The sequence below is a fragment of the Chiloscyllium plagiosum genome, chromosome 1, assembly GCF_004010195.1.
Source record: "Chiloscyllium plagiosum isolate BGI_BamShark_2017 chromosome 1, ASM401019v2, whole genome shotgun sequence".
NCBI lineage: Eukaryota > Metazoa > Chordata > Chondrichthyes > Orectolobiformes > Hemiscylliidae > Chiloscyllium > Chiloscyllium plagiosum.
In genome coordinates this window covers 129,205,149-129,349,327 of record NC_057710.1, presented here as the reverse complement: position 1 = coordinate 129,349,327, position 144,179 = coordinate 129,205,149, and the positions used below count along the sequence as shown (strand labels likewise).

At 40.9% G+C, this 144,179-nt stretch overlaps 1 protein-coding gene across 1 annotated transcript; it reads left to right on the top strand.

The window, feature by feature from the left end:
- Positions 1-26,784: 26,784 nt before the first annotated feature.
- On the top strand, positions 26,785-126,718 carry LOC122553126 (inactive ubiquitin carboxyl-terminal hydrolase 53-like). The gene is made up of 17 exons (XM_043696686.1): positions 26,785-27,363; positions 39,650-39,742; positions 40,846-40,980; positions 44,993-45,106; positions 50,225-50,307; positions 50,389-50,494; positions 57,682-57,828; positions 63,873-64,022; positions 65,276-65,438; positions 67,338-67,508; positions 77,064-77,213; positions 84,422-85,106; positions 90,135-90,202; positions 115,797-115,860; positions 115,976-116,922; positions 119,003-119,087; positions 124,405-126,718. Exons 1-16 carry the CDS (start codon positions 27,220-27,222, stop codon positions 119,062-119,064), a joined length of 3,282 nt encoding a protein of 1,093 aa, XP_043552621.1. The 5' UTR covers positions 26,785-27,219; the 3' UTR covers positions 119,065-119,087; positions 124,405-126,718.
- Positions 126,719-144,179: the final 17,461 nt, after the last annotated feature.

Genomic DNA, 144,179 nt, shown 5'->3' with positions numbered 1-144,179 from the left:
TCAACTGAACTATTCTGCTCATAAATACATACAACTATAATTATTAAAGGTTAGATTTCACATGAATGTCATATGGATATTTGTTACTTTTGTGAAGTACTTTAAACAAAAACTAGGCAGCTTTTCACATCCTGAGTTGCCCTTTAAGACAGTGGTGAGCTGCTTCTTGAACTGCTGCAGTTAATTTAATGTAGGGAGGAACTTCTAGGACTTTTGCAAGTCAGGTCAGTGAGTGACTTGGAGGGGAACTTGTAGGTAGTGGGGTTCCCATGTATCTGCTGCCAGTAGAAGTTATTAGCTTGCAAGAGTCTTAGGAGATTTAGAGAATTTCTGAGATGCCCATTCTAAAGCTGATAGATGGATTTCAAGCAGATCTATTTTACATGGTGGCATTACAACACAATACATGCCTTATCTTTCCTTTAAGGGCATAATACAACTGCGTTGTACCCTTAAAGGAAAGATAAGGCATGTTTCCCACAAAGACTGTGTGGGGTCTCTCCAACCAATAATATTATGTATAGAGGCATCCATACTAGGCAGATTAGAGAGGATAAAGTCACAAATATTTTTCTGTCTTTTGGATTATTCATAAGCCAGTGTAGTAACTATGTCCTTGAGGACTTGGCCAACTTGGTCAACGGTCATGGCAGACGAGGTCAACGAGTCACTTGGCAGAGTATATTCTGTTCTCCTGACACCCTCAGTGTTTCCTTCAAGTGATAATCAATATAGATTTAAATTCTGGTGGATGGCTCTTCTGCCAGCCCCTGCACATGCATTGCGTACATCATTTTTAAAGAATGTGTATCTTCTTAAGATATATGCAAGAATTGTTTGTGGCAATTTGTTATGGTATCTAGTCAATGCTATGATGATGTTCCTGTTCTGGGAACTGTCTTTCAGTTTGCATTAATGCCCTGGATGCATTATATTGGTTGTTCTTACTCCAAATCCTATCTGTTGGACTCACACTGATTGTATTTTTGACATAATAGTGCCTCAGAACAAGACAGTGCTGTGTACCAATATCACTGAATACCTTTTGCAGTGGGCTTGTGTAGAAATTCATAATATCATGTGACATTAGGCAGGAACTTCACTAAAGAATTCATAAATCCAACAAACCATTGCATTGCCTTCAAATCTGTTGGTCTCTGCCTTTCCATTTCAATTGTCAGGATGAGGAAAATGTCATTTTGCTGTCAATACTGTGAGGACCTGTAAAAACATCTTTGTAATTTTTTAGTATCTGTTCAGCAGCCAATTGCTTTGTGCACTGTGAAACACTGCAAATTTTTCCTGGAATACACAGGATTTGGGTTTGTTTAGCTCAGATGCTTAGATTTTACTTACTACTATCTGGATCTGCATATATTCTTTCTTCCTCCATTGCAATAATCTCTCAACTTTACCTTTAATAGTTTCATTTTGGATTACCATCTTGAGCTACTTTACACAGATCTGTAAAGCTCGTGATGTTGCAAGGAGTGCTGGTGTCTAGTTGACACTGTATTCATCTGATGCACTCCTTCTGTGGGCATCAATTTAACAGTAACAAACTATTTACCATCTTGAGACCTAAAAGTGCATACCTATTCTCTGATGTAGAGTGATTTGAATCATTAAACTTCTTTTAGCAGCCATCTTCATCGGCTTGCTTTGCTTCTTTCCATCAAAACACTTGCATTTATACTTCCATGGTCTTGTTTTTGGTGGCTGGAACTAATTCTCAGAATAATACAAAGCCTCATTTGTTCTCCCCTTGTTACATTCCAGCTGATAGTTGACAACCTGTGTACCTCTGCACATATCGATAGCACATTTGCTGAAAGATAAACACCTTTCAAGAAAATTAATGATCGGATATATTATTCCTGGGATACATTATTCCTATTCTTTTTGATTTGATCATCTTTTGCTTACCCAAATTCGTAAAGATTTAGCTAGATGATTTAGTGGACTAACATTCTGATTAATATTCTTCCTCTCTCCTGAGCTCTGATGTTAAATATGTCCCATAAACGGCAGTAGTAGAATATTAAAAGTGAGTCTTCAAGGCTTTCACTATTTTTGTAGTTTTGCTTTTCTGCTTCTCAACAAGGTGTAGGGTGCAATACATCTTGTGACAGTCTTTATTCCACGCTGCTAATAACATTGCTGTACTTGCTTACTCAGGTTTACTGTTTAACTTTGTGGCTGTGTCATAATTTTGCCAGTGAAAGACATTCCAATTCTGTCGCAGATCACCTTTCATCTCTCCAGGACCAGAGACTGTAAAGTTCAAAGCTATTTTGACTGATCAAATAATTCATTTCAGACTAAAGTTTTTAATTATAAGACCATAAGACCATAAGACATAGGAGCGGAAGTAAGGTCATTCGGCCCATCGAGTCCACTTGATGGGCATTTCAACTCCACTTACCCGCATTCTCCCCGTAGCCCTTAATTCCTTATGACATCACAAATTATTCGCTGCTGTTTCTTCCAGTAAATATCTCTCCACAGCTCTCAACACCTCTGCAATTTAAGCTGCACCCTTGTGATCCTATGTTTTGTGGGTAGACTGTTTTGTCTTCATGTCACAAAACAGAAAGGCACTAAATCAGGACAAGTTGCAATGTATAAGTCAGTGCTTAAATACATTTCTCTCAACATCATGCAGCTGCAGGCCAGCAGCAAATGAAATTGACCCTTCTTGCTGGCCTGGAGCCACACAATTCTAATCTGCATACATTTTATATGGACAATTCATAATTTGTCTGATAATACTATTGCAGGCAATGAAGGATCTAATTTAAATGTCACCTCTGTTGCAATACAATTTTCACAGTTTGTGGGGGTGCTTCATTCGATGTCATGTTCACCACAGATGCTTGCCAGAAAGATTTTTAATATTTTAGAGGATCTTGAGTCCCAGATGGTTTGATTCTTTTTATTTCAGAATGGTGTGGGAATCATTTTGGAGTTCTTTTCAACACAGAAATTATGTGGGAACACAAGTGGCTTCTGTCTCCAATTGGCACGACCTGATCGGCAGGTCAACATATTTGGTCTATAGTTGGGTAGGAAGCAGTGTGAAATAAAAAAAAACAACTTTAATGTTGGCATTAAAGGGGTATATGACTCTTAATCTTAACTGCCCTAGAGATGAAATAATGTAATTTGAACTTTAAAACAACATGTTTTTAAAAACAGGAAAAGCTGGGAGGAAGCTAAAAACATAATTGCTTGGAATGCTTTGATTCTTAAAAAAATTCTGCTGATGAAATTACCCACTTAGTATGTGTTAAATGAGAAAATCAGAGATCTAACATACAATAGGAATCAGGAATGGTTGTTGGATGTTCCAGTGTTTAGCTATTTCAAAAGGAACAGGGAGGGAGGTTAAGAGAGGTTGGGGAGTGGCATTGCTGATCAGGGATAGTATCACAGCTGCAGAATGAGATGTCATTGAGGAGGATTTGTCTATTGAGTCAGTGTGGGTGGAAGTCAGAAACAGGAACAGAACAGTCATCTTATTGGGGGGGGGTTCTGTAGAAAACAGAGACAAGGCAGATTTCAGAAGTAATAAAGTTGTTGTCATGGGTGACTTCAACTTCTCAAATATTGATTGGAACCTCCTTAGTGCAAATAGTTTGACTGGAGATTTTGGTCAGGTGTGTCCATGAAGGATTCCTGACACAATAGGCCGATGAGAGGGGAGGTCATATTGGATTGAGTGCTTGTCAATGAACAGGTAAGGTATTAGATCTCTAGGTGGGACACCATTTCAGTGATAGTGATCAAAAGTCCCTGACCTTGATTAGAGACATGGAGAGGGATAGGAGCAGACGCTGTGGGAAAAGTATTTAATTGGGGGAGAGGGAATTACGTTATAATGCAGGAACTGTGGAGCATAAATTGGGAACAGATATTGTCAGGGAAATGCACAACAGAAATGTGGAGATTGTTTAGGGAGCACTTGTTGTGAGTGCTGGATAGGTTTGTCCCACTGAGGCAAGTAAGGGATGGAAGGGTGAAGGAACATTGGATGACAAGAGATGTGGAACATCTAGTCAAGGGGAAGAAGGAAGATTGCTTAAGGTTGAGGAGGCAAGGATCAGATAGGGCTCTAAAGGGTTACAAGGTGGCCAGGAAGGAACTGAAGAATGAACTTAGAAGAGCAAGAAGGGGGCATGAAAAAGCCTTGGCAGGTAGGATTAAGGAAAACCCTAAGGCATTCTACTTATATGTGCAGAACAAGAGGATGGCCAGAGTGAGGGTAAGGTTGATCAGGGATATCAGGGAGGGAACTTGTGCTCGGAGTCAGAGGAGGTAGTGAAGGTCCTTAATATATGCCTTGTTTCAGCATTAACTAGTGAGAGGGACCTTGTCTTTTGTGAAAACAGCATGAAACAGGCTGATATGCTTAAACAGGTTAATGTTAAGGAGGAGGATGTGCTGGAAATTCTGAAAAACATGAGGATAGATAAGCCCCATGGGACAAACGGGCTATACCCAAGGTTGCTACAGGAAGTGAGGGAAGGGATTGCTGCACCTTTGATGATGACCTTTGCGTTCTCACTGTCCACTGAAGTAGTACCAGATGATTGACGGGTGGCAAATATTATTCCTTTGTTCAAGAAAGGGAATAGGGATAACCCTGGGAATTACAGACCAGTCAGTCTTACGTTGGTGGTGCGCAAATTATTGAAGACAATTCTGAGAAACTGGACTTATGATTATTTGGAAAAGCATAGTTTGGTTAGAAATAGTCAGCATGGCTTTGTGAGGGACAAGTCATGCCTCATAGCTTTATTGAATTCTTTGAGAATGTGACAAAACACATTGATGAAGGTAGAGGAGTGGATGTGGTGCATATGGATTTTAGCAAAGTATTTGATTAGGTTCCCCATGGTAGGCTCATTCAGAAAGGAGGCATGGAATACAGGGACACTTGGCTGTCTGGATACAGACTTGGCTGTCCATCGAAGGCAGAGTGGGTAGTAGATTAAACGTATTCAGCCTGGAGCTTGGTGACCAGTGGCGTTATGCAGGGATCTCTGGAACCTCTGCTCTTTGTTATTTTCATAAATGACTTGGATGAGGAAGTGGAAGGGTGGGTTAGTAATTTTGCCAATGACATGAAGGTTAGAAGAAGTGTGAATAGTGTGGAGGGCTATTGTGGGTGGTAACAGGACATTGACAGGGTGCAGAGCTGGGCTGAGAGGTGGCAGATGGAGTTCAACCTGAAAAAGTTAGAAGTGATTCATTTTGGAAGGTCGAATTTGAATTCAGATTACCGGGTTAAAGGCAGGACTCTTGGCAGTGTGGAGCAATAGGGAGGTTTGGGAGGACATGGGTCTATAGATCCCTCAAAGTTGCCACCCAAGTTGAAAAGGCATATAGTATGTTGACTTTCATTAGCAGGGAGATTGAGTTTAAGCGCCACAAGGTTATGCTCAGCTCTATAGAACCCTGGTTAGACCACACTTGGAATACTGTGTTCAGATCTGGTCGCCTCATTATTAGAAGGATGTGGAAGCTTTAGAGGGGGTGTGAGGAGATTTACCAGCTTGCTGACTGGACTGGAGGACGTGTTTTATGAAGGAAAGCTGAGGGAGCTAGGGCTTTTCTCATAGGAGTGAAGAAGGATGAGAGGTGACTTGATAGAGATGTACAAGATAATGAGAGGCACAGATAGAGTGGATAACCAGAGAATCTTTCCCCAAGTGGAAATAGCTATCTCAAGGGGGCATAATTTTAAGGTGATTGGAGGAAGGTTTAGGGGAGATATCAGAGGTTGGTTTACATAGAGAGTGGTGGGTGCATGGAATGCACTGCCAGCAGTTGTAGTAGAGCCAGATAGATTAGCGACTCTTGGAGATAGGGACATGGATGATAGTAAAATGAAAGGTATTTAGATTAGTTTGATCTGTGAGTAGGATAAAAGGTCGGGACAACATCGAGGGCCAAAGTACTGTACTGTTCCATGTTCAAAGGTCAGGATAACATCGAGGGCCGAAGGGCCTGTACTGTGCTGTACTGTTCCATGTTCAAAGGTCAGGACAACAATGAGGGCCGAAGAGCCTGTACTGTGCTGTACTGTTCCATGTTCAAAGATCAGGACAACAACGAGGGCTGAAGAGCCTGTACTATGCTGTACTGTTTCATGTCAAAGGTCAGGACACCATCGAGGGCCAAAGAGGCTGTACTGTGCTGTACTGTTCCATGTCAAAGGTCAGGACAACATCGAGGGCCGAAGAGCCTGTACTGTGCTGTACTGTTCCATGTTCTATGTTCTAATTTAGGCTAAAATTACACAGCCATTTTTGATTTGATGCAAATGATCTTAAATGTACAATCTACTCTGTGATCTAATCTTCCTTTTCAGAATGATTAGGCATTGATTAGAGGGATATACAGAGATGGGTACTAGGACCAGCTATTCGAAACATATATTATTGATTTAGTTACTTACATAGAGAATTACAGCATAGAAATAGATCCCTCAGTCCAACTCATCTGTGCTGACCAGATATCCTAAATTCATCTCATTCTATTTTACAACATTCAGACCACATCCCTCTCAAACTTTCCTATTCATGAAGCCAAGCAGATGCCTTTTAAATGTTGTAATGATACCAGCCTCCACCACCTCCTTTGGCAGCTCATTTCATACAGATATTACCTTCTGCATGTGAAGGTTGCCCCTTAGGTCCCTTTTGAATCTTTCCCCATTGGCCTTAAGCCTATGCTCCCTAGTTTTGGAGTCCCCTATCCTGGGGAAAAAAGTCTTGGCTATTCACCTTATCCATGCCCCTCATGATTTTATAAACTTCTGTAAGGTCACCCCTCAACCTGTGATGCTGCAAGGAAAAGAGCCCCAATCTATTTAGCCTCTCCCTCCAGCTCAAATCCTCCAACCCTGGCAACATCCTTGTAAATCTTTGCCGAACCCTTTTAAGTTTCATAACATCCTTCCTATAGCAGGGAGACCAGAATTGCACACAGTATTCCAAAAGTGGCCTAACCAATGTGCTGTACAACAAAACATGACCTCCCAACTCTATACTTAATGCACTGACCAATAAAGGCAAGCATATTGAATGGCTTCTTCACTATCCTGTCCACCTGCAACCCCATTTTCAAGGAACTATGAACGTGCACCCAAGGTCTCTTTGTTCAGCAACACTCCTCAGGACTTTACCATTAAGAGTATAAATCCTGCCATGATTTGCCTCAGCAAAATGCAGCACCTCATATTTATCTAAATTAAACTCCACCTACCACTCTTCAGCCCATTTGCCCATTTGATCACAGCTGAGGTAATTAAATGTAATATCTCAAAATTTGTTCATGACTCAAATCAGGACGGAAGGCTAATCTACGAAGAGGATGCAAGGATGAAAGGCAAGGCTGGTAGACCTAGGGAATGCTGGATCACTGGAGAAATTGAGGTTTCGATTAAGAAAAAGAAGGAGGCATATCTTAGATATAGTCAGCAGAGATCGAGTGAATCCTCAGAAGAGTATAAAGGCAAGAAGAGTTTCCTTAAGAAGGAATTCAGAAGAGCAAATAGGGGTCAGGAGACAGTTTTGGCAGATTTGATAAAGGGGAATCCAAAGCGATTTAATAAATACATTAAGGACAAAAGGGTAACTAGGAAGAGAATAGGACCCCTCAAAGATCAGCAAGGCAGCCTATGTGTGGAACTGCAGGTGATGTATTTTGCATCAGTGTTTACTGTTGAGAAGGACATGGAAGATACAGAATGTGGGGAAATAGATGGTGACATCTCGAAAAATGTCCATATTACAGAGGAGGTGGCGCTGGATGTCTTGAAATGCATAGAGGTGGATAAATTCCCAGAACCAGACCAGGTGTACCCTATAATTCTGTGGGAAGCTAGGGAAGATTCCTGGGCCCCTGGATGAGATATTTGTATCATCGATAGTCTCAGGTGACGTGCCAGAAGATTGGAGGCTGGCTAATGTAGTGCCACTATTTAAGGAAGGTGGTAAGGAAAAGCTAGGGAACTATGGACTAGTGAGCCTGACATTGGTGGTGGACAAGTTGTTGGAGGGAATCCTGAGGGACAGTATTTACATGTATTTGGAAAGGGATAGTAAACACAGGTTTGTGCACGGGAAATCATGTCTCACTGACTTTATTGTGTTTTTTGAAGAAGTAACGGAGAGGAATGATGAGGGCAGAGCAGTGGATGTGATCTATATAGACTTCAGTAAGGTGTTTGGCAATGTTCCTCATGATAGAATGGTTAGAAAGGTTATAACTCATGGAATACGGAGAGAACTAGCCATTTGGATACAGAACTGGGGCGAAAGTAGAAAAGGGTGGTGGTGGAAGGTTGCTTTTCAGACTGGAGGCCTGTGACCAGTGGTGTGCCATAAGGATTGGTGCTGGGTCCAATGCTTTTCATCATTTAAATAAATGATTTGGACATGAACATTGGAGGTATGTTAGTAAGTTTGCAGATGATACTGAAATTGGACAGCAAAGAAGATTGCCTCAGATTACAATAGGATCTTGGTCAGATGGACCAATGGGCCAAGGAGTGGTAGTTGGTGTTTGATTTTGATAAATGTGAGGTGCTGCATTTTGGAAAGACAAATCAGGGGCAGGACTTATGCACTTAATGGAAAGGTCCTGGGGAATTGTGCTGAACAAAGAGACTTTGGAGTACATTTTCATTGTTCTTTGAAAGTGGAATCTCACGTAGATAGGATAGTGAAGAAGACGTTTAGTATGCTTGCCTTCATTGGTCAGAGCATTGAGTATAGGAATTGGGAGGTCATGTTGCGACTACAGGACATTGGTTAGGCCACTTTTGGAATATTGCGTGCAATTCTGTTTTCCTTTTTATCAGAAGGATGTTGTGAAACTTTAAAGGGTTCAGAAAGGATTTGCAAGGATGTTGCCAGAGTTGGAGCATTTGAGGTATAGGGAGAGGTTGAATAGGCTGGGGCTGTTTTCCCCAGAGCTTTGGAGGCTGAGGGGGTGACATTATAGAGGTTTATAAAATCATGAGGGGCATGGGTAGGGTAGATAAACAAGGTCTTTTCCCTGGGTTGGGGAGTCCAGCACTAGAGATGTTAGATTTAAGGTCAGGAGTAAACAAGGTCTTTTCCCTGGGTTTGGGAGTCCTGCACTAGAGATGTTAGGTTTAAGGTCAGGGGAGAAATATTTAAAAGGGACCTAAGGGGCAACCTTTTCATGCAAAGGGTGGTGTGTACAGAATGTGCTGCCAGAGAACGTGGTGGAGGCTGGTATAATTACAACATTAAAAGACATCTGGATATGTATATGAATAGGAAGAGTTTGGAACATAGAACATATAACAATACAGCGCAGAACAGGCCCTTCGGCCCTTGATATTGCGCCGACCTGTGAACTATTCTCAGCTCGACCCCTTACACTACCCCAAAATCATCATTGTGCTTATCTAAGGATTGTTTAAATCTCCCTAATGTGGCTGAGTTGACTACCTTAGCAGGTAGGGCATTCCACGCCCATAATACTCTCTGCATAAAGAACTGCCTCTGACATCTGTCTTAAATCTATCATCCCTCAATTTGTAGTTATGCCCCCTCATACAAGCTGACATTATCATCCTAGGAAAAAGACTTTCACTGTCTACCCTACCTAATCCTCTGATCATCTTGTATGTCTCTATCAAATCCCCCCTTAGCTGCCTTCTTTCCAATGAGAATAGACCCAAGTCTCTCAGCCTTTCATCATAAGACCTTCCCTCCAGACCAGGCAACATCCTGGTAAATCTCCTCTGCACCTTTTCCAATGCTTCCACGTCCTTCCCGAAATATGGGGACCAGAACTGGACACAATATTCCAAGTGTGGCTGCACCAGCGTTTTGTATAGTTGCAGCATGACATGGCAGCTCCGGAACGCAATCCCTCTATGAATGATACCTAACACACCATATGCCTTCTTAACAGCACTATCCACCTGGTTGGCAACTTTCAGGGATCTGGGTACATGGACTCAAAGATCCCTCTGCACATCCACACTACCAAGAATCTTTCCATTGACCCAGTACTCTGCCTTCCTGTTATTCTTCCCAAAGTGCATCACCTCACATTTAGCTGCATTGAATTCCATTTGCCACCTCTCAGCCCAATTCTGCAGTTTATTCAAGTCTCCCTGCAACCTGTAACATTCTTCCAAACTGTCCACTATTCCACTGACTTTAGTGTCATCTGCAAATTTACTAATCCATCCACCTATGCCTGCGTCTAAGTCATTTACAAAAATGACAAACAGCAGTGGTCCCAAAACAGATTCTTGCGGCACACCAATAGTAACTGGACTCCAGGCTGAATATTTTCCATCATCCACCCTTCGCTGCCTTCTTTCAGAAACCAGTTTCTAATCCAAACTGCTAAATCACCCTCAATTCCATGCCTCTGCATTTTCTCCAACAGCCTACCATGTGGAATCTTATCAAAGGCTTTACTAAGTCCATATATAGTTGAAACTTTATTGCTGGAACAGCACAGCAGGTCAGGCAGCATCCAGGGAACAGGAGATTCGACGTTTCGAGGTGTAGTCCAGGTAGCTGTGGGAGTCGGTAGGTTTGTAGTAGATACAAGTCCATATATACCACATTAATTGCCCTACCCTCATCTACATGCTTGGTCACCTTCTCAAAAAACTGAATGAGATTTGTGAGACACGACTTGCTCTTGGCGAAACTATGTTGACTATCTGAAATCAAATTGTTGCTTGCTGGATGATTATAAATCTTATCTCTTATAATCTTTTCCAAAACCTTTCCTTCAACAGAAGTAAGGCTCACTACTCTATAATTACCTGGGTCATCTCTGCTGCCCTTCTTGAACAAGGGCACAACAATCCTCCAGTCCTCTGGTACTAAACCTGTAGACAATGACGACTCAAATATCAAAGCCAACAGCTCTGCGATCTCCTCCCTAGCTTCCCAGAGAATCCTCGGATAAATCCCATCCGGCCCAGGGGACTTGTCTACTTTCACTCCTTCTAGAATTGATAACACCTGTTCATAACTAACCTCGATCCTTTCTCGTATCTCATTCTTCTCCTGTACAGCATTCTCCTTTTCCTGAATGAAAACTAATGAGAAATGTTCATTTAGCATCTCTCCGATTTCCACAGGGTCCACACTCAACTTCCCACTTCTGTCTTTGACTGGCTCTATTCCTACCCTAATCATCCTTTTATTCCTCACATACCTATAGAAAGCTTTAGGGTTCTCCTTTATTATATTTGCTAAAGACTGCTCGTGTCCTCTCTTTGCTCTTCTTAACTCTCTCTTTAAATCCTTCCTAGCTGACCTGTAACTCTCCATCGCCTCATCTGAACCATCTTGCCTCATCAACACATAAGCCTCCTCCCTTCTTCCTAACAAGAGATGCAATTTCTGTAGTAAACCACGGTTTCTTTACCTTATCAATTCCTCCCTGCCTGACAGGGATATACTTATCAAGGACACACAATATCTGTTCCTTAAACCAGCTCTACATTTCCATTGTCTGCATCCCCTGCATTTTGCTACCCCATTCTATGCATCCTAATTATTGCCTAATTGCATTACAATTGCCCTTGCCCCATTGATAACTCTTGACCTGTGGCATGTACCTATCCCTTTCCATCGCTAAACTAAACGTAACTGAATTATGGTCACTCTCTCCAAAGTGCTCACCTACAACTAAATCAAACACCTGGCCTGGTTCATTACCAAGCACCAGGTCCAGTGTGGCCTCCTTTCTTGTCGACTCTTCGACATACTGTGTCAGGAAACCCTCCTGTACACATTGGACAAAAACTGATCCATCCAACGTACTAGAGTTATAGCATTTCCATTCAATGTTGGGGAAGTTAAAGCCCCCATAATGACCACCCTGTTCCTTTCACTCCTGTCCAGAATAATTTCGCTAATCCTCTCTTCCACTGTCCAATGAAGGAAAGCATGCCAAGTGCTGGCAAATGGGACTAGATTCATTTAGGATATCTGGTCAGCATGAACAAGTTGGACGGAAGGATCTCTTTGCACGCTATACGTCTCTAAGACTATGACTGTATCACAGTGTGATATGGACAGATTGAATGAGTGAGCAAATGCATGGCAAATGCAGTGTACTGTAGATAAATGCTAGGTTATCTGCTTTAGTAGCAAAAATAATAAGGTAGTTTATTATTTGAATGTCTGTTGAGAGACAGGAATATTCAATGAGACCAGGGTGTCCTCAGGTACCAGTTGCTGAAAGTAATTGTGCAGGTTCAGCAGGCAATCAAAAAAGTGAACTGTATGTTGGCCTTCACAGTGAGAGGATTTGAGTACAGGAGCAAGGATTCTTGCTACAGTTATACAAAGTGTTGGTGAGCCCACAACTGGAATATTGTGTGCAGTTTTGGTCTCCTTATCTGAGGAAGTAAGTTCTTGCTGTAGAGAGAGTCCACCGAAGGTTTATCAAATTGACATCGGGGAATGGCAGGACTGACATGTGAGGAGAGATCGAGTCTGTTAGGATTATATTCACTGGAGTTTAGAAGATTGAGTGAGGTCTTTGTAAACACTTACAAAATTCTAACTAAACTAAACAGGTTAGATCCAGAAAGGATTTTCCTGTTGACAGGGGAGTTCAGAACTAAGGTTCATTGCTAAGGATAAAGGGAAAAACCTTTTAGGACTGAGATGAGAAGAAATGTCTTCACCCAGAGAGTGGTGAGCCTGTGGAAATTACAACAATGGAAAGTGGTTGAGATCAAAACCTTGTGTTTTCAAGAAGGAGATAAACATGACTTTTGTGGCTAAAGGGATCAGGTATATGAGGGGAAGGTGGAATTAGGGTATTAAGCTTTGATGATCAGCATGATCATATGAAATGGCAGAGCAGTGTTATGGGGTTGAATGGCATACTGCTATGTTTCTACATTAGTAATGCAATAGTGGTAACATAATGTAGCTATGGCTCAACTGGTAGCACTCTCACGTCTGAGTCGGAGGGTTCTAGGTTTAAATTATCACACCTGGACCTGAGCACAATAATCAAGGCTGACACTCCAGTGCAGTACTTTGGCAATAATGCACTGTTGGAACTACTGTCTCTTGGGTGAAATGTTAAAGATAAACTTTGTGCATCCTCTCAGGTGAATATAAAGATCCCTAAGCACTATCTGAAGAAGAACAGTGGAATTATACCCAGTGTTCTAGTCAGTGCTCTATTCATCCCTTAAAATCAACATTACAAAACAAATCTGGTCACATTTTGTTCATGGAAGTTTGCTGTATGCAAATTGACTGTGGTGTTTCCCACATTTCAAACAACTCAATTCCATTGGCTTCTGATTGCTTTGAAATGTCTGGTGATCAGATAAGATGAAAAATAAAACAGAGCCTGGCTATTCCTTTCAATGTAGCTGTACAGTAAAATCTCAATTTGATTTTAGACTTTATTGAAACAAAGCAGTTTAAAACCATTCAAAAAGTTGTCTCACACTTTGGCTGAGTACCCACTCTGGTAATATTCCAATATATCAGGAAACCGGGTTTAAGGTGTGCTCAGATTGCATCTCTGGGGTATTTAAAAAAGGCTCAGCAGAAAGCTCATGATGTCAAGAAAAAGCAGGTGCTGTCATTTCATTTTCCTAATATTAAAAAAGATGACAGGCTCAGTTATCTAAACATGTAGCAACCTACAGTGTAATTTGTGCTTTCCATTCAACAGCCTGTTGAAGTTAGGCATAAGGATAACTTATCAATCAAATGGCAAATCTGTAACACACAAATATAATCTGGAATAGATTGTGAATGCTTTTAAATCCTACATCAGAGCACGCAGAACCACTAAAGCTTTCTAAAATTGCAACTCAACCATACCGCTGACCTGATATTGGTGAATGTTTTTGTTTTAGTTATGACAAAAGAAAGGGAAAATGATCTTACCATAGATATAAATGAATTTTACAGGATACCAAACATTGTCTTGCTCTAAAATAAATCAAGTACAAAAATTCCTGAAGTGGTTTCAGACCACAAGACTGCCATAAGGACACATTAATTAGCTGCATGGTCATGTTGAATTGTCAGCTGAGTTAATCTATCAAACATAAAGTGGCGCCACTCTGTAGCTACTGTCTGATTTACTTCTCCCCTGTCCAAGTATGTGCAGCTGGGCAAGTGTGTGGCAAACATCAACAGCTGATGATTGTCATAAAACTGCAGGATCATATTTTGTCTGAATTACTCACAAATAAATAACCAGAGAAGGCACTTCAATGGCATGCTGATTCTATGTTGAAGTTAAAATACAAGTCAGGGGAACCCTGAAATATTTCAACAATTACACTCCTTTGATCAATAGGCTCAATTAAAATGCAAAAATGAAATGGCATTTCTTGGCATTCAGAAACACACTTGTCAAAGTCTACTAGAATTTAAAGCCATATTCTAATGCGTGCAATGGTCAGGGGAGGGGTGGTGTGAAAGTGTGGGGAAAGAAGTCTGAGAAGTGAAAAATATACTTGATTCATTATTCTTTTTTAGAAATTTTAATCAATCAGAAAATACAGCAGTCCAAAACACCAAAGACTTGTACAGTGTTATATAAAGTATTATAATAATTGTACAAGGGTCTAAGAATGTGAAAGGATAAATACAGAGAAATATACACCACTCTCTATGATATCATATGGACAGTGGGCCGAACACCTGAAGATCTTGAAGAAGTAAAACCCTCCAAGCTTTTCTCTTCTACGCAGACCTTCAAAGTTACTGTGTGACAGTGGGAAAATCAACATGTTAGCACATTAATTGGATTGCATGGACCCTCTGAATGGTTGTACAGGTGCACTGACATGAAGGAATATCGAGCAAAACCCATTATCCAGGTCCTTCTCATATTTTTTGTTATAATATTAATGTAACCTGAAGCTAGTTGCTAACATGCAATAAATTGCTTATTGTTCAATAGAAGAACTTCTTTTAGTTAGACCAGCAAGTTGTTTTCCTCTACTGCTCCAGACTTAGCAGGCCCAGGAAATACCAACATTTAAAAAGGATACTGGAAACAAACTTGCCCAATTGTGATGTGCAAGTTCAGTTTAACTATACATATAATATAATAAGTAGTGGCAAGGATTTCATTTAGCTGCGATACAACATGATGAGCAGTGGTGAGATCTACAAACAGTTTAACTCGCCTACTCATACAGCCAGTTACTAATGAAGAGGAGCTGAAAATTAAAGAATCCTACAGAAGAAACCCGCTTCAACCAGGGAGAAATCCAATCAGTTGCATTTTTGACCTGAAAAAGGATATGCTGTGGTAGGACAGTTAGGAAATCCTGGAGAATAGTAACTGTAAAGGAGAGACAGACTGTATTACAATAGGAGCAGTCTGAAGTTGGGATTCAGTTGGTGAGTGGATGGATGAGAGGTTCTGCGAGTAAAGTTAAAATCTCTGGTGGGCAAGGGAAATCTTCTAAAAACAGTCCAGAATACAGGTTGGGAAAGTAGAAAGACAGCTGAATACTTCCAGCTCAAATTGAGTATTGGCACTAAAGCAGGGGGGACCCATGAGGCACAGCTACAGCAAGGGAAATCAAGAGCCACAGAAGTAAAATTTAAACACGTCAAAGAGCTATGGATGTCACAAAGCCAGAATTAACACAACAGTAGATCAGGAGATGAATGAGCTAATGAAAAAGGATATTGTTAAGGCTATGTCAAAAGTGGAAAGCACTTATTAAACTTCAGCAAGCAGGAATCATCCAGAAAAATGTATTGAAAAAGTGGAATATATCTCTTAAAGCTGTAGATAGCATGAATCATTTAAAACCGGACTTACAGGAGGCATCATGCTTAAAGCTGCAAGCAGTGGGGTACATTCAATAAAACCATTAAGGAAATAGGAATCTACCAACAGTGGGATACATCCGGTGAAGTCACCAGAAAGGAAGGAATTATTCATATTGGCCATTAAAAGGCAGGGATCCTCCATTTTGGCCATAAGAAAGCAGGGGTCTATATGCAAGTTGCAAAATATGGTAAAATCTTCCAGTACAGCAGTACTCATTACTGGATATTAAAAGCTTTTTAAGCAAGGAAAATAAATAATTACTTCGGGAAGACCTGGAATTATAAATAGCACTGCCAGTAAGATTTAATTTCAGAGATGTGCCAACTAGAACGCTATTAAATATTTTGGAGAAAACAATTTTTAAAATACAGAATAGCTTCCAAAGTAGATATTAAATCAAAAGCTAATTAACCACTCATATGCACACAATCAATTGGGAGTATAACTGATGACATTGTAGCTTGCCAAGGTGTAAAAGAAAGAACATATACTTTTGAAGACATAGTGAAAGCCTTGACAATTACTTTAATAACAAAGCAAATAAAATTCTTGAAACACAAGGAAGACTTCAGCATCCAAGGGAACCCATAGATAATTTCATTGATGATCAGTACAGATTAGTGGAAAAGTGTAACTCTGGAGATTTAGATTAGATTAGATTAGATTAGATTAGATTAGATTAGATTAGATTACTTACAGTGTGGAAACAGGCCCTTCGGCCCAACAAGTCCACACCGACCGGCCGAAGCACAACCCACCCATACCCCTACAATTACCCCTTTAACCTAACACGACGGGCAATTTCGCATGGCCAATTCACCTGACCCGCATATCTTTGGACTGTGGGAGGAAACCGGAGCACCCGGAGGAAACCCACGCAGACACGGGGAGAATGTGCAAACTCCACACAGTCAGTCGCCTGAGTCGGGAATTGAACCCAGGTCTCTGGCGCTGTGAGGCAGCAGTGCTAACCACTGTGCCACCGTGCCGCCCATAAAAGTCAGAATTATTGTCAGACTTGTTGATAGGTTTTTCTCAGATTTATTACTATCAAAGAAATATTTGATTTTACAGAAAGTCTCTCAGATGATGAAAACAGCAGAAACTTTAAGTAGCAAAGATCAATCCTAAGTGGGTAAGATCAACTTTGACACAGCAGATCAACAGGACCCACTCAGTTCTTGAGGCTAAAATAAAATCACAAAAGACACATGTAAGCAAGTAATATAGTAACTGATAGTAGTTAGGATAGATACCAGATGCTCATTGTGATCACTATGGTACAAAGAAGCCTCATAGTTACAGAAAGTGCACAGCTACTAACAGTGAATGTTTTACATGTAAGAGAAAAGTTAACTGTCAGAAAATGTGCTGAAAAAGCACTTTGTCACAGCAAAGCAAGGAATCAAATAGGTACACACACACACACACAAAGAGGTTAACAAGGTAGGATAGTCTGCAACAGAAAACAAAACCAACAGTGTTTCTTTAGTAAATAGCTGATTTAAACTTCCATTTTGGGAAGCTTACAATTATGTTAATGCACCAATTTCAAGTTAGACACTGGGGAAGTATCACTATGTTATCAGATATACAGTGGAACTATTATTGTCCAGGAGGCACAGTATTTCAGATTAGAAGTGCACTCCATTCAACCTGTTAACACAAAAGGTTGCCAAATTATAAAGCACATACAAATTTTCCGCTATCAAGAATACTCGCTATAGAGAAGGAACACTTGTCTTGATCTCAACCTACTTCAAATGGAGAAAGTGTTAAACTATACAAAGTTAACGAACAACTGGTCAATGAACAACTGAGCAAGATTCAACCAACTGGTCCATTTTGAAGGATGAACGCTTAGGATCTCAAAAGGAACAAGGTCCAACATTCAGGCTCTTTTCAGTGTCAGTATAAATAGTTATCATTTCAATACTCTGTAACTAGTTATGCAGTAACTAATTGCTAACATGGAATAAATTATTTACTGTTCAATATAAAAACCTGTCTAGCAACTGGTAAGTGGTTTTCTCTAACACAATGGACTGAGCATACTCAATAGACTCTTGTACTTAGCAAACCTACTTCATGGCGAGTGTCTCAAATAAATAATAATTAAAACCACAATAAAATATAATTATAAAATCATATATGTTAGCTCATTCTTTAATAGGGCTGTGGAAACATAATTCTTCAGTTCTTAGCTCTCTATCCGTGGGACTTTAGATAATATATGTTATTATTTCTCTTATATAAGAGAATCCTGATAAGCTCATGAAGTCTGATTTGTCTCTCTTTTGTTTCTAAGATTCAGGGAATCTTAGAAAAGTATAAGAGAGAGATTATGGAGCAGAAGAATCGGTGGAGAATTTCATGGGCAATAGTGGTGAACGTGAAGGACAGACATGGAGAGAAGTAGAAGAACAGTGATATGTATTTAGATCTGGATGTACAGATTTTAACCTGCAGTTTGGAAATTAGATTTGATAGACTAATATGATCCTGCCGATTTAAGACAATCATACATGCAAGTACTATACAAAAAAAAGCTATGTTAAAGATGTTAAATGTTTTGCAATACGTTGCAAAGAAACAGTAATCAAAAGTGGACTTCTGAAGGAGGCTATGACTTTGTTTCAAAAGATATAGGAATAATGCTTTGAGAAATGGAGTGTATGGAAAATATAACTAAAGTTGGATGGTTTGGACCCAAAATGGAATGGGGTGAACATCTTGGAGCAAATGAGGTTGATGAAAGTGAGGAAAGCTTGGAAATTACAATGGATTGTAGAAATCAAAAGGGAAGGCATTGGAAGTGGCAGGAGGAAGCAGGAGTGGTCAAGACCACAACATGACTTTTGATTTCCAGTATCTACAGTTCTTGATTTGATTCTTGTATAGCCAAGTGTCTGTCTAGTTAGATACCAAACATGCTGCTCTAAGAACCTCTCTCAAAAATATTATTTGAATGTCTTGTCCAGGTTATGCCCATCTGACTTTTCATGTCTACATTTATATTAAAATCTTCCACGATTATTACTGTGCCTTTCTGACAAGCCCTCATAATAGTTATGTTATGCTTCACCCAAAAGTCCGGTTCCCATTAGAGAACCAGTAAATCACTTCCTTGAGTGAACTCTTGCCTTTATCATTTCCCATCTCTCCCCAACTCATTTCCAAATCCTGGTTTCCTGAACTTAAAGTAATCAGTTTCTATTGTGCTAATATGCTAATACTGTAATTAACTAACAAAAGTACACCACCACCTTTTCCTAGCTTCCTGCGTGTCCCTTCATTATTCAGGCATATCATGTCATCCTGCAGCTATGTTATTTTAATGGCTACCAGATATTATTTTTATTTGTGCGCTCAGTTCATCTGTTACATTTCAAACATTATGTGCATTCGGATAGATTGAATGCTCAGTTTTATTCTTTTTGCAACTGCTTATCTGCTGATTTACTCTAAGACTTGTACTTTCTACTCCTTCTTTTCATGGTCTGTCTGATATCCCCTATTGATACCTTCCTTGCTTGTCTTGTCGCTGCTCTCTGACATTACACATATTCCCAACTCTGAGCCTATTTAGCTTATAATTCTCCCTACTTCATTTGTTTTATGCCTTGCAGGAATACTAAGGATGCTTCCAAACCTGTGATTTCTACCATCTAGAAGGACAAGAGCATCAGATACATGGGGACACCACCAACTGCAGTTTTCCTTCCAAGCCACACAACATGCTGACATGAAACTATATTTGGCATTCCTTCACTCAGTGGTCCAAAATTCTGGAACTCCCATCCTTCAGCTCTGTGTGTAATTACATTACATGGACTGCAGTGGTTCAAGAAGGCAGCTCACAATCATCTTTCTGAGGGCAATTAAAGTGGATAGTAAGATAGGCAGGTGGGCAGAGGGGGTGGGTTGTCTTATTGGTAACAAATGGAATTAAATTAATAGTAAGGAACAAAGTAGGGTCAGATGGTGTAGAATCTGTGTGCATAGACCTGAGGTTAAAACAAAAACATAGTTGGAGCTATTTACTGGCCTCCAAACAATAGTCAGGAGTGGGGGCGCAAGATACACCAGGAGATAGAAAAAATGCAGAGGAAAGGCAAAGTTACAGTGATCATGGGGGTTTCAATTTGCAGGTGGACTGGGAAAATTAGGTTGATAGTGGATTGCAAGAAAAGGAATTTGTTGAATATCCACAAGATGGCTTTTTGGAGCAGCTTATGGTGGAGCCCATTAGGTAACAAGCAATACTGGATTTAGTGTTGTGCAGTGAGGTAGACTTGATAAAGGAGCTGAAGGTGAAGGAGGCAGTGATCATGATATGATTGAATTTACTCTGCAACTTGTGAGGGAGAAGATAGAATCATGGGTAATGGTTTTATAGCTGAATAAAGGCAACTAAGAAGCATGAGAGAGGATCTGGGTAGAATTGACGAGGAGAGGAGCTTAGCAGGAAAGACAGTGGAACAACAATTGCAGGAGTTTCTGGGAGTAATTCAGGAGACACAGCAGAGATTCATCCGGAGGAAAAAGAAGCAAGGTACAGAAAGGATGAGGCAACCATGGCTGACAAGGGAAGGAGGGATTGCATAAAAGCAAAAAAGAAAGCAGGTAATGTAGCAAAGGGCAGAGGACTGGGAAGCTTACAAAGACCAACCGAGGGCAACAAAAAAAAAAGAAATAAAGAGGGTGGTGAAGATTAAGTATGAGGGTAAGCTAACCAGTAATATAAAGGAAGACTGTAAGAGTTTCTTTAATAAACAAAAGTTAAAAGAGAGGCAAAGTTGGCATTAGGCTACTCGACAATGATGCATGAGAGATAGTAGTGGGGAACAAGGAAATGGTTGAGGAACTGAATAATTACTTCGTGTCAGTCTTCACGGTGAAAGACATGAGTAATATCCTAAAAAGTCACGAGTGAGTGAAGGGGCAGAGTTGAGTATGGTGGTCATCATCAAGGAGAAGGGACTAGAAAAACTGAATGGCTTGAAGGTAGATAAATTACCTGGATCAAATGGAGTACACCCCAGAGTTGAAAGGAAGGTAGCTGAAAAGATAGTGGAGATGTTAGTGGTGATTTTTCAGGAATCGTTAGAAACAGGGAGGGTCCCAGAGGACTGGAAAATTGCTAATGTGACGCCCTTGTTTTAAAAGGGAGTAGGCAAAAGGCAGAAAATTACAGACTGATGAGCCTAACTCAATTGTGGGTAAGATCCTGGAATCCATTGTGAAGGATGAGATTTCTGAATACTTGGAAATGTATTGTAAAATTGGGCAAAGTCAACATGGTTTCATCAAGAGGAGGTCATGCCTGACAAATCTACTAGAATTCCTTGAGGAAATAACGAGCAGGTTAGACCAAGGAGAGCCAATGGATGTTATCTATCTGGACATCAAGAAGACCTTTGACAAGATACGCAAAAGAGGCTACTGAGTAAGATAAGGGCCCAAGGTGCTAGATGCAAGGTGCTAGCATGGATAGAAGCTTGGCAGTCCGGCAAAGCAGAGGGTAAGGATAAAAGCGTCTGTCTCAGGATGGTAACTGGTGACAAGTTGTGTTCCACAAGGATCAGTGTAGGAACCACAAACTTTCACTTTATACATTAATGATCTAGATGAAGGAACTGAGGGCATTCTGGCTAAGTTTGCAGATGATACAAAGATAGGTAGAGGGACAGGCAGCATTGAGGAAGTGGGGAGGCTGCAGAAGGATTTGGACAGGTTAGGGGAGTGGGCAAAGAAGTGGCAGCTGGAATACACTGTGGGGAAGTGTGAGGTCATGCACTTTGGTCAGAAGAATAGAAGCATGGAGTATTTTCTAAATGAAGAAAAAATTCAGAAGTCTGCAGTGCAAAGTGACTTGGGAGTTCGAGCCCAGGATTCTTTCAAGGTGAACTTGCAGGTTAAGTCAGTAGTTAGACAGGCAAATGCAATGATGGCATTTATTTTGAGAGGACTAGAATATAAAAGCAGGGGTGTATTTTATAAAGTATTAAGCTCTAGTCAGACCACATTTGGAGTATTGTGTGCAGTTTTAGGCCCCCTATCTCAGAGCATGTTCAGAGGAGGTTCACGAGAATGGTCCCAGAATTGAAAAGCTTAATATATCAGGAAAGTTTGAGGACTCTGGGTCTATACTTGATGGAGTTTAGAAGGATGACGGGGGTGGGGGGGGGAATCTAATTGAAATTTACAGAATACTGAATGGCCTGGATTGGGTAGATGTTGGGAAGATGTTTCCATTGGTAGGAGAGACAAGGACCCGAGGGGACAGCATTAGAGTAAAGGGAAGACCTTTTAGAATGGAGGTATGGAGAAACTTCTTTAGCCAGAGAGTCATGAATCTATGGAATTCATTGCCGCAGAAGGCAGTGGAGGCCAGGTCATTGAGTGTATTTAGGTTCTTGAGTATCAAGGCAATCAAGGGTTATGGGGAGAAAGCGGGAGAAGCAGGAAAAACTTATGAGCCATGGTTGAATGGTGTAGCAGACCTGATGGGCTGAATGGCCTAATGTCTGCTCCTATGTCTCATGGTATTATAATCGCTGGCTGAGTTAGTGACACCTCCATCCTGGCAATGTTAAAAAAGAAGTCTTCCCTTTGGATCCTTTGAGATAACATCAACATTTTTGAGGATGCATTTGGGAATAATGAAAAAGGCTTTACATGATAACTCTTCATTTTCCCCTTTGCTAGTTTAATTCTCTCACTTCCGGGACATTTCCTTTTTGATCCTTGCAGTATCCCTTCTAATAGCAAAGTTGAAACAGACTGCAATGGGTCATTATCTTGCCCATGTGCCACAAATGGTCAGGAAACCTGGTATTTACCATGGCTGAGTTAAAAAAAACACTTTTTATTCTTCCTGCAAAATGGACAATTTCACATTTTCCCACCTATACACCATTTCCCAGATCTTTGCCTGCTCAATTAACCGATTTGTATCCCCTTATAAGCCTATTTTCCTCTTCACAACCTATTTTCTTAGACACCATTCTGTCATCAATCAGCAAAAGTTAACAACTGTACCTTCAGTCCTTTCATCAAAGTTATTTATTAGAAAAAATGGAAAACATTGATTCCTCTAGTATGCGAATTCAAACTTGCAAAGCAGGAAATGAACCATTTTTGCTACGTCCTGTTTCCTCTCAGCTCGACAACCTTCTATCCATATCAATATATCCTCTACTCCCTCATCTTTTATTTCTCACAATAACCTTTAATATGACACCTTATTAAATACTTTCTGGAAACTTAAGTACATTGTAGCAAAAGCTTCCATTTTATCCATCTATTACTTCAGAAGAAAAATGACACAAGTCAGAAGTATGATGGAATATTCCTCACTTGCCTGGATGACTGCAGCCACAACAACACTCAAGAAGCTTCACACCATCCAGGACAAAGCAACCTGCTTGATTGGCAGCACATCGACAAGCATCCACTCTCTCGACCACCAACACTCAGTAGAAGCAGTGTGTATTATCTACAAGATACACTGCAAAAATTCACCAAAGATCCTCAGATATCACCTTCCAAACCCACAATCACTTCCATCCATAAGTATAAAGACAGCAGATAAATGGGAACACCACCACCTTTAAGTTCCCCTCCAAGTCACTCACCATCCTGACTTGAAATATATTGCCATTCCTTCTCTGTTGTTGGGTCAAAATTCTGGAATTCTCTCCCTAATGGCATTTTCCCACCTATACACCAGAGCAGGTGGACTACGGCAGTTCAAGAAGGCAGCTCACCTCCTTCTCAAGAGCAACAAGGGAGGGGCAATAAATGTTGGCCAGCCAGTGATGCCCACAATCCACAAAATTAATTTTAAAAATTGAATTTAAAAATCAAGTTTACAGATAAGAAAGGCATGGATGAGGGTTTCAGCAGTTGCTGAGCCACGATTGGTGCAGAGTAGACTGATAGAGAAGTAATAATGGGCTGTCTTAGTTGTGCCACAGATATGTGATCAGAATCTACCTCAGATATGACACCTAGCTAGTAAACAGTTTTTTCAGCTCAACAGTTTTAAGACAGCAGAATAAAAGTTGGTAGCAAGGGAATGAAATTTGTACCAACACCAAAAGATAATGGATTCCCACTTTTTAACCAGAGGACATTTATGTCCATTCAATACTGGATGTCACCTAAGGAATCCAATAACTTAATCACAATGGAGGAGTAAGAAAGATAATGGCTGAGTATCATCAGCATACTTGTGAAAACTTACCATGTGGTTGCAAAGGATATTATGAAAGGAAGACTTGCAAAGGAGAAATGGGATGGCGGAAGAGGAAGGATACGTCTTGGGAGTGGCATCGGTGGGAGCACAAGAGGTTAGGGGGCCCTGATAGAAATAGAAGCCATTCCAAGTACTTATTTAGGTATATTTTTTTAGATAAGCAGGAAACCAGGTGTGTGCTGCCCTATCTATTGGATGGTAATGAAAAGGTATTGGAGGAAGATGCTGTTGTCCACCATGTCAAAAGGTTGCGTTCAGAAGAACAAGGAGGAATAGCTATCCTTTGTCACAGCCACATAGAGAGTCAGTATGACTTTGATGAGAGCCATTTCAGTATTATGGCAATGATGAAAACATTGGAGTGATCCACAGTACAGTTTTGAATAAGGTGTTTGCAAATATTTAAAGATAACAGGCTAACCTTGAAAGGACAAGGCAGGTTGATGACTGTAAAACTGTTGGGATGGTTTCAGAGGCAGGTAGATTGAGTGGGTGTATGTGATATTACAGACGCTCCAGGAGATTGCTTTAATTGATTGAGCAATCCACAAGCATTTGTTTCATAGTGAAAACACTCATGTTTGCACCGCCACTAAGATTAAGAAACTCGTTATATTTGTATATACTATCTAATTGGAACCGTGATCCATTGACTTTCAAAGAGGCTACAAGTTATTCACAGATTTTATGGACATATAGGACTGGGAAATACATAACTTGATTGTCGACTGGTGGTGGTGATTTGCCCCACCTTGTCAATTGTGGCTCTCCTGAATAAACAATTCATCTCATGCCATTCTTCTGCCCTTTCCTGTAAACCTAAACATTCTTTATTTTTAGATAATAATCCAAATCCCTCGTGAAAGCCTCAAGTCAACTTGCCTTGATCACACTATCAGATAGTGTGGACCAGATTTTAACCACTTGCAGCATAAGAATCTTTTTCATGTTTCTATTTAGACCATAAGACATAGGAGTGGAAGTAAGGCCATTCGGCCCATCATGGCTGATGGGCATTTCAACTCCACTTTCTTCTATTGCCAATTACTTTAAGTCTGTGCCCTCTCATTATCCAACCTCTCACCAGTGGAAGAGTTTTATATGCTTATTTAGTCTGCTTAGAAAACTCAATTTTCAATATTAAATAGCCTTTCAACCATCTCTTCTCCAACTTTTCCACTATCCACTACCATGGGGTGGCATGGTGACTCAGTGGTTAGCATTGCTGCACTCGGACCCAGGTTTGATTCCATCCTCGGACAACTGTGTGGAGCTTGCACATTCTCCCTGTGTCTGTGTGGATTTCCTTCCCCCACTTCAAAGATACGCAGGTCAAGTGAATTGGCCATGCTAAATTGCTCATAGTGATAAGTGCATTAGTCAGTGGTAAATGGAGGGGAATGGGTCTGGGTGGGTTACTCTTTGGAGGGTCAGTGTGGACTTGTTGGGCTGAAGGGCCTGTCCATACTGTAGGGAACCTCATCTAATTTCTAAATAAGGAAGAAGTCATTGAACAATCAGACTCGCCCTAACTCTCACTGATTTTCCGCTATGGACTTTTGTATTGATAAATATTATTTAATTTCGAAAGACTGAATAATAAAACTTGTGAGCAGTGAAACTGAAATTGAAAAGTAGCTTTCAACAAGAGGCAGGGTAGGCAGCGTTCGGATCCTGATCGTCTCCACGCCCTCGCACCAGGACGGCCCATATCCTTCTTGCTTTTTCACCTTTTTCTTCTTTTAGGTGGTGATTGCAGAAGAAAGCAGCATCTCTGGCAGCGAGAGCGAAAGCCAGCAGCCTGGGGTGGTGGTAGGGACAAGTTCAAGTCCTCCTGATGAATGAGAGCTCATCGTGGTAGTGGTGTTGAACTATTAACATTTTTTGTTTTTCTACCTTTTAGGAAGAAGGACTATAATGTTTAACTTTTTAAACTTTGTTTCCTTATTTTGCGGCTTTGTACCTAAGATGGCGCCCTAAGTGGCAACTTGTAAACTTTTCACTGTACTCATGTGAGTACATGTGACAATAAACCTAATCAATTCAAAAAGTTACGTTCAAATTCAAATGAAACTGTACGTTCTGTCATAATTGCACTTAATACGACACTAGCAAACAGTAATAAAACATGTTTACATCAGGAAAATTCCTAGCCCACACAAACATCTTTAGACTTCAAAGTAAAATGAAATTATCTAGAGATATCAATCCAAACAAATTATCTAACAGGGAGGAGCAGTGGCTGGTCAGATCGCAGAGATTTCCAAACTCTGTTCTTTGGCCCTTCGACTTGATTGTTGCAATCGTTGAGGTTCACCAGTTTGGTTAGTGCATTGCCAGAGTACGCCCAATCTAAGTCTCTAAGTAAATAAGGAAGGCAGGGGCGAATCTCCTCCGCAATATCCCCATCTCTTGGCACCCCTTGTTGATACATACTCTGTTCAATTATGCACAGAGCTGTTTTGCCTGATCAACCACTTTCCTCCTTCTCTTCCGCCCAACTGACAGGTAAAAGAAGAAGAACGAGAGAAAGACAGCTTCAGACCCATACGTCAGGTAGGAATACTCAACTCTTGTCAACACAGATCCACTTCCCTGATCTGTGGCTGGGATCACACGTGACCGGACGCAAGCTACTGGAATCAGCTGGTGGTGACGCAACGGCGCGCGGTGCTGATCTCGAGCTCGGACGGTTGGACCGGAGTGTTCTCTCGCGCGGCTCGCCTCACCTGCCGGATCCGGCCACAGCAGCGCTGCTGGCGGCGTCACCTTCCTCCTCGCTTTCCGTCGTGCAGCCCTCGCCAACCTTCGTTCAGTTCGCTGCCATCGCTCATCCCGCACCCCCCTACTCTGGGGGAGCGTGTATCTGGAAAAGAGGGAGGAAGGCAATGAAGGACTGCGGAGGGTGAAAAGAGCAGAGGTTTTGGAGGGGAGCTACCCCCATGGCGAGAAGCCGCTTCACCTGAGTAGGGGAGGGGAGGGGAGGGGAGGGCGGCGATCGCGAGGAACAGGCAGCGAGCGCGCGGCCCGAGCCGGCCGGCCTGTCCCCTCCCTCCGTGTGTCCGATTGTTGTGGCTCGCGCCGCTCCTGGCACAATGGCCTGGATGAAGAACTTCCTGAAGCCCGGGGGTAACCTGCGGAGCGGCTACCAGCCTGGGAGCATGTTGTCCATCGCCCCGCCCAAAGGACTGCTGAATGGACCCGGAGAGAACAGTTGCTTCCTCAACAGCGCAGTGCAGGTAAGGGAATCGCACTTGATCCACACCGGGCTCGGGCTGCACTCAGCGGAGCGGCGACAGCCATAGCAACGACGGCTGGTCCGACACACACCTTGAGAACCCATGTTTAAAAGTGGAAGGCAATACAGCTTCTTGTCGAGCTGTGTCTGCAAACTTTTAACTCCTCCCGACTGCTTCCCGATGGAAGGAATGCAGTGACACCCTGATTGCACTATCTCGCACTGTGTTTACCATTTCAGATCGCTGCAGGGGAAATAGTTTAAAAACACTCATCCATCGCAACAATTCGGTTTTTTTAAAATAATTTTTTTTGGGGTGTTAGTTTTAATAGCTGCACGCCGATATTTCAGCTGTCCCTGTACTTTGTAATACCTTGTAGTAAACCAAACTATTGTTTGCAAGGGGAAATTGCATAGATCATCACCAGATCCGAAGAGGTGAAACTTGACAAGTTTGATGCAAATAGAATTTGCAATCTGAATTTGAAATAAAACAATTCAATCTTAATTTCATAGGACATTTCGTATGCTGCACGTGAACTTTGTTTTTTTCCACTTTGTGATACTGCAGAGAAAATACAGTTTTAGATTCTTGTAGATTTTGTTTTGGGCTTCCAATTTATCCCTGGTTTTAAAATAAGTTACTCCCCGGGGCTCTTTATCTACTGAGGAGTGTCCAGCATTTTACATTGTGGTCCTCTTAAGTGTTTTGTGCCGTGAAAGTTTGAGCAGTGTATCAACAGTTAGCACGTACTGCCAACAACTGAATATTCTGATTTGTAATAAATTAGTGAATAAAAAAAACAACCTTCTAGACCCACAATGTTTGAACAGGGCATATAAACAAAGAGATGTGAGCTAAGTGTGTTAGTAAACAGATGTACTTAAAACAGAAAAGAACTCTTGTATATATCTGGAAGTTCATTCTACTAAACTCTTTGTGGTTATCAGAAGAATTGCTCAATTTAGGTAACTGGTATGTATTTTGTAAATATCATTATTTTAGTTGACAATTTCAGTTGGTTGAAAAGAAGATATGTGAATGTTTTTATTTGGAGATGCCGGTGTTGGACTGGGGTGTACAAGGTTAAAAATCTCACAACACCAGGTTATAGTCCAACAGGTTTAATTGGAAGCACACTAGCTTTCGGAGCGACGCTCACCTGATGGAGTGTCGCTCCGAAAGCTAGTGTGCTCCCAATTAAACCTGATGTAATGTTTTTATTGTTCTAGTTAATTGAAGAGTTTTTCTGTTACAAACTGAGGATCCAAACACTTTCCATATTTTGCCTGAATCGTGTAGTGCAAATTTACAGATCATATCTCTTCAAAATATTTTTAGAAGTTGAAGTATGTTTTTATTACTTATCATCAGCTTGCACATGCTCATATTTTAAAGACTTGTAACAACATGGTTCAGAGCCGTTTCCTTCAGAAACCAACTACAGCCTATCCACTCTTTCCTGATAAATCTTCACTGATTTTTCTTTTGTTCCTTCATTAGTGCCCTCCTTCCTATTGTGCACAGGACTATGGTTTAACCAGGCTTATAAGTTGTGTTTTGAGTCTTTTCAATTGTTTTCTCAAAATCAAACCCCAGTTTTTATTAGTTTACATTTGGGTGTAAGGTTCCAAAAGAAAAGTGTGGAAAACCATATGGCATTAACATTTTATAATTTGTTTCACTTTAGAAATATTCAGCAGTTCAGGTGAAATTCAAGTAGCATGGTTCTTAAACTTTCTCAAAACTGTGATCACCTTGATTACTTGTGTTTCAGATGATTTTTGTTTGGATAAAACCGTAGATAAGATTTGTGAGGAAAAAAATTGTAGATATGATTGTTGGTAATGAAGTCAGTTTTGTAACACTTTGTATGGCAAAGCATTTGTTAAAAATGACCAGTTTGTTCAGGAAAGCTTTTCAATTCATACTCAGGGACGATGATAGATCTCCTGCAATAATTTCTAAGTCCTCAGTGAGTTAACAATATTTTTACAAAAAGAAAGTGTTTTACAGGTACTGAGTGTTGTACTACTTATGGGCTGATTTTTTTTTAATCAGTGATTTTTATTTACTGAGTAAAGAAATAAATGAATTTGTTGTGGTTATTCTAATATCAAACATAGTTTATACTAGATGAGTTGTGCCCTAGAAAACTGAGCTCTGATGGCACAAATTCTTATGTTCTGTTTATTCTTGTTCATGTATATTTTTCCAGTCTGTATTTCCCATGAAATTTAAATTCATTTTTGTTTTGCTGTAAGATAGTATAGATTTTCTAGGTCATACGACTCCACTTGACTATGCTTGAAAATCAATTTGTGCTCGTAGTTTCTACCATTTGTGCTCAAAAGATGCCTAGTTATTCAGTTTTTCAACTACATGCTTCATAACAGTACAAAGGTAACAATATTTCAATGGGCTCTAAATGAAAAGCACATTCTGAGCAGGACAAAAAAATATTTTTATTCAGTCTCTTCAGACTATTTATGACACAGCCCTAGGGCATTAGGGCCTTAAACCTGGGCTTTTTGGTCCAGATCTGAAAATGTGTTGCTGGAAAATATTGGTCCAGATGTTGAGAAAGCTGTCTGCCACAAGACTCTCTGTGAGCAGGACAAATGTAACCCAGTCACCTAATGCTCCCAATCATCAGCCAAGAGGGGAATTAATCAATAGTTGCATGAAATATTGCCTGCACGCTGGCAGTCTGTTCTGGTTCTACTGGAATGACTTTACTCCTGATCCCAAGTTGTGAGCATGACATGAACGTGAGCCAAATGCTAGGAGAAAGGATGATGGGAACAAACCACAAGACATATTGTGCTATTGAGGACAGAAATTTGCTACATCACCTCTGTTACTGAACTCAATAAGGGGCCTATTTCTTCATCATCATTCTATACCTAAATAGATATCACCCACCAGATACATTGGAGCAACTCTTCAAATTTACTTTGGTATGATCTCCCAATGCATAGCCAACACCACCACAGAAAAGTAGTATTATAAGACCATGGAAGAATTGTTGACCCTATTCCTAAAGCACTTCCCCTCCAAGTCCATTTTTATCCTGATTTGGAAAATTGTTTCTTTTTCAAAGTCAAAATCCTGGAATTTTCAAAATGTATGATTACTTTGACTTTATGGTAGACCTTCTTATTAAACTACTGTCAGTTCTTTTTGTGAAGTACCATTCAGTGGGATGTTTCCAAGAGCAGGCACATCATCAATATAAAACAATAAATTTTTTTAACAAATCTGGCATTTTGGTAAATATTAAAAGTTAACTTGTTACCTCTTAATTACTATCAATGGATTGAGATGAGGCGTAATATTTTGACTTGCATTATCTCCAGGCTAGACATCAGTAGGTGATGTGGCAGTGGGTGAGAAGATCAAATTAAAACTGAAGCCTATTGAATTTTCAGGTTGTTTCAGAAAGTGTAGAAGAGGAGGAAATGCCAACTTATAACTAGCTGTGACTTCCATTGTGATTCTTCGAGCCTTTAACAAGAAAGAACGATTGTCGGCAGTGTTCCTTGTTGTGTAAAATGTTTGGCACAGTGGCAGCTGCTGTGAACAGGTTCAATCAACTTGAATTCCCTGGCACAGTGACTAATAGCTATCCAAGTGAATATAACAATTCTGTTTATCCTAAAAGCAAGAATTCTGAATTCCCCAGTGTAAGAATATGAGCCCAGCACTGTTTCTCAATGATGTTGATGACATTTAGTATTCCGAGATTGTGCCTTGCTCACAATTTCACTATTACATATTTTAAGTAACCTCCTAGGAGTTGTAAAATATCATCGAAAAGGCTTTAAAGTTTCCGGGATATGATTGAGAAAAAATGCCAAACTCTGCAAAAACCCAATTAAATATGCTCCAAAGGACGAGAGACAGGATCTTATACTTGAAACTGCATCAAGACTAACAACAGCAGAGGTTGTTTTGTACGGCATTCCAAAGAAATATGGTTTGTGTATAAAATGGCATTAGCTAGGCTGGACTTTTTGTAAAAGAAGAGTACTGTGAATACTGGAAAACTGAAACAAACAATATAAATTTTTTAATTGTCAAGCAGGATCTGTGGAGGGAAACAGTTAACAGTCATCAGAATTGTCAGTATTGCCACAGTTGTGGTCAAGACTTCATGTAGCATGCACATGGCAGTGCGAATGGATCATGATGCTGGTGTGAACAGTGGTCCGTGGAGTTTTGGATGTATTGGAGGTGACCTCCAAAATTAAGCAAAGATGATGAACAAGATGGAAAAGAGAAACAAATCTTCTCAGCGAGATGAGTAAGACTTCAAAGTAGTCATTCTTGGAATCAAATTAAATACGAACATAAAATAAGGATATGTTGAAAATTTGAACTAAAAACAAAAAGTGCTGGACATGCTCAGGTCAGGTAGCATCTGTGGAATAACAATGTTTACAGTTTCAAACTGAAAGGTCACCTCAATCTGAAACATTAAATCTGTTTCTCTCTCCATGAATGCTACCTGATCCACTGAATTTTTAAAAAAATGTTTTTTGTTTTTGGTTTGGATGATGTCGAGCCTCCTATGGAAAGAATCATTCCTTTGGGTCCACACCTTTTTTGAAGCTGTACTAATTGTTTATCTGCCCAATTCTTGACTTTGGCCATCCAGCCTAATTCACTATGAAGCAGCCACAGATTAAGAAGTTTAGTAACAATCAAGAACTGAGCAGCAAGGACAACACACAAATTCAGTTTAGAAATGCCTTTAGAATCATTATAATCTATACCTCATTTTACATTGAATATTTTGAAATGTTACTGTTCCAATTATGGATTTTACTGTTATTCCTGAAACCCCTATTACTGAATATTTCTTCCCTTGCATATTGCTAAAATCTGCCAGATTTGAGGAAAAGATCCCTTTCGGACTATTTAGTGGATTTGCAACTTTACAGCGTGCCTGTCAGAGAATTATGTTGCAAGGGTTAACTTAGTAGCACTGATGTTCAATTACCATATGGCATTAACTAGTATGTTTGGGATATTTAATATAAAATAGATTTATAAAGGGTAATATTCTCTGACTTATCCTTTGTAGCTCCTGTGTGTATCACTCAAATCTGTGTTTGCCACTCATAGTTTCTGTTTATTAAGAATGCACTTGGGTATAGATAGATTAATCCTGGTTCTGGATGAAATGTCTTAGCCTGAGTTCCTAGTTTTGTTTTTGGGTTCCATATCTTGCTGCTTTGAACATTGGGATTGTTTCCTCCAATTCTTGCCAGAAACACCTGTCTTGATAGAACCGTCATGTTTGTGAACTAAATTATCACTCATTTTAGGGTTCTAAGGTCCAATCTGTAAGTGATTTGTGGGTATTTTATTCATTGTCATTAGTTTTTATGCACGGAAAAAGCCCATCATGCCCATGCTAGTCACTAAACATCTGTCCATTCCAACCCCATTTTCCAGAACTTGGAGAGTAGCCTAGTATGGCATTTTAGGTGCTCAACTAAATACTTCTTGGATAGCTTGAGAGTTCCTGCCTCTGCTACCTTTTTTGAGCAGTCAGTTTCAAATGCACTGTCTAGGTGAGGAATAAAATCTCCAATCCTCTTAAACTCCTGCTTAGTTTAAAACTGTGCCTGCCAGTTTTTGGCTACTGAGGGGAAAAAAAAGTTCTCCCTTTCTCTCCTATATTTGCTTCATAATTTGTACATCTCAATTAGGTTGCCCCTCAGCGTTCTATACTCTGAGGAAGACAAACCCAGTCTATCCAGTTTCTGTTCAAAGATGAATGGCTCCAGCCCAGGTAACATGCTAGAGAAGCTCCTCTGCACCTCTAAATGTGTCCTAAATAATATGTCCATCACAGCCTCCTTGTTATTGTAGTCAATGTCTTGACTAAAGGTATGTATCCCATTTCCCCCCACCCCAACCACCTTATCTATTTGTTCTGCTGTCTTCAAGGATTCATGGGCATGCCGGCCAAGGTCCCTCTGATTCTTTGTACTTCCTAGAGTCCTACCATTTAACATGTACTCCCTTGCCTTCCAAATGCATCAACTCTAATTTTTCAGGATTAAATTCTGTTTATTTAGTTCCATTATTCTTTGAATTTCTTCATGCTTTAGTTACTTCTACAGCTTCAGATTGTTAAATTAAAATGAGAATATTTTAAAGTTTGCTGTGGTGAGTTGACCTGGCTGGAAAAATGTTGTTGAACCAATGCATATCCTATCCGTTTGCTTGATTAGCACTCTTTCTTTTAAGTCTCAGTCCAGAAACTTGAACAGAAAAAATCTAGGCTTTCACTCTACTGAGGGAGTGCGGCACTATTGCCTGTTTTTTGGATGAAACATTAAACAACGGCCCTGTTTACCCTTTTGATTGTAAGTGAATTGTGTGACACTCGTTTGAAGAGGAGGAGATTAGTTATACCAGATGTCATGACCAATATATAATCTTCAGTAATGATAGCATTAGAACATTGCTATTTGTGGGATCTTGCTACGCATTTTACAATTACTTAATTGACTGTAAAGCACTTTTAGGACATTCCAAGGTTGTGAAAGGCACTGTGGAGAGAGTGTGTCTTGTATACATATCAATCTGGCAAACTGACGCACAGTGAAAGTAGCTATATGATTAGGACCTTCACATCTCACACAGAAATGAATCTTTGTAATGATGCATATTGGAAGCTATGATATTCTGTTGAATACAGCTGCACCTGAACAGAAGCTAGTTCACATACTAAACTGTGTGTTTTACAAATTGACTGTGTTTAAATAAGAACATTCCATATGATATATTTTCTTTACATAATATACGGCAACTGTGATGTGAATCCTGAAGGCAATACTTTGTCTATTTAGTTGTGTGGACTGAGACATTTGCATTCTGTCCCATAGTGTATTTTTCATGTAATTTAAATCTGAATTATGTAGTTGTGTCAACTCATTTTTCTTACCCTTTGGAAAAAGTTCTCCGGTACAATAGACTGATGACTGGAAGTCCAAGACTATTGTTTTTTTTCACAGGTAGTGGGTGTTGCTGGCTGGGTCAGCATTAATTGTCCATCCCTAATTACCCTTGAAGGCAGTTTTGAGCTGCCTTCCTGAACTGTTGCAGACAATTCTGTATAGGTACATCCACAATGCCAGAATGTTCTGATAAACTGAAGGATGCCATTGGCAACACTGACGACTATTGCTTCAAGGGTTATAAAAGAGCATTTTGTTTCTTTCATACCTACTATAGTTAGGAATCAAAGTGCACTGATTAACTGCAGTTTCATAAATAATTTGGTGTTAGCAAGCAACAAAAATGAAAATATTAAGGAACATGGATTTAAATTGACTGGCGCATTAATTTTCAAAAAATTCTGTCACCTGTGTGAGCCAAAGTTTCTGAACATACGCAGGCTGTTTGATTTGGAGCAACAAAGCTGAATTAATTTTTTTTTGCATTTGATCTCGCGCAGAGGGTGGTGCATGTATGGAATGAGCTACTAAAGAAAGTGGTGGGGGCAGGTACAATTACAACATGTAAAAGGCATCTAAATACATATAGGAAGGGTTTAGAGGAATATGAGCCAAATCTGGCAACAGGACTAGGTCAAATTGGGATGTCTGGTTGGCACAAACAATTTGGATCAAAGGGTCTGTTTCCATGCTGAATGATTCTATATCAAGATGAGGTTACATGGATCCCAAACTGAATCAAATTCACTTTCTAATTTTGTTCTAATTTATTATAATCTCACTGAAGTTATAATCCAATTAAGCATAATGAAAATTTTTATCATATGAAACAAATCATATGCAACTGCAAATAGTTAGCTTAGTATGAATGAGAAATGTTTTCTTTTAATATGCTGAAATCATTAAGACTCACCAACTAATGTTGGCATAATAATAAAGCTGTTGGATACTGAAGATTTGTTTGACCCATGAAAGTGCAATGCTGACTTTATGTAGAGTACTCCAATACTGCAATTTAATTTTCTTCCTCTTGAAAGTCTTGGTATTTATCAGTATAGTACAGCTGACTTTGAATACACTGTGAGAATTGTGGGTATTATATGTGCACTTACTGAAACAGACCATCAATTAGGGAAAAGTGTTCATTCTGATTTGTAATGGAAACTCTCTTTTTAAACTGGAAAAAAAAAACAAGAAAATAAATTAAGCAGTACGACATCAGGGAGCTAGTATTCCAATTGAACATGAGTTAATGCTGTGTGCAATTTTCTGACATTATTAATCTCAAATATTTCAGTATTGGATGTATTGAATTGGCAACACAATTTGTATTCTCTCTGGAATGTTATCTCGTAATCCAAAACAAAACAAGATGATAGAGATCTGAAACAACGGCAGAAATTGCTGGAGAAATTCAACAGGTTTGGTGGCATCTGTGCAGAGAAAACCGGTAACGTTTTGAGTCCAGTGACCCTCCTTTTTTCTGAAGAAAGGTCACTGGACTCGACATGAACTGTTGTTTTCTGTCCACCGATGTTGTCAAACATATTGAATTTCTCCAGCAATTTCTGTTTTTGTTTTGCTCATTATAAGTTCATTTGACCAGTTCGGTATTCTGAGTGTTAATCATCATAGCATTGTACCAGGAGCAACTTTGTATTTTACCTTTATCAAGTACCGTTGTGGTAACATCTCGGTACCAAATGCATTGTCATATTTACGCCTTTTAAGAATTCTTAACTTATTTGTGTGATCACTGCATTTATTTTATTAAGGATAGGCAGAATTAGCTTACAGCTGTAATGAACATTTTATATGTGCATATGTCTGTCAGTTTTCTCAGATTTCATTGGTATTTCATTGACAGGACTGTCAGCCAATGGGATATGAGATGTGGTAGAACCCAACCAGCATTCACCTAAGGCATGTCACAAACCCCTACCAATTGGGATAGGAAGGGCAGCTCCTAAAAATATTCAGCTATTTTGTTCAGGTAGGTGCTGCTATTCTGAATTATTTTAGCACCCATCATTTCCAAATAAATACCACTGTGCTATAATCAACCTCTACTTCCCTGAGACTGTCCGTTCCTAGAATCTATGTTTGATTCCTTAAATTCAGCTTGCACTTTCCTAAGCTGCATTGATAAATGAATCACTGCCTTTGAATTTTTACTAGATTGGCCTTATTTACAAACTCAGTGCACTGAAATGAAGTTGAATTCATTGGTTTCTGACTTCATTTCATAAATCATATGGTCTATAATGCAAAATGGAAGGCAGTAGCAGCAAATAAAAGAGATTGATGGGCAAAATTGCTATTGAGGAGAGAAAAATGAAGAGAGGGAGATCCTTTAATATAGAAAGGATTTAATTGAGAAATGTTACAGTAATAAGAAAGGCAAATATGCTCTGGATTGAGGATAGGATGGATGAAGGATTGGGATGCTCTTGAAAAATAGGATTTCCCTTGGCTTTCTTAGAACCATTTTAAAAAAACTTTATTACACTGTAATATCCCATATTTTATGTGTCATATGTGCTAAGATGCATTACAGCTTGAAATGGTGAATAACATTATTGGAGAAGGATTAATTTAATCTATTAGTTAAGATTCACTTATGAAGGGATGCATTTTTGGAATGCAGATTTCCTGCCAGGAATTTATTTATGAAATTAAATAGGAAATGCTAGATATATCCAGCAGTTCAGGCAAAAATCTTGGAGAGCTAAGCTGTTGATATTTCTTGTCTGACTTTCCATTAGAACTAGTTTATGAAATAAAATATTGCATGGGTGTTGCATATTAAGGAGCTTAAATATGAATAGATTGAATGAGTCTTAGCATCTGTAAGTTATCTGACGTTTAAACACGACTTGTATGTACAAAATTTTATGTAAACTGTATAAAATATCCATGAACATAATATTAATTGTCAACTATCCAAACTTATCTGGAAGAAACAATTTGTAATGAAATGGAATGCTGATTGGTTAAAGTTATTCACTGGGTATGGTGCTACTATCATAACTCACTGTAGTAGGATTAAGCCAAGCTGCATTACTCCTGGAGTCATCACCCACGTTAAAGATTTTAAAAGGTACATAAAGGTTTCCCAGTTTACCTGGCTGCTGGACCCAGACTGACAAAGAATGGATCAGATTTCTATACTAAATAAAAATGACTAATTGTAACAAATAAATAGACTCCAGCTACAGTTAAGAATTGTCTACTAATTACTTCAAGTCCTAATCCCCTTTAAAAACTGCCCTATTATGCACAAACAAACATAGACAGTATTTAATAGAAAATGAATTATGGATGTTGGGAACACTGGGAATGCAGTTCTGTGGTGGTTGTTCATAGGCTCTGTTAAGCTGATTCTTATGATTCTTGTGCTGGTCAGAACTCAATCTCCCACTTATCCTTCTCCAGATGATTCTACTGGTTTGCAAGGGGCACACGGTAGCAGCGTCACTTTTAATGGCTATCTGACTTAAAGTCACAGCTTACATCAACTGCTGAAGGAAAGATAAATTGGGTTCCTTTAGATTGAAAGTGGTTTACCCCAGAGAACAGTTTGAAAGCTCCTAAGCTGGTTTCTTCTTAAAACTCTATATCTTGTTCACAGCCTCAAGCTGCTCAGCTACCTGAGAACCAATCTGGCAATTGTTTGCAGGCAGAAGGCCTTTGTCATTGGTAACTAGTCACTAGTTTACAAACCAATCCTTTATTTGTTGCTAACTGGTGCTCCATTCATAGGAGGGTTGTTTGGGAACAGAGGAAATGTGAGGTGAGATGTCAGGTTGTTGGTCAGGAAATGAAAGGGATTATTTGTGTAGTTACTGGGAACTTCTGCACGGATTTAATCTGTCTAACATTCCAAGGTTATGAATCAGGTAAGTAAGACTGATCTTTCAGAGCTCCTGAGATGTCAGCAGAGACATTAGATCAGCGTCTAGGGCAGCTGTGGAATCTCCCATTGGAAGTTTAAACTTCCAGGGCAATTCTGTGGAGTCACTCCATTCAGACTACGTGGCATTGGCACGTCTTTAGGGGTACATTGAGTATCTGGAGGTGAGAAGATTTGGAATATAATATCTAAGCATTCTTATCCAATTTCTTAGTTACAAATTCCTTTCTTCACTATCAATAGTCAATCTATGCATCTTCTTGAATTGTCGTAGATGTTGATGCAACAACATGTACATTCTACTGTATTTTATTGAAAGTACTGCTTCTCCCACCTCATTAAGATTCTTATTTCTGCTTTGCCTCCTTAAATGCTTTTCTTTTCCCTATCTGAACAAAATTACACTTACTGGAGAATGTTTTACAAACACAGCAAGCCTTTAGTATCTCCAACAGAAACAATTTGTTGGAGAAACTTAGCAAGTCTGGCAGCATCTATGTATCTTATGCTGACCAATCTGATGACGACACTATAAAGTCACTTGTGAGCAACTTGTTTGACTATAGAAGATATGAAAGTAGTATAGTATAGGAGAGTTCATTGACCAATATTCCTCTTCAATTTTGTCGTCTTTCTCAAAAACTGGGATACAGAAGTAAATTATTCGTCTTGATAATGATAGTCTAACTCTATGCAGCACAAGGATTAAATCTGCAAACCTCTTTACCAGAAAGGAACATTTGCTTAGTGAGCAAATAAGTTATGATGTGTGGGAAACTTTTGTGCCTGGAGTGTTTCAAAAACCTGTTTGAATTAATGAGGAAAGTGATATTTTCCTACTTGTGGACTATAGACTGGAAGTCATTTCGGTACGTTCTAGAGCATGTGCATTCCCATGTGATGGCTTGTAGGAAGTTCTGTTTGCTCCTGGAAATCATGTTTGGAGACATTGTGTTGTGTAAACAGAAGCCCTTTTAAACTAAGAATGATTTGAGATTCCCTCTGAAGAAATACATTGAAGGGATGTTTTAGCATTTTGTGTATCTTTGAATGTTTATCTTCAATGGAAGTATAATTCATGAAAAGATTACTTTTTCATATCTCGGGACCAAATACATTTTGTAGGCACTCTTGGTCAGTTTCACCATTGAAGTGATGTAGGAATGAGATCAGAAACTTCTTTCCTCAGTTGTGAGGATTTGGTATACACTGCTTTGGAGAGTGATTGAAGGCAGATTGTGTAGAAGGTTTCAAAAGAGTTGGATATATATTTGAAAGTGATGAATTAAGAGGCCTGTGGAGACAGGGATTGAGAATGGGATGAGCTGGGTAGCTCATATGGTTGAATAGCCTCATTATGTACTGTAAATTCTATGAAGTCTCTCTTGCCTTCTAGATTCTGTGGCACCTGGACATTTTCCGAAGGAGTTTGAGACTGCTGCCTGGACATGTATGCTCAGGAAATGCTTGCATTTTTTGTGCTTTGAAGGTAAATTCAGTGTTTAGCATTGCGATTATTACAAACAGTAATTCTAAATTATCCACTTGTGATTGTGGTATCTTATTCCTGCAGTTAATTTTGGTTTTATTTAAGTATTTTAACACATTTTCTTAGATCTAACTCTGTGAAAGCTGCTGCTTAATAAGTTTACCTATGTTTTTATTAAATCTCAGAATTTATCATTTATAATTTGAAAATGTTCTTGAATGAAAGGATTACTTTTGCAAATTTCTGAAACCATTTCAAGGTTTCACCCATCCATCCGATAGGATGGAGACCAGAATTATGTGCAATATTCCAAAAGTGACCTAACCAATGTCCTGTACAGCCGCAGTATGACCTCCCAACCCCTATGCTCAGAGCTCTGACCAATAAAGGAAAGCATGATAACTCAGTAGAAGTTTACTTGAATCTAATGAATTTTTTTTTTGCTTATGGGCAAGATCCAGGAAGTCAACTTACCTGAGGCAATTCCTCCCTATTGCATGATTTATCAGGAATTCGGTTTTATCAATAGTGTTGACATGTTCTTTTGATCCACCTTTTCTTTTCCCTCTCAGGACCAAACACACACAACTCCTCATCTGCGTTATTGGAGACTTTGTGCAATTTTTTAATATTCAAATTATTATTTCCTCAGTGTAAAGAAAAATGTGAAACTCTCAAAGTTTCACTAACAACTTCAGAATTTGTTTTCTTACAAAAACTTACCAAGATGCTAAATGTATTAAAATTTGAACCCATATCAATTTTAAAAACAAGGGATTTACATGACAGCTTGGTTCAGTACCCTCTCTTTCAGATAGATTTTGTGATTTTGTAATTTTGCTGCTGCAACGATTGCTTGAAATGAAGCTTGTTTATTGCACTAGTTTGCAGCTTTTTTCTTTATACTGTGAAATTGTAAGGCACACTTTAACAAGTAGCCCTGTTAATCATGTTAGATCCAAGAGAGATTCATGCAGCATCCTGAAGGCAATTTCTGCCTGTAGTTTCTTTGAAAATGTAGTTTATTTAATTCTTGTTTCTTTGTTTTAAAAAAAAATGCATTTCATCCACTTTTTCAAACCATTTATGGTATTTCCTTGCAGAATATATTTGTAGAATTTCGAAACAGTAGGGAAAAAGCCCTTCCCTCTGATATTTTGCGAAATGCTCTGGCTGAAAGTTTTAAAGACGAACACCGTTTCCAGCTTGGTTTAATGGATGATGCAGCAGAATGCTTTGTGAGTATCTCATTTATTTCAGTCTGTTTATTTATAGAGCCATTAGAGATTTGAAACAGAAGAAGGACATTTGGTCTGTCATGTTCATGGTGATTCTTAACACCTGAAATTCTCATCTTCAACTATCCATCTTAACTCCCTTTTTTAATTATTAATGCCACCATTTTTATCAGGGTGGAATGTTCCAGATCCTGGGCACTCAAAGGGGACAAAAATGCCAGTGATTTTAAATCAGTTACCACTGGTTATTGTTTCCAGTGCCGGAGGGCGTATAGTGCTGAAGAATAATCATATCGGACTGGACTTAACTCCGTTTCTCTCTCTGCACATGTTACCTTTAACCATCTCTCAAGTCGGGGAAAATAATCCTAAATGTTCCAATATTGTCTCATAACTGAATTTTCTTGTGCATGGCAACTTGTTTGAGTTCCCTTTCCACACCATTACATATCCCTGAGCTGTCAATCCAACTGAAACCTAACCAGTGATTTTTAAAATTCTAATGAGACCTCTTTACTTTGAATTATTATTCCATTACTTTAAAAGCCAAGTAACCCTATAACCTTTTACAAAAACTGTCTTGTCAAATTACTCAACCACAATTAAGAATTTGCATAAATTAACACTGAAGTGTGTCTTTCACGTGAATTTTTCACAATCTGCAATTTGCAAGATCTTGTCTCTATATTAGCTCTCCAGTCCATCACTTCATATTTTTCTACATGGAACTCTCTCTATGTTTCTGCCAATTTCATCTTTGTCACCCTAGTCCAGAAATCAAAGAGCATAATGACCAAATTAAATGTGAAGTCTACACATAATAGATTGTTAATTAACAGGGGACAGACTGAGAAACAAAGACATGAGTGAATGTCTAAAGCAAAAAGTAAGATTTAAAAGGCAGTATAGGATAGCAGTAAAGTAGAAGGCACAATATATGTCTATTGAGTTACTTATAAATATCTGGGATAAAAGATGTGAAATTTGCCTACTGATCATGTAAGATTATTGAGCTGCTATGGCAGTGGTAAGGAAGGTATGGGGAGTTAATAGGAAAATAGACTTCATTAAATTCAATGTACTGAAAATCAGTTAATAGTCAAGGGTATTACTGGAATATTGAGACAACTGCAAGAATCAGTTAAACTATTCGACGATGGCTTGGGGTGGTGGGGGGAAAAATTGTTGATTTTTTTTTAAAAAGGGTAAACAAAATAAAAATTGTTAGAACACATGCAATGCAGTTCCCAACTCTCTTCCCCCACCCCCACCTGGTGGGCAGATGGCCAACTTGTCAGAAATGCTTCCCCCAGCCCTGACTTCCATTCCTGACATTGAAAAAATGACAGCTGGTTTTTGGGCAAGGCCTTTGGCTGTTCTTTCAGACTACTGGTGACTCCTTCACTTATCTAGCTGCTCACTGCTCCTCCAGTCACTACATTGTTGAAAGGCTCACTTGTAAGTCTATGACTGGAGAAATAGCTTCTCGCCATTTTATTCCACTTTCTGAATGGGGTTGACTTTGCTCTGATTGGCCACCCCATGAGTGAACTTTCCTGGAAGATTTGGAGGTGTATTTTCATGTGAATCACGAATTAACCTGTGTGCAATTAACCACAATTAATATATAATTCAGAGGTGAATTTCAGGCACACATCACTCTTTGGATAGACAAGGTTTCTCCCCAGCTTCTGTCTAATCCTTCTCTGAATTACATTAACTCCATGCCCATTGGTTATTAACTGCCTGATTAAGAGAAATTAGTAAATTTTATGCATTTTAACTAGACATATAATTTTGCACATCTCATTTAAATCTACCCTCTGCCTTCTATTGCAATGAAAACAGTCCTGGCATATCCAGTCTTTCCTTTTTAGTTAAAAATTTCCAATCCTGACAACATTTTCTAAGTCTTCTCTGTAGTGTGATCAAGTCTTTTCTGTAATTATGATTATCAGAACTATGTGCAGTACTCTTTATTTAGGTCCTAACCAAAGCTTTAAGCTTTAGTCCAAGTATAAATTTCCTCCTCTTGTGTGGTGTGCTGTGCTTGTTAGTTGGGAGTTCTGCATGCCAACATAACCATCTTATCTACTAGTCTTGGTATATTCCATACTTTCTATTCTGTTGATGTAGAGGACCCAGTGTTGGACAGGGATGCACAAAGTTAAAAATCACACAATACCATGTTATGCTCCAACAGGTTTATCTGGAGGCACTAGCTTTCGGAGCGCTGCTCCTTTAACCGCCTGATGAAGGACCAACCCTCCCAAAGCTAATGCTTCTAAATAAACCTGTTGGACTATAACCTGGTGTTGTGATTTTTTAACTTTTGCCATATTATTATTTATTACCCTTTCTTTGGATTGAATTCCACTTACCAGTCTCCTGGCAACTTGACCAGGCAATTAATATCTTCCTGCAGTCTGCAGCTTCATCACTAATTACAAAATATTTTTCTATGCCCTCTTTTTCAAGTTTTTTTTCTCCTTTTTAACATGGTTTATATAGTCCATAAAATACTTCTGATTAGAAAAGCCTATTTTTTAACTTTTGAGTATGGGCTTCAGCGGTAAATGATTTTGCAAACTTCTACTTCCATTTCAACAAAATATAAATGTTCATTTTACAGTATTCCTACGGCAACAGTGTCTCATTGTACTTGAGTGTAGTATACTATATGGGAACTGTTGGCCTTCATTCATGTCCTTGAATGTTGTAAAGACAAAAACTAATAATCCATTGATACAAGTAACATCATTCTGCTTTTGCTTGATCCTAATATATTCTTATGCCATTAAACTTAGCATTTCTCACCCTTACATTCACTGAAACATGGCAAATGAATGTGACAAGTCTTGAAATTACCCTGGTTGCTTTTGTTTTATTTTAACATAACATATCTTTGCTAATTTTTACATTTCTTTGAGTAGCATAGTACCAAAGGGAGATGCTCCATGGACATGAATAAACGTGATGAGACGCAACCAAATAGAGTCATAGAGATGTACAGCATGGAAACAGACCCTTTGGTCCAACCTGTCCAAACCGACCAGATATCCCAACCCAATCTAGTCCCACCTGCCAGCACCCGGCCCATATCCCTCCAAACCCTTCCTATTCGTTGAAATGCAAACTGAAAACAAGAAGTGATTCATCAGTGGTTGTTTGCCTGACGGGGAAGATTAGATTAGATTAGATTACTTACAGTGTGGAAACAGGCCCTTCGGCCCAACAAGTCCACACCGACCCGCCGAAGCGTAACCCACCCATACCCCTACATTTACCCCTACCTAACACTACGGCAATTTAGCATGGCCAATTCACCTGACTTGCACATCTTTGGAGTGTGGGAGGAAACCGGAGCACCCGGAGGAAACCCACGTAGACACGGGGAGAATGTGCAAACTCCACACAGTCAGTCGCCTGAGGCGGGAATTGAACCCGGGTCTCTGGCGCTGCGAGGCAGCAGTGCCGCCCATTAAGAAAATAGTAAATATTACAGAGCTGTTCTCTGTTCTGAGGAAGGGTGACTTGACCCAAAATGTTAACTTTGCTTTCTCACCACAGATCTGCTGAGCTTTTCCAGCAATTTATTTTTATTTCTAATTTACAGCATCTGCAGTTCTTTCCGTTTTTATCAGGAAAATAACAATATTGCCAATAGTGTAATGTTTTATTGGAGAACCAAAAAGTGAAACTATTTCCCCTTTAATGTTTAGAACAGATTTGTGTCTGACCTGGTTCATTTATGATTAGAATTATATTGAACACAAATATGTGAATTTGGCTAGATATCCTTTTCCATTCTACAACTATTTTTAGTTGCTACCAGGTTTATTAAGGAATACTATGGGGGGAGGTAAAAAGCTTATGTTTTCATCTTTGTGTGTCTGGTGTTTGAGCAAATAAGTCCAAATTTGCCAGTGTTAAGACAGTTTTCTCAACCTAAAATGGGCCAGACATCAGACCAGGCCCATGATTTTGATGCTTTTATTTTTATTTTTTTTAGGAGAATATTTTGGAGAGAATTCATTTGCATATAGTTTCAGACACTGAAATGGATACATGCACTGTTAAATCTTGCATCACCCATCAAAAATTTGCCATGACTCTTTATGAGCAGGTGAGATAAAAACTTTCTATCCAGAAAAATATATGGCATTTAAAGTGATTTAGTTATAATAAACTTTGAAGAAATATTGATTAACTTTGATGGAAAAGCTGGATAACTAATGTGTGGAGCAGGAATATATGTATAAAGAAAAGGTTTCCCTATGAAGGGCTATGGAAATTGTACTGAAATAGCATTGTTTTAACTAAAATTGACAGCTTTCTTTTGGATCACTGGAATATATTGATTTATTTTAAGACAATGGACATTTTCTGGAAATATAAGCTTGCTCAAGAAAGGAATAATCATGAGCGAGCTGTTAGGACTAATGGCCAACACATTTCAGAAATGTGTGTTTATAATCAATGGCTCAAATATTGTTGAGGAGTTGCCTTTGGGGTTGCAGGCATTTTGTGAGTAGTGAGGGTTTGTGTTCTTGATAGAGATGTGAAGTAACTGGATCACTTGATCATCTGTGGTTGGTAAATTAAGCCCTTGTGGGAATGAGTACAAGCTTAGCATGTTAAAATGGAAGCTAGCTACTGAGGTTGGACAGAGTAACGAGGAGAAGTATCCTCTCAGGCAACCAGAAACCAGAAAACAATAACAATAACATGGGATTCCAAGGGGAAGGAGACACTACATTTTGTGTATTCACAAGCACCAGACAATGTTACTTGCCACTTGTCAGCCTAAGCCTGAATATTAACCAGATCTTGTTGCATTTGAACATGGACTGCTTCAGACTCCTTCGATACAGAGATATTGAGAACAAAATATTTTTTCTGCCTGACACTACATCTGTTAAAGTCCAAAGGAAGGCATCCAAGAATGACTGAGAATGTACTAGCACTGGTCCTTTTGAGGTCTCTGTTTCTTCATTGGTTCAGTGAACGGCAAGCTCCGGCATGGTTGCCATTAATCTTTGTCAAACACCCGTGGTCATGAAGGATTGCATTGTTCCCAGTGCTGTAATTAAACCTGTACTGTTTCCTCGATCCAGAAACTTAGTTGAAAATTCAGCTCCCTCAGCCTAGCTATAACGAATAAAAAATAGAAAATGTCTATAACTTTTCACCCGAACTAGTTCAGACTTGAAATATAACTGTTTCCTAATACACAGATGCTGCCATGCCAGCTACATGTTTCCAACATGTTTTAATTTCAGTTTTCCAGAATCTGCAGTCAACATTTGTACCAGTTGGCTGACCAGTAAAATTGTTTATTCAGTTGAAATTAAAGAATCTGAAAGTTCCACAAATGATCACCTTGATCCAAACATTGATTTGGCTCTTAAGAAACAGAATACAGGAAAGAGATTGCTTACTTAGCGGCGTGGTGTAAAGACAACAATCTCTCCATCAACGTCAGCAAAATGAAAGAGCCAGTCATTGACTTCAGGAAGCAGAGTGAAGGGTTTTGTGTACAAATGTGCTGAGGTGAAGATGGTTAAGAGCATCAAGTTCCTGGGAGTGATACCCAACAATCTGTCTTGATCCACTCACTTTGATGCAACAGTCAAGAAAGCACATCGGCATATACTTCAGGAGGCTAAGGAAATTTGTCCCATCCGTAAACACCAATATTTGTAGATGCACCATCGAAAGCATGGTAATTGGATGCATTTCAGCTTGGTACGGCAACTGCTGCCCAAGACTGCAAGAAACTACAGTGAGTCGTGAGCACCGTCAGTCTGTCCATTGACTCCATCTATGCTTCCCACTGCCGCAGGAAGGCAACCATCATGATAAAGACCCCTCCCATCCCAGTTATAATCCCTTCCACCTTCCTCCATCGGGTAGAAAGTATAAAAGTTTGAATACTTGTATAAATAGATTCGAGAACAGCTTCTATTCTGCTGCCATCAGACTTGAATGGATCTCTCAATTTTAATTCTGACCTCGCTCTCCCTGTGCATCTTCTCTGTAGCTGTAATGCTCTATTTTGTACTCTGGTCTACTACCCTGATGCACTTTGTATGGTGTGATCTGCCTATATAGCATTGAAAATAATACTTTTCACTGTATCTTTTAATATGCAGCAACAATAACTTAAATTAATGCCAAGTGCAAGTGCTCTTCTTAACCAATTCATAGGATTGTTTTCTTTAAGCTCAATTCCTGATGGCTACCCAAAAGCAGTTAAATAATGTCATGGAAATAACTGAGGGTGCGGTTGCAGTAGTACATCCAGTGAATTTGAAAGTGTGCATGGACAAGAGTGTGGGTAAAGTTGCCATACTCTTAACAGACCATAAAGCTGCTGTCTTATAGGGTAGCCAGAGGATCACTATGCCTCCAGTAAGGGAAGAGGTTGAGAAGGAACGTCCTTCCTTGTAAAATCAGCTGGTTCAGAAATTGAGCCCACGTTTTTGATGTCACTCTGTGTCACAAACTAGTCATCCAACCAACAGAGCTAACTGACCCTCCCAGTATTAATACACAGAATTCTTTTTTAAAAAGTACAGATTCATATACTAAATGTGAATTTGCTTAAACCAACAAGATTTCTTCATGCTTATTTCTGAGATTTCTAATCTGACACTCTGGTAGTCCTTTTGGTCTGGCACCAACACTACTTCTGGCTTCCTGAAGAAGCTGCAGTGCTTGAAGCTCTTCTCTTCAAAAAGATATTCTTGCTGCATCAGTGTAAACCTTTCACTAAGCTTATTTGATCAGTTTCCAAATAATCTTCAACTTCTACAGGCAGCAGCATAATTGGTCCATGAAAAGTCACTGTAGTAGGCCACATGGACATACCCAGTCTTGACTCTGAAAGAAGAATTATGAGGAGCATGAAAACTCTAATACTGACAAACCAGCTGAAACTACACCAACAGGTAAAACAGTCATCTACACAACTGCTTTCCATCTCCCCATTTGATGTTGCTCGGTGCTTTTAAATTTTCTGAAAGCTCCCATTCTGACCCCAATACATGATGTCTGACAAATGCCCATCCCAAGACTGCCACATTTCATAGGTACAATCTGAATATTATTGTAGTGTTCCCATTGCAATGTTGGGCATCCACCATTCTTATCAACACCACCCAGAAGGCAAAATGGTCACTATAATTAAATTTATAGTTGTAATTGAATTGTTAAGAGGAGCAACTTGGCACAAGCTTTCAATGCATCTTGTGTTGGAATGTGAGTCAAAATCACATTCAAGTATAATATTCAAATAATTAAATATCTCCCATGTTTTTGTGTTGCTACGCAGATGGTTTCCCTTAGAACAAGAGCAACTCGTGTGCTACTGAATTATGTATTATGCTATTTAATAAAGTGCATTATATATGGAAATGTTTAGGCAACATCTTTAGTAATCTTTGCTGAAGACTTATTTCAGCAGTGCTATGTGGTATGATTACGTGCAAAACACTTCTAGCTTTGGGGCAGAATCTTATGAGGGTCTGAGCAAAATGAACAAATGGTAGGAAGATCTGAACATTAAAATGGCCCTTGCCAAACTCTCGTTGTGTTTGTATGCTTTTTTCAGACAGTATGGTAAGACTCTCAAGGCAGTCGTGAGTTTCTGATTGTCATTAATGCGGTATTTAACAATATTAATAATAGCCCAACCCCCTTCAGGTTATGATCTTACCAAACTGCATGCAAACTAGCCATTGTACATGGAAACTAGAGCAGGTCTATGGCAGGTTTAATTTGCAGCTTATTGGATATAGGAACCTGCATCTTGGGGCATGCTCCATAGACTCAGCCACATGCATCCCACATCCATGGTCATCAGCGTTGAACATGTGCCAGCCTGTATGAACACACGTGGCCTCTCTGTCTACTTACAGGAGACTTCTGCACATCAATGCTGCACTGGGAACTATCACTGTCATAGTGGGGCAAGGACACCATGTTCCGCGTCAAGCACCCATCTGACGGACATGATCCTGCCGCATTTCTGGAACTTTTGCTTGTTGTCATAGCGCTTACTTATTCTGAGTCTATCTGGATACTCTCAGTATTCTTGTCTTTTGCACGTACCATCTCAGTGATAGAAGACAGACTTGTACTACTGCTGTTTTGTCGAGCCATTTACTGCAGGCACAAAGCTAGGAAGCATGTCATGATTGTCAGCAGCCTCAGTCCAGTCAAGAAAGGTGGGTTTCGCTCAGGGGATCCCAGCACATTAAGTCAGGGGCCAAGCCATCCCTAAGCCAGTCAGAATTCTTCACTCAAAATGGACAATACAGCAGCCATGTTCTGCCCTACTGTCAGCTGTTATACACCTGGAAAGAGAGAGAGGCAAGTATTATAGAAAACAAAAGTGGGTGGCAGCTAATACTGTTGGTGCAGGAGAGAAGGATTCCCCAGTGGACGAGTTGGCCATGTAGAGGGCAAGGTGTATGCGTCATTGACAGTGGCAGAGCATGAGCCTTGGAAGGAGGTGAATGCAGTAGCAGAGAGAAAGTGAGTGTGAGATATTGGGAAGAAGATGGTGACACTTATACTGACAGACCGAAGAATTCTATTGGTCGTCTTCCTACAGTGCTGGACCTCCTTGGGTGACTGAGACTGCTTTATCCTGGGTAGCAACCTCTGACCAATTGGTAGTGTCTAGTGTCATAGCCTCTACTGCTGGTTATGAAAGGTTTGGGAGAAGAGGAACTGTCTGTGCACAATCCAGCAGGAGCTAAAGAAACCATCCTGCAAAGCAGGGTGCTTATTTTTCTCCTGTATGCATGTCCAAGGCAAATGTTAGGAGCCTTGCATAACAGCTGTCGACTGACTCTGCTCATCTGGGTGCATACGGTCTTTTAAAGGTGGCTTCGGTACAAGGAATGCCGTTCAATTCCAGGATGTTGCTTCAGGGATACCTTATGGTAATGTGTGTTGGAAACCTGACATTTTAAATGGCTGAAATATCATTTAATGTGGTGGGTTTGATAAGATAAGGTGAGAAAACACTCTGCCTCCACCAAAAGCATCACAACTTCGCCAAAAAAACATAAGATTCAACCCTTGAAATTTTTATCCTTAGAAATACATTGTTGCCCTGATGAGGGCGTTCTTCTGACTTGCATCTGTTTTTTGGTTCAGGAGAACGGTGTTTTGACAAGTATTTTGTCCGTATTATTAAAATTAGCTTATCTCGCTTTTGATCTTGCCCTAGAGTGTGTGTCATAGCTGTGGAGCTACTTCAGATCCTTTGCCATTCACTGAGCTGGTACATTATGTATCAATTACAGCACTGTGGTGAGTAAAATTTTGTCTTTTTCTCAGCTAAAATGTCAATAAATTATTGAACATTAAATTGAGTAATTATGAACTTTTTAGTAATCAGGTTGACAGGATGATAGAGAGGAATGAACGTCCCAGGCCAGAATTGTTTGCGGAGCTACTTCGGGCAGCAAGCACTATTGGTGACTTTAGGAATTGTCCGGTAAGAATATTTAAGTATTATACAGCATCTAGTCCTTCAATAGTTTTATGAAAACTGAAAATATGATTTATGTAGCTGCATACTGTTAGTTTGTCTGTTCTACTGTCTTTACCTGATGGATCTATGTGTAATAGTTTGGAATCTGCATATATGTTTACATGGTAACTCATGTCCTATGTTGTGGTTTTTTTTTTAAAAATGTTCATGTCCATTTAATCTGCTTCCATTTTATTCTGGGTTTCAGACTTGTTTTTGATCCCCATATTGGACTTGGCCTGGGGCACTTTCCATAAAAGTTACTCAGACGACATGTCAGCAATAGATTGTGAGCTTCACCTGTTTTTTTTTAAGGTTTAAACATGTAGCTCAAACTCTGGGTGCAAGAGTCCTGTATCTCATCTGTATTTAGGACATTGGTACTTCTGCATTAGTGATCTTTCTAGGCATGTGTGGTAGTTGCTTGAAATCAGCTCATTTACTGAAATATGTAACAGTGCTCACCTGTTTCTGGACCTTTGCACAAAATTGTTTGAAAATCTAGATGGTGCATAGTACATACTATGCACCCACCCATCCACAAAGTTGCTTTGCCTTTTCTGGGGGCACTGTGTCCCCACTCATACAATCTCATCCCACTCTCCAGTACTCTTACAACTCGTTTGTCCAGGTCCCAATCTTCTCATTCCCAGGCTTCATTTCTCCAACTCTTCTCTGGAAAGACAAGTCAGGGCAGGACGTATGCACTTAATCGAAAGGTCCTGGGGAATGTTGCTGAACAAATAGACCTTGGAGTACAGGTTCATAGGTTCCTTGAAAATGGAGTCTCAGGTAAATAGGATAGTGAAGAAGGCATTTAGTATGCTTTCCTTAATCAAAGCGTTGAGTACAGGAGTTAGAACATAGAACAGTACAGCACAGAACAGTCTCTTCAGCCCATGATGTTGTGCTGACCATTGATCCTCATGTATGCACCCTCAAATTTCTGTGACCATATGCATGTCCAGTAGTCTCTTAAATGTCCCCAATGGCCTTGCTTCCACAACTGCTGCTGGCAACGCATTCCATGCACTCTCAATTCTCTGTGTAAAGAACCCGCCTCTGACATCCCCTCTATACTTTCCTCCAACCAGCTTAAAACTATGACCCCTCGTGTTAGTCATTTCTGCCCTGGGAAATAGTCTCTGGTTATCGACTCTATCTATGCCTCTCATTATCTTGTATACCTCAGTTAGGTCCCCTCCTCCTCCTTTTCTCCAATGACAAAAGTCCGAGCTCAGTCAACCTCTCTTCATAAGATAAGCCCTCCAGTCCAGGCAGCGTCCTGGTAAACCTCCTCTGAACTCTCTCCAAAGCATCCACATCTTTCCTGTAATAGGGCAACCAGAACTGGATGCAGTATTCCAAGTGGGGTCTAACCAAAGTTTTATAGAGCTGCAACAAGATCTCATTACTCTTAAACTCAATCCCCCTGTTAATGAAAGCCAAAGCACCATATGGTTTCTTAACAACCCTGTCCACTTGGGTGGCCATTTTAAGTGATCTATCTACCTGCACACCAAGATCCCTCTGTTCCTCTACACTGCCAAGAATCCTATCCTTAATCCTGTGCTCAGCTTTCAAATTCAACCTTCCAAAATGCATCACCTCGCATTTATCCAGGTTGAACTCCATCTGCCACCTCTCAGCCCATCTCTGCATCCTGTCAATGTCCCGCTGCAGCCTACAACAGCCCTCTATACTGTCAACGACACCTCCAACCTTTGTGTCGTCTGCAAATGAGCCTACCATGGGGAACCTTATCAAATGCCTTGCTGAAGTCCATATACACCACATCCTCAGCTCGACCCTCATTAACTTTTCTAGTCACATCCTCAAAGAATTCTAAGGTTTGTGAGGCATGACCTGCCCCTCACAAAGCAGTGTTGACTGCATTTAATCAGCCATGCTCTTCCAGATGGTCGTAAATCCTATCCTTCAGAATCCTTTCTAACACCTTGCAGATGACAGACGTGAGACTTACTGGTCTGTAATTGCCGGGGATTTCCCTCTTTCCTTTTTTGAAGAGAGGAATTACATTTCCCTCCCTCCAGTCCTCAGGTACGACTCCAGTGGAGAGCGAGGATGCAAAGATCTTCGCAAGTGGCGAAGCAATTGCATTTCTCGTTTCCCAAAGCAGCCGAGGACAAATCTGGTCCGGGCCTGGCGACTTGTCAATCTTAATGTTTGACAAAATTTTCAGCACATCAGCTTCCTCTATCTCTATCCATTCCAGCATGCACACCTGCTCTTCAAAGGTTTCATTCACTACAAAGTTCGTTTCTTTTGTAAAGACAGAAGCAAAAAACTCATTTAGGGTTTCCCCTACCTCCTCAGACTCCACACACAAGGTCCCTATGCTATCCCTGAACGGCCATACTCTTTCTTTGACCATTCTCTTATTCCTCACAAGTGTAAAATGCCTTTGTGTTCTCCCTAATCCGTTCTTCCAAGCCTTTCTCGTGCCCCCTCCTGGCTCTCCTCAGACCATTTTTGAGCTCCTTCCTCACCTGACTGTAAACCTCTAGAGCTGAGCTTGACCCTAGCTTCCTCCACGTTATGTAAGCTACCTTTTTATTTTTGACGAGAAGCTCCACCGCTCTCGTCATCCAAGTTCCTTTATCTTATCACTTCTTGCCTGTCTCAGAGGCACATACTTATTCATCACTTGCAACAACTGTTCCTTAAACAGTCTCCACATGTCTATAGTGCATTTATCATGGAACAATTGCTCCCAATCCATGCTTCCTAACTCAAGTCTAATCGCATCATAGATTCCTCTTCCCCAATTAAATATCCTCCCATTTTGCCTAATCCTCTCCTTCTCCATAGCTCTGTAGAATGTGAGGCAGTTGTGGTCGCTATCACCAAAATGCTGTCCCACCACAAGATCTGACACCTGCCCCGGCTCGTTTCCGAACACCAAGTCTAGAATGACCTCTCCCCTCGTCGGCCTGTCAACGTACTGAGTTAGGAAACCCTCCTGAACACACCTTACAAAAACAGCTCCATTCAAATCTTCTACTCGAAGGAGGTTCCAATCAATATTGGGAAAGTTAAAGTCACCCATTACAACAACCCTACTACATCCACACTTTTCCAAAATCTGCCGACCTATGCTTTCTTCCATCTCCCTGCTGCTACTGGGGGGCTTGTAGTAAACCCCTAATGAGGTGACTGCTCCCTTGCTGTTCCTAATTTCCACCCATACTGACTAGGTAGGCAGATCTTCCTCGACAATGGAAGCTTCTGTAACTGTGATACCCTCTCTGATTAGTAGCGCTATACCCCCTCCTCTTTTCCCCCCCCTCCCTATTCTTTTTAAATGCTCTAAACCCTGGAACATCCAGCAACCATTCCTGCCCCTGAGAAACCCATGTCTCCATTCTGGCCACAACATCATAGCACCAGGTACTGATCCATGCTCTAAGTTCATCACTTTTATTCCTGATACTCCTTGCATTCAAGCAAACACACTTTAACTGGTCCTGTGGTTCCTTCCCAGGAAAATCCTTCCCACTCGCTGGTCTACCTCTTGCTATTGCCTCATCTACATCAACTCTCACCTCCAGTATACAGCTCAGGTTCCCACCCCTCTGCCATACCAGTTTAAACCCCCTCGAACTACTCGAGCAAACCTACCACCAAGGACATTGGTCCCCTTCCAGTTCAGATGCAACCCGTCCTTCTTGTACAGGTCCCACCTTCCCCAGAAGGCATCCCAATTATCTACATATCTGAAGCCCTCCCTCCTACACCAGCTGTGCAGCCACGTGTAAAGCTGCGCACACTCCCTGTTCCTTGTCTCGCTATCTCGTGGCATCGTAGTAAACTAGAGAACACTACTGTTCGTCCAGCTTTGCAGCTTCCATCCTAAGTCCCTGAAATCACTTTTTATATCTTCAATCCTTTTCCTGGCTATATCATTAGTGCCAATATGTAACACGATTTCTGGCTGTTCGCCCTCCCCTTTTAGAACCTTATACACCCGATCGGACCCTGGCACCAGGGAGGCACCATACCTTCCGGGAATCCCGATCCTGACCACAAAATCTCCTGTCGATTTCCCCTAACTATTGAGTCCCCTACCACGAGTACTTTTCTATTCTGCCCCTTTCCCTTCTTTTGCCACAGTGTCAGGCTCAGTGTCAGAGAACTGACTGCTATGGCTTTCCTCTGGTAGGTCATCTCTCTCTACCCCCCCCTCCCGCAGCAGTATCCAAAACCATATACTTATTGCAGAGGGAGTTGGGAGATCATGTTGAGCCTGTACAGGGACATTGATTAGGCCACTTCTGGAATTTTTTTGAGTGCAATTCTGGGTTCCTTCCTATAGAGATGATGTTGTAAACTTTGGAAGGATTCAGAAAAGATTTACAAGAATGTTGCCAGGGTTGGAGGTTTTGAGCTATACAGAGAGGCTAAATAGGCTGGGGCTGTTTCCTCTGGAGCGTTGGAAGCTGAGGGGTGACCTCGTAGAGGTTTATAAAATCTTCAGGGGCATGGATATGGTAAATAGACACGGTCTCTTTTCCCTGGGGTGAGGAAGTCCAGAACCAGAGGGCATAGGTTGAGGGTGAGAGGTGAAAGATATACAAGAGACCTAAGGGGCAACCTTTCATAAAGGTCGGAATGAGCTACCAGAGGAAGTGGTGGAGGCAGGTACAATTGCAACATTTAAAAGGCATCTGGATAGGTATGAGTAGGAAGGTTTTGGAGGGATATGGGCCAAGTTCTAGCAAATGGGACTAAATTAGGTTGGGATATCTGGTCGGCATGGACAAGTTGGACCGAAGGGTCTTTTTCTGAGCTGTACATCTCTATGACTCTGGTCCCAATCACTTAGCTTCCTCAAATGCCACACCCACTCCTGAATGTTAACTTATAATAATGTGGCTTGTGGAGTTTTAAAAATATTTTTCATGGTATGTGGACATTGCTGGCAAAATGCCCATTCCTAATTGACCAGAGGTAAGTTAAGCGTTAACCTTGGGGCTCTTATGATGTGGTAGTCGTGTCCCTATTTCTGGGACAGAAGGCCTAGGTTCAAGCCCCACCTGCTGCAGACATGTGACATTTGAGCAGGACGAATAAAAATATTCACCTCCAAATTGCTATAGGTCTAGTGTCACAAGTAGGCGAGACCAGGTAAGGACGATAGTAGAATTACCAAAAAAAAAGACACACAAATACCAGGTACAGACACATTATTGAATCTGCACTGAGTAAATATTGCACTGAACCATTAACTGGCTTGATCCATTGACCTGTCTTAAGCATTCATCCACTTTTCAGCTGGCACCTTATTCCCAACCTAGCTGGCAAATAAACCTTGTCATGGTGACTTAGAACATAGAACATTACAGTGCAGTACAGGCCCTTTGGCCCTCGATGTTGCGCTGACCTGTCATATCAATCGGAAGCCCATCTAACCTACACTATTCCATGTACGTCCATATGCTTGTCCAATGACGACTTAAATGTATTTAAAATTGGCGAATCTACTATCATTGCAGGCAAAGCATTCCATACACTTACTACTCTGAGTAAAGAAACTACCTCTGACATCTGTCCTATATCTATCACCCCTCAATTTAAAGCTATGTCCCCGCGTGCTCGCCGTCACCATACTTGGAACAAGGCTCTCCCTGTCACCCTATCTAATCCTCTGATTATCTTATATGTCTCTATTAAGTCACCTCTCAACCTTCTCTCCAACAAAAACATGCTCAAGTCTCTCAGCCTTTCCTCGTAAGACCTTCCCTCCATACCAGGCAACATCCTAGTAAATCTCGGCACCCTTTCCAAAGCTTCCACATCCTTATAATGCGGTGACCAGAACTGTACACAATACTCCAAGTGCAGCGCACCAGAGTTTTGTACAGCTGTAGCATGATCTCATTGTTCCGGAACTCGATCCCTCTATTAATCAAAGCTAAAACACTGTATGCCTTCTTAACCCTGTCAACCTGGGTGGCAACTTTCAAGGATCTGTGTACCTGGACACCTAGATCTCTCTGCTCATCTACATTACCAAGAATCTTACCATTAGCCCAGTACTTTGCATTCCAGTTACTCTGACCAAAGTGAATCACCTCTCACTTGTCCGCATTAAACTCCATTTGCCACCTCTCGGCCCAGCTCTGCAGCTTATCTATGTCTCTCTGTAACCTACAACATCCTTCTTTACTATCCACAGCTCCACCCACCTTAGTGTCGTCTGCAAATTTACTAACCCACCCTTCTACGCCTTTAGCTAGGTCGTTTATAAAAATGACGAACAGCAATGGACCCAACACCGACCCTTGCGGTACACCACTGGTAACTGGACCCCAGGATGAACATTTCCCATCAACCAGCACCACCTGTCTTCTTTTAGCAAGCCAATTACTGATCCAAACTGCTACGTTTCCCACAATCCCATTCTTCAGCATTTTGTGCAATAGCCTACTTTGGGGAATCTTATCGAATGCCTTGCTGAAATCCATATACACCACATCAACCGGTTTACTCTCATCTACCTGTTTGGTCACCTTCTCAACCTACCCTTCACAAAATCATACTGACTATCCCTAATCAAATTATACTTTTGGGACCTTCAAACAATTTGACTTCTGAAATGCAGAGTATGGGGAAAGGGGGTGGTATTATGCAGTGTCCTTGGCCTGCAATGCTTCGCCAGTGTTCTGGTTGTCTCCCTGATTTCCTCTGATGGGCAAACTTGGGGACGAGTCAAATTTGGAAACCTGGCTGTAAAAGTTGACAATGGGCAAGTAGGTAGTCTTTGAGGATTACCTGTGATTGAGTCTGTTCCTGTAGTACTAGGAAAATCTAAGTTTGTATATTTTACAGAAGTTCACTTTAATGTAAGTTCCTTTGTATTTAGTGTTAATTCAAGGTTTGCTATGATTTACTGTGAAGCAAGTTTTTCTAAAGATTTTTGATGCAGCTGCGATCCTGGCAATGTACGATACAGACAGATATTCAGGATTCTGTTGGATGTTCTTTCCTTAGTTCATTCTGCAAGAATTTTGTATGATTATAAATATATTTGTAAGTACTTTTATCCGTTGACATGCAAATTCAACATGTTGGCGTAAACCTTTTGAATGATAATTGTAGATGTATTGAGATTTCCTCTCTTCATTCAGAGTAATTGCGGACAGAAGATAAAGATTAGACGTGTGCTAATGAATTGCCCAGAGATCGTCACCATTGGTTTAGTGTGGGATTCTGAGAATTCCGATCTCACAACAGATGTCATTCGATATTTGGCACCTCAGCTGTCTCTCCCTGGAGTAAGTCTCATTGTCTCATTTCTAATTATTAACTATTGTTTAAAAGTACAATAGCAAAATGTCCAAACTTACAAAACTTTTTAAAAAATAGTTGTTTTAAGACCAGCTTAATTGCCTTTTGCAAACCAAATGACAAAACACCTATTCCAAACTGACTGAAATTGTACACTTGTGACCTAGAAAAGTCTTAACAGTTTTGTTAACTGTTAAAAAAGCCTTTGAGTCCTTCTACTAAACTAAAAGTACCATTTTAAAGATTTTTGTTTAGGGTTTTTCAACCTTTTTGATATCTTGTGACGGGTGCAGGATGCTTCATTTAAAAAAAAGAACGGTGAGCCACTTGCTCTGTTGATTCATCAGGCTTCCTGGTAGAAACATGAAAACAGGAATAGGTTACTTAGCTGAATGAGATAATGATTGATCTGTGACCATTATTTCATGTACTTATCTTTTACCTTTATTCCTTAATACCTTTAAGTAACAAAAATCCATCTGTATCAGTTTGTGGAAAATATTTCCAAACATTTATTATCCTTTACACATTGAAGTATTTCCTAACCTCATTTCTGAAAGATCTAACTTCAATTTTTATGGTATGTTCTCTAGTCAGAGATGGTCCAACCAGCATAAATAGTTCCTGTCTATTCAGTCTCCCTCAAATCTTGCAGTCCAGGGAATAACGTAATCTTAAATTAACCCTGGAGTCCAGCATATTGACCCATCTGCTTCGGGTGGGAGGAGGAACGGATGAGGAGAATCTACATTTTGTTTTGACATGAAGGATTCTTGAAGAACTGAGTCTTGGCAGGGGGGGGATTTCTGTTTTGTTTTAAAATGCTTATTTACAAAAAGAATCATGTGACCAATTTGCCTGAGAGATAAGCAATAGGAAAAAAAGGGTCAAGCCATCGATTGTGGGGGAAAATGGTTTGTGTGCTAGTTTTGAGTGCGATGAGAATAAACTGGCTTGAGGTAATGTCTCTTCCCAACAGAATTCAGTTTAAATTCTATGCATTGACTGTTGACTGAAGGACTGTACAAGCATTGACTTGAATTTCTGGGATATCCAAGTTGATAGAATGTTAGTTTTGTGTCCAAGACTCGAGAGTTAAAGACTAGTAGAACCAGGTAGTTATGATTTTAGTTGGATATGTTTAAGATGCCGTTGACTTCGTGTTTGTAACTGGGATGATTGGATGAGATTTGAAAGGGCCATCTACATCAAAGTGAATAGGGTATAGATATCACAACCAATATACAAGTCCTTGAAATAGTACAAAGTTCATGTAGTTAATCTTTCAACTTTTGAGAAGTCTCACTTTACTTATTGGAAGTGTACTCTAAATGGGTGTAGATGGAATGCAATATTAAGAAACGTCAACTAGTATAATTAACAATATTCATACTTTAACTATTTAGAACAGTGTGTTAGTGTACTTTGATTTTAGTGCAGTAAAATTCTGTGGTATTAAACTGTGAATCATGTAATTTTATTCTTTTAATAAATACCTGGGTTTTCTCATTCCACAAAATCTAAATAAACGTGTTATTGGCCTTACCTAGATAATAACACCAGGTATCATTCTTTTAACTTTACATTGACTTTGAAGGGAGGCAGATTATCTTTCTTTCGCTTATGGTGTCTAGAATTGAGCACTGCATTCCAGGTATGATCTCATCAGGGCTTGTATACCTGCAGCATGATTTGTAGATCATTTCATTCTAGTTCTCTAGATATGACCACAAGCATTCCATCAGCTGTTTTAATTATTTTTATCTGCCCATGAAATTTTTGATTGAGGTCCAAATCTTTCTGGGCTTTCACTGCTTCCAGCCTTTTGCCATTTGAAAGAATTCTATTATATTTCGGTCCAAATTGATGATCTTATCTGTAACCTATATTGAAATCCCTTTGCCACAATTTTGACCATTCACGTAATCTATTAATATGACTGTGTAGTTTTACCCCTCCAATTACACTACTTACAATGCTGCTGAACTTTTAAATCATCAGAAAACTTGTCTATCTCTCCATCTTGAATAAATAATTAGCAAAAATAGGTCAGTGCATTGCATATAGGAGTAGCTGTACAAAATGTTGATAAGGCCACATTTAGAGTACTGTGTGCAGTTCTGGTTGCCCTACTGCAGAAAGAATGTTATTAAACTAGAAAGAGTGCAGAAAAGATTTACTAGGATGCTACCTGAAAGATTTGAGTTACAAGGAGAGCTGGATAGGAGAGATCATTTTTCCTCTCGAGCGTAGAAAACTGAGGGGTCACATTATAAAGGTGTTTAAAATCATGAGGCATAGATAAGATAGGTAGCCAACAGCTTTTCCCTATGATAGGGGAGTCTAAAACTAGAGGACATAGTTTAAGAAGGGAGAGGTACAAAAGTGTCCAGGGAGCATTTTTTTCACACAGCATCGTGAGTGTCTAGAACAGGCTGCCAGAGGTAGTGGTGACAATTTCTTCATTTGAGGAAGATTTAGACAGGTACATGGATGGGGTAAGTATGGAGGGATATAAAGCAAGTGCAGGCGAATGGTACTAGTTTAATTGTGAAAACTGAATGGCATAAACAAGTTGGACCGAAGGGCTTGTTTCTGTGCCGTTGACCTCTGACGCTATAGATGCAGTAAACAGTTGAATTCCCAGTACATATTTCTGTCATTGCCACTGATCCCAGTCTGATAATTGGGGTGGCTCTCGTGAATCTGTCTCAAATGTTTTTTGACAGTAGTTCCACCACAGAACACACCAGATGGCCTCCTCCTTTAAAGACTGCAATTTTCCCTCCCACGTGGTGGTTGATGCTCTCCAGCGCATCTCATCCATTTCCCGCACCTCCCGTCACCACTCCCTTACCACCGATGCCTGGAGGAAGAATGCCTTCTCTTCCACCTCGGGAACTTCCAACCCCATGGCATCAATGTGGATTTCACCAGTTTCCTCATTTCCCCTCCCCCCCCCCCCCCCCCGCCACACACACACTTACCCCTGTTCCAACCTTCCAACTCAGCACCGTCCTAATGACCTGTCCCATCTGTCCATTTTCCTTCCCACCTAGTTGCACCACCCTCCCAACTGACCTATCGCCTTTACCCCTACCTTCATCCACCTATTGCACTCAGCTACCTCCTCCCCGCTCCCCCCCTCCTCACACTTATCACTCTATCCCTGAGGCTCCAAGCCCCTTTCCTGATGATAGGCTTTTGCCCAAAACATTGATTTTCCTGCTTCTCGGATGTTGCCAGACCTGCTGTGCTTTTCCAGCACCTCACTATAGACTCTAATCTCCAGCATCTACAGTACTCACTTTCACCTAGTGTTTCACTTTATTCAGAGCTCTGTACAAATACAGTGCAGGCCGTTGTGATGGAATTAAAACCAGAATTCTTTCTTTCTTTAATTCTTATCCAAATAAAATCATAAATTCTCCTTTGTGCCTTGCACTGATTTCCTAAAATAGTTTCTTCCTAACTGCTTAGCCATGTGGAAAAAACAATCCTGAAATTATTTCATTAGGAGTCCTGATTTTTAATCAAACACTTAACTTGTTAAACTTTGTTAAAGGAATTCCATGTATCTGTTATCTCTGCCGCTGATTCCCACTGTGAATCATGACTTCATATTACTCACTCTCCTTTCAGAAATCCTCTTTATTTATTGCGGTGTCCCTCACCTTGTAGCTTAGAATTTCAGGGATACAAACACTTTCTGTTGAACCTTCTAACTATGAATTGCATTTTGTTCCAGCACATTTTCTCTTATTTCTTCCCATCTTATCTCTTGACCTGTAGTACAGTGTAGTACAGAAGTTTTCTGGATATCAGTTATTCAGTACAATTAATCAAAAAGCTTTAGATCTCCAGTGAATATATTTCCTTCACCATGTAAATTTTCAATGAACTACATTCTTCAACTCATAGCTACCTTTCTCTCTTCCTCTTTCTCAATGCTACTATAGCTCAATGATGACCAATGCCTATACTGAGCACCTGAGAGCCTTTCTTCCATCTGTGGAATGCAAACTCCATTGTTTTGTGTTGGTAATTAGACTTGGAAATGCAAACTATTAAATATTATTCCAAGTCATTTACTTCCTGCTGAGTTCCAGTGAAAACCAAACTTTTTTTGCTTACTGGGCTGCCTCCCCTAGGGGTTACTTTTATGTTGAAATCTTGAGTGCTCTCTTGCCTATCTGTTTTTAATTCCATTGTCACCTTCTTTTCTTTAAGAAATACCAAGTCTGCTTTCCTCAACACGATTGTATTGAAATCATTAGTTGTGTCAGTGAAAGATTAAAGACCCAATCTTAAGTCTAAACGTATCTACAAGAAAATATTACTTTTCACCTTTTACTCTTATACTATAGCTCATATCCATACCAATCAATAAAGACATTTCAAAGTAGAAACGCCATTGTAAGGTTTTAGATTAGATTACATTACAGTGTGGAAACAGGCCCTTCAGCCCAACAGCTCCACACTGACCCGCCGAACTGCAACCCACCCATACCCCTACATTTACCCCTATACCTAACACTACGGGCAATTTAGCATGGCCAATTCACCTGACCTGCACATCTTTGGACTGTGGGAGGAAACCGGAGCACCTGGAGGAAACCCACGCAGACACGTGCAAACTCCACACAGACAGTTGCCTGGGGTGGGAATTGAACCCGGGTCTCTGGCGCTGTGAGGTAGCAGTGCTAACCACTGTGCCACCGGGCCGCCCACACGGTGGTGTTGTTGAGAAAGCTGAATCTTTATTGCTGAAATGTTTTCTTACTGTTTCAAATAATTCTTGTATGGTCTGACTTTTTTTTTCTTTTATTTGCAATAAACTTTGTCATTTTGTTAGGAGTACATTGGCAGCCTCTTGTGAGTATCTTCCTCTGACTGACCACCACAGGCTGTTCTTTCCATGTGGCTAAGAATGATGAAGGCAAAAGCAATGTTAACATTCATTTCAAGGGCGAGAATACATGAGCAGGAATATACTCCTGAGACTGTATAAGGCTCTGGTCAAACCACATTTGGAATATAATGTGCACTTGCAGGCCCTATTTCTAAGGAAGCATGTGCTAGTCTTGTCGGAGGTCCAGAGGAGGTCTTCAAGAAGGATGAAGGGCTTGTCATATTAGGAGTAGTTGAGTCTGGGTCTGTACTTGATTTGAGTTTCGAAGAATGTGGGGAGGATTTACTCATGGAAACATACAAAATACTGAGACGTCTGGGTGGTGATGATGAAGCCACTGGTAAGGGGATAACCCTTTTGGACTGAGTTGAGTTTCTTCAGCTAGAAGGTGGTAAATCTGTGGAACACATTGCCACTGAAGTTTGTGGAGGTCATGTCAGTGAGTGTATTTAAGTCATAAATAGTTTTACACTTGATTAGTAAGGGAATTGGAAGTTATGGGGAGAAGGCAAGCGGATATAGTTGAGAAACGTATCAGCTATGGTCAAATGGCAGAACAGACTCCATTGGTTGAGTGGCCTAATTCTGCTCTTTCATCTGATGGTCTAATGGACTTAATTCAGTAATCTGATCATTCATGCTTTCAGCTGTAAACATAATTAAATTCACCCTGCATTTTCAGTTTGTCTCCATTTTAATGGTCAAAATATAGTCAAAAGACTCCATGCACATTATAGCAGAATTTCTTGCCTTAATAAAGTTTTTCTGCTAAAAGGAATATTCAGACTAGACTTATAGAAATAACCTGAAAGATGTGAAGGACAGCCATTGGGAAGTGTATTACATTGTTAAAAGAAAGTAACTTCATGCTTTTCATAGCATTTGATTTAATAGTTACAAGGTTTATGTATTTAAATTTGATTGATGAGATGTATATGGTTTATCCCTAATATGTAACATGGGTAGAGAGAAAGAAGTTATTTTGTGAGAAGTCTGACAGTGTAGTGATATTCCTTTTAAGAGGAAATAAAGTATAAAACTTGACAATTAAATTGTGACTTGTAGTTGCATATTGTAAGCAATGTCCAAGTTTCATTCATGTGCTTTTTTTTTTGAAAGCTTTTCTTCCAGGCAACTGATGAACGGGCAAAGAGAAGTGAATTGATCCTTGTTGGGATGGTATGCTATTCCAGCAGACACTATTGTACCTTTGCCTTTCATACTAAAAGCTCCAAGTGGATATTCTTTGATGATGCTACTGTTAAAGAGGTGAGCTTTAAATTAGTAATTAGTGCATTCAATTTGTTGGTGCATATGTTGGTGCATTCAATTTGTACCATGCATCATTTTGGTCATTGGAATCACAAATAAAAATGATAAGGGAGATTTTAAAATCCTTTTTGGACAGAATATGGGAACAAGAGTGTGTGAGCATGTGAAATTTATTGATGGGGGGGAAAAAAAATTGATCCCTTGAGTCTCCTTCAAAAATTTGGATTCAGTAAGAGACCATGATATGGAAAAGGCCATGCTTGAGGTCATACACATAATGTAGTCACTAATAAATCTCTTGCATAATTTATGAGGAACTTTTCTCATTGATAGTATTTAGAATGTGGTATTTGCTACTATAAGGAGTAGTTGAAATGGATAGAATGGATTAAGTGAAAGTTGGATAACCATACCATTCATGTCACGGTCACTGAATTAATTACGTGGACAATCACAAAGTGAAGAACCGCAGGTCCGTCATGCAAGTTTGTGACGTTATTGCAATAACTCTTCCTGATTGACCTGTGTTTCAATTTAGTGCCCCTGAGCTATACTTACTACAAAGATTTCTGACACTTTGTTTTAACTAAAATAGGAATAGCTATTTATTACCTATCAAAAGTACTTTACAAACTTCTAAGAATGGCAATCATACAAACTCTTAAAATCTCTAACTACCCAGACTATTGGTTTAAAATCCCCCTTCTCTCCCCTCAACCGGTGCTTAAACCTGACAGACAAGACAACAGGTTAGTAGTGAACATCAAATATTAGATTAAAGAAAGAAACAGAGAGTGATGGTAAGCCACATGTGTTTGAATCTTAGGCTAGCTGTTCTGATTTCTGAATGTGCTAAACCCCTCTGAGCCGCTCTATGACAGTTTGAAGAAAGCTGAAACCTTTTGAAAGAGGTGCTGAATTGGGTTGGTTCTTCCTTCTGTGCAGTCTCCTTGTGGTAACCTACCTGTCGGTCACTCTTAGAAAAACAAACTTCCAGTTGACCTTTGCTACTCCAGTCATAGTTATCTGTTCTTTGCTCCAAGTAGGGACCCTGTGGTTCCCTATCAATCGAGCACTCATGGTGTTTTCAATACTCAAGTCCTACCTGTTGACTCCCACACATGGCTGATGCAGAGTTTAGCGTTACAACTGCAGCTGTTCAGTTAAAAGCTACATTACAGCTAGATCTGTTATGTATTATTTATAAATGGCATTTTAGTTTTTTTTAAAAAACAATGTTCACCTATTAGGTTGGATCAAAGTGGAAAGATGTGCTGTCCAAGTGTGTTCGAGGTCACTTCCAACCCCTGCTCTTGTTTTACGCTAATCCCAATGGTTTGCCAGTCAATACTGAAGATGTACCAATTCCCAACCAACAGTCTGCTCACTGTAGAACAGATGGAGAGGATTCAGGTGAGTTTTACACCTTTTTAAAAACAAATGACTAGCTTTTATAAGCACGGTGGCTCTGTGGTTAGCACTGCAACCTTGCAGCACCAGGGTCCCAGGTTCGTTTCCAGCCTCGAACGACTGCCTGTGTGGAGTTTGCATGTTCTCCCCGTGGGTTTCCTCCCACAGTCCAAAGGTGTGCAGGTCAGGTGAATTGGCCATGCTAAATTGCCCATAGTGTTAGGTGCATTAGTCAGAGGAAATGGGTCTGGGTGGGTTACTCTTTGGAGGGTCAGTGTGGACTTGTTGGGCCGAAGGGCCTATTTCCACACTGGAGAATCTTAAACAAAAAAGAATCTTTAATAATTTTTTAGATTCTATTTGTAGTTCATCACCGTTTACCGATCATTTATTTTATGTTGTGGCTTAATTTGCAAATGTATTTACCTTTGAGCAAGTGTTTGTTTGTTAAATGCCTGCTTAAATTTGTGATTGTACTCTTACCTCTGAGCTAAAGGACCTTGTCCACTCCAGAACTTAAAGCCAGTGCTTCAGTGTGGTCCCTATTAAGTGCTGCAGTTTTAGAAATATCATATTTTTTTAAACCAAAGTCCAGCGTCCATTGTAGGTTGATGTAATGTATCCAATGCAACCTTTCTAAAGAAGAGCAGCATTTTTTTTTTCAGTTTCCTGTCCAATATGTAAACATCACCAGCAAAACAAATTTATTGGTTATTCATTTCATTGTTTATCTTTGTCCAAATCAAAAACCTCTGCTTTACTTGAAATAGAAAGCTCAATTTAAAAAAGGGTTGTGTGCAGAATATTTTATCAATATATTTTGTGGCACAATTGGCATTGGGCAAGCACGTGGCAGGTTTATGAAGCCAGGGCCCCAGGAAGAGAAGAGTTTTTGATTTTTAACAAAGCAATACTCATCTAACAGAGAACAAGGAAAATAGATGAACAAGTTCCTTGCAAATGAAATTCTAATTTGAGGCTGAAGAAGTTCAGGGACTGCTGTCTTTGGGGGTTGAGTGAATTTGATGTTATTGTAATCAACATTCAAATGGGTAATTTATGTTAGAGAGGCTTTTTCCTTAAAGAATTACATTTGCATGTTATCACATCTCAAGGCATCTTGCACAGAGAGAATTACTTGAGTTACAGATACAGTGACAACTGTTGGTTTGTCTATATAGTGCTGCATCCCCATTTTAAAAACAAAAATTAACATTTCTTACTGACTTGCATCTGTTGTTTTATGCCAGTTCAAATATGTTGGTATATAGGGAATTAATACTTTCCTTGTGCTGTGGCTTCAGTTTTAATGGAGCAGACATGATTATTGAGGTTAATGAGTTACTCTATTTCTGCTTCTGTGAGAGTTCAAAGATACCATATATAAACACAAATTCAGAAGTGATGTTACATGTGAGTGCATCAGCCAGAAGTGTGGTGCTGTGATAGCATTTCTCTCTCTGAGCCAGGAGTTTCATGTTCAAGTTCCACCTGCTCCACCTCTGAGCTGATTGATTAGATCATAGCAATTAAGGAGTTGATGTGAATGAAATAGAAATTCATGAGGTGTGTATAATTTGCTGAGGTTGATTTTCACTGTCTTTGTCTGGTGTCAACAGAGCAGTAGTTGCTTCAAGTTGGGGCCAGAAGCCTTGCGTATCATTTCATTAATGCTGACAATGTTGGTGAAAAATCCAGATGTGACTTTTCATGGGGACATTTGTCTGTAGATTTACGCAGGACTTAAGATAGGGCCTGTTTCTCTGGTAAATTTTCATTTATCTGTTCTAGTGGATTTACAAGTGTCTCACTATTTTCTTTAAAGCTTTTATGTCTTGCACGTAAGATTGCTTTTTTTCTTGCATCAAAACTGAAATTATTTCTACATATTTTATCTATTAGAAAAAGAAATGCAAATGTCTGCTGCCAGATTGACTGACCATGTAAGGGAAAGCGGGACCGAAGGACATTTGTCAAAAACCAGTAATCAGGAAATGCCTCCAAAACAACCGTCTAATACTAAGGGAGGTTTCCAGAGGGGTTTTATTCAAGATAGTAGAGGTCGAGGGCTAAGTAAGTATAATTTATTTATAATGGTACTATTTATATAAAACTTTAATAATCTGGCAGCCCTGCCTCTATTTTCATTAACAATTTTGCAGCACTACAAAGCTAATTTGTTTCTACTTCCCCAAAATCTGCAGCATAAGTGTACAGATTCTGTAGTATTTGGAGATTGCTTGCCAAGCTGATAGTTTTACTTCATGGGGGTTATAAAATGTACATTCTTAAATACAATTTATAATTTTTAGCCTTAAATACTGTTGAGCAGTTTCAATTGGCCTCACTGGCTGCTTATTCTACGAAATGTAACTAGTAGGTGACCAGTGGATGTGATTTGGTTAGTGACCAGTGGGAATCGAGTATGGTTCATGCTACCTATTGTCCAGCAGTCTACTAATTTGTTAGTTGCGATTTATTCACCTTCATGCATTTTGCAGTTTCAGGCTTCATGACTATATATACTGGATCCAACTCTCCAGATACTTCTGAAGAAAGGTCGCTGGACCCGAAATGTTAACTCTGCTTTCTGTCCACAGATGCTGAGTTTTTTCAGCAATTTATTTTTTCTGATTTCCTGCATCTGCTGTTCTTTTTCTCTATATATTTTAATTTGTTACTTACAGATATTACTAGTCCCCTTATTTACAGTGTATGTTCTGGTGATTGTTAAATATGATGTTGGCAAACAAGTGTTGAAGTTGCAAAATTTTATACAGTAATCGTAACATAGCCAAAAGACCTTGGACCCAATTAACGTTTTGTTGGTGTTTATCTTTCACATGAACTGTTATGTTTCATTATTTCTTCCGTCATCATCCATGTATTTGACCTGCTCTCAAACGTTAACATGGTCACAACTTCAATCACTAACCTGATGTTAAATTCTAGTCTTTCACCTTCAGTTTAAAAGAAAGTTTGCTCTCTTTCCTAACTCCTGCACGTAATGTTTAATATTTGTTCCACACACTGGATGCTTGAAATGCTGGTAATGGTCTTCTTTTATATTCTGTCCCATCCTTTTATAATGTTTAACGTTAAGAATCGTATAACCTTTAATATTTTTGTCAAGTGAAATCATCCCTGACAACAAATTTTTTTTATTCATAAATGTCTCTTCATGTCAAGCCATATCTTGTGAATGCACATTATGCCCCCTCTATGTTTCAAGAACTGGGGGAAAATGGCATGATGGTAATGTTGCAAGACTAGTAACCCAGAGACCCAGTTAATATTCTGAGGACCTGAGTTTGAATCCCATTAAAGCAGATGTTGAATTTGAAATCAGTCAAAATATTCAAGTAAAAATCCAATTAAGTCTGTTGTTTAAAAAAAAAAAAATTGGTTTACTAATTCCCTTAATGAAAGGAAGATTGTTATCCTTACCGGGCCTGTTCCAGGCCCACACTCCATAACCACAGCACTGTAGTTGATTGCTAAACAGCCTCTGAAATGGTCTAGCAAGCCACTCACTTGTATCAAACCGATTAAAAAGTATATTTTTTAAAAAAGTTACACCACCTGGGATTTGTGCATGCCCTAGTAACTGCATCAACCTTGTTGACCCTGCAAAGAGCTCGTTACTAATATCTGCTGACTAATGCTAAAAGTGAGAGCGCATTCTCACAGACTAGTATGACTATGTCCCAACCAACACTATCACCATCCATGGGTATGTCGAGGGCAGACATAGTGATGTGTGTTCAGGAGGAAATTAACAAGAGTTCTCAACATTAAGTCAAACGTGACACACAAACCTGCTGATTACCATGTACAGCTTACACCCCCCACCCCCAGATGACGACTAAGTACTCCTCATTGAAAACCACTTAGAATCATAGAATCCTGACAGTGTGGAAATGGTCCCTTCGGCCCCACAAGGCTGCACCGACCCTCTGAAGAGTAACCCACCTAGATGCATTTCTCTGCCCTATTATCCTACATTTAGTCCTGACTAATGCACCTAACGTACATGTCCCTGAACACATGGGCAATTTAGCATGTCCAATTCACCTAACCTGCACACCTTTGGATTGTGGGAGGAAACCCACGCTGACACAAAGAATGTGCAAACTCCCCACACAGTCACCTGAGGCTGGAATTGAACCTGTGTCCTTGGCGCTGTGAGGTAACAGTGCTAACCACTGAGCCATTGTACTGCCCCTTTGGAAGCCTCTGTGAGATTAAGGCAACACTGAAGATAACAAGTGTGCAGAATGTACTCTAGATGGGGCACTTCAGTTTCTAAACCTGCAACCACTTTCTTGTCGAAGGATAAGAATAGTGGGTACATGGGTACAGTATCTCCTATAAGTTTATCTCCAAACCATGCTCCATCCTGACTAAGAAATCTATCACTGTTTGTTCGGTGTTGTTAGTCAGAATCCTGGAATTACATTGCATAGTATATCTATTTGTGAAATATGGACTGCAGCAGTTTAATAAGTTTGCCACCATCTTCTCAGGGAATCTAGGGATGGGCAATAATGTGTATCTAACCAGTGACACCCAGATTCTGGGTTGTCTTCCACTCTACCATTACCAACCCTAAAACAAATGTCAACCTAATGAAGCTAAAACACAGGACTAATTGCATGTCAAACAGCATAAGCAGGAAGTGATAGAGCTAAGCAATTCTACAACTGAAAAATTAGTTAAGTTCTCCCACCCTCTTTCTTCCAAACTAAATAGTAGTGGACTGCTCCATTAGATGATGCACCATTAATGTCTATATCCTCAATGATGAAGTCCAACACAGTGCAGAAGACGAGGCTGAAGCATTTTCAATAAGTTTTACATAGGTACTGAGTGGATGCTCATCCAGAGGTCCCCAGAATACTAAATGCCAGTCTTCAGTCAAGTTAATTTATTTCTTAAGTTTGACCTCACCCAGGACCAAACAATCCTTTTGATTAGCACCACTTCCATACACGCATGCATTCCTTCCACCAAAGACACTCCATACTAGCAATGTGTAATACCTATAAAATGAACTGCTGTAATGAAGATGGTGTTTGCTGTGCTGCACTGAGAGCTTACAAGCACCTGTCATATGACTAACTAGCAGTCCTAAGAGTGTACTGGAAAATTGAAAATATGTAACATTTGCCAATGAAATAGATACCTGAGTTGGTTGCTGTTTTGACATCAAATTTAACCAATCAGTTTAAATTATGCCCCAGATTGCTAAACTCAATCGAGTTAGACTTTTATTATTTTGCCAACATCGAGCCAATGTGATGATCCAATGTTGGAGGTATAAAAAAGCCAGCAGTTAGACAGTCAGAGTAACTGCCATTGAGAAAGACCCAAGAAAAAGAAATGCTCTGTATCAAAGGTGTCTTTTTCAGATGAAACATATTTGCAGTAAAAGAAAGATGATGACCCAGGGAGATCTCAGCTGGAAGAAGGACACTGTAGATGACACCCTCTATATGGTTTTGAAATTAAGTTGATGTAATTTTAATAAGTAATTTATTGGAGCAATATTTTTTATAGACTTGGAGGCAAATAATCAGTTAAGAGAAAGGGGGGCTTAGAGTTGTGAATAGTTATTTAATTTTCACTTTGAGTTAAGGAATAAATTGAGATTATTTTGTTTAAATAGTGGAATTTGGGAGTCCTCTGTCACTCATATTTTAACATATTACGAGGCAAGGTGAGCTTTTCTGGGTGCTTGTTTTAATTAACAGAAGGGTTTAATTCAGCAAGGTTTGTTAGATAGCATCTTGTAAAACCATTACCTTTAGCATTTAAGAGGACGAGTGCAGCAGATAAGTGGCATCAGTAACACTTGCAACTTCCACTCCAAGCCGTCGACCATTCTTACTTGGAAATACTTTGCATTTCCTTCAGATTTGCTCAGTCAAATTCTGGATCTCCGTCTCTCCCTCCGTCTCTCTCCCTCCGTCTCTCTCCCTCCGTCTCTCTCTCTCCCTCCGTCTCTCTCTCTCCCTCCGTCTCTCTCTCTCCCTCCGTCTCTCTCTCTCCCTCCGTCTCTCTCTCTCCCTCCGTCTCTCTCTCTCCCTCCGTCTCTCTCTCTCCCTCCGTCTCTCTCTCTCCCTCCGTCTCTCTCTCTCCCTCCGTCTCTCTCTCTCCCTCCGTCTCTCTCTCTCCCTCCGTCTCTCTCTCTCCCTCCGTCTCTCTCTCTCCCTCCGTCTCTCTCTCTCCCTCCGTCTCTCTCTCTCCCTCCGTCTCTCTCTCTCCCTCCGTCTCTCTCTCTCCCTCCGTCTCTCTCTCTCCCTCCGTCTCTCTCTCTCCCTCCGTCTCTCTCTCTCCCTCCGTCTCTCTCTCTCCCTCCGTCTCTCTCTCTCCCTCCGTCTCTCTCTCTCCCTCCGTCTCTCTCTCTCCCTCCGTCTCTCTCTCTCCCTCCGTCTCTCTCTCTCCCTCCGTCTCTCTCTCTCCCTCCGTCTCTCTCTCTCCCTCCGTCTCTCTCTCTCCCTCCGTCTCTCTCTCTCCCTCCGTCTCTCTCTCTCCCTCCGTCTCTCTCTCTCCCTCCGTCTCTCTCTCTCCCTCCGTCTCTCTCTCTCCCTCCGTCTCTCTCTCTCCCTCCGTCTCTCTCTCTCCCTCCGTCTCTCTCTCTCCCTCCGTCTCTCTCTCTCCCTCCGTCTCTCTCTCTCCCTCCGTCTCTCTCTCTCCCTCCGTCTCTCTCTCTCCCTCCGTCTCTCTCTCTCCCTCCGTCTCTCTCTCTCCCTCCGTCTCTCTCTCTCCCTCCGTCTCTCTCTCTCCCTCCGTCTCTCTCTCTCCCTCCGTCTCTCTCTCTCCCTCCGTCTCTCTCTCTCCCTCCGTCTCTCTCTCTCCCTCCGTCTCTCTCTCTCCCTCCGTCTCTCTCTCTCCCTCCGTCTCTCTCTCTCCCTCCGTCTCTCTCTCTCCCTCCGTCTCTCTCTCTCCCTCCGTCTCTCTCTCTCCCTCCGTCTCTCTCTCTCCCTCCGTCTCTCTCTCTCCCTCCGTCTCTCTCTCTCCCTCCGTCTCTCTCTCTCCCTCCGTCTCTCTCTCTCCCTCCGTCTCTCTCTCTCCCTCCGTCTCTCTCTCTCCCTCCGTCTCTCTCTCTCCCTCCGTCTCTCTCTCTCCCTCCGTCTCTCTCTCTCCCTCCGTCTCTCTCTCTCCCTCCGTCTCTCTCTCTCCCTCCGTCTCTCTCTCTCCCTCCGTCTCTCTCTCTCCCTCCGTCTCTCTCTCTCCCTCCGTCTCTCTCTCTCCCTCCGTCTCTCTCTCTCCCTCCGTCTCTCTCTCTCCCTCCGTCTCTCTCTCTCCCTCCGTCTCTCTCTCTCCCTCCGTCTCTCTCTCTCCCTCCGTCTCTCTCTCTCCCTCCGTCTCTCTCTCTCCCTCCGTCTCTCTCTCTCCCTCCGTCTCTCTCTCTCCCTCCGTCTCTCTCTCTCCCTCCGTCTCTCTCTCTCCCTCCGTCTCTCTCTCTCCCTCCGTCTCTCTCTCTCCCTCCGTCTCTCTCTCTCCCTCCGTCTCTCTCTCTCCCTCCGTCTCTCTCTCTCCCTCCGTCTCTCTCTCTCCCTCCGTCTCTCTCTCTCCCTCCGTCTCTCTCTCTCCCTCCGTCTCTCTCTCTCCCTCCGTCTCTCTCTCTCCCTCCGTCTCTCTCTCTCCCTCCGTCTCTCTCTCTCCCTCCGTCTCTCTCTCTCCCTCCGTCTCTCTCTCTCCCTCCGTCTCTCTCTCTCCCTCCGTCTCTCTCTCTCCCTCCGTCTCTCTCTCTCCCTCCGTCTCTCTCTCTCCCTCCGTCTCTCTCTCTCCCTCCGTCTCTCTCTCTCCCTCCGTCTCTCTCTCTCCCTCCGTCTCTCTCTCTCCCTCCGTCTCTCTCTCTCCCTCCGTCTCTCTCTCTCCCTCCGTCTCTCTCTCTCCCTCCGTCTCTCTCTCTCCCTCCGTCTCTCTCTCTCCCTCCGTCTCTCTCTCTCCCTCCGTCTCTCTCTCTCCCTCCGTCTCTCTCTCTCCCTCCGTCTCTCTCTCTCCCTCCGTCTCTCTCTCTCCCTCCGTCTCTCTCTCTCCCTCCGTCTCTCTCTCTCCCTCCGTCTCTCTCTCTCCCTCCGTCTCTCTCTCTCCCTCCGTCTCTCTCTCTCCCTCCGTCTCTCTCTCTCCCTCCGTCTCTCTCTCTCCCTCCGTCTCTCTCTCTCCCTCCGTCTCTCTCTCTCCCTCCGTCTCTCTCTCTCCCTCCGTCTCTCTCTCTCCCTCCGTCTCTCTCTCTCCCTCCGTCTCTCTCTCTCCCTCCGTCTCTCTCTCTCCCTCCGTCTCTCTCTCTCCCTCCGTCTCTCTCTCTCCCTCCGTCTCTCTCTCTCCCTCCGTCTCTCTCTCTCCCTCCGTCTCTCTCTCTCCCTCCGTCTCTCTCTCTCCCTCCGTCTCTCTCTCTCCCTCCGTCTCTCTCTCTCCCTCCGTCTCTCTCTCTCCCTCCGTCTCTCTCTCTCCCTCCGTCTCTCTCTCTCCCTCCGTCTCTCTCTCTCCCTCCGTCTCTCTCTCTCCCTCCGTCTCTCTCTCTCCCTCCGTCTCTCTCTCTCCCTCCGTCTCTCTCTCTCCCTCCGTCTCTCTCTCTCCCTCCGTCTCTCTCTCTCCCTCCGTCTCTCTCTCTCCCTCCGTCTCTCTCTCTCCCTCCGTCTCTCTCTCTCCCTCCGTCTCTCTCTCTCCCTCCGTCTCTCTCTCTCCCTCCGTCTCTCTCTCTCCCTCCGTCTCTCTCTCTCCCTCCGTCTCTCTCTCTCCCTCCGTCTCTCTCTCTCCCTCCGTCTCTCTCTCTCCCTCCGTCTCTCTCTCTCCCTCCGTCTCTCTCTCTCCCTCCGTCTCTCTCTCTCCCTCCGTCTCTCTCTCTCCCTCCGTCTCTCTCTCTCCCTCCGTCTCTCTCTCTCCCTCCGTCTCTCTCTCTCCCTCCGTCTCTCTCTCTCCCTCCGTCTCTCTCTCTCCCTCCGTCTCTCTCTCTCCCTCCGTCTCTCTCTCTCCCTCCGTCTCTCTCTCTCCCTCCGTCTCTCTCTCTCCCTCCGTCTCTCTCTCTCCCTCCGTCTCTCTCTCTCCCTCCGTCTCTCTCTCTCCCTCCGTCTCTCTCTCTCCCTCCGTCTCTCTCTCTCCCTCCGTCTCTCTCTCTCCCTCCGTCTCTCTCTCTCCCTCCGTCTCTCTCTCTCCCTCCGTCTCTCTCTCTCCCTCCGTCTCTCTCTCTCCCTCCGTCTCTCTCTCTCCCTCCGTCTCTCTCTCTCCCTCCGTCTCTCTCTCTCCCTCCGTCTCTCTCTCTCCCTCCGTCTCTCTCTCTCCCTCCGTCTCTCTCTCTCCCTCCGTCTCTCTCTCTCCCTCCGTCTCTCTCTCTCCCTCCGTCTCTCTCTCTCCCTCCGTCTCTCTCTCTCCCTCCGTCTCTCTCTCTCCCTCCGTCTCTCTCTCTCCCTCCGTCTCTCTCTCTCCCTCCGTCTCTCTCTCTCCCTCCGTCTCTCTCTCTCCCTCCGTCTCTCTCTCTCCCTCCGTCTCTCTCTCTCCCTCCGTCTCTCTCTCTCCCTCCGTCTCTCTCTCTCCCTCCGTCTCTCTCTCTCCCTCCGTCTCTCTCTCTCCCTCCGTCTCTCTCTCTCCCTCCGTCTCTCTCTCTCCCTCCGTCTCTCTCTCTCCCTCTCTCTCTCTCTCTCTCTTTTTCTCTTGATTATGCTGCTTCTTTAACAAGGTTATGTCCTTGGTTTTTTTTCCAGAGATGTCTTAAAAGACACAGACTCCAAAGAGTCTGGGCTTTGATAGGTTTTAGGGCCAGTTTGATTGTAGCTAACAGATACTGCCTCAGGCAAAAGGCTTTTAAGTTTTAAAAGAAACACTTGTGCAATGAAAGAGGAGTGGCCAATTCTCCCAGCTCAGCTTTTCTCTGGTTTGGTTTGGTCTTTGGCAGTCTGGCTATTCACTGCGAGCAGTCAGGCAGTTGAAAAAAGCTGCTGGACCCAAAGAAGCAGGTCCTCTCTCTCTCTGCCATCTCTCCTGTAAGTCCTTGTGTTTGAATTTACCTTTTGTGCCAAGGGGTATTTATGGGGATTGCAACTATTTGGAACAGCATCATTAAGTTGGGATGACCTGTTGGATTTTCGGCTGGGTTAAGTTATTCAGTATTCTGTTCTCTTTTGTTTCATTTGGTAATCTTGTAAATAAACTGTTTTGTTTAAAACTAAGTGGTTTGACCAACTGCATTCCCTCCTGGACTTTGTTAAACCTGCTTAAAGCAACTAGCAAAGGTAGGGTCTGGCTACTTAATATTTAGAGGGAATCGAGCTTGTCCGTAAGACTCTGCTCCCTCTCGTCTCATCCTGTTGCCTCATCCTGTCACCCCGCCCTCTCTCTTCCCCTCCCTCGACTTGCCCCCTTTTTTGCAGAATTGTTGATATGCCTGTACCAACTGGACTGCAGTGGTTCATGAAGACCGCTCGCCATCGCTGCCTTGAAGGCAACTAGGAATAGGCAATATATGCTGGTCTAGCTATCAGTCCCCAAACCCCATGAATGGATAAGTGAAAGGGTGTCTTTGTTTTAGTGTACCACGTAAACCTGCACAAAGAAGTCTCGAATTGCAGTTATGCCAAGATTTTGTTGTTGATTGACCATGCCATCACAACTCTTTCTCTCTCTTCCCACCCTGCAGTATATTTGGTATAGAGTCCTGTATTCCATTATTTACGTTTCCATGGTCACGTGAGCCTGAGCCCCAAGTCTCTCTGCTTTTCCATGTTAATCAGTCTTTCCAATTTAAACTATAATATTTTTATTAAAAATTACTACTTCAGATGATGGGAGTTTTGTCAAGTACTTGTTTGTGCAGCTACTATTTGTACCCCTTTGTGGCTTTCAGTTTTAGTACAATACCTTCACTTTCAGTAGTGTAGGCATAATTCCACTTTCTCTAGCCTCATGTCAAACTCATTGCTATATAATGGGAAGAGGATTTTGGTTGAGTTGAATGGAAAATGCTGTTCAGTTACCTCACCCTTGTTTGCCTGATTTCCTTGTATGCAAGTTTTATTTTGAGATTACTTTTGAAAAATTATCTTCAGTAAATTCATTTTTATTTGTAACAAAAAGTACATGACAATCCAGACACACCACTTTCAGAAGTAGGAAAGCAATCTGCATGTCATTTGTGGCATTAAAGTTATTTGGCATATCAAGTTAAAAATCACACAACACCAGGTTATAGTCCAACAGGTTTATTTGGAACCACTAGCTTTTAGAGCGCTGCTCCTTCATCAGGTGGTTGTGGAATGTAAGATTGTAAGACACAGAATTTATAAACTTTTGGTATAAATTCTGTCTTATAATCTTATACTCCACAATCACCTGATGAAGGGAGCAGTTGTAACAAAAAGTACATGACAATCCAGACACACCACTTTCAGATTGTAAGACACAGAATTTATAAACTTTTGGTATAAATTCTGTCTTATAATCTTATACTCCACAATCACCTGATGAAGGGAGCAGCGCTCAAAAAACTAGTGCTTCCAAATAAACCTGTTGGACTATAGCCTGGTGTTGTGTGATTTTTAACTTTGTACACCTCAGTCCAACACCGATGTCTCCAAATCATTTGGCATATCAGTACTGAACTAATGTACACTTGTGTTTTTACAGTTAAAGTATTTCCTGATGAAATTCCTTTTCGATTGCGAGATCGTTCAAAAGATCATGCTCAAAAGCCGCACAATACAAGGAGTTCTTCACAACCCCAGAAAATAGAAAATGATAAGCTACCAAGAAGAGCGGACTACAGCAGACAGAAAGGTTCATGTCTTTGATCAGTTTTTACTATGGAAATCAGCGCTGATCCAGTAAATAATTTACTTCACCAGTGATATCCTGACATTGTTTCTAAGTTTTCTTGCTGTTGCCGAAGTTTAGGAAGAGAAATAAATTGTTTTCCTGCTGTCTTCTGATTCTGAGCTAGATCAGTACTTCAGCTCCTTTTGGCTTTAATTGGAAGTCCAAATCTAAATTATTAATTTTGACTTGCCATTTCTTGTGCTCAAATGAAATATGGTGAAATGTTATTCTCATTATCATGAAGATAGTATTCAGGATAGTGAATGGTTGATTTGGACTTGTGGAGCATGGAAAGTTTGTATTTCTGTTGAATAATTACCCTTGTTTTGCAGTGCGTATCAGTATTTCCTAATTGTTTACCAATATATATTGGATGCTTCTTTATCAGCTTCATTTGTAATATATATATAAAATCGTCCCTCACATATTATTCATTGAAATGTTCATGGATCCCAAAAGTGTTTTTTTTTGCATATAAGCATAACACAAAATGATCGTCTGTCCTCCATACACATTTTAACACAACTTCATTTGCATGTTAATCCAGGCTATAAGTACCACTAGTTTTGACCTGCACTGTTGATTTTATATGCCCAAAGTGATGTAACATTGAAAAATAATATTCCATTCAGATTGAGTATCTATTATTTCAAAGCTGTACTTGCCTTGGATTGTTACTTATGTCTTGCCTTATGTCATTAATTGCTCAATATTGAATCTAGACATGGCAACAGGGTAAAAAGGTAATTATTTGTGCTTAATTCCAAACAATGTTATGTATGTGTTGCGAAGTTTCAAACTGGCAATGTTTCAAATATAACAAAAAATTGCCCGAGTATGGAATGAATTCCAAGAAGACATATCTGAGATTTAGGCTAATGCAGTTAGATAAGAACTTTATTTGAAACGAGAAGGAATGACATGTATGGAAGTTTCCAAAAATCTTCACAGTCGTGAAAAGTTTTATAATGATCCCTGCTAAAGTCAAGGGATCTCTAGATATGGGGGCAGGATGAGGTTCACCTTGTCTCTTGCCTTTTTTGTATTATGATCCCAGCAGATGGTAATTAGAGCATGTCGGGTTCCAGGATGAAACCTTACTTGATAGATCATAAATGTAACTTTTGTAACTGATCAATGTGGTTGCTAATCGCTGAAAATATTCATACTCGGCTGCCAAGGAACAAAAGAGCACACGTTTATTCTGATAAGATAAACAACAAACCAAGCAAAATGCAAGTTAATTTGAAACGGTAATGATATTAACGATAATAAAGGTTTAGCCTTTTACCCAGTAATATATTTTTAAAATACGCAATCCTCCCGGACTAATATCCCTTTTGTTTTTGATCTTTAATTTCTTATTTAACTGACTCTCTACAGTTTTCTTTCTTGAATTACTGAAGCTGTTTGAAAACCACTTTCCAATTTTGACAAAACCTCCCTTTAGTTCTGAGGACCTGGCATTCTGACAGCTAAGAAACCTATTAAACTTTAACAACCTGTATGTTCTACAAACCTAAAAAACTGCCTTGCTGCTAAAATTAAATTGTTCTTCTGAATTGAAAACTAGTCCTGTATTAGGGTTAAATCGAAACCTGATTCTTCTGAACCAAGCTCAAAGTAAATTGCCAGTGTTTCTATATTTATTTTTGTCATAAATGTATTTATGTAAAAGCTTCATTAATTAAAATTACAAGTATCAGGGTAGAAACGTGGAGTACATACTTCCTTGGTAAGATACTTGTGTTTCTTTCGAAATAACATTAGCCTTTTAAAAAGAAAAAGCTTTCACAGATCTGAATCCAAAGCCCTTCTATCGCTATTTAAAATATCCAAATTTGCAAATGGTAATTTTATCTTTATCACAGTATATATGAATAAATTCAGATTGTAATCATCTGAAGATATTTCTGAGAAGTAAGTTGTTCAATCTCCATCTTTAACTGGAAATGGTCAAGATAACGAGCAAATGAAGTTCATGAACAAGTATATAATGTGTCTGTATTTAATTATAAGTAGTCACAACCTATAGAAGTAATATAAGTTGAGAGATCAATTGAATAATACTTCACTATTGTGGTGATGAGTCCATCTGACTCATATACTTCACAGGAGTCCACTCTGTGGCCTTTGAAAATCTGGACCCCTGGTGGGCTCTGGCCATTCCATGATCGGTCAATAAACACACTCAATCGGTCTGGCTTTTAAGACTTCACTCTTTACTTTTCCTACAGCCAAGCACAGAGAGTCCAGAAACACAGAGGATATGCACTTCCATGTTCCTCAGAGGAGCTGGGCACATGGCTTAAAACAAAGATATATTTATACTTTTCTTAAAGTAGGGCACAGGCCATGCTTGCATAGTACGTTCTAAACAATTGCCAATCAATACACAATACTGCTTTATTTGACAGTTACTTGTTCCAATGATATTTCCTGGGAGCCAACTTTATTTTCCAACACTCAGACCATCCTTACCTCACTAACCGAGCTATTGCACCTGTATCTGAAGGTCATATAGGATGGCCAGTAATGTCTTATCTAGTACAGTTGTTTCTGTGCTTTAAAGGGAGCATTGTCTGTTAATCTGTATTGAAGAAGACTGTGGTTAGTCAATTATGCAGCTATGGCAGAATTAGCAGTTAGTAACTTAAAAGCCATTTTATGCAGCTATAGCAGAATTGTCAATTTGCAGCTTAGAAGCCATTTTGTTGTGTTATTTGCATTGAGAAGCCATTTTATTGCCATCTAAGTTATTAAGAGCATTTGTTAAGTGGCTGTTCCTAACAACAACTAGTTACCTCAACCTGTATTCAGGTTTCAGATCCTCAGGCTGTAGATGTTTCTAGATCTGCAGACTGTCTGGTTGAACGCCAAATATACTCAATAATGGAATTTTTTTGATATCTGTTAAGGTTTAATTTATGGGGTCGACCGTTACATGGATATTTCTTATGCGGGGCTGAAGTTCATGCCTGTCAAAATTCATATCATATCATTAGCAGAAACCCATTGATCTCTAAGCAAATAAAGAATAAAAACATAATGATTAGCAGTAATTCTGAAAACCTGGAGTGGAATGGGATTGGACAGCCAGCATACTGACTCATAAATATTGATCTGTTATCTGTGAAGAACTAGAGTTGACTTTTACATGAATGTATGGAAAATTCTAGATCTTTTGGTCAAAAATAGGGGGTCCACCTTTACATTGACTATTATTGGAATACATATGGTAATTATTGATAGATACTGATGGACATGCGTTTCTTATTCTCAAACACTCTGGTGTGGTTTATCTCTGGAGCGATTAGCAATTGGGTTAATAACAATGAAAATATTATTTAGTAGTATTTTAGATAGTTCTGTTTCATGCCATGTGCCGTGTTATACAGCATCACCACAAAACAGTTTACTATCATTTTTAAAAATCCTGTGTTTGGAATCTGCGCCGTATAGAGTGTTTCCTTGGCTGAAATATTTGAGTTTCCATTTCAGAATGCAACAATTTGTACTTGGAAAAAATGGGAATCAGAAAAGGCTATTTAGTTCCTTGATTCTTTTGAACCATTCAACAAGATCACAGATGATGTGTGACTTGATCTTATGTACCCACTGTTGTCCTATTTGCATTTATACATTTGGTTAACAGATCTCTTTCAAACTTAGTTCTAAAGTTAGCAATTTATCTAGTATCAATTGTCACTTAGAGAAAAGAGTTTGAACTTTCTAATTGCGTACTGTCTTTCATCGTTTAGGATGCATAGGATGGGGAAGGAAACTGCAGAGGATGGGCACAATAGAATGTGGAGTTTATTCAAGGAGTAGCTACTGTGTGTCCTTGATGAGTATGTATCTGGCAGACAGGGAGGACGTCGAGCGCAGGAGCCGTAGTTTACTGAGGAAGTTGAATCTCTTGTCAAGAGGAAGAAGAAGACTGAAGTTAGGATGAGATGTGAAGGCTCACTTAGGGCGAATGAGAGTTAAAGGGTAGCCAGGAAAGACCTAAAGAGAGAACTAAGACGAGCGAGGAGGGGACATGAGAAGTTGTTTGCAGATAGGATCAGGGAAAGCCCTAAAGCTTTTTATAGGTATATGAGGGATAAAAGAATGACTAGAGTAAAATTAGGGTCAATCAAGGACAGTAGTGGGAAGTTGTGCATGAAGTCAGGAGATGGAGGAAGTGCTAAATGAATATTTTTCGTCAGTATTCACGCTGGAAAAAGACCATGTTGTCGAGCAGAATACTGAGAAGCAGACTACTAGACGAGATGGGATTGAGGTTCACAAAGAGGAGATGTTAGCAATTCTTAAAAGTGTAAAAATAGTTAAATCCTCTAGGCTGGATGGGATTTATCCCAGGACTCTCTGGGAAGCCAGGGAGGAGAATGCCGTGCCTTTGGCCTTGATCTTGATGTTATCACTGTCTACAGCAATAGTACCAGAAGACTGGAGGATAGCAAATGTACCCTTGTTCAAGAAGGAATAGAGACAACCCTGGCAATTATCGACCAGTGAGCCTTTGGTTGTGGGTAAAGTGTTGGAAACGGTAATACGAGGATTTATAATCATCTCGATCAGCATGGTTTGTGAAGGGTAGGTCATGCCTCTTTGAGAAGGTGACCAAACAGCTGGATGAGAGTAAAGCCATTGATTTGGTGTATATGGATTTCAGTAAGGTGTTTGATAAGGTTCCCCATGGTAGGCTACTGCACAAATTACAGAAGCATGGGATTAAGGGTCATTTAGTGGTTTGGATCAGAAATTGGCTAGCTGAAAAAAGAGAGGGTGGTGGTTGATGGGAAAATGTTCATCCTGGAGTTCACTAACTAGTGGTGTACAGCAAGGATCTGTTTTAGGCCCACTGCTGTTTCTTCATTTTTATAAATGACCTGGATGAGGATGGGTTAGTAAATTTGTGGACGGCACTAAGGTTGGTGCAGTTGTGAATAGTGTCGAAAGATGTAGTAGGTTACAGAGGGACATAGATAAGCAGCAGAGCTGGGCTGAGAGGTAGCAAATGAAGTTCAATGCAGCAAAGTGTGAGGTGATTCCCTTTGGAAGGAGTAACAGGAATGCAGAGTGCTGGGCGAATGGTAAGATTCTTGGTAGTGTCGATGAGCAGAGAGATCTGTGTCCATACATAGATCCCTGTTAAGAAGGCATACAGTGTGCTAGAGAGATCGAGTTTCGGAACCATGAAGTCATGCTGCAGCTATACAAAACTCTGGTGTGGCCGCTCTTAGAGTATTGCATGCATTTCTGGTCACCACATTATAGGAAGGATGTGGGAGCTTTGGAAAGGTTTCAGAGGAGATTTACTAGGATGTTGCCTGGTATGGAGGAAAAGTCTTATGAGGAAAGGTTGCAAGGCTTGAGGCTGTTTCGTTAGACGAAGGTTGAGGGGCGACTTAATTGAGACATATAAGATAATCGAGGGTTAGATCCAGTGGATAGTGAGAGCCTTTTAACTTGCTGAGATATTTGTATCATAGTCACAGGTGAGGTGCCAAAAGACTGGAGGCTGGCTAACATAGTACTATTATTTAAGAAGGATGGTAAGGACAAGCCAAGGAACTATAGACCTGTGATCCTGATATCAGTGGTGGACAAGTTGTTGGAGGAAATCCTGAGGAGCAGGATTTGCATGTATTTGGAAAAATATGGACTGATTAGGGATAGTCAACATGGCTTTGTGCATGGAAAATCGGGTCTCACGAACTTGATTGAGTTTTTTGAAAAAGTAAGAAAGAAGATTGAGGGCAGAGCGGTGGACATGATAGAGATGGACTTCAGTAAGGTGTTTGACAAGGTTCCCCATAGGAGACTGGTTAGCAAGGTTAGATCTCGTGAAATATAGGGAGAGCTAGCCATTTGGATACAGAACTGACTTGAAGGTGGAAGACTGGGTGGTAATGGAGAGTTATTTTTCAGACTGGAGGCCTGTGACCAGTGGAGTGCCACAAGGATCAGTACTGGGTCCACTACTTTTCGTCATTTATACAAGTGATTTGGATATGAACAAAGGAGATATAGTTAATAAGTTTGCAGATGACCCCAAAATTGGAGGTGTAGTCGACAGCAAAGAAGGTTACCTCAAATTACAATGGTATTTTGATCAGATGGGCCAATGGGCTAAGGAGTGGTAGATGGGGTTTAGTTTAGATAAATGCAAGGTGCTGCATTTTGAGAAAGCAAATCTTAGCAGGACTTACACACTTAATAATAAGGTCCTGGGCAGTATTGCTGAATAAAGAGACCTTATAGTGCAGGTTTGTTGCAGGTAGATAGGATAATGAAGAAGGTATTTGGTATGCTTTCTTTTATTGGTCAGAGCATTGAGGACAGGAGTTGGGAAGTCATGTTGCAGCTGTACCAGGACATCGGTTAGGCCACTTTTGGAATATTACATGCAATTCCAGTCTCCTTCCTATCAGGGTTCAGAAAAGACTTACAAGGATGTTGCCAGGGTTGGCGGATTTGTGGTATAGGGAGAGGCTGAACAGGCTGGGGTTGTTTTCCCTGGAGCATCAGAGGCCGAGGGGTGACCTTATAGGGTTTACAAAATCATGAGGGGCATGGACAGAGTAAATAGGCAAAGTCTTTTCCCTGGGGTGGGGGAGTTCAGAACTAGAGGGCACCGGTTTAGGATGAGAGGGGAAAGATATAAAAGGGACCTACGGGGCAATTGTTTTGTGCAGAGGGTATTGCGTGTATGGAATGAATTGCCAGAGGAAATGGTGGAGGCTGGTACAGTTGCAATATTTCAAAGGCATCTGGATGGGGAGATGAATAGGAAGGGTTTAGAGGGATTTGAACCAAGTGCTGGCAAATGGGACTAGATTAGTTTGGGATATCTGGTTGGCTTGGGCGAGTTGGACCAAAGGGTCTTTTTCAGTGTTGTACATCTCTGACTCTACGTAATGACCAGCACCAGTAAAGTTAGGGATTTCAGAGTTTGGGGGGTGGAGGGGGTGAACTTCAGACATAAAGAACCAAGATGGAATGGCATGCAGTACGTAATATCACATTTTAAATATTGCTTGTAGCAATGTAATTTCACTGTTATGAAATCATGCATGTACAGTGCTGGTTTGTTCTTGTGCTAATTAATGCTATGTTTCTAATATCCAATATTTCTTACATTGTGATCGCAATATCTTCAGAGGATAGATCTCCTTCAAAATCTGGAACACCACCTCACGGAAATGGTCTGAAGCATTTCTGGGATCAACACGTACAGAGTGGTCACAGAAAAGGACCTTCAAGTGAAGGTAGAACTACTCCACAACCAAGAGCAACATCAAACAGATTATTTTATGCATCTGACAATAAAAACAAAAGCAGCAGCTTCAGTGACTATGATACTCATAGCACTCAAGATTCAAGGGACAAAGGCAATGGTAGGAATAGAAGTAAGGGTAAGGTTTGGAAACCATCACGGGAAACATTGAACGTGGACAGTATCTTTGAGGATGGTAACAAAAGACAAAGTAGTCCAAAGCACAAATCAAGCTCTTCTCACCAACCACTGCATAACAGAGGACTGAATGCTCATGATGTATTGAAAGAGAACAGAAGACACAAAGAACTAATGACTATATATGAAGATGAACTCAAACAAGGAGGTGGAAATTCTTTGGAGGCAGATGGAAAGTCAAATCTAGCAAAAGACAAAAGCGTTGTGACTGAAAGCTTAAAAGTCCATAATGCTAGTCATATTCAGAAAATTGAAGCTGTGTATGAAAGTAATGATCGACTTAGCAATAACTCTGCTAGTCACCATACTTTGACCATGGAAACACTCCATGGAAAGCACTTGAAGAATATTCAGGATTCATTTAGTAACAGGTAACTTTTTTTTGGCTTTAATTATCAGAGAGGCCTAGTGTTAGTTCTAATTCCTTAATGTACCAAAATGCAAGTGGTAAAATAGTGTTTATTTTTATTTTCAGTTCTTTTTAATCCATGTTATTTCCTAGTGTGCTAAGATCTCTAAATATTTGCAATATTTCAAAAAATTATTCAACTGTGCACATTTCCTATCAGTACACAACCTTTGTGTCAAATTTCATTTTTTATTAATTCCTATATCCAAATTTATAATCAGACATAATCATGCTATTGGTATAAATTTTGGTTCATGAGTAGGGTGTTTTGTGCCATTGGCAGCACAGTTGCAACCATTTTTTTTTTAAAACCCTTTGTCTCCCTGAGTTGTTGATTTTAGAGTAAATATTTTAGGCATTGTACCAGTGTTCCTTATTCATTTCTTTTATACAAATAATGATGAAATATCATGGAAAAGCTTGTGTTTCCAATTGCCCATTTAGTCTTGTCCTCCCCATTTTTTTCTCTCCACTTAATTTTGCCTCTGCTCTCAAGTTCCACCACCTCTACAGTTGATTCCCTGTCCTTTTGCCTTAGCCCTCTCTGCTGCCTTTTACCTGCCCTCAGCCACCAAACCAGCCATAAAGGGTCACTACATCCAGTTCTACACTCTCAACATCCACCTGACATTCATTTTTGTCACATAGGCTTTTCCCTTGGCTTTGCCATATAGTTATACTTGATCTTGCCTTCCTTATCCACTGACCTCACTGAACCACCTGCCTTCTAGCAGCCTGCATTCATGCTCCAACTTACTGACCCCTCTCTTCTCCCCGGCAGAAAATGAGGACTGCAGATGCTGGAGATTAGAGTCAAGAAGTGTGGTGCTGAAAAAGCACAGCCGGTCAGACAGCATCCGAGGAGCGGGAGAGTTGACGTTTTGAGCATAAGCTCCTCTTCAGGAGTGTTGGGGTTTGCCAGAGGGCTGAGAGATAAATGGGAGGGGGTGGGGCTAGCGGGTAGATAGCTGGGAATGCAATAGGTAGAATAAGGTGGGGGTGATGGTGATAGATTGGAGTGGAGGGTGGAGCAGACAAATGGGAAGGAAGATGGACAGGTAGGACAGTTCAAGAGGGCAGTGGTGAGTTGGAGGTTTGAATCTGGGATAAAGTGGGGGTAAGGGAGATCAGGAAACTGGTGAAATCGACATTGATCCTGTGTGGTTGGAGGGTCCCAAGGCGGAAGATGAGGTGTACTTCCTTCAGGCGTCGGGTGGCTAGAATTTGGTGGTGAAGGCAGCCCAGGACTTGCATGTCCTTTGGTGGAGTGGGAGGGGGAGTTGAAGTGTTCAGCCACAGGGCGGTGGGGTTAATTTGTGCACATGACCCAGAATCTCCAGCGCCAAATTCTGGCCACCCGACGCCTGGAGGAAGACAACTTCATCTTCCACCTTGGGGCCCTCCAGCCCCACTGGATCAATGCCGATTTCACCAGTTTCCTGATCTTCCCCGTAAACCCCCCCCCCCAGAGTTTACACTCAAAACGTCGACTCTCCTGGTCCTCAGATGCTGCCTGATCAGCTGTGCTTTTTCAGCACCACACTTTTTGGCTCTCACTTCTTCTTACCTCGTTTATATTCTCTATCCCGTTCAAACACTGCTTTCACTTGCTCTACCATCCTTAACTTTGAGCCTTGCCCGCTTCCTCCAAACTACTTTTACCCCTCCTATTAACTTCCAAATTCTGCCTTTCCCTTTTGACTTCTCGTGTTTCAGTTGTTCCTTAGTTGTTGTCTGATTATTCCTGACACTTTATCCCCTGCCTGACCTGAAGACTACACTTGGGTCTTAACTTCTCGTGATTATATGTAAGTTATTTTCCTTCACATCATTGCCAGAAACATTTCCAAATATAAATCTCCTTTAGTTATATCATTAATTATGTTCAATAGTTTGTGCACAAGTAATCCACCTTTTTGCATGGAATCAAAATGGACAACATGTAATTGTATTCATAATTCTTATATTGTATTCACTTTCTTCTTTTTTAACATCTTAGAGCTGCTTTGCATGCATTGCAAAGAAATTCTGTACATGCATACATACATTTCTGCTTCTTGAAATTTTTTTTATTATATTTTAAAACTGGAGAATGGATTATCTGGATTCAGAGCTGAAAATGTGTTGCTGGAAAAGCGCAGCAGGTCAGGCAGCATCCAAGGAACAGGAGAATCGACGTTTCGGGCATAAACCCTTCTTCAGGGCTTATTCCCGAAACGTCGATTCTCCTGTTCCTTGGATGCTGCCTGACCTGCGCTTTTCCAGCAACACATTTTCAGCTCTGATCTCCAGCATCTGCAGTCCTCACTTTCTCCTATCTGGACTCAGTCACAGAAATGCAAAATATCTAATTAACCATGCCATTTCTGAAGCAATGAACTTCTGCTTACCAAAGTTTATAATCTCGCCATTGAGGCATACCCTCCTAATATCTGCTCCTCATGCTCCAGCAAGTCATTTCCTCAGTTCAAGCACAGTGTCCATCTGAAGAATGTTTAGGACACTTATCTGAATGTTTGATCCCTTAATCTGCCTTTGTTCTGCCTCAGTACATCACCACCTGCTTCTGACCTTGTTAGTCCATATTCTGATAAAACTGTAATGCGTATCTGTGTCATCTTCAGATTCTACTTCCTTCCCCCATCCTATCTCATTCATCACTCCATTCTTGCTGATGCCCAGTGCGCACAGATGTGCTGCTTACTATGTTTGTCACTGTGCCATCTCTGAAACCAAGCTCTAAGATACTACCAGCATCTTCAAGGTATTATGAGAGCACAAGTCTTATCCAAAGATGCATAAATTTTAGCATAAGTGCAACATCCCTATTGAAATCTAGAAACACTGACATAAGACCACCTGAAGTGAGAAAGCACCTGGAAAGGATCTATACTCCTCCAGTCTCTTTCTCTGTCAATACAACTTCTGTTTGTTGGCAGAGAGAGGAGTGTTGTATCTGAGCATTCCACCTTCCAGTTTTCCCAAACACCATGTGCCCCATAGGTGATGGAAACTGCAGTCATACTTTGGACTCTTGAGTCACCAGAAAACTTGACTTTTGTGTGGAAACACCTCATCCTTGACCATGAAAGACTGCCCAAGAAAGACTCGTGCATATGTTTAAATCTTTTCATGGTCTTGCCCTTTCCTAACCCTGTAATTTCTTTAAATTTACAATTCTCATCCAGAACTTTCTCCAACGCTGGTCTCCAGTGGCACTCCCTCCTATGTGTTTTCAACATTGGAAGCTTTGCCTTCAGCCAACTTGAGGCCTGTTATAGAATTGCTTTGCAAAATCCCTCACTTTGGGGCAATTCCTAAAACTCACTTTTTGATTGAACTGTTATTTGTCCATCCTAATATCTTCGCCTTTGACTCAATGTCCATTTCTGTTTCACTGTGTAGTGTAGCACATGGGTATTTCTTTCCATATTAAAGTCATTGTATAAGAGTAAGTAGTTATAATTGTTTAACATGTGTTTCTGTCCAATTTTCCTCTACACTGTAGCCTTAGTTCATTTGAAAACTATATTTGTTCTTGACTCACTGTGTAACTCCTGGGAAGCACAATAAGTCGAATATTTCGATTCTGCATGTAATTTCTATTAACGTGCTTATTTTTAAATTACTTTTATGACATTTCAGATGGCAGATGTCAAGGCACATTACACTACAGTTACATACTTTCATCAAGTTTCTGTAACACTGCCAGTAGTGAGAGGGTGTATTTACAGAATGATAGGTTTCAGTAGGCATTTTTTATTCATGGGATATGGCTGTCGTTGATTAGGTAGGCCAGCACATTGCCCAGAGGTTGGTTCAGAGTCAACCACATTCCTGTGGGTCTGGACTCGTATGTAGGCCAGACCATGTAATGATGGCAAAATTCTTCCTTGAAAGATATTAGTGATTCTACCTCCTACCCCATCTATCTCATTGATCACTCCATTCTTGCCGATGTTACTGTGTGCACACGACACTGGTGGGTTTTTTTCCACAACAATGAACAACTGTTTCTATGGTCATCATTAGTTTCTTAAATCCAGATTATTTTTATATTGAGTTCAAACTCTAACATTTACCATGGCAGGATTCAAACCCAGGTTCCCAGAGCAACACTTGGGTCTTTGGATTCATATTCTAGCAATAATACCACTTGACTATCATCTTCTGTTACAAATCTTGGTTTATGATTTTAACATTTGAAATAGCCTTCTAACTCTGCTCTGTTTAAGGACTGCAATTAGTCTTGACTGCATGTGTCTGAGTGAGTATAATGTTGGAAGAAAACAACATTTATACAATTTTAAACCTAAATGTTCATATTGTTCTTCCATTATCAATTCCTTGGGTTAGTTTTTTTTTCTTAAACCAAGTTGGAGGTGAAATATTGCTGAATTTTGCAGTTAACATTGGACTCGCTTCCATTTGAAGGCAGATTGAGATTAAAACAATTTTAGTTGGAGTCTTACTCCCAACATAGAAAAATCTTGAGTCCTACCACACTGAAATATATTTAAATTCAGATTCAAATCTGTTTAAAATGTTGCTGCCTAGTCCCAGTATTCTTAAAACTTATTGTTTGATCAACAACCATAACAGCAAAAGGACTGATGTTTAGACTGATTGTTCTAAACAAAAAAAGTAGATATTTGTCATTGGGGTTTGTTATTCTGGACTTCATATCAGAAACTTTAATTGGGACACCAATACAATTAGAAACCAGAGAAACCACATATAGTATACAAATTACTCTACAGTGTAATTTTTTGAAACATCTCTTTTTCAAATAAGAAATATATAGTGTGCTAAAAATAAATTGTATAGGTATTTAAGAATCTTTCTGTATATGGTTGAAATGCAAAAGGATTACGTAAATTCAAATTATTGTGTATAGTGTAGACTGGTGTTGAAGTTGAGGATTGCCTCAAATAATAAATTGGGTCCTTGGGAGTTTATATCTCATTTCTTTCAATATGATTTACTTCAGGTCCCAACAAGAATTACAAAAACCTGATGCAAGTCTCAATCATTCACACAGATTTCCACTTAATGAAGGTAAAGTTTGTCTTTTTTTGTTGCAGCCAAACTGTACGTTGCATAACTTTCAGTCATAACTTTGTGACTTATTTTATGACTTATTTTGTGAATTATAAGTAGGAGAATTTACAACTCCTGGACAATGTTCAAAACTGTTTGATATTTTGACATTCAAATTCCAAACAGAGGTTTGCAAAATTGCAACTGGGTGTGATCTTCAATGTTGATTTTAATTCATATGGAAATAGATATATAATATCTCTTTCATAATTCTGTCTATTAATTGTTGCAGTTATGTTGATTCTTGCCATATTTATCAACTTAGTTTGGATGTATTTAAACTTTTTATATTTGGCATATGCAATTATTGGTACTTAATTGTCTGGTGCCTCCAAAGAATAAAAAGAAACATTGTTTTGCATGAATTAAAAAAAACCCTTATTGAAACTTTTAGATTCTTCTTTCAGTCACTGAAGAAATGGCAGTTGTTTTTGAATTTGTATCTTACGCTTATTTTGTTGGACATTGTGTGAATAGCTTTTTGGGATAATAGAGTCATAACATTTTGAGCGCAAAAGATTTTAAGGCTATTTATTCCTATGCCTTTGAAATATTTGCTTTAACTTTACTACTTTTCACTCTTTAGGTCTTTTTTCTTTATAGCAATTTATCTCATGTCCTTTCAAGCATTTGGATTGACTGTGTCAGTAGCCAACTTATGCCGTTGTGTTTCTGTGTTTCTTTGGGTGGAGATGCAATTGTAACCCCTCCCTGCATGCTTATTATTAAACTTACGAACAATTATTGGAAATAATAATTCCTAATAATGGACACTTTATTTTCCCTTTCTTTATCCACCTATGTGCAGTGTTTGCACTCCAGTTTATCAACTCTTTTATAAGTATATCTTTATCCCTGGTATCATCCTAGTAAATTTAAACCCTCTTTCTGATTATAAGGTATGCAATCCCTCATTATTTTTACATTGTATGTTAAAACTAACATCCCATATCTGGAACCAACCATGTTAGGCTGAGTGTTGTGTAATGCGACAGGATTAATGAATCACCTAAGAGTAAAGGCATCTCAGTTAGCAGCCACAATGTGATTGAATTTTACATCTAGGTTGAAAGGAAGAAGAGTATGCCTAAGACTCTTATTTTTAATTTCAATAAGAACCACTGTGGGACTGAAAGCTCAGCGAGCTGAAGTGAACTGGGATAACTAGGCTAAGGGATATTTCAACAAGGAAACAGTTCAGACATTTAAGGTTGATACTTCAGAATGATTGAAATAAGAATATCCCTTAGGTGAAGAAAAAATTCTGAGGGGTGGGTACTCCATCCATGGTTAACTGAAAAGATTGACAAAACATTAAACTTGCGCAAAGGTGAGTTGCAAGTTGGATGATTAGTCAAAATATAAAGAATGGCAGGGAATGTCTAAAAGGCAGAGAAAATTAGATTGAGAGGAAGGTATCCAGAAATGTAAAAAATGATGGCAATACTACACGGTATTCAAAAAGGAAAATACTAGGTAAAGTTAATGCTAATCTTGTAGAAAATGAGAATAGGGAGTTAATGGTAGTTAATGAAGAAATTGATGAAATTGCCAAGTATTTTGGTTTCTGTTTTCAATATAAAGAATACAAAAAGCATTCCAACGATGGCTGTAAATCACAACTTGAAATTGAGAAAAGCACTTGGTCAAATTGCAATCATTGGGGAAGCTGTACTGAACAAACTGGAGTTGCGGGCTAACATGTCTCTGAGTCCTGATGGACTTTATCCTGGGGACTTTAAAGCAGTGGCTAATAGATGTGTGGCTATTAATCCTCTAAAACGTGCTTGATCCCTGGAAAGTGTGCAACAGACTAGAAAGTAGTAAGTCGAAATCCACAATTCAAGGAGGGAAAATGCAAAAAACAAACTTTTTAGACCAGTTGGCTTGACATCTCTTGTGGGGAATATGTTAGAAATGGTCATTAATGAGGAAATAGCTGCACATTTAGAAATAGTCAAGATAATCGGGAAGAGTCATAGAGATGTACAGCATGGAAACAGACCCTTTGGACCATGCCGACCAGATATCCCAACCCAATCTAATCCCACCTGCCAGCACCCGGCCCATATCCCTCCAAACCCTTCCTATTCATTTACCCATCCAAATGCCTCTTAAATGTTGCAATTGTACCAGCCTCCACCACTTCCTCTGGCAGCTCATTCCATACCCGTACCACCCTCTGTGTGAAAAAGTTTCCCCGAAGGTCTCTTTTATATCTTTTCCCCTCTCACCCTCAACCTATGCCCTATAGTTCTGGATTCCCCAACCCCAGGGAAAAGACTTTGCCTATTTACCTTATCCATGCCCCTCATAATTTTGTAAACCTCTAAGGTCACCCCTCAGCCTCCAACACTCCAGGGAAAACAGCCCCAGCCTATTCAGCCTCTTCCTACTGCTCAAAACCTCCAACCCTGGCAACATCCTTGTAAATCTTTTCTGAACCCTTTCAAGTTTCGCAACAACTATCCGATAGGAAGGAGACCAGAATTGCGCACAATACTCTATAACAGTGGCCTAACCAATGTCCTGTACAGCCGCAACATGACCTCCCAACTCTGTACTCCATATTCTGACCAATAAAAGAAAGCATACCAAACGCCGCCTTCACTATCCTATCCACTTGCGACTCCAATTTCAAGGAGCTATGAACCTGCACTCCAAGGTCTCTTTGTTCAGCAACACTCCCTAGGACCTTACCATTAAGTGCATAAGTCCTGCTAAGATTTGCTTTCCCAAAATGCAGCACCTCACATTTATCTGAATTAAACTCCATCTGCCACTTCTCAGTCCATTGACCCATCTGGTCAAGATCCTGTTGTAATCTGAGGTAACCCTCTTCGCAGTCCACTACACCTCCAATTTTGGTGTCATCTGCAAACTTGCTAACTGTATCTCTTATGCTCGCATCCAAATCATTTACATAAATTACAAAAAGTAGAGGACCCAGCATCCATCCTTGTGGCACTCCACTGGTCACCGGCCTCCAGTCTGGAAAAAAAAACACCACCACCTTCCTCTGTCTTCTACTTTCAGCCAGTCCTGTATCCAGATGGCTAGTTCTCCATGTATTCCGTGAGATCTAATCTTTCTAATCAGCCTCCCATGGGGAACCTTGTCAAACGCCTTACTGAAGTCCATATAGATCACATCTACCACTATACTTTCATCAGTCCTCTTTGTTATTTCTTCAAAAAACTAAATCAAGTTTGAGAGACATGATTTCCCATGCACAAAGCCATGTTGACTATCCTTAATCAGTCCTTGCCTTTCCAAATACATGTGCATCCTGTCCCTCAGGATTCCCTCCAACAACTTGCCCACCACTGAGGTCAGGCTCACTGTTCTATATTTCCCTGGCTTTTCCTTACCACCCTTCTTAAACAGTGGCACCATGTTTGCCAACCTCCAGTCTTGCGCATTTCATCTGTGACTATCAATGATACAAATATCTCAGCAAGAGGCCCAGCAATCACTTCTGTAGCTTCCCACAGAGTTCTCGGGTACACCTAATCAGGTCCTGGGGATTTATCCATCTTTACCATTTCAAGTCATCCACCACTTCCTCTTCTGTAATCTGGACATTTTGCAAGGTGTCACCATCTATTTCCCTACAGTCTATATCTTCCATATCCTTTTCGACAGTAAATACTGATGCAAAATATTCATTTAATATCTCCCCCATTTTCTGCGGCTCCACACAATGGCCGCCTTGCTGATCTTTGTGGGGCTCTATTCTCTCCCTAGTTACCCTTTTGTCCTTAATGTATTTGTAAACACTCTTTGAATTCTCCTTAATTCTATTTGCCAAAGCTATCTCATGTCCCCGTTTTGCCGTGGGGCTCTATTCTCTCCCTAGTTACCCTTTTGTCCTTAATGTATTTGTAAAAGCCCTTTGGATTCTCCTAATTCTATTTGCCAAAGCCATCTCATGTCCCCTTTTTGCCCTCCTGATTTCCCTCTAAAGTATACTCCTACTTCCTTTGTACTCTTCTAAGGATTCATTCGATCTGTCCTGTCTATACCTCACATATGCTTCCTTCTTTTTCTTAACTAAACCCTCAATTTCTTTAGTCATCCAGCATTCCCTCTACTTACTAGCCTTTCCTTTCACCCTGACAAGAATATACTTTCTCTTGATTCTCGTTATCTAATTTCTGAAGGCTTCCCATTTTCCAGCCATCCCTTTACCTCCGAACATCTGCCCTTGATCAGCTTTTGAAAGTTCTTGCCTAATACCGTCAAAATTGACCTTTCTCCAATTTAGAACTTCAACTTTTAGATCTAGTCTATTCTTTTCCATCACTATTTTAAATCTAATAGAATTATGATCGCTGGCTCCAAAATGCTCCCCCACTGACACCTCAGTCACCTGCCCTGCCTTACTTCCCAAGAGTAGGTCAAGTTTTGCACCTTCTCTCGTAGATACATCCACATACTGAATCAGGAAATTTTCTTGTACGCACTTAACAAATTTCTCTCCATCTAAATCTTTATCACAATGGCAGTCCCAGTCTGTTTGGAAAGTTTAAATCCCCTACCATAACCACCCTATTATTCTTACAGGCAGCTGAGATCTCCTTTCAAGTTTGTTTCTCAATTTCCCTCCGACTATTAGGGGGCCTAAATACAATCCCAATAAGGTGATCATCCCTTTCTCATTTCTCAGTTCCACCCAAATAACTTTCCTGGATGAATTTCCGGGAATATCCTCCCTCAGCATAGCTGTAATGCTATCCCTTATCAAAAATGCCACTTCCCTATCTCTCTTGCCTCCCTTTCTATCCTTCCAGTAGCATTTTTATCCTGGAACATTAAGCTGCCAGTCCTGCCCATCCCTGAGCCATGTTTCTGTAATTGCTATGGTATCCCAGTCCCATGTTCCTAACCATGCCCTGAGTTCATCTGCCTTCCCTGTTAGGCCCCTTGCATTGAAATAAATGCAGTTTAATTTATTAGTCCAATCTTGTCCCTGCCTGCCCTGACTGTTTGACTCGCTTCTGTTCTCAACTGTACCAGTCTCAGATTGATCTTTCCTCACTGTCTCCCTGGGCCCCCCCCATCTTACAAGTTTAAATCCTCCCAAGCAGCTCTAGCAAATTTCCCTGCCAGTATATTAGTTCCCTTCCAATTTAGGTGCAATCCGTTCTTCTTGTGCAGGTCAATTCTACTCCAAAAGAGATTGCAGTGATCCAAAAATATGAAAAATGTGAATCCTTCTCCCAAACACCAGATCCTCAGCCGTGCATTCATCTGCTCTATCCTCCTGTACCTGCCCTCACTAGCTCCTAGCCCTGGGAGTAATCCAGATATTACTACTTTCGAGGACCTCCTCTTTAAATTCCTGCCTAACTCTTTGTAATCTCCTTTTCAGAATCTCAACCTTTTCCCTTCCTATATCGTTGGTTCCAATATGGATAATGACCTCTTGCTGGCCCCTCTCCCCCTTGAGAACATTCTGCATCCTCTCTGAGACATCTTTGATCCTGGCACGAGAGAAGCAACACACCATTCTGCTTTTTCGCTCCTGGCCACAGAAACATCTTTCTGTACCTTGGACTTCTGAATCCCCTCACACAATTGATCTCTTGGAAACCGACATACCCCTCGTTGCATTAGGGCCAGTCTCAAAACCAGAAAAGTGGCTGTTCGTGCTACGTTCCCCTGAGAATCAATCACCCCCTACATTTTCCAAAACCACATACCTGTTTGAAATAGGTATATCCACAAAAGACTCCTGCACTAGGTGCCTACCTCTTTTACCTTTCCTCAAGTTAACACATCTATGTGACTGTATCTGAGACTTTTCCCCTCTTCTTATAACTGCAATCCATCACAAACTGTTGCTGTTGCAAATTCCTCATTGCTTCTAACTGTATCTCCAACCGATCTATTTGATCTGATAAGATTCACATCCAACAACATTTTTTTTTAGATTAGATCACTTACAGTAGTGGAAACAGGCCCTTCAGCCCAACAAGTCCACACCGCTCCGCCGAAGCGCAACCCACCCATACCCCTACATTTACCCATTACCTAACACTACGGGCAATTTAGCATGGCCAATTCACCTGACCTGCACATCTTTGGACTGTGGGAGGAAACCGGAGCACCCGGAGGAAACCCACACAGACACGGGGAGAACGTACAAACTCCACACAGTCAGTCGCCTGAGGCGGGAATTGAACCCGGGTCTCTGGTGCTGTGAGGCAGCAGTGCTAACCACTGTGCCACCGTGCAGATTTAATCTGCAGTAACCCTTAAACTTACTTTAAACTCCCACATCTGACAAGGAGTACATATCACTATACTAAAGGCCATTTTTGCTCCTTCACAATCTACAGACCCAGAAAATAACACTGTCTTATTCCTCTGCAAAACACTGCCCCAGGTTAAATTAAGAGTTATGGCTTATATTTTAAGGTTAATCAAGAGGCATATCTCCAAAAACATATAAATAGAAAAAATCCACTCTACTCACTACTGCAGCCTTTCTGTTGGACACACTTAAACGATTAACTTATCTGATTCTGTGCTGAGAACTTCGCCCAGACAGGTTCCTCCACAATTTGTGGTGAATTTCACTATTTGTTAATTTTCCCACGCGCTCTCCGATGTCCAGCTATACATGAATTCAAAACAGCAAAGGGTTCTCTCTCGCTGTTGTTTTGACATTTATTTCTAAAGTTCCAAAACAATGCAATAGCATATGAAACAGTCATTGCTGCTCCTGGAATTCGAGGAAATCACCTCCAGCACCTAAAATACCTCAAAAAAGGAGCAGCTGTTACAACCAGAATTTTTTTCCATCCTCCATCCTGGAATAGCATGTATTATGAAAGGCAATCTTATTTAACCAATTATTGGAGTTCATTGAAGGAGTATTATGCCTGGATGAAGGGGAGCCTATAGATATAATTTATTTTGATTTCCAGAAGGCATTTGACAAGGTGCCACATAAAATTTTATTACGCAAAGTGTGAACTCCTATTACCCTGTTTAATAATTGGTGGTTGATTGAAAGAAAACAGACAATATGCATAAATGGATTTTTGTCTGATTGGTATGATATGGCAAGTGGAACCCCACACGTGTCTCTACTGGGGCCTCCACTTTTTTTTCAATGTATCCCAATAATGTAGATGTGGTGAGCAAAATCAGAAAGTATGTTGTGAAAAGGACATGAGTTTGTAGATAAATATAAATAAGTGAAATGAGTGGTGAAACCATGTGTTGGTCTCCTTATTTAAGGAAGAATGTAAATACCTTAAAGGGAGTTCAGATTGATCTGATAAGATTCACATCCAACAAGATTTTTTTTTAGATTAGATTACTTACAGTGTGGAAACAGGCCCTTCAGCCCAACAAGTCCACACCGCCCCGCCGAAGCGCAACCCACCCATACCCCTACATTTACCCCTTACCTAATACTACGGGCAATTTAGCATGGCCAATTCACCTGACCTGCACATCTTTGGACTGTGGGAGGAAACCGGAGCACCCGGAGGAAACCCACACAGACACGGGGAGAACGTACAAACTCCACACAGTCAGTCGCCTGAGGCGGGAATTCAAATTAAATTAATGGGTTGGTTTATGAGGATAGGTTGGCCAAGCTGGGCTTGTTTTTACTGGAGTTTGAAGGTTGACTTTATTGAAGTATAGAAGATCCCAAACAATCAATACAAGGTGGATGTGGAAAGGATATTTCCTCCTGTGGGTGAGTTCAGAACTAGGTGACATCCTTTTAGGGTTGAAAAATATGGTGCTGGAAAAACACAGCAGGCCAGGCAGCATCCGAGGAGCAGGAGAATCGACGTTTCGGGCATAAGCCCTTCTTCAGGACATCCTTTTAGGGCAGAGGTATGGGGAATTTCTTTACTTCGGAGGATTTTAGCACTTTGGAACTCTGCCTCGGAAGGCAGTGAAGGTGGGATTATTGAATGTTTTTAAGGTAGTGGTAGTTGGGTTCTTATGAGGCAGGAGAATCGAAGACTATTGGGGCGAGATGGGAATGTGGAAATTGAAACAAATAGATTAGCCATTATCTTATTGGATGATGGAGCAAACTCGAGGGGTCAAATGACCTATCTGTAAGTTCATATTTCTAAGGTATGTATTTTTTCCTCTTTATCCATATAACCCATGGACACCCATCAGGATTGATTTGTCCAATCTTTTCTGTGAGATCTATTTCTACTACATTTTACTAAATGATACCAAAAGAAACACTAAGAGTCATAGTCACATACCATGGAAAGAGACACTTGGGTCCAATTCATCTGCACAAATGGGATATCTCATTTGGCCTATCTGGCCTAGTCTCATTTGGCCCATATCCCTCTTAAACCCTTCGATTCATTTTATGACTAATGGACCTTGGACGCCAAGTTTATAGTTTAAACAAAATATCAGTGGGCGGCACGGTAGCACAGTGGTTAGCACTGCTGCTTCACAGCGCCAGAGACCCGGGTTCAATTCCCGCCTCAGGCGACTCTCTGTGTGGAGTTTGCACATTCTCCCCGTGTCTGCGTGGGTTTCCTCCGGGTGGTCCGGTTTCCTCCCACAATCCAAAAATGTGCAGGTTAGGTGAATTGGCCACGCTAAATTGCCCGTAGTGTTAGGTGAAGGGATAAATGTAGGAGAATGGGTCTGGGTTGGTTACGCTTCGGCGGGTCGGTGTGGACTTGTTGGGCCGAAGGGCCTGTTTCCACACTGTAAGTAATCTAATCTAATCTAATCTAATCTAATCTTCCTTGAATTCCAAAGTCACCAAGAAATACAAACAGTTTCCACAAACCTCTGGAGACATTTGTCTATTCCTTACAGACTGGGATTCTGTTCTCTGAGCATTCGATAAGTTAATAACTGGAGAATAACTAGACAGAGCAAAAACCAAAGTGCAGCTTCCCAGTCATAACCATACGGCGTAGCAACAGGCCCTTCAGTCTAACCAGTCCATAATTCCAAACTAAACTAGTTCCACTTGCCTGCACTTGGCCCATATCCCTCCAAAGATTTCTTCATCACCTGCTTACCCAAGTGTCTTTTAAACATAGTAAATGTATCCACATACACCACTTCCTCTGGCAGTTCATTCCATGTATGAACCACACTCTGTCTGAAAAGGTAGTCTCTCAGATCCTTTTTAAGTCTTTCTCTTCTCACCTAAAACATATGCTCCCAGTCTTGAAATCCCTAACCCTTGGAAAAAAACCCCTGCCATTCACCTTATCTATACCCCTCATGACCTTATAAACCATTTACTTTCCAGTGGAAAGTGTCCCAGCCTATGTAACTCTCCTTATAACTCAAACACTCCATTCCTGACAACATCCTGATAAATCTTTTCTGAGCCCTTTTTAGCTTAATAATATCCCTCCTGATAGCAAGGTGACCAGAACTGGACACAGTCCTCCAGAAGTGGCCTCACCAATGTCCTGCACCACCTCAGTATAACATCTAAACTTCTATACTCAAAAGGTCTGGGGATTGAAGGCAAGCATGCGAAATGCCACTTTAAGCATCCAGTCCTCATGTGACACAAACCTCAGAATTATGTAAGTGAACCCCTAGCTGTCTTTTGTTCTACAGCCCAACCAAAGGCCCTAATTTTAATTGTCTAAGTCCTGCCCTTGTTTGTTTTACCCAAATGTAATATCTCGCATTTATTCAAATTAAATTCCATCTGCTACTCTTTAGCCCATTGACCCATTTTATCAAGATCATAATCTTAACTATCCTGTTTTGCTGTCCACTCGACGGCTGATTTTGGTGTCGTTCGCAAACTTACTAACCATTCATTACATACCCTCATCTAAATTATTTCGTCATAGAGTTTTCAAAATGTACAGCACGGAAACAGGCCCTTCAGTCCAACATGTCCATGCCAGATATCCTAAATGAATCTAGTCCCATTTGCCAGCACTTAGTCCATATCTCTCTAAATCCTTCCTATTCATATACCCATCAAGATGCCTTTTAAATGTTGTAATTATGCCACTTCCACTTTCTCTGGCAGCTCGTTCGATACATGCCCCACCCTTTGCATGAAAAGTTGTCCCTTATGTACCTTCTAAATCTTTCCCTTCTCAAGGTAAAAGACCTTGCCTATTAACCGTATCCATGCCCCTCATGATTTTATAAACCTTTATAAGGTCACCCCTCAGCCTCTGATGCTCCAGGGAAAACAGCCCTAGCCTATTCAACCTCTCCCTATAGCTCAAATCCTCCAACCCTGGCAACATCCTTGTAAATCTTTTCTGAACCCTTTCAGGTTTCACAACATCGTTCCAGTAGCAAGGAGACCAGAATTGCACACAGTATTCCAAAAGTGGCCTAACCAATGTCCTGTATAGCTGCAACATGACCTCCCAACTCCTATACTCAATGCTCTGACCAATAAAGGAAAGCATACCAAATGCTGCCTTCACTATCCTATCTACCTGCGACTCCACTTTCAAGGAGCTATGAACCTGCACTCCAAGGTCTCTTTGTTCAGCAACACTCCCTAAGACCTTACTGTTAAGTGTATAAGTCCTGCTAAGATTTGCTTTTCCAAACTGCAGCACCTCCCATTTATCGAAATTAAACTCCATTTGCCACTCCTCAGCTCACTGGCCCATCTGATCATGATCCTGTTGTAATCCAAGGTAACCTTCTTCGCTGTCCATTGCACTTCCAATTTTGGTGTCATCTGCAAACCTATGATCTAAACCTCCTCTGTTCACATCGAAATCATTTCTATAAATGATGAAAAGTAGTAGACTCAGCACCGATCCTTGTGGCACTCCACTGGTCACAGGCCTCCAGTCTGAAAAGCAACCCTCCACCATCATTCTCTGTCTTCTACCTTCGAGCCAGTTCTGATTCTGAATGGCTAGTTCTCCCTGTATTCCATGTGATCTAACCTTGCTAACCAGTTTCCCATGAGGAACCTTGTCGAACATCTTACTGAAATCCTTACAGATTACGTCCACTGTTCTGCCCTCATCAATCCTGTTTGTTACTCCGTCAAAAAACTCAATCAAGTTAGTGACGCATGATTTCCTACTATCTCTAATCAGTTCTTGCCTATCCAAATGCATGTAAATCCTGTCCCTCAGGATTCCCTCCAATAACTTGCCCACCACCGATGTTAGGCTCACTGGTTTATAGTTCCCTGGCTTTTCCTTACCATCTTCTTTAAAAAGTGGCACCACGTTAGCCAACCTCCAGTCTTCTGGCATATCACCCGTGACGATTGTTGACCCAAACATCTCAGCAAGGAGCCCAACAATCACTTTCCTAGCTTCCCATAGAGTTCTAGGGTACACCTGATCAGGTCCTAGGGATTTGTCCACTTGTATGCATTTTAAGACATCAAGCACCACCTCTGTAATATGGATATTGTTCAAGATGTCACCATCTGTTTCCCCACATTCTATATCTTCCATGTCCTTCACAGTAAACACTGATGCAAAATACTCATTTAGTATCCCCCTCATCTACTGCAGTTCCACAAAGACTGCCTTCCTGATCTTCGAGGGGTCTTATACTTTCCCTAGTTACACTTTTGTCCTTAATGTATTTATAAAATCCCTTTGGGTTCTCCTCATCCAGCTGCTTCTGAAGCACAGCTTGTCTTCAACCCAAAGCCCAACCAGAGCTGGTTCATTCTTTGTTTTTTCTCTTATTTTCAACGTTTTATGTGGTTGGCTGGCCAGCACCAGTCCTCCCTTGATTGACCAATTTAACAGTCAACCAAGTTGCTAGTCACTGAGCATATCAACAGCTGAGTGTTGAATCACCTATAGCTCTTAGAGCTGTAATTAGCCTGCATCATCTTTCCAGGCCAGTTCCCACAACACAAATCAGTCTTCGTATTTTTTTTAAATAAGGTGCACTTCAAAGTTCAATTCTCAACTGCAATTCAATTGCAAACCAAAAGATGAAAAAAAAGCAAAATCTTGATGGTCTCAAGAACAGGTGGTTGTATTACCATGTTGGTAGGCAGCATTAAAGCAGCAATAACATGGTCCATTTGGGTCCTGACAGGTTTGCTTTTTCCCATGTCCCATCACAGCCTAAGTTTTAATATGGACAATATTGGAGAGTTTGCCTACTTGTATTATCTCTAGACAACTTATCCAGAGAATTGTGTAATATTCTGGCGACTGGATTTGAATCCCACCATGACAGGCGGAGTTCAATTCCATAAAAATCTGGAATTGAGTCTAATGATGACTATAAAACCATTGCTAATTGTCAGGAAACGCCCCCCCCCCACCCCCACCCCCCCGCTCACTAATGTCATTTAGGGAAAGAAACTGTTGTCCTTAGCTGATCTGGCCTGCATGTGACTCCAGACTCCCAGCAATGTGGTTAACTTTTAACTGTCCTCTGGGTAATCAGGGATGGGTAACAAATGGGCCTAGCCAGCGATATCCCCATCCATTGAACGAATATTTAAAGCAAAAGCTGCATTTAAGAGGATGATGTAAAAGTGACTGCCCTTAACAACAAGACAGCATTTGAGCAAGGCATCAAAGAGTCCTAACAAAATTGAAGTCTGTGGTAATAGAGGAAAACACATCACTGAACTCCTACCTGGCGCATTGGAAGATGATTGTCATTTTGGAAGCCAGTCATCTCTGTTCCAGGCCATCACTGCAGGTGTTTTTCAGGGTGCTTCCTAGATGCAACAATTCTCAGATGTTTCATTTGTGATCTTACTAAATATGGTCGCAAATGGGGATGTGCACTGATGATTATATGAAGTTGAGTACCATGTATGACTCATACTGAATCAGTTTGTGCCAAAATGTAGTAGCTGCCTAGATAACATTCAGGATTGGACTAATAACTGCCACAAAGATTTCAGCTGATCACAACTCAAACAAGAGAGTCTGTTGATCTCCTTTTGACATGTAGTGGCATTGCCATCGCTGAACCCCACATTCTCAAACTATAGCTACAAGAGCATGTTAGAGGCTGCAAATTATGGTCAGTAACTCACTTCCTGGTTCTTCAAAGCCTGTCCACCAAAAGGTATAAATCAGTAGTGTGATGAAACGTTCTTCACTTGTGTGTATGAATACAGGTTCAACAACACTCAAACATCAACACTATTTTGAACATTCACTTCCTCCACCATCAGCACAAGGTGGCAGCAGAGTGTACAATCTCCAGGCTGTACTGTAGCAACTCACCAAGACTCCATCAGCCTATTCCAAATTTACAACCTCTATCTCCTAGAAGGACAAGGCCCAAATTCATGTGGGAGCAGCATTACCTGAAAGTTTCCTTCCAAGTGATACCTCTAATTTGGAACTGATTCATTGTTCCTTCACTATTATGGGATCAGCATCCTGGACCAAAACCCTTCCAAACAGCACTGTAGTGTACCATATGCAATGCGGTGGTTCAATCAGGTGATTCACTGCTACTTTCCCAAGGACATTTTGGGGATGGATAGCTTTATTAGCTGTGCTTACATTCCATCAATAATAATAAAACGGCAACTGTATTTTCTATATCAAATGTGTGTATACATTGAACAGAAAATGCCCTTAAGCTTTTCTTCGTTTTTAAAAAGACGTTCAAGTGAGCCATTACACACTCGGCATAAATGTGGTCAATGACATTTGTTGGAAGAAATTCCAATTTTGCATTAAGAACAAAATCAAGAGTATCATGGACCAAACTGGTCACAACTGCGTTTCAAAAATAAAATTCAATCATGTTTATATTTATTTATTTTATGATAGTGACTTAAATCCAAAGAACTGTAGAGCACAATTGCTAAAGCAAAGCTTTTTTCATGGCCAACATCAATTTTTTTGAATGTACTATCTTTCCATTCAAATTGAGAGATTTCCTTAAAACTTTTGCTATTCTAAAACCTTGGACACTTCATTCTTACTAGCTGCTCTGATATGTCATAATTTTTTCCTTCGGGGCAAGAAACAGATTAACACCCAGTTGTAAACTGTACATTAAGCTTCTAAGATACCCACTCTGACATATGATTATTTTAGGGGTTATCTGAGCAGCCGACCATATTTCTCTATTCAAAATTGTTTGCTGCTTTTAGCCATGCATGGTTATCCATGTCAGCAGAAGAGAAAAATAACATGTCTATTTATAAAGGGTGGAATTCAATGTACAGTCATCCTGGCATTAGATGTGAAGGGCATGGGGTTTGCCAAAGTGTTGCATTTTTTTTCTAATCAGTGCTGGCAGGGCTCTGCTGCCTCCATCAGTTGGCTATATACTATTGCTTTTGATTAAAATCCATGTTAATATGCCAATATAGTTCATAAATTGTGATCGTTCACTAACTGTTTGAAAGTTTTCTGCTAATATGAGCGATGAATAATGCTGATCCTTCAAAGTTTCTCTGAATACTTTCAGAAACGATAGGACTAAAGATCTTAAAGTGAAAAAAAAATCAACTGGTTGATTTACTACTTTGTTGATATGGATGGTAACTAGTGAGAGTTGTTAACAGACTTGTATCTACTGTGAAGTAGTTCTCCATGCAAGCTATTAGTTGAAGTTACTTTGAAAGAGGGGGGACTGTTCTTATCCAGATAGATTACATCTCATCTTCATTTGATTAAAAAAATTAAGTGATTAGTAATTGTAGGTAGTTTATATTAAGTTATTTGTGAGTGAATTCACTAAATTATTGCCAAAGGATCAATGCTGTGTTTGCATCATACTTTATCTTGACCAATTACTGCATTCCCATTGCAAAATCTCTATGGTACTTGTATTCTATTTCTGTGATGACTGGGAAATGTACTCATGCTTTGGTATTCTGTCAAGTAAATGTTTGCAAACATAAATCTAGACTGTAATGTAATGCTCAAGTGGTCTCTGTCCTCAAAAATGACCCTCAGCTTCCTGCCATTTCAATGCACCAACATGTTCTCTGGCCAGCATCTCTCTCTCGGCTTGTTAGTGCTCCAGCAAAGCTCCACTCGAGCTGGGAGAGCAACACATCAGTTTCTGCTTGGGAACCCTGCAACCTTCTGGACTCAATTTCAAATTAAAAAATTTTAGGGCCTGAGCACCTTCCTCCATGTCCTTACCCCAATCCCCAGACATCAGGCCTTGCCATCACATAGGCTGCCATCATATAGGCTGCTATCACAAATGACCCATTATCAGCAACTAGCAGTCCCCATTAGTAGCTATTCGTTCTCCCAGACTGACCCTTATTTATTCCTTTGCCTGCTTTTCTCTCTCGCTGTGCTTCATTTCCACCTATCATTTACTCCTATCCTTCTCCCATCTCTTAAGCAAAAAAAAACTTTTGCTAAATACAATCAGTTTTGAAGAAGGGTCAGTGGGCCTGAAATATTAACTCTGCTTTCTCATCACAAATGCTGTCAGACCTGCTAAGGTTTTTCAGTATTTTCTGTTTGCGTATCAAAAGCCTGTGATTGAGCAACTATAGCTAAAATCCGATGACTAGTTAATCTAACGTGCCACTTGTTAGTGCAATTAATTTAAACTTTGACAGGTCTGTACATCTTGTACAGATAATAGAGCCATGTTTATTCCATAACTAATAGTTGAAAAGAGTTTAGAGATAATAGAGCTGTAGAATGGTTACAACATGCAAGATCATTTTGGCCCATCGTGTCTATGCCAGATCTCTGCACGGTAACTCACTTGTCCTTTCTCTGGCGACACAGCAGATTTTTATCTGCAGATAATTATCTAATTCTCCTTTGAAACCCATGATTGAATCTGCTTTCTCCAAACTCTCAGGCATTCCATTCCAGAACTTAACCACATGCTTTGTGAAAATGTTTCTCCTCATGTTGCCTTTGGATCTAAACTTCAATGCACTCACATTCTTGCACAACATGTGAACAATCTAGAATGTTTCACAAGAACATGAGCTATTAATTATTTAAGAAGCAAAAAGTGCAAATTATCATCTGTTTAAGCATAGACTTGTCAAAAAATGAATTTTTAACATTGACAGTTTTTCTCCTGTTAGTGTTCTCATCTTCACTGATATGTGATTATTGTTGGAAATAATATTTCCTTCAGGGTTGCATGTCTATTCACCAATTTGAATGGACAGTTATTAATAATTCATGGATATGCAAAACCTCAAGTGGAACACTAAGACGACCATAGTTATTGTTTTTGGCCTTTACCATAAATTGTTCCTTTGCTACTAGTTCCATTCACTAGCCTAACCACCACCTCAGGCCAAAGTAAATTGAGAAGGTTGAGTTTTCTACATGACTCCAAGTAGATGGAACTTTATTCCCTGCATTGCAGAAACCTTTGCAACCTGTATGTATCAACTTTAGACAGTTCACTGCTAAACTTTGTAGTCACACATAACTCAGTTCACTTTTCCTGCTGCTCTCCTTGGCAACCTTCCATCTTTCATAGTTATGCAGCATGTAAACAGGCTCCTTGGTCCAACCCCAGTCCAAGCTGAACATAATCCCAAACTAAACTAGTCCCACCTGCCTGCTCCTGGCCAATATCCCTCCAAACTTTTCCTAGTCATCTACTTATCCAAGTGTCTCTTAGACGTTTTGATTGTGTCTCATCTGCCATTTCCTCAAGAAGTCCATAAGACATAGGAGCGGAAGTAAGGCCATTTGGCCCATCGAGTCCACTCCGCCATTCAATCATGGCTGATGGGCATTTCAACTCCACTTACCCGCATTCTCTCCATAGCCCTTAATTCCTTGTGACATCAAGAATTTATCAATTTCTGCCTTGAAGACATTTAGTGTCCCAGCCTCCACTGCTCTCTGTGGCAATGAATTCCACAGGCCCACCACTCTCTGGCTGAAGAAATGTCTCCGCATTTCTGTTCTGAATTTACCCCCTCTAATTCTAAGGCTGTGTCCACGGGTCCTAATCTCCTCGCCTAACGGAAACAATTTCCTAGCGTCCACCCTCTCCAAGCCATGTATTATCTTGTAAGTTTCTATTAGATCTCCCCTTAATCTTCTAAACTCCAATGAATACAATCCCAGGATCCTCACCCGTTCCTCGTATGTCAGACCTACCATTCCAGGGATCATCCGTGTGAATCTCTGCTGGACACGCTCCAGTGCTAATATGTCCTTCCTGAGGTGTGGGGACCAAAACTGGACACAATACTCCAAATGAGGCCTAACCAGAGCTTTATAAAGTCTCAGGAGCACAACAGTGCTTTTATATTCCAATCCTCTTGAGATAATTGACAACATTGCATTCGCTTTCTTAATCACGGACTCAACCTGCATGTTTACCTTTAGAGAATCCTCACTAGCACTCCCAGATCCCTCTGTAATTTGGCTTTACGAATTTTCTCACTGTTTAGAAAGTAATCCATGCTTCTATTGTTTTTTCCAAAGTGCAAGACCTCGCATTTGCTTACATTGAATTCCATCAGCCATTTCCTGGACCACTCCTCCAAACTGTCTAGATCCTTCTGCAGCCTCCCCACTTCTCAGTGCTACCTGCCTGTCCACCTAACTTTGTATCATCGGCAAACTTTGCTAGAATGCCCCCAGTCCCTTCATCCAGATCATTAATATATAATGTGAACAGTTGCGGCCCCAACACTGAACCCTGCGGGACACCGCTTGTCACCGGCTGCCATTCTGAAAAAGAACCTTTCATCCCAACTCTCTGCCTTCTGACACAGAGATAGGACAGGAAAGCGAAGTTGAGGATTATTAGATCAGCCATCATGTCCTTGAATGGCTGAACATGCTTGATGTGCAGAATGGCAAACTTCTGTTCCTGCTTGTTCTTGTCTTCTGGGCTCTGTGCATATCCACAGTTCCTTGAAGTTAGGATTAGTTAACGAAGCATTCTGTACTGTAAACATGAGTCTGTAATTTATCAATGCACACTAGTAATCATTTTAAAGTCTTTATAATTCATTTACATGATACTTAATTGCTAAATTCTGGAACATTTCATTTACACCATCAACTAGCTACAATAAAGTGTAATTAATCCAATTAGCATTATGATAAAAGTTAAGTGCCTGGTAATCACCAGAAAATGAAATTTCAGTTCACAAGTGATTAGATGTGTTGTGATCTAGATCAATACTTATTGATGGTAAAGGTGTAAATCTCTTATTAGTAGCTATCACATGGTATTGATGTGTTACATTCCCCGTGCCCTGTCATAGCCCCTCCATTAGGAAAATCCGTATTTTTGCCTTTGTTAATTTATTACACATAGTGTGCACCAATACCACTTTGCTCTTATTCACCCACAACTTATTTAAATTTGTCAATATTCCTGATTCCATTCTCACTGTCTGCTAGTTTCTGTCCTCCCCACTATCTCATATTTAAGATCATTGTTTTCCCTTATCCCTAGTCTACCCCAAAATTAAGTGTATATTCAAAAGAAAACATGACTAATCTTGTTACACAATTAATGAATTTTGATCAGTTTTATGGAAAATTACTTTTTCTTCCACTAATTTTCAGTTTTTATTAATAATGTTTTGGAATATCAGTGTGTTGATTACTTGAGGTTATTTTGAAAGTGAATAATTCTGTCAAAATATGATGGAAATATTTCAGAAAAAAAATCCTTTAAAGTGTGGCATGTTTCAGACACTTAGGGCTTCACATGACAAATTCCTTTGAAGTGCAGTCACTGTAGTTTTTGAAATAGCATGGAATCAAATGCTGTACTCTTGAGATCATCCTGCGTCTGGTACATTGTGAGATATGTTGATGAGCCTTACTGCAGCTGTCCTTGTGGCAAGTGCGTCATGAAAAGGGAATCTGGTTGCTGCAGGCTGCATTGCATAGTGGCTATGTTCAGAGATTAACAGATCCAAAATGCTGATTAATGTAACTTTTTTAACATTTTGGATCTTGTCGGGTTTGCAGTTTGATTTCTTAATTCTAGGTCAACAATTGCAATTTAGCTGAAATAACATACTTAATTTTTATGTCACTAAATATAAATTCTAATGAGAAGTTAATGTCTGGAATTACTGTTTTGAAATCTTTTATGTTGCATCCTTTTTATAATTGACTACTGGGTGGTAATGGGTTTACTATTTAGTAGTTCTTCTATCACCATGTAAAAGTTACGTTTTGTAATAAAAGTAATTTCTGCACTTTTAAAAATGAAACATTTGAGTTGGAGCAGTATGTTTTGCTGCTTAATCATGACTGACACTTTTAAAACTATTATTCAGATTCTCTCTTTGCAAACTATGAATGACACACAGACATAGCAAACATACGCTAAAAATAAACTCAGGTCAGGCAGCTTCTGTGGAGAGAAGCAGAGTTCTTGTTTTGAGTCTGGTATGACATCCTAATTGAAAAGAGTTAGAATATTGTTTTTGTTTTATCCTGTAGGCAGAGAGGAGCAAGTGGAACAGATCTTAAAGGTAATCAAAGCTAAAGACCAAAGGAGTTGCTAGTGAAGGCAAAGGGAAGATAGAGATGTAAAAATGGGTGTAAATGAAGTTGTGAAAAGGAGAAAGTGTGCCTGCACTATTGAGAGCAAAATCATCAAAACACGTTTATGTTGGAGGGATGGGTGGAGACGAGTGGGAGGGCATGGAGGATTTGGGTAAATTGGCGAATACAAGGTCATGCTCTGAAGTTGTAAAGTTGAATATTGAGTACTGGAGGTTGTAAGATGACTGTAGAAAATGAGAAGGTGTTCCTTTACTTTGCTTAATTGGGACATTGAAGCACGTCCCCAGGACAAAAATATTTGCATGGGAGGAAAATAGTTTATTGAAATGGCAAGCAACTGGAAGATTGAACAGAGTGCAGATGTTTCTGAATGCGGTCACCCAGTCTGTATTTGTTCTTGCCAATGTAAATAATACCACATTTGTGAGCAGCAAATACAGCAGACTATATTGAAAGAAGTACAACTAAGATAATGCTATGTGTGTTGCTGGAAAAGCATAGCAGGTCAGGCAGGATCGGAGGAACAGGAAAATTGAAGTTTCAAGCCAGAACCCTTCGTGAGGAATGAAGCTGGGACCTTCGGGGGGTGGAGAGATAAATGGGAGGGGGTTGGGGCTGGGGACATGGTACATGAGAGTGCAATAGGTGGATGGAGGTAGGGGTAGAGGTGATAGGTCGGAGAGGAAGGTGCAGCAAATAGGTAGGAAGGGAGATTGACAGATGGCACAGGTCATGAGGGCAATGCTGAGTTGGCAGGTTGGAAGTGGGGTAAGGTGAGGGGAGGGGAAATGATGAAACTGGTGAAGTCCACATTGGTGCCCTGGGGTTGAAGGGTCCCGAGGCGGAAGATAAGGCATTCGTCGTCCAGGTGTCAGGTGGTGAGGGAGTGGCAATGGAAGCCCAGGACCTGCATGTCTTCGGCAGAGTGGGAAGGGGAGTTGAAATGTTTGGCCACAGGGCGGTGTGGTTGATGTTCTTTAAAGTGCTCTGCGAGAAGCTTCCAGTCTCCCCAGTGTAGAGGAGATCGCCTCGAGAGTAACGGATACACTAAATGATGTGTGGGAGTGCAGGTGAAACTTTGATGGATGTGGAAGGCTCCTTTTGGGGCCTTGGATGGAGGTAAGCGGGGGAGGTGTGGGCACAGGTTTTGCATTTCCTGTGGCGGCAGATGAAGGTGCCAGGAGGGGAGGTTGGCTTGTTAGGGGGAATGGACCTGACCAGGTAGTCGCGGAGAGAACTGTCCTTGTGGAAAGCACATAGGGGTGGGGAAGGAAATATATCCCTATGGTGGGGTCCATTTATAGGTGGCGGAAATGTCGGCAGATGATGCGATTTATGCGGAGGTTGGTGGGATGTAAGGTGAAGACTGAGGTTCTGTCCTTTTTGCGATTGGAGGGGTTTGAGGTGTGGGACGTGGATGAGATGCGTTGGAAGGCATCTTCAACCACGTGGAAGGGGAAATTTCTGCCTTTAAAAAAGGAGGCCATCTGATGTGTTCTGTAGTGGAACTGGTCCTTCGGGGAGCAGATGCAGTGGAGGCAGAGGAATTGGGATATGGGATAGCATTTTTGCAGGAGGTAGAGTGAGAGGAGGTGTAATCCAGGTAGCTGTGGGAGTCGGTGGGTTTGTGAAAAATGTCAGTGTTGAGTCGGTCCTCGTGGATGGAGATGGAGAGATCTAGGAAGGGGCGAGAGGTGTCAGAGATGGTCCAGGTGAATTTAAGTTCGGGTGGAATATGTTGGTGAAGTTGATGGACCTCCTCGTGGGAGCACGTGGTGGCACTGATGCAGTCATCAGTGTAGCGGAGGAAGAGGTAGGGAGTGGTGCCGGTGTAACTCCGACAAAGAGACAGGCATGCGGGTGCATAAGCATCATAAGCACAACTTCCACCCCCTTTGTAAACATCACCTCCTTTATTGACGTCACTACTGACCCCATAACCATGCCCAGTCTAGCCACTGTCTCTGCCCCCACCTCGAACTCCAGCCCCAAGCTCCCATCCCACCTCGAACTCAAGCCTCACACCAGGTCCTAGCTCACATCCCTGCCGAGTCTTCACCATTCCCCCAGACCTCCCCCTCACTGAGGATAAACGTTTAGTCCTCAGTAAACGCCTCACTTACATCCTTCTACAGTCCCAGATTAATGAGATTGACACACTGCGACTTTGAACATTTCTTCCACCGCTTCTGTGCCTACTTTTACACCTGTCCTCCCACCAAGGAGCCCTTCTCCCACCTCCAACCCACCCCATCCACCTGAACACCCCTTGCTGGCCTGTTACCTGCGCTTGACCTCTTCTTTTTAACATGCTGCTGTGACATCAACCGCTTCAACCTGTCCAACCGCCTCACCCACTGTTGCCCTCACAACGTGCAGCCCTCCACTCCCTCTGCTCCAACCCCAACCTCACTATTAAACAAGCGGACAAATGGGGTGCAGTTGGAATTTCGCACACTGAGCTCTACACCGCTGAAGCCAGGCGCCAACTCGAATGCACCTCTTACCGCCCCCGACCATGACCTGCCCCATCACCAAACCATCATCACCCTGACCATACACAGCCTCATCACCTCAGGGGATCTCTCACCCACAGCCTCCAATCTCATAGTTTGGGAGTCCCGCACTGCCCAATTCTACCTCATACCCAAGATCCAGAAGTCTGACTACCCCAGCCAACCTATTGTCTCAGTCTGCTCCTGCCCCACTGAACTCATCTCCACCTACCTCGATACTGTCCTATCACCCCTGGTCCAGGAACCCCCCACATACGTTAAGGGACACCACCTACGCCCCCACCTCCTCCAAGACCTCCGTTTGCCCGGCACCCAGCGCCTCATCTTCACCATGGAACATCTAGTCCCTCTACACCTCTATCTGCCATGACCATGGCCTCCAACTCCTCCATTTCTTCCTCTCTGGACGTCCGCATCAGTACCCTTCCACTGACACTCTTATATGTTTGACTGAACTGGTCCTCACCCTCAACAATTTCTCCTTCCAATTTTCCCATTTCCTCCAGATGAAAGGGGTAGCCATGGGCACCGACATGAGCCACAGCTATGCCTGTTTCTTTGTCAGCTACGTAGAACAGTCCATCTTCTGGAGTTACACTGGCACCACTCCCCATCTCTTCCTCTGCTATGTTGATGACTGCATCAGCGCCACCCCATGCTCCCGTGAGGTGGTCGATCAGTTCACCAACTTCACCAACACATTCCACCCCGACCTTAAATTCACCTGGACCATCTCTGATACCTCCCTCCCCTGCCTAGACCTCTCCATCTCCATCCACGAGGACTGACTCAACACTGACATTTTTTTTTTTTACAAACCCACTGACTCCCAAAGCTACCTGGATTACACCACCTCCCACCCTACCTCCTACAAAAATGCACAAAGGGCAAAATTAGTCCTGTTTAATTACAAGTCAACTGTAGCCCCCAGTGAGGTGTTAATCGGGAAATTTAGTGAGGGTAAAGCCATTGAATAACAAGGGGTGATGATTAGGTTTGAGATGATCATTGCCCAGCACGTAGGTGGCAATAACACTTGCACCAGCTATCAGCCCTAGCCTGTATGTTGTCCTGGTTTTCCTGCATTTGGACACAAACTGCTTCAGTACCTGAGGCGTAGTGACTAGTGGTGAAATTGTGCAATCATCAGACATTCTTATGATGGAGGGAAGGCTTTTTTTTAGATTCCCTACAGTGTGGAAACAGGCCCTTCGGCCCAACAACTCCACACCGACCCACCGAAGAGTAACCCACCCAGATCCTCTGACTAATGCACCTAAAACTTTGAGCAATTTAGCATGGCCAATTCACCTGACCTGCACATCTTTGAACTGTAGGAGGAAACCCACGCAGACACTGGGAGAATGTGCACACAGACAATCACCCAAGGCCAGAATTGAACCTGGGTCCATGGTGTTGTGAGGCAGCAATGCTAACCACTGACAATAGACAATAGGTGCAGGAGTAGGCCATTCTGCCCTTCGAGCCTGCACCACCATTCATTATGATCATGGCTGATCATCCTTAATCAGTATCCCGTTCCTGCCTTATCTCCATAACCCTTGATTCCACTATCCTTGAGAGCTCTATCCAACTCTTTCTTAAATGAATCCAGAGACTGGGTCTCCACTGACCTCTGGGGCAGAGCATTCCACACAGCCACCACTCTCTGGGTGAAGAAGATTCTCCTCATCTCCGTCCTAAATGGTCTACCCTGTATTTTTAAGCTGTGACCTCTGGTTCGGCACTCACCCATCAGCGGAAACATGTTTCCTGCCTCCAAAGTATCCAATCCCTTAATAATCTTATGTCTCAATCAGATCCCCTCTCCTTCTAAACTCAAGGGTATACAAGTCCAGTCGCTCCAGTCTTTTAGCGTAAGGTAATCCTGCCATTCCAGGAATTGACCTTGTGAACCTACGCTGCACTCCCTCAATAGCCAGAATGTCTTTCCTCAAATTTGGAGATCAGAACTGCACACAGTACATGGTGTGGTCTCACCAGGGCCCTGTACAGCTGCAGAAGAACCTCTTTGCTTCTATACTCAAGCCCTCTTGTTCTGAAGGCCAGCATACTATTAGCCTTCTTCACTACCTGCTGTACCTGCATGCTTACCTTCATTAACTGGTGTACAAGAACACCCAGATCTCTTTGTACTGCCTCTTTTACCTAAATTGATTCCATTTAGATAGTAATCTGCCTTCCTGTTCTTGCCACCAAAGTGGATAACCAAACATTTATCCACATTAAACTGCATCTGCCATGCATCTGACCACTCACCTAACCTGTCCAGGTCACCCTGTAATCTCCTAACATCCTCATCACATTTCACCCTGCCACCCAGCTTAGTATCATCAGCAAATTTGCTAATGTTACTTTAGTACTTTGCCCCCAATACCATGCGCCCTAATTTTGCTCACTAACCTCCTATGTGGGACTTTATCAAAAGCTTTCTGAAAGTCCAGGTACACTACATCTACTGGATCTCCCTCATCCATCTTCAGTGTTACATCCTCAAAAGATTCCAGGAGATTAGTCAAGCATGATTTCCCCTTCATAAATCCATGCTGACTCTGACCCATCCTGTTACTACTATCCAGCTGTGTCATAATTTCATCCTTTATAATAGACTCCAGCATCTTTCCCATCACTGAGGTCAGACTAACTGGTCTATAATTTCCTGCTTTCTCTTTCCCACCTTTCTTAAAAAGTGGTACAACATTAGCCACCCTCCAATCCGCAGGAACTGATCCCGAATCTATCGAACTCTGGAAAAAGCCACCGTGCCGCCCAACAGCTTTGAAACAATTGAAGATTATTGCCATCGGGCAGAAACCCTGCAGTGACATCCTTAGACTGAGATGATGGACTGCTAATAACCACAGCATCTTCCTTTGTGCCAGATACAATTCAAAACATTGGAATGTTTCTGATAATTCGAAGGATCTATTTCAATATTGTTGTGGTCTCAAGTGCGACCACCCACTTTTCAGGGCACCAAATATTAAGTGCAGCCTTGGCTTGTCCATATTGTTGTGCAAATTAGTTGTAAGAGCAGCCTAATTTGGAGTACCTGTAGCTTGATTTCTTCAAACGGAGATAATCGAGATGTTTAAAGTCATAAAGGGAATAGTCAAGGTTAAGCTTTTTAAAAAGAAAAGTATTGGCATTGGTGATAAATATTAGATACATCAAATGATTAACAAAAATCTGCAGAGGATCGATTGGAATATGGCATGTAATTTTCTACGAGTGCTGGTATACGCTAATTGGGGCCTACAGTAGCCCACATGATGTATGCAAATTTCCCATTCTGAGACATGAAGGCATTCATGTTCTGCAAAATGTAACTTTTATCTTTCATTCCTATGAGGACTGTAGTTAGTCTATGCTCTTACAAATTTTTTATCCATTCACAATACATATATATCATTTGAGAAAAATTGATAATGTGAGGATTCTACATTGGTGTAGATTTGATTTCAGAATATTTGTGAACAGCCATAATGGATCATGTAACGTTTATATCAGACTGCACTGATTAAGAACTCCAGACTTTTTGAAGTCGCATTTATGTGAACTAACAAAATAGCTTTTACTTCTTTTCAATCACAGCTGAAATGCAGAACAAGGAGTTGAAACTAAGAGATGACATTGTTGAAGGACCTAACATGCAAAGGTAATTGGTGTTGCAGTAAATTCAAGAATACCCATTTCAAATCTTCTATCCTTTATAGGAATACTTTATATGTGCTATGGAAGAATTTTAACTTGCATTATTAATTTATTTTTAGATCTCACATCGGTATGGATAGGCTTACTAAAGGCCAAGCTTCACCTTCACTAGAAAGATCCAGGAAATCTGCTCCCTTCCCTAAGCAAAATACACAGTTTCATGAATCATTAGGAATGAACTTGCAAAACCACAGGTTCTGTAAAGATAATCCAAATCCTCTACAACAGCAATTGAAACAATCATCCACAGACAAACCTGTTCCAAATATTTCAACCAAGTCCAACTACAAAGATATACCTGTGCCACAAGATCATTGTGTATTTCCTAGTAAGGATTTCAAGGAGGTTGCTTATGGGAAAAGTTCTGGGTACAATTTTCCAATCGCACTGGATTCTGAAGATCATTGGTCTCCTCCCCAGTTACAGCGTATGGAAATAACTGCAGTGACGCCACCAACTGGATCACCGGTACATTTGCATCCAGCCAGTCGATCCTCTGAGAAATCTCAGCTTGATCAATGCCTGCTGTCTGAGGGCCTAAGCTCATATCAGGGTTGTGATAAGAGAGAAAAACTCCTAGAATCTATTCATCAAGATAGGTCATCGCCACCACCTTTGCCTCCAAAAATGTATAATCGGAGAGCCCTGATTGGAGATGAGCTAAGAGAGCAAAAGGAAAATGTTTTGACAAAAGTGGCTACGTGCATAAAATCCAGGTTTACGGATGATGCAACGGTACCTCTGAATGAAGTGCCAAGAAGGATTTCTAATCAAGGACACATTTCAAGTCCTGCTGAAAAATCTAATCATGATGCATATGTACCTGACGAATCTGCAACCAATGCTCCTTCAGGACTGGATAAACCTGTTGCTCCAATAACATATTTTTCTGTGGATAATTGCATGACTGATACTTACAGAGTCAAATACCACGAGAGACCTAAACTCTACTTTGCAGATGTGAATCCTAGTGAATCACAGCAGGGAGCAGAAAATCCCTTTCAAAGTAAGTTGGATGTGAAAATTTAAACTAGTTTAACCACTAAGTATTATCCTTTGAAATTATAACACAAGTTTCTCACGTAATGCTCTATCTGCACAGTACTTCCAATGTTTTAAAGACATTCCTACGTAACCAGAGTATAAATATGCTGGAGTGTCTCCATTTTTATTAATTATATATTGTTTAAGTAGAAATACGACAGACAGCTATTAATTTCTGTAGGTTCCCTAGATTGCACGTAACGCACATCCATAAAATAATATTGGAATAAATGATGGAAGAAGCCAACATCTGTGATCTTCAAAAGCCTTATAAATATAAATTATTGTAGCTGTAATAAGGGGTCTTACCTCCATCTCACATGGTAACTATAACTTGTATTTGCAGGGATATTACCAAACAAAACTGGACATTAAGCCTCCTAAAGGGATATTCAGTCATCCAAAGATTGGACAAAGGTATAGATTTGAAGGAGTGGCTTGAGGGGAAAGGCGATGCAGAACTGCTTAAGGAGAGATTTCCAGAACAGGAGACCCAAGCAGCTCTCTGTCAATGGTGAAGTTGTCAAACTCAGTGTTATGCAAGAGGCTAGAGTCATATCGAGATCTCAAAAGATTGTACGACTGGGCAAGATAATGGGAATAGCAAGATACAAGTTTACAAAGGGATTTAAAAATGGAGATGCAAATTCTGAAATCAAAATGCTGTTGAACTGAGCAAGCATAGGTCAGTGAGGACAAGTCTGCTGGGTGAATGTGAATATGGTCAATAGAGTTTTAAATTAGTTCCAAGTTTATGGAGAGTGGAAGAGTGGAGGCCAGCCATGAGAATGTTGGGATAGTCAAATCCGGAGGTAACAAAGGTGTGGATGAAGATTTCCTTCCATGAGCTGAGAAAGGAATGAGTGATATATTACAGCTACAAGTCAGCAGTTTTGGTAATGGAGCAGATGTGGTTGGAGGTTGATCCCACAACCAAAAAGGATGATAACATTGCAATAAATGTTCTGATTTCATCTCTGATAGTGATGGGGATGAAAGTAGTTTGTGGCGAGGTAACTGAGTTTTTCAATCTTTGAGAAAATTTCTGTTCATCCTGATCAGGATGTCAGACAAGTCGATGATAAATTATAAGACAGCAGAGCATTTGAGAGAGGTATTGCTGACATAGGGATGGACATTATTTGTATGCATGTGAGATTTGTTGTGTTTTTAGGTGATGTCTTCAAGAGCAGGATATTGATGAGAAATTAGTGTACCAAAGGTAGATCCTTGGCTATGCCAAGTACAGTTGTATGCAATGAGATGAAGAGAATCTGTAGGGGATTCTCTTGCTTTGAACAGATGGTAATGGAAAAGAGCTAGAGAGGTTCCACCCAGTTGAATGATGTTATTTCAAACATTACAACCAGCTGAAGGTCCATGAGGTGAGTTTGTGCATCATGGTCTCACTCACAGCTGATGTCTTTGTAGACTATGTCAGAGCTGTAGTCATGCTTGTTGGAATAGTTTAAACTTGGTGCTCTGAAATGATGACCACTGATTTGGGTGATGATATGTTCAATGATTTTGAAGAAGAGGAGATTGTTTTGGAGCCGTATAGAGGAACATTAATAGCGTATTCAAAGGGATTAGTGCTTGAGAGAAAACTATTAATATTATCATGGAAATCAGACTAAAAGTTACTTCTTTGAATAAGAATGTCTAATCTTACAGCTTTGTTTTTGATACAATGAGATGTAAGTAATATTGATGTGTTGGACTGGGGGACAAAGTTAAAAATTTGACAACACCAGTTGTAGTCCAACAGGCTTATTAGGAATCACTAGCTTTTGGAGCACTGCTCCTTCAGGTCGTTGCAGAGCAGGACCATAAGACACAGAATTTATAGCAAAAGATTACAGTGTCATGCAACTGAAATGATATATTGAACAAACCTAGATTGTTAACATGCATGGTTATCTTGTACATGAAATGTATATTTTATTCCATTTGTTTCCAAACTCTCTATATTTTATTCAAACATGGTAAAAATATAATATTTCATGTTCAGTTGATAATATTCTAAAATTTTCTTTATGCAGGTTCATCTATGACTACATCTCAAATAATTCATAGCCTTGGAAAAGGAAGTTCCCATTCATAATTGATACTGCGAAACTCAACCAGGTATTTCTCCCAAGAGCTGTTATATTCAGTTCCTGTTATTGAATATAGTTATATATGTGAACAAGGGTGCAGATTCTGGATGCAAAACGAGTGTTTCTCAATACAAAGGACAGTCACTAAGAAGAGTTTTTTTTGCCAGGATGGATGTTTTGAGAGTGTTATATTGTATTTGTACAGTAAATAGTTGTCTTAGACAATTGGTAAACAATGGAAACAATTTTCTGAGGAATGAGATTATTTGAAAATCACAAGTCAACTTTTCAGAAAAGACCATCTTTATTTGGACTTATCTTGTGATCAAGTTCTGGGGAAGTGTTTGTCATGTCTTATGCCATAAACATCAAGATTATTTGTAGCCAGCCTCCTAGATAATAGTAGGAGAGAAATGCTTATAAACTCGTAGTCCAGTTACCCACATTAGGAAAATACTTCAATTATAATCACAAAATGCTTTTGTGCTGCCTTACTATGTTCGCTGTAAAGTTTGGAAGGCAGCATCACCTTAGGCCTGTTCCAGTGGTGTTCTGATTCAGTTTTCATTGGTGCTGTGACCTTTTTATACCAATGTAGTAGAAAAGATGTTTATATCAGTGATTCATAAAATAGCATATGCTCAAATTTAATCCGATCCACCTGGAAATGAATTGCATGATCATTAGATACCTCTGTCATTAAATCATATCAACTGCTTAGTGACTTATTCTCCAGCAAACGGTTTACCAGATTGATTCGGGAATGGAGGGATTTTCTTATCAGAGGTTGATAGTTTGGGCTTACACTTATTGGAGTTTAGAAAAATGAGAAGTGACCTTACTGAAACATAAGATACTCTAGTGGGAGGTTGGAAAGGGGAGGTTTGACAGGGTAGATGTAGAGTTGTTGTTTCCCCTCGTGGGGGACACTAGGACCAGAGGGCATAACTCAGAGTATGGGATCACCCTTTTTAAGTCAGAGATGAAGAATTTCTTGAGGGTAGTGACAACAGAAGACTGTTATGACCGGTCATTAAGTGTAGTCAAGGCTGAGATGGACAGGTGTCTAATCAGTAAGATGATCAAGGGTGATGAGAAAAGAAAGGCAAATGAAGTTGAGGACCATCGCATCAGTCAGCCATGATCTCAGTAAATGGTGGAACAGACTCAATGTGCTGAATGGCCATCTTGTCCTTTGTCTTATAGTTTTTTGTTATCTGTGTCGAGGAAAGCAAATGTTGCTGTGCCTGATACCATCCATTTGGTTATCAGAGTCTTGTTCCAGTATGACATTGTCATTAATCTGGGAGTTTATCATTCATGCATCTCCTTTTCTGTGGTTTGCACCATCCGAAAATCTGGTTGATCAAAGGTACACTTGTCACTGAGCAAAGGTGCTGATGAAGTGCTAAAGATAGCTCTGTCAGACCATAAACCTGCTCTCATTAGAGAGTGACAACGAGTGCTGGTTTAATCTGATATCTCTCACTTGATCCTTCATGCTCACCTCAATTGGAACAGAAATTGAACCCAGGCTGTTGGTGTTACTGAGTTGCAGTAGCCATCCAGCCAACTGAACTAATCAATCACTGAGTCAAGGGATATAGAGTGACTTATACGTAGGTTTCAGCAGTAAATGGGCTAAATTGGTGTTTGAGTTGTGATATTTAGACAGGTGAAAATGGTCTTTGATTCATATGATATAGCATTAGATGCTCACCGTAGGGTCATAAATGACAACATAATCTCATTCAGCAGGAATCCAAATTACAGACAAATATTCCATAATTTTCTTTCCTGCTTTGAAATATGAAGTTGTGGTACATTTCATAAAATTGTGTCATTATTTCTCTTTGAGATTAGCCTCTGTAAAATTAGAATGCAGGAAATGTGAATCAGGTGTTTTATCCATAAATGCTTAAAACTGTCTAAATTTGAGTTACACTTTTGGTTAAATTGTGCATTGCATCAGTCTGAGATTTGTATTAACTGTTAAGATTTTTCAATTAACTACAAATACAAGGTCAGAAGTCAGACTCCAACAGGTTTATTTGAAGTCACAAACTTTTGAAGAATTGCCCCTTTGTCAGGTAAAGTGAAAGGGGCAACCTTTATGCATCCCAGTCCAACACCAACATCTCTGCATCATGGCTACAAATGCAAGACAAATTTGTTCCTTCTTTGCCCTAACACTAATTTTCTTGTATTTGTAGTTACAGGTTGTTCTGCTATAACACGCATTTTATTAATGCGAATTTGCTGTAACACAATTGACGAATTGGGGACACTGTTTCTAAAGCTTGAACTTTTAAAACATGTGCTGGCTGCAATGTGTTTATATGGCCAATACTTTAAGCTCTGTTTCTAAAGTGATTTTTCACATTATAGAACAACTACCTGTAAATGAAAACTCTTAACAGTTACCATTACAATCACTTGACCCAAAACGTTAACTGATTTCTCTCCATAGATGCTGCCAAGTGTGCTGAGCTTTTCCAGCAGTTTTTTTATTTCTGAAGGAACTATGACTATTATATTCATAAAAGTCTTGACAACTTCATATAGTATGTTTATTTTTGAAGCATTTGAAGTTGAATCTAGTTAATACTGGACAAGTGTAAATGTGAGCCCTTTACCTTATATCAGCCGTTCTAACAATTGTTCACATTCTCATTTCTGAGCCAAAGTTTGAGGTTGACTTCCAATGGTAGGACTTGAGCACAAAATTCAAAGTGGCATACCACTGCAGTGGAGGCCAGTATGTCACCATCAGATTTGTTGTCTTTCAGTTGAGACATTAAAATGAGGTCCTATTTACACTCCTGGATGGATATAAAAGGTTCCATTAATTATTTGAAAAAGAGTAGAGGAGTGATTTCTAGTTTCCTTGCCGATGTTTATCCCTGAGTCAAGAATCGTAGTAGAAGACTAAGCTCACTGACATTATTAATGAACAAGGTGACTGTTCCAGTCCCTACATTGCAATATGGCTGGGTATCAAGAGACCGCCACTGTAAAGCACCTTGAAATGATCATGAGGTTCTATATAAATGCACATCTATTTTTGTCCATTGAACAGAGTGCAGCATCACTTAATGTTGTAAATAGAGGAAATAAGTTATGAACAGCAATTGAATGCTACTCTATTGTTATGCCATTTAGAAGCAACATGAGATCCAAATCAGAGCAAATAACTATAAATCACTGGCAGTAATTACAATGATCTAAAAAGGCATATTATTTTAATTTGTACATTGAACTTTATTCACAAAGTCTTTACAATGAAAAAAAATGGAACTAACACTTTTTAAAACTCTGCATTTATAAATGTTTCTAAATGTCTTTGTATACTAACATAATATTGTATTCAGTCAAAGTGTAGCACTGGAAAAGCACAGCAGGTCAGGCAGCATCAGAGCAGAAGAGTCAACATTTCCGGCATAAGCTCTTCATTAATAATGTGGGAGCTTGGAGGAGGGGGAAGGGGGCTGAGAGATAGGTGGGTGGGAGTGGGGCTAAGGTATCTGGGAAGGTGATAGGTAGATGCAAGTGGGATGTGATAGTGATAGGTCAGAGTGGAGGGTGGAGTGAATAGGTGGGAAGAAAGATGTTCAGGCAGGACAGTTAAAGAAGGCAGTGCCAAGTTGGATGGTTGTATCTGAGATGAGGCAGGGGGAGGAGAGATGAGGAAACTGAAGTTGACGTTGATGCCGTGGTTGGAGGGTCCCAAGGGAGAAGAGGTGTTCTTCCTCCAGGTGTCAGGTGGCTTGGATATAGCAGTGGACGAGGCCCAGGGCTTTCATATTCTTGACGGAATGGGAGGGGGGGGGGGGGGGGGTGGGATTGAAGTGATTGGCAACAGGGCGATGGGGTTGTTTGGTGCGTGTCCCGGAGATGTTCCCTGAAACATTCTGTGAGTTAGCATCCTATCTCCCCAATATAGAGGAGACCATATCGAGAGTAATGGACATAATATTGTATATAGTGTGACATTAGAATGCCCAAAGCACATGATGGCATATGAAGTTGTTTTGAAGAACTTCATGATAATGGTATCACTATCACTGGTGCCCATACACACGGACAAAGAGGGACACCAGTTTGACTAGGGCAATGCATCCATCCTGGGACATCCAAACAAAGATACATATGGGAATTCCTGGAGGCCTGGCATTGAAACCGGAACTCCATTAACAAACATGTAGGTTTGGATCCTATTTACCAATATCTCAGAAGCAGAACCGGAAATTATATCACCCACCAGAGCAAACCAAAACACGCACACAACAAGTGGGACAGAACACCAACGCTTCACTGAAGACTCGGTGATGATGTTACCTACCATAATGATGAAACGTCTGAAAACAAACCCACCAGCTCAGCGAGCAAACTGACAACAAAATCTACAAATCTTAAAACCATAAGACATAGGAGTAGAAATTAGGCCATTCAGCCCATCAGATCTTCTCCTCCATTCAATCATGGCTAATAAGTTTCTCAACCCATTCTCCCGCCTTCTCCCAGTAACCCTTGACAATCAAGAACCTATCTATCTCCATCTTAAATATACTCAATGACCTGCCCTCCACAGCTTTGTGGCAATGAACTCCATAGATTTACCACTCCCTGGTTGAAGAAGTTTCTCCTTATCTCAGTTCTAAAAGGTCTTCCCTTTACTCTAAAGCTGTGCCCTCAGATCCTAGTCTCTCCTACCAATGGAAGCATCTTCCCAACATCTACTCTGTCCAGGCTATTCAATATTCTGTTTGTTTCAATTAGATAGGAAGGGTTTGGAGGGATATGGGCCGGGAGCTGGCAGGTGGGACTAGATTGGGTTGGGATATCTGGTCGGCATGGACGGGTTGGACCAAAGGGTCTGTTTCTATGCTGTATGAATCTATGACTCTAGATACCCCTTTCATCCTTCTAAACTCCAAGTATAAACCCAGAGTGCTCAAACGTTCCAAGATCTTCTCAAAGATCTCAAACCATATAGACCAACAATGAAAGTGTTTTAATGCAAACACTACTAGAAATGCTCAGGCAAGGTAACGTCTTCAGAGAGAGAGAGTGTGAGTGGGACTTTCAGTTAGTGCCTTTTTTTCAGAATAGGAAAATGATTGTTTTGGACTCTGGATACATGTTCAAATTCAGCCAGAAAGTTTAATACAGTATGTCTGACAAATTTAGGAGTAGGTTTTATATTTTTGGTAAATGAGTAAAATAAACATTGTGCATTAAAATGGATTGTATGCTATCTATTATTAAATTTATGCAGCTTTTGAAAGAATTACTTTCATTTTGCATTCACTTTTCTAAACCTTGTTTGGATATTCTGCTTTCAGCATATGTAGAATTAAAGTCATCACCAACTGAATCCAAAGACACCACAATTGAAATAAATTGCAACTAAATTAATGGAATCTAACTGTATTTGATTCCATGGTAGTTCTAAACACTGCATGATTGGAGACCAATGAATAATAAAGAAGGAACTCCAATCAAGATTACAATGAGAAGAATCATTGATATTGCCAATGTTGTCCAGCAGAGGGTAGCTCTCACTGAAGCTGAACAAAGTCAAAGCAAATTGTCACACTGCTCCGTGCGGTGTACACTCAAGTACTGTGCATGGTGAAGATGTGCAAATATTTTATAATGTCAGTCAAAACCTTGTATTCTGTACATTGCTAACAAAAAATGTTGTTATATTATTTTAATCTTTTTTATATAAACCACAGTTGAGATTTTTCATTGAATCATTTCAAATATTCCTGTCTTGAGTCTTATGCCCAGGAAATGTTGAGCAAAGTTGATTAGAATTGCAGAGAAACGAGATGAAGCAGATATATTCTGTCTTGTTTTTTTGTAAACTTATTTTCTAATGTGGTAAGCTGTAATCTTAATTGTTTTATTCCAGAAGAAACTGATAAATTGCCATAAAAAGAAATTTAATGTTAGATAATTAATTTGAAATCAATCTCTGCCTAAAACCTCATCTTGCATCACTTTGAGCAAAATGTAGTTGTGCAGGAAATGAAAATACTTTTAAATTTGGGAGGTTTATACACTCCATATGAATCAATAAATTCTTATAATAGTTGAGTTAAAAACCATTTGGGGGGAAAAAAGCAACGGAATAGGTATGGGGTCTGAACAAAGATATTTCAGTGGCTTTTTTTTAATTTGCAGGTATTAACAAAAAATATTTTTTTTATTTGTATGAAGAAATATCAACACTCCCAACGCATTCGATACCTGTCTGAAGGTCCAACACTCTGTTAACTATCCAAAGATTAGTAGAAAACACTTTTATTCATGTTAAAAAAATTATTCTATCAAATGTGTTAAACAAAATTATTCAACAAATGTGAATCTAATGATGATAGAAATCTTATTGGTGCTTTGAGAAACTGGCAAAAGCAAAACATAACTTTACAATTTCTGAAACTTTACACAATTTTAACATTTTGCGTTTGTCAAGTGCGCTTTCAGAAGCTAGTTTTTTTGATAACACTCTGTAATTAGTGTAATTGCATACAAACTGGAATAAGTCAAATATTTTTTAAACAAATCATACTTTCCCTCTAAGCATATATGTTTTGGATTTCCTATTTTCAAATCGCTGTTACTATACAAATGATTTTTTCAAAACTGAAACAGCCAAATCTTTCAGTGAAATGTTTACTGAATAAAAATTAATGGTAGTGGTATGCAAAGATAAAAGCTCTTAAACAAATGCAAAAATTCTGAAAAATACTTACTTTTTTTAATCAATAAACACTTTTATAAAATATTTTTATGCATTGCGAAAAATACCTATTTAGGCTGAGATTTGAGGTACTGTAACTTATTTTTTAATATGCTGATACCTGCATGTGAATATTCTCCTAACATTTTCATTAAAATATTACCTTATCTGAAGAATACTATGTATTAACAATAGACTTCTGTTGTTCTGTTACCATGCACACGTGTTTTTGACATTTGGGCTCCTTGTTAAAATTACACCTTAAATGACACCTGATAGGCAGATCAATTATTGAATACCATCATTTCCATTTGTAACAAATGCTACTAATGTATTTTTGTATCAAATTCAAATTTCTTATCCCAAGTCTTGTTTTTATTTTCAAACCGTGCCTGTATCTTTTGGGCTAAAATTCCATTTGGTTCCAAAAAGTGAGGATATTTATATGCCTTCTGAACAATGTTGAATTTTGTTGCACATTAAACAGCTAACTTAAATTTTGCATACAAATATTTTATCAGTTTTGTTAACTTGCAGGACTATCTCAAAAGAATGCCTTAAGAATTTTTGGGATTATTGCGATAAAACACGCAATCCTAAATAGCTTGACTACCAAATAATTTTATTGTGTTGGAAAAGTACTATATTAGAATTCTTGACTCCTGATTAATGCAACTTGTGGAACAATTAAATACAAAAGGACCAATATGGAAACAAGGCCAAACTGTGCCTAGTGCAGAGTGTCTATTTATTTTTCTATGTAAAATGAGGGACTATTTGTAGCAACTGATTTTCATTATGCTTTGGATATATATTGTGGAGTAACTATTTACTTTGTACAAGAAGGTTATTTCTAGTTTCATGTACTAATATCTTGCAGATAAGTATTAAAATATAAAGTATTTTCATCCTATCTTCTCAGTATGTTTACTTAATGTAAGTTGAAACTTTATTGCTGGAACAGCACAGCAGGTCAGGCAGCATCCAGGGAACAGGGGATTCGACGTTTCGGGCACACCCGAAACGTCGAATCTCCTGTTCCCTGGATGCTGCCTGACCTGCTGTGCTGTTCCAGCAATAAAGTTTCAACTTTGATCTCCAGCATCTGCAGACCTCACTTTCTCCTTACTTAATGTAAGGACATGCAGTCTCAAGTATTAATAATGAAAGTTCTACATATCACAAACATCACTCGAAGTCTGCAAATATTTATTGAAGCTAATTAAATCTTAATGACACCACAGTGCAGAAATATGTCACTTACATATTTGGGGGGGAAACTCCCAATCTGCTTTTTATATTGGATTCCTTAGTGTGGAAACAGGTCATTTGGCCCAACAAGTGCACAATGACCCTCTGCAGAGTTGCACACCCAGACCCATTTCCCTCTGACTAATGCACCTAACACTATGGGCAATCCATTTGACCTGCACATCTTTGGATTGTGGGAGGAAACCGGAGCACTGGGAGGAAACCCACGCAGACACTGGGAGAATGTGCAAACTCCACACATAGTCACCAGGGCTGGAATCTAACCTGGGTCCCTGGTGCTGTGAGGCTGCAGTGCTAACCACTGAGCCACCGTGTCACCCTTTTAGAGGTGTTAATTCTTTCAGATAAGAACTGAGCAAAAGTCAGAAATATTAAGATTAGATTACATTACAGTGTGGAAACAGGCCCTTCGGCCCAACAAGTCCACGCCGAAGCGCAACCCACCCATACCCCTACATTTACCCCTTACCTAACACTACGGGCAATTTAGCATGGCCAATTCACCTGACCTACACATCTTTGGACTGTGGGAGGAAACCGGAGCACCCGGAGGAAACCCACGCAGATGTGGGGAGAACGTGCAAACTCCACACAGTTAGTCGCCTGAGGCGGGAATTGAACCCGGGTCTCTGGCGCTGTGAGGCAGCAGTGCTTGCCACCGTGCTGCCAACAAAGCCTAAGAAGAATGTTTTGAAGAGTGCTATACATGTAGAAAAGCAAAGTATTGGGTGAAATACTTGAAAGTGTAGTCACCAGTAATGGAGAAACTCTGAGAATGACATCCATGAACAAATATAGCTGGAGGAAATTAGAGGTAGTGAGGTGGTAAGGCAATGAAATCTAATCAATAGGATGACATTTAAATTTGAAGTATTGGATGACCAGGTGGGGAGGTGGTGGTCTCATTGTTTTAACCCTCGGCTATTAATCCAGAGACCCAGGTAGTGTTGTGGGACCTGGGTTCAAATCCCAGTATGGTAAATGGTGAAATTTGAATTGAATAAAAAAAAAGTCTGGAATTAGGAGTCTAGTGAAGACCATGAAACCATTGCTGATTATTTGGAAAAAGCCTATCTGGTTCACTAATGTCCTTTAGGGAAGGAATCAATGATCTTTACCTGGTTTGGTCTATATATGTTTGCAGACCCACACCAATATGGTAGGGCAAAACATGCTGGCTGAACCAGTGACACTCTCATTCCATGAAGGAATTTTTTAAAACTGAAGTTGATGTGCAAATGGAATTTTGTGTGGAGAATTTTAGAAATGTTTACACAGGATAGGTTTGTGAAGGATGCATCATTTGTGGTTAAATATGGGTAGTATCAAATTAAAAATACATTTTGTAGAATTGAATAGTGTTTAGGGATAGGTTAGTCGGTTAGACGAATTTTAAGAACCATTAAAAGACTATAAAAAGGCAGAGAATTTGTTAGTAATATAAAAGTAAATGGTAAAGATACTATAAATATTTAAATAGTCGCAATATGTCGCGAGTCCTCTAGAGTGTCTAGAAAGTCAGGAAATCACAGTGGTGTTGAACAAAGGTTTTGTTTGTTTTCACTTTAGAAGACTTCCCAAAGATATCAACAAGTGAAAATCAAATAGTGAAGCAAACGGGAATTTGAAATAATCTCCATCTGCAGAGAAAGAAGCTTGGGAAAATAATTCAAGCTAAAGTGTGACAAATCCCCAGAACCAAGTAGTATCCAACCATCCTAGTATTGGCTACAACCATTCCGAAAGGGATTCGGGATTGAAAAGCAGCTAATGCAACACCTTTACTTGAGAAAGGAGACGGACAGCAGGGAATTTTAGCTAGTTAGCCGAACTGTCGCTGGCAAATTGGTGGAATCCATTATGAAGGTGATTTATAACAGAATACTAAGAAAATCAGAATGTGATTAGGTGCATCCAGTATAGTTTTGTGAGGGAAATAGTGTTCAGTTAACTTAAAGTTTGATGAAGTAACAAGATGAATAAAGGAGTACTTGTTAGATGGCTGTGTAGATTTCCATTAAGTATTTGATAAGTTAATACATTGGCTGTTACTGCACAAACTAAAGATGTCTCAATCAAAACAACAATACTAGAGTGAATAAAGGATAGGTTAACAGGAAATTGAGTAGGGTTAAAATCGGTGCTTTTTTTGGATTGGCATGCTGTAATTAGTCAAGTGTCACCAGAATCACTGCTCGAGCCCCAACAATGTACAATCCATATCAATGCCTTGGATGTGAGGACTAAATGTATGACAGCTAAGTTTGCTGATGACCCTAACATAGGTAAGAAAAGTGTGTTGTCAGGAAAAAAGTGTGTGCAAAAGAATATAGATAGGTTAAGTGGCTAAAATTTGTTGATGGTATATAATGTGGGAAAATGTAGGCAGGAAGATTAGACAGTATACTATTTAAATGGAAGAAGATTGCAGAAGTTGGATGCCTTTACTCATTAAAGTTTTGAATAAGAGGTGATCTTTATTGTACCATTACAAGGTTCAAGAAAGGATGAATTCAGAGTGTTTACTTTGTAGGATGGACTAAAACTAGGGTACATTTAATGGTATGAGGTCTTGCTTTTAAGACAGATCGCAACTCTTTTTTTTCCCTCTGGGTTATAATTTGTGGAGTTCTCTTCCCTGGAAAATAGTCCAGGCTGGGTCATGAATTTATTCAAGGCTGAATTTAGATTTTTGACAGGCAAGGGAATGAAATTGATATCACAATCAGTTTAGGCATGATCTTATTAAGTGACTGAGTAGGCTTGAAGTGCCAAATGACCACCTAATGTTCCTGAGGTTCTGCAGAAAATTAGCCAAAATATGCTTAAGAGCTTCAGTGGCTATTGGCTGCAGCACATCAGACCCAGGCCATATTCTGAAGATAGATTCCTTTAAAATAGATAAGTTGTGAAATTAAAAGTGCAAGTGAGCCTAATAGGACAACAATGTTCAAAATTGGATCAGGTTGAAACTGCCAGGGTGAGGGTGAAATTAGTAGCTGGATTAGTGGTGCTGGAAGAGCACAGCAGTTCAGGCAGCATCCAAGGAGCTTCGAAATCGACGTTTCGGGCAAAAGCCCTTCATCAGGAATAAAAGGCTCTGGTTTCCAGCATCTGCAGTCATTGTTTTTAACTCTGGAATTAGTAGCACAGATTTCAAGTTTATGTTTGGGGTTTGATGAGTAGTTTTGGTTGTCCTAGTAGACTGTCTTAAATGAACACTCTGACAACATAGGTGGTTAAGTTGAAAGAGGGAGATTTGTGGCGTGAGTGTAAATTTGGCAGCCCACTCCATGTCTGTGTTATAGTCAGGCCCAAAGGTTTAAACTTTTAGGAACAGAGTTAACTGTGCATGGGCCAAAAGAGGAGTTTTTTTACTGGTTGTACTGTACTTCAGATAGGGCAAGGAAGAGGAGCCCTAATAAATTGAAGAACCAAAGTGGTGCTTTTATGATTTCTGGACAAAAGGAAGATTTCCTAATACCTGAGCAACTTCAACCATTTACAATATCATCAAAGGAGCCAGAAGGGGAAATTGAGTATGAATCAATTAAATGTAAATAGACTGACAGAAGTAGCTTTTCAGGACTCAAGCACAGATGAGAAACTAGAGAGGTATTGGCAGTAAATTGAGATAGAAAAGGGAACTGAGATTAAAATTGGAATTATTCTGGTTGTGTCCAGGAGCAATTTAGTGAGGCATTTTCAGGGGTGAGATGACTATGACACTGACAAGGATTAGAGCCGCACGTTGATAAATTAGCACCTTTATAGTTTTTGTGCCAAGTCTTCTCTTTGGACATACACACATCAATAACTATCATGTAATTATGCACATTTAACAGTTATGCAGACAATGTACCACCATGATTGTGAAAGTAAAAATGTGCAGCTTTTGTACTAGACTTCACTTTTGAATTTGTTTGTACCTATAGGTAGATGCGATAAAGCTAGACAGTGATCTGCATGCAGTAAAGTGGATTTGAAGTCATTTCGTACATTGTAGTTGACTACATTGGTCCTGCTACATTATGTCAAGTTACTCAGTCAACTGTTTTTCCGGAGTAGAAAGACTATAACATCTACAGCAATTTTAAATGGAAGACAGTAATGGATAACTGAATTCATTGTGTTGATCTCAAAAAATTAAAGTATGGTTGTTGACTCAGCCTCCTTTAGGTAAAAACAAGGGCTGCAGATGCTGGAAATCAGCCTGTTCTTTAGTCATAGTATGATAACACCACTCAGCTGGAGCAACTGAACTAATAGTAGTGAAGTTCATACTTGTATTTCTTGCATTCCTCTGCTCTTGATGGTGTCATATTAGGTATTGCAAAACATGAATTCATTGACTATGCAGTTTTCTTGTCATGGCACTTCCCTATTGAATATATCCAAACTGTAAATAACTTCATTTTTGAGTCCTTGGAGTGACAGAAGAATGTGATATTGGATCAGCAAGAATGTGTGCTGAACTGGCAATTCATATTATTGTTACTTGGGGGGAATCTCTTCTGCTGCATCACCTCTAATATTTCTCTGCGCCCATCCGGTATTGCGAGTTTGACACATAATCTTCAAAAAATGCTGAACTAGATTTCACTGTATTCCTCAATGTTCACTTTTTGGCTGCAATGTTTTCTCAAGAAAGGTGGTATACAGTACAGAAGTTTGTAAAGTGAAGGGTGCCCTTCACTCAATTTTACTGACCACCTTAATAGCAATTGCTTTGAGATTCTGTAATCACCTACATGGGCAACATGGCCTACCCTTATAAGTGTTGCAGAGCTTTCATGCAGCCCTGTCACAGACCCGTGATTCGGTGCTATATAGAGTTGTGATGACAATGACTTGGGAAAGTTTGATTTTAGCCACCATTATTGTCTGCTGCTTCAAGCCACCATCATGGAGTTGGCCGTAGGCAGAACTTGGTCTCTGGGCACATAGTCGGATTCTTCCTCAATAGAAACATCCGAAGAGAACACACAATCAGTTATGAGAATTCTTCTACATCCCTGAGATCGGTGCCATAAATGCTTATATCTGGTGCTTCCTAATGTGTGCCTGGTGTTGCCTGAAACGTAATCTTTGTATCAGAGATAAGACAAAAGTTACAGAGCAAGCTATAGTCAGGTTCCCTTAATTCATGATATTGGAAAACTTGCTGATTTTTTAATGGTCATCTTTCTTGTTGGCGATCCAAGCTTTTCTTTTAAATGATCTTGTATTGTAAAAATTGGTTTGTTATACTTCAATCTTACTATCTTGATTTTCTCACCTCTTTGCCACAGCAAATGCTCTCACTTCTTCTCTTCAAAATTAGAAGGATTGTTCTTGATGTCATCATTTCACAAGTCTTCATGAACCTTTGCCTTAAAGCCATAGAAGTTTCCAAATCATCAGACAAGGCAACATTGATCACTCTTCAGTTGAATGCACGTAGTATTCAAGTCAAAATTAATTAATTAACTGCACAGGTACAGGTAGATGGTTATGCCGTTATCGTCATTATGGAGATATACTTACAAGGAGATCAAACCTGGGAACTAAATACTCATGGATATGCAAACATTCAAAAGGACAAACAGGAAGGAAAGAATGATGGGTAGTATTGACAGTACATGATGAAATAAGCATAATAGCAAGAAATGATCTTGAATCAGAAGATGTAAAATTCATAAGGGTGGAGGTAAGAAAGAAAAAGGAAGGTGACATTGGTAGGAGTAGTTTATAAGATTGTAGAACAGTAGTTACTTAGTGGGAACATGAATAAATAAATTAGTGTGATTTGGACAAGCTGAATGAGTGGTCAAATGCATGGCAGATGAACTATAATGTGGGTAAAAGTGAGGTCATCCACTTTGGGAGCAGAAACAGATGAATTATTATCTGATTGACCATAAGTTGAGAGAGGGAAATATGAGACCTGCATGTTCTCATGCACCAGTCACTGAAATAACCATAGAGGTGCAGCAGGCTGTGAAGAAGGAAATTAACATATTGGCCCTCAAAATGAGAAGATTGGAGTATGGAAACAGGGATGTCTTGCTGCAATTGTACAGGGCCTTGTTGAGACCACACCTGAAATGTGTGCGGTTTTGGTCTCCTAGGAAGAATATTCTTGCTACAGAGAGAGTGCAGCACTGTTTTACCTGGGATGGTAGGTCTGATGTATGAGGAGAAGTTGTGAATCAGTTAGGATTGTATTCTCTGGAGTTCAGATGAATGGGGGAAATGAGGAAACTTGAAATCCATATTGATCCCATGTGGTTGCAGGGTCCCAAGGCAGAATATGAGATGTTCTTTCTCCAGGTGTTGAGTGGTAAGGGTTTGGTGATGGGGGAGGCCCAGGATCTACATGTCCTTGAAGGAATGGGAAGGTGAGTTGAAGTGTTCACCCACAGGGCGGTGGGGTTGACTGGTGCTGGTGTCCCAGAGATGTTCTCAGAAATGATCTACAAGGAGGTGTCCTGTCTCCCCAATTTAGAGGAGACCACATCAGCTGCAATGGATGCAGTAGCTGACATTGGTAGAGGTACAGGTAAATTTCTGTTGGACATAGAAGGATCCTTTGGGGCATTGGACAGAGGTGTGGGGAGTGGTATGGGCACAGGTTTAGCACTTCCTGTGGTGCAGGGCAAGGTGCTGGGACTGAGTTGTGGGGTGGCATGGACCTGACAAGCGAGTCGTAGAGGGAATGATCTCTCTGGAACACTGATAGGTGTGAGGAGGGGAATATATCTTTGGTAGTGGGGTAGGGAAATTGCAATTTTGGAGGAAGGAGGCCATTTGGGATTTTCTAAGGTGGAATTAGTCATCCTGGGAACAGATATGGCGGAGGTGGAGGAGTTGGGAATAAAGGATGACATTTTTACAGAAGTTAGGGTGGGAGGAGGTGTGTTCTGGATAGCTGTATGAGTCGATGGACTTGTAGTAGATATGCGTGGTTTGTTGTTGGAGATGGAGATGGAAATGGAGAGGTCCAGGAAGGGGAGTAGGTGTCCAAGATGGTCAAGGTGAATTTGAGGTCAGGGAAAAGGTGTTGGTGAAATTGATGAACTGTTTAACCTCCTTGTAGGAGCACGAGGTAGTGCCGATACAATCATCGATGTAATGGAGGAACAAGTGGGGGGTGGTGCTGGTGTAACTGCGGAAGATGGACTGTTCCATGTACCTGACCAGGAGGCAGGCATAGCTGGGTCCCATGTGTGTGCCTGTGGCAACCCCTTTGGTTTGGAGGAAGTGGGAGGATTGGAAAGAGAAGTTGTTGAGGGTGAGGACCAATTCAGCCAGGCGGACGAGGGTGTTGGTGGAAGCGTATTAGTTAGGATGGCGTGAGAGGAAGAAATGAAAGGCTTGGAGACCTTCGTCGTGATGGGCCAATATGTACAGAGACTGGACGTCCATTGTGAAAATGAAGCATTGGGGGCCAGGAGACAGAAAATCTTGGAGGAGGTGAAAGGGCGTGGGTGGTGTCCTGAATGTTGATAGGGAGTTCATGTTCTATGGGACAGGACGATATCAAGGTATGCAGAGATGAGTTCAGTGGGACAGGAGCAGGCTGAGACAATGCGTTGAGTGGAGATGTCAGGTTTGTGAACCTTTGGTAGGAGGTAGAATCAGGCAGTGTGGGGTTCACGGACAATGAGGTTAGAGGCTGTGGATGGAAGATTCCCAGAGGTGTTGAGGTTGTGGATAGTCAGGGAGATGAAGGTTTGACGATGGGAGGTGAGGTCATGATCAAGGGGGCAGTAGGAGGAGGTGTCTGCAAGTTGGCACTTCAGTAGTGTAGAGGTCAGTGCACCAAACTACTACAGCACTCCGCCTTGTTTGTGGGTTTGATGGTGAGGTTGGGGGTTGGAGATCTTTAGTCCAGGAACTCCCTAACTACATTCAGGACACCACCCACACCCTTCACCTCCTCCAAAGTTTTTGTATCCCCAGCCCCAAATGCCTCTTCCTCACCATGAACGTTCAGTCCCTGTACACATTCATCCACCACGACGAAGGCCTCCAAGCCCTCTGAATCATCCTCTGATGCCATCCCAACCAGTACCCCTCCACCAACACCCTCAACCACCTGGCTGAACTGGTCCTCATCCTCAACAACTTCTCCTTCCAAGCTTTCCACTTCCTCCAAACCAAAGGGGTAGCCCCGGGCACCAGCATGGAACCCAGCTCTGCCTGTCTCTTCATCAGGTACATGGAATAGTCCATCTTCCACAGTTACACTGGCACCACCTCCCACCTGTTCCTCTGCAACATCAATGGCTGTACTGGTGCTACCTCGTGCTCTCATGAGGAGGTCGAACAGTTCATCAACTTCACCAACACCTTTCACCCCAACCTCAAATTCACCTGGACCATCTTGGCAACCTCTTTCCCCTTCCTGGACCTCTCCGGCGACCGACTAACCACATACATCTAGTACAAGCAGACCAATTCTCACAGCTACCTGGACTACAACTCCTCTACCTACCTCCTGCAAAAATGCCATCCCTTATTCCCAATTCCTTTGCCACATCTGTTCCCAGGATGACCAATTCCAACCTAGAAAATCCCAGAGGGCCTCCTTCTTTCAAGATCACAATTTCCCTTTCCACATGGTTGACGATGTCCTCCACCGTATCTCCTCCACTTCCTGCACCACCACCTTTGAACCCCACCCCTCCCAATGCAACAAGGACAGAACCCCCCCTCTCCACCCAGTCCTCACCTTCCACCCCACCAACTTCCGCATACAGGGCATCAATTTCCGTTACTTCCACCACTTACAAATGGACCCCAACACCAGAGATATATTTTCCTCCCCACCCCTATCAGCGTTCCAGTGAGATTATTCCCTCCGTGACTTTCTCGTCAGGTCCACGTCACCTTCGCCAGCCCATACTCCACTCCCAGCACCTAACCCTGCCGCTGCAGGAAGTGAAAGACCTGTGCCCACATCACTCCCCTCACCTCTGTCCAAGGCCCAAAGGATCCTTCCATGTCTGACAGAAATTTATCTGTTACTCCACCGAAGTCATCTATTGTATCTGTTGCACTGGATGTGGTCTCCTCTACATCGGGGAGACAGGATGCCTCCTTGTAGATCATTTCAGAGAACATCTCTGGGACACCTGCACCAGCCAACCCCACCGCCCGGTGGGTGAACACTTCAACTCCCCCTCCCACACCATCAAGGACATGTAGGTCCTGGGCCTCCTCCATCGCCAAACCCTTACTACCCAACACCTGGGGAAAGAACATCTCATATTCTGCCTTGGGACCCCGCAACCACATGGGATCAATGTGGATTTCAACAGTTTCCACACTTTTTCTCCCCCCACATTATCCCAGTCCCAAGACTCCAACTTGCCTCTGCCCTCCTGATCTGTCCATCATCCTTCCCATCTATCCGCTCCAGCCTCCTCTCCAACCTTTCACCTTCTTCCTCACCTTCATCTCCCTATTTCATTCTCAGCTATCTTCCCACTAGCCCCACCCCCCTTCCCATTTATCTCTCAGGCCCCAGCCCACAAGCCTCATTCCTGATAAAGGGCTTATACCCGAAATGTCAATTCTCCTGCTCCTCGGATGCTGCCTGACTTGCCGTGCTTTTCCAGCACCACACTCTCGACTCTCATCTCCAACATCTGATGCCCTCATTTTCTACTATTACTCATTATCAACATGATTAACACTAAATATCACCTCATTATTGTGCAGTTTCTTAACAAACCACTAAATGAATAGAAATTAGAAAGAATCCCTGATCTCAATGTCTGTTTGCTCCTCTGGATTATCATCTTCTACACCCATTAGTGTCTTGGCATGTTCCAGGGTAATGGCCAGATGGAGGCTGGCATCTGACAATGCAGCCTCTCTCTGCCAGTCACTTACAATACATTTCTGCTCGGTAACCTGCATTTTGCAGTACACTAGCATTTTTCAGTACAAGGTTTCTGCAAGGAGACTTTGCACACAAGGACAGTGGCCCAGCTCATGGAGTGGACCAGGCTGCATCTCAGGATTACTCATTTGCTCTTCTAGCACTCACTCACTTTGTCCCCTCATCTAGACCATAAATACTCACTATACTGCTGTATTGGTTTGTGGTTTCGCATTGACAGGGAGCCAGGCAATATGTTAGCAGCCAACAGTCACATTGCTGCATCATGTTTCACACTTGCAGCATGGGCCAGCAGCGTATGCAGCAATTACCACATGTTTTTCACACAAAAAGCCATATCTGAAAGTTGTAAGAGACTAATCCTTAAAGATGTCAAGGGGTTCCTGACAGTAAGTCATGTTAGTCTTAGCTAACAGTCACCGTCAGCCCTGTGGGTCTAGTGCAGTCAGTCTGGGGATTTGCAGGAACATCATTGGGAAGTTGTACAGATCTCAGTCAGAAGACTGGTCACTCATCATTCTGGTTTGTCTGACTAAATTGCTGAAGGAGTTAAGCTGCAGTTATTCAGGGGGCTCTATCCTCTAAATATGAATGAGGATGGGTTATCAGGGGACTGGTGGTGAGGGGGGATTTGGGCGCTGGAGAACTAAATGGTGGGACGTGGAAGTAGAGTTCTGGAATGAAGAGAGGTTTACAGTTGTGAATGGAGGGACTTAATGTATAAAAAGTGGAAGAGACATTGCAAACACCACGTGATCTTCCCCAACCTGGGGCTGAGCAGGTGCCTGGTCTCCAGCAGACCTCTAAGTGCCAACGATTTGAGGCTTTTCTTTCTCAATCAACTGCAGAGATGTGGACATAAAGTATTGAGAGGGGAAAGATTTAAAAGGGACCTAAAGGGCAACTTTTTCAGGCAAAGGGTGGTGAGTGTATGGAATGAGCTGCCAAAGGAAGTGGTGGAGGGAGGTACACTTACAACATTTAAAAGGCATCTGGATGGGTACATGAACTGATAGGATTTAGAGAGATATGGGCCAAGTGCTACCAAATGGGATTAGATTAGGTTAGGGTATCTGGTCAGCATAGACGACTTGGATCGAACGATCTGTTTCCACACTGTACATCTGTATGACTTTATTCACCAGCAGGTGTCTCTGACTCTAATGGAGCTGAAAAAGCATCAGCGTCCAGGCTGGTGTTTCTAGTGAGGCATCCATACTCTGAGACGCTGCAGGGCATCAGGAACAGTGAACAGGGCAGTCATATTTGCAAGATATAAAAGAGAGAAAGTGTCATGACCAAGAAATACAAGTGTAGCAGGTGTAAACTACATGTTGGTAGAGTTAATGGTAGAGTTGCCCTGCAAGGAATATTGCTTCGTACTTGGTTAGCACTACATGATGTTTAGCATCACTGCAGGAGCAGTCCTGGTCCTCTCCAGCCAATGCCAAGAGTCTCTCCTTGTATGGATGCAGAGATGGATATCTGACACCCCACCAGCCATCCTAGATTCTTCAGCCCATTGATTCTCTTTGAATGAGAGAAAGAGAGGAGTGAGACAAAAGTGGCTGGTTCATCTGAGAATGCTGGTGTACATGGGTGGGGGAAGAGTCCCATGTGAGTGTGCAGAGACCATGCAGCATTATTTTAAAAATGTAATTCTTGTCTCTTGCAAATTTTACATGTTTATTGGTGTGTGCAAGGTATTGAAGGTCGGATTGCTTAGTACTCATTAGGCAAACTTAGTGGCATACAGCATGGAAACAGATCCTTTGGTCAACTCATCCATACTGACCAGACATCCCAACCCATTTGCCAGCATTTGGCTCATATCCCTCTAAACCCTTCCCATTCATATACCCATCCAGGTGCCTTTTAAATGTTGTAATCGTACTCACCTTCATCACTTTCACTGGCAGCTTGTTCCATACATGCACCATTCTCTGCATGGAAAAAGTTACCCCTCAGATCCATTTTAAATCCTTCCCCTCCCACCTATGTCTTCTAGTTTTAGAATCATGCACAATAGAAAAAAGGCCTTGTCTATTTATCCTATCCATGCCTCTCATGATTTTAAAAACCTCTATCAGGTCAACCCTCAATCTCCAACCTGGGAAAAAGGTCCCAGTCTATTCAGCTTCTCCCAATAGCTTGTTGAACCACATGGCCTTTCACAATCTTTTTCATTCCCATTTTCAAAAATGTTGACGTAGATACTTCTTGTTTTTTTCTGCGAGAATTTTGCGTAAGTATATTCAATATTTCCTCCTACTTTCATCACTAGGTGTCAGCATTAGCCCGACAACATGGGATAAAGCAGAGCCCACAGGTAAAAACAGAAATTGCTGGAGAAGCTCAGCAGGTCTACGGTAGCAACTGTGACGAGAAAAACAGTGAGCATTTTCGAGTCCAGTGACACATGAGGTAAAGCACATTTGAAGGATGCAGGTGTCATAATCGGATTTACGTGAAAAAAAAGTACATTTTTGAAAGCTTAAAACTTTAAAATACATATGCTGACATGGGGAGGGGGGGGAGCATTTTAAACCCCAAGGGTGCAGTTTTAAAATAAATTAATTTTAGGTTGAAATTGCAACCAAAATCCAATGCTTCCACTTCCAAGTTTAGGGGAGTAATGTGTGTAACCTACTTGCTGAAGACAGGAGCTGAATTCATATGTTCCTGCACTGAACCATCGAGAAGACTTTACCATGAAATTCAGCACCATGTCCCCAGGGTTTAGGAGAATGGAACAGAGAGAGATTGAATCCCGGTATAGGTGGGTGTTTCAGTTCACGATTGCCCCACTTAGATGAAACGTCAGAGATTACAGCTGCTTTTAAAGTTCCCTCTCAAAGAGCTCTTGCGTTTTGGAAACTTTAGAGAGAGACATGTGATCTGTTTAAGAGTGTGTGCAGAAGCAGACTATTACCATCTCATGGCAATCATGAGGCTCTGTTGGGGAGAAGGGTTAACAGGAGTTATGCTAGATATGGTTATGTTGTCTGCAAAGGACTGGGAGCAGTTTCTTAACTAATTAGTATGTGTCAGTCTTCCAACAGACAGCGTACAAGGACTGAAGTCAGCTCTTGCGGAACAAGATTCTGGATCAGTGGTGCTGGAAGAGCACAGCAATTCAGGCAGCATCCGAGGACAGGCCTCGGATGCTGCCTGAATTGCTGTGCTCTTCCAGCACCACTGATCCAGAATCTGGTTTCCAGCATCTGCAGTCATTGTTTTTACCTCTTGCGGAACAAGGTCTGGTGACCAGGCATCTTTGTTAAAAAAAGCTTTCGTCTCTCCAAGCTTAGTGTGATTATTAGAAACAGCGGGGAGCCCAGACACAACCAGAACACACAATAACAATTCACTTCACAGGATGAATAGACACTCAGTTTAAACTGACATTTCTAGAGCTCTCCAGAGAGCAGCGGTTTCACCAGCTGAAATGATGTCAGGTGATGGTTGAGACTGCAGCTTCCAAGTGGAAAAATCAGGGGGGGCGCATATACCACCCACAGAAATGAAAGTCACCACTACCCTCAATCCTTTCAATCCTCCTTGGACACTTAAAAAGACATATTGAGAGTCTCAATGTCTACTACAACACATTCAAGTGGCAGATGCTGGATAGATCGTTTGCCAGGACTGGGAGATTGTAGACTGTCCCTGTGATTACAATAGTTAGAATTAATTGCCAGTCAGACATGTCTCTGAATAGATTCCTACAGGTACAGCATACTTTCAATTATACAAACATAGCATTCTGAGTACCACCACACTAACCAGGAGGGACGTTTTAAAAAATAAACCATAAGCATCCAACAATGCGCAGTTGCTGTGCATTCATACAGAAAGGTTTATGAAGGTGTGAGACAGAATCCTGAGACTTACCATGTTTCATTCATATTGAGCAGTTTAACATTTCAGAGCTGTTTGTTTCAGAAAGCAGATTAAAGAACTGGTTGAAAGTAGATATGAAACTTAACAGTCACCCTTGGGAAAAGTGTGATCAGTCAGCTGCAGGGGCAGTGCAATGTGAACTAGATGACCACCAGAGCTGTAATAAAATAAACTATCAAATGCTGATGTGGAGGTGCCGGTGTTGGACTGGGGTGGACAAAGTCAAAAATTACTCAACACCAGGTTATAGTCCAACAGGTTTATTTGGATGCAGTAGCTTATGAAGTGCCTGATGAAGGAACAGCGCTTCGAAAGCTAGTGCTTCCAAATACACTTGTTGGACTATAACCTGGTGTTGAGTGATTTTTGACTTATTCACCAGGGTAAGCTGCTATGTTGCACCACAGAGAGGAGCACGGAAGATTATAGCTGCAAGGACAAAAAAGGCACTGAATGATCATCTTCAAACGAAGAGGAGGAGGAGGAGTGGGATGAAACTAAGACATCTATTCATAGAATAGATGTACAGAGGAACCTCGATTATCCAACATTCGATTATCCGAATTTCAGATTATCCAGACAATTCACAAGGTCCCAGTACTTGGCTAAACTGTGTTATCTGGCATTCGATTATCTGAATATTCAATTATCTGAACAAAATACTCCCCACCTGTGTTGTTCGGATTGTTGAGGTTCCTCTGTATACATTGCTTTCCAAGATGGCTGAATAGCATGAAGTTTAACCAGTTTTGTCTCAATCACAGGAAATCTAACAAAAACCTCTTGGTGATTCTTATCACTCACTGCAGCGTCTTTTGCAATCAACTAAATATGCACCTATTCTTCATTCTCCTGCATTAATGTTTGTCATGAGAGAAGTGAATTGTCCATTGGGATGAATAATGGTTATGTCAGTAAAGTGGCACTAATCAATAAATTGTATGTAGCATAAGAGTCCGAAACTAGAAGGCATAGGTTTAAGGTGAGAGGGGGAAGATTGAAAAGGGACCTAAGGTGGGGCGGGGGGGGGGGGGGGGGGGGGGGGGTTTCTCATGCAGAGGGCGATGCATGTATGGAATGAGCTGCCAGAGGAAATGGTAGAGGCTGGTACAATTACAACATTTAAAAGACATCTGGATGGTATGTGAACAGGAAAGCTTTGGAGGAATATGGACCAAATGCTGGCAAGTGGGACTAGATTAATGTAGGATATCAGGTTGTCATGGTCGAGTTGGACCAAAGGGCCTGTTTGCATACTGTACAACTCTCTGACTCTAAGAAAAACAATATAAGTTGGGTTCGTACTTAATGCTTTCAGAAGTTACTTATATTCATATTCAGGACCCTATCCTCTGCAAAATTGGTTTGGATGGAGATGAGGAACAGTGGTGGGGGGGAGTTGGTGGAGGGTAGAGTCACAAATGGAAAAGATCCACAGCCCCCTAACAGTAACCATAATATAGCACTTATGAAAAAGGGATTACAATAATCAAGGATGATTTCAATTTACATGTAGATTGGCATTGTGTAATGTGATAGCGTTAATTAATGATCTGAGATTAAAGACAACCCTTTGAATCTTGTATCTAGTTTACAAAGGAGAAGATTGAGTCTAAGGCTAGTATTTTAAATGTAAATAAGGGCAAAAGTATGGCCATGAAAGCTGAATTGATTGAAGTCTAATGGGATTCTAGACTACAGGATAAACCAACAGAAAAGCAGTGGCCAACATTTAAGGGGGTGTTTCAGAATATTCAGAAGAAGTATGTTCCTACTATAAAAAAACATTTTAAGAGGAGGGGCCAACATCTACAATTAACCAAAGAAGTTAAGGGGAAGTGTCAAACATAAGGAATGAGCATATAAATATACAAAGATGAATAATAGGTCAGATGATTTAACAGTGTAAAAAAAACAACATAAAGTAACTGAAAGTTAGTCAGGAGAAATAAATTTGAATATGAGAGGAAGCAAGCTAGGAATGTGGAAACTGATAATGACTTTGACAGCTGTTTAAAAGAAAAAGAATACATATAATATAGTGAGTGTCGATGCACTGGAAAATGAAAATAGGGAGTTAATAGTAGATAATAAGGAAATAGTATGAAATGAGCACAGTTTGCTTCTGTCTTTGTATAAGGGAGACAAAAACATTCCAGCAATAGCTGTCAATCAGGAGGTGGAATTGAGAGAGGAACTTGGTGAAATTACAATCATTAAGAAAACAGTACTTAGTAAACCCATGGAGACGCAGGCTGCCCAGTCACCAAGTCTTGAAGGGCTCCATCCTAATGTCTTAAAAGAGGTGGCTAATAAGGTAATAGCTGTGAGTTTGTGTTTATTTTCTAAAGTTTCCATAATTCTGGAAAGGTTCCATCAATAGGATATCTAACCTCATTATTCAAAAGAGGATAGAATCCCTATGGTCTGGAAACCAGCCATTAGGCTCGACAAGTCCACACTGACCCTCCGAAAAGTATCGCACCAGATCCATTTCCCTACCCTGTTACTTCACATTTCCCCTGACTAATGCATCTAACCTTCACATCCCTGAACACTATGGGCAATATAGCATGGCCAATTCACCTAACATGCATATCTTTGGACTGTGGGAGGAACCTGGAGCACCTGGAGGGAACCCGCCCAGATACGGGGAGAATGTGCAAAAACCACACAGACTGTCACCTGAGGCTGAAATCGGACATGAATCCCTGGCGCTGTGAGGCAGCAGTGCTAGCCACTGAGCCACATTGCCACCCATGTACAGAAAACAGGAAACCGTAGGCCCAGTCAACATGATGTCAGTTGTGAGGATGGTATTGGAATTGATCTTTGAGGAGGTTGTGGTTGGGTATTTGCAAAAATGTGAAATAATCAGAAAGAGTCAGCACGGTTTTATGAAAGGGAAACAATGTTTAGCCAATTTATTGGAGTTCTTTGAAGAAGGAACACAAGCTATAGATAAAGAGTTGATGTACTGTTCTTTGTTTTAACAAGAAGCTCCTTTAGTAGTTTAATCTGCAAAATAAATGTTTATAGTGTAGGGGATAACATGCTAACATCGATCGAAGATTTGCATGCTGGCAGTAAACAGAATCTTACAGCATAGAAGCAGACCCTTTGGCCCACCATGTCTATGCCAACCAACAAAATGCACTAATCCCACTTACCTGCACTTGGCCGACAGCCTACAATGCCCCTGGCATTTTAATTGCTCATCCAGATGCTTCTTAAACATCGCCAGTGTACTTGCCTCCACCACCTTCTCAGACAGCGCATTCCTTATTTCTACCATTTTCTAG

Coding starts and splice junctions, on each gene's coding strand:
- LOC122553126 (XM_043696686.1), top strand. CDS start 27,220: ATGGCCTGGATGAAGAACTTCCTGAAGCCCGGGGGTAACCTGCGGAGC. Junction 115,861..115,975: donor GAAGGACCTAACATGCAAAG/GTAATTGGTGTT, acceptor ATTTATTTTTAG/ATCTCACATCGGTATGGATA. Junction 116,923..119,002: donor AGCAGAAAATCCCTTTCAAA/GTAAGTTGGATG, acceptor TTCTTTATGCAG/GTTCATCTATGACTACATCT.